The sequence below is a fragment of the Lycorma delicatula genome, chromosome 11, assembly GCF_047948215.1.
Source record: "Lycorma delicatula isolate Av1 chromosome 11, ASM4794821v1, whole genome shotgun sequence".
In the NCBI taxonomy this organism is placed as follows: domain Eukaryota; kingdom Metazoa; phylum Arthropoda; class Insecta; order Hemiptera; family Fulgoridae; genus Lycorma; species Lycorma delicatula.
In genome coordinates this window covers 17,669,624-17,813,324 of record NC_134465.1, presented here as the reverse complement: position 1 = coordinate 17,813,324, position 143,701 = coordinate 17,669,624, and the positions used below count along the sequence as shown (strand labels likewise).

Sequence of the window (143,701 nt, the reverse complement as noted above, 5' to 3'; positions counted from 1 at the left end):
TGACTTTTTTTGTACTGTTTAACAATACAATAAAATTTTCTATACTAAATTTAGTTTGCATCAAATTGTTATAAAATAACCTATCTAATAAGATTTCTTATTCAGAAAAATTAATGCAACCTTTGATCATTTTAGCTTACTAGGAAATTTACTATCACCAAAAAAACAATTCTATCAACACGTGAATGGTAGAACAAATTTAATTACATTTTATTTTGTTTGTTGTGTAGATAACAACTAACCTTATTAATTTGATATTGTTTAGAGACTGCAATTATTGTTTCCACTTCATCTACTAATGATGATGATGAAATCTAGTTTAAATCGTGCACTATATCTTAATCTATGACATAATGATTACAATAATATTTTAAATAATATAATTTTTAAATATTCCTTGATTTTTAAGTTATTTTAATGTAAAAATATAGCTGTTTGTCTATATCCGAAGAGAGTAGATTTATTATATGAGTAGATCCATCAGACACAACTGATTAGGCATTTACAATCTCCTCCTAATCAACCAAACTTATTTTAAAATAGCATTAATAAGTAAATGTACTTATTTATATATCATACAGTGGTATTAAAATTATAATTCAATATTTTTGTAAGAGTATTAAAATATAATTTATGAAAAGAAAATAAAATACATCAATAATATTTAGTGATACGTTTTTTAAGTAATTATTAACGGTATTGGTTTACGATAATAGACAGTATACCAGTCCACTCTAGTCAACATGATTAAAAAACCATCATGAAGCTGTAGTTTTATAATTTTCAGTACTCTTATTTCTCTATCAGAGGAACTCTAAAACATCAAAATATATTAGAAGGGATGTAAAATTGAATGAATAACTTACACATACGGCTATGAATATGTTTGCATACAGGTCTATCAATGTTAAAATTGTATTGTGAAATCTCTCAGAATTACATTAATGTTGATTTAGAAACCGAATTATCATACATAATAAGGGATGAAGATCGATGCCTTCTTGAAATAACCGAGAGATTATAGTGTAGTTTCATGCATTATAAAGTATTCAAGAAAATGTTTCTTGGAGTAATGATGAAAATGTGTTCGTTTGCTACTGTTATTTGATGAAAGTCGGCTATCTTATTCTGATTTGGAATTTTACAGTTTACATTTGTCATTTAATCTTTCTCTAGAAATCACCTAGTCCTTGTTTATCAGAAAAACATATATTTACAGGTTTTTAAAATAGAAAAATTTGAAAAAGTAATAGTAATTACGTCAACAGATATATCACATACATGAGGGGGGCGGAAATGAAAAAGTGGAGTTGATGCGAGTAAAACACTAAAGAATGAATTTACTATTCATGCACTCAGCTGACAGAACTTGAAAGCGCTTCTTACCAGAGATAAATTAATTCATTTGCACAGTGGTTTATGGAGAAACATAAACAGAATAAATACTAACATATTTTCTCTAATCTTCACCAGATGTTAGCAGAAGAAAGAACAACAAATTATTCTACTAAATGTTAAAATATATAATGCATTTATTGAATAGAAGTACAATTTTATTACAATAAATTTGTAACATAGTCATGTGCACTACAATATGAGGATTTTAGTACTGAAATTGTTTCTTCAGACAAAATTTAGTTTTCAATAGTAGTTGTTTTGCGTAGTGTCTGCATATGATAAAAATTTAACCATCTACTTAATTTACATAATGATGGTCTTTAACATGTTATACAGATTATACTCTACTTTTATATTATTAAATATTTAACTCTATTATTATTTATTTATAGAATTTGGCTTTTTTGTGTGGTTACAAAAGAAGAGATGTATTCTTCTAAAATGAATCACTAATTTTGTTTTTTAAAATACTATTCAGTATTCAGTTTATTATTTTTTTATACTGAAATGTGCTGACAAAATTTCACTAGTTCCACTACTTTTTTCCAATTGATTTAAAGCTCAATAATTTGCTATAAAAGATTGAAGGAGGCTGTGTTTCATTCTCTAATACTTTTTATGTTAATACATGGAATTACATTCCATTACAAAATTTGTCATGAAAAAAATTGATAAAAATAATCTTTCTTAATCTAAATTCACTGTTTTGTTTTTTTTTTTGTAAGATATTGCATTGTAAAGAAACATTTTCCTTATAGTATGAACCAACGTTAATAATTGCTACAGATTCTGTCGTAAATTATTTATGCTGAATACATTTTTATTTGTAAATTGAGTATGAATACATTTATTTAGTATTTGTATCATACCTGAAGCATATTAATCAATCTTTGCTTTTAACTAAACTCAGCTTGTTCAATGAGGCTATTTTAAATCATTTAAAATCTCTCTAATAATTAACATTAATATTATTATAATTAACTCAAATAATAATTATTGTTGTTAAAATAATAATTACTATTATATTTTCTGCTAAAATCACTATAATTTCTATGTTTAGTATTGTTTACTTTCTTAGCTTCATTTATTTATCTCGTGTTGATGCATTTCAGAACCACGCCATTGTCAAAACTTAAAATAATTATATTTGAGTTGTGAAAAGTTTTTTATATAAAAACAGTTTATAAAATTTTAATTTTATCCTGTTTTTATTGTACTTTCATAACTTTCTGTTTTCAGATTAATGTCCCTTTCAGTATATGGCTGTAATCTCCACTTTTATATTGGTGAAAATGAAAATGGAACAAAAATAATGCCTTTTTGTTAAGGGTTATGAAAGTTATATATTTAAAATATTTTGTTATGTAGTTTGGTAAATTATTAACTATTACAAAGTTAAAGCAGTTTAATTATTTTATCGATTAGCATAATTAAATGTAATGTAAGTTTGTATTTATTAAAGTTATTATGCAACCAGCACTGATAAAGGAACATAAAAACATCTGAAGTGCAACTAATATTACAGTACTTAGCCACTTTTAATTCATATGTTAAAAGAAAATGTATGTTAATATCGAAATAACTAAAATTTTAAATGACATTACCTTTTTCATCATAATCGGTTGTTTATTATGCTGTTCCAATATCAGACCAAGACCAAATCCAATAATCCACGGTCCAGCTCTTGTATAAAATGGTGTGTATGTAGTGAGTGATCTTTCTCGCATTAAACCAGATCTTTTGATAAAAATGATTGATTTATTTTTTGTCAAAAGATGAAAAAAACAGTCAAACTAAATAATCTAGAATTATTAGTACCAATTATATTTGTTTATTGTTATTGTATTATTAATTATGTCATCATATAATTATTGTATTTATTCTATATAATATTGAAGAAATTAAAAATAAACATACATATATATTATTTTATTTTAAAGAAATTAATTTACATACACAGCTTATTTTACTGATGAATATAGTTAGAACAGCTGTATTAAAGGGGAAAGTATGGTGATTATGTCAAAAATGGGATATCAGGTTGTTTGCAAATTTTTAAGCGTAAAAATTTAAGGGTCCCAACTAGTTCATTTACACCAAAAAGAACATATTTATGTATGTATATATCTATGAATACACACACACACACATATATATATATATATACACACACACACATCCATGTATGTACTTTTGGACTTATTTCACAGGATTGGCTGACCAATTTTCTTTAAATTTGGCCAAGATATTTCTATATATGGGGTGTTGATCAGATTAATTATTTTCAGATGTGTTAAGGGGGTGGGGGAAATCGCAAAAAAACAATTCAATTTACTAAAGAGTCATTTTAAAGAAAACTTTATTAAAGCAAAGTTTTTACCGACAATGCTTATATAAATAATTTTTAAAAAAATTTTCTAACAATCAACTACCACCACCTCTGAAAACTGAAATGTATATTTTTGTTCTTTTGCTCTATCTCCCCTCGATGTAAGTATGTTTAAAAAAATTTTTTTAAAGTTTATACTTCATACATAGTAAATGAGTAATTAACTCAGCGTCAAATAATGGGCAGGCAGGAGTAGGTTTCGTGATGAACAAGAAGATAGGGAGGAGAGTGGAGTATTTCAAGATGCATAGCGATAGAGTCATTGTAATAAGGATAAAATCAAAACCTAAACCGACAACGATTGTTAACGTCTATATGCCTACAAGCGCCCATGATGATTATGAGGTAGAGTGTGTATACGAAGAGATTGATGAAGCAATTAAACACGTAAAAGAAGATGAAAATTTAATAATAGTTGGAGATTGGAATGCAAGCACTGGAAAAGGCAAGGAAGGAAATATAGTGGGTGAATACGGGCTGGGCAAAAGGAAGGAAAGAGGGGACCGACTTATACAGTTTTGCACGAAGTATAATTTAGTAATTGCCAACACCCAATTTAAAAATCATAATAGAAGAATATACACTTGGAAAAAGCCAGGCGATACTGCAAGGTATCAGATAGATTATATCATGGTTAAGCAAAGATTTAGAAATCAACTCTTTGACTGCAAAACTTATTCTGGAGCAGACATTGATAGCGACCATAATTTGGTGATAATGAAATGTAGATTGGGGTTTAAAAACCTGAAGAAAAGGTGTCAGATGAATCGGTGGAATTTAGAGAAGCTTCAGGAAGAGGAGGTAAAGAAGATTTTTGAAGAGGTCTGAGTAAAAAAGATAAGGTAGAAAATGTAGAAGAAGAATGGGAGAATGTTAAAAAGGAAATTCTTAAATCAGCAGAAGCAAACTTAGGCGGAATAAAGAGAACTGGTAGAAAACCTTGGGTTTCAGACGATATATTGGAGCTGATGGATGAACGTAGAAAATATAAGAATGCTAGTGATGAAGAAAGTAAAAGGAACTATCTGCTATAAACAGGAAGTGCAAACTGGCGAAAGAAGAATGGATTAAAGAAAAGTGTTCAGAAGTGGAAAGAGAAATGAACATTGGTAAAATAGACGGAGTATACAGGAAAGTTAAGGAAAATTTTGGGGTACATAAATTAAAATCTAATAATGTGTTAAACAAAGATGGTACACCAATATATAATACGAAAGGTAAAGTCGATAGATGGGTGGAATATATTGAAGAGTTATACGGAGGAAATGAATTAGAAAATGGTGTTATAGAGGAAGAAGAGGAAGTTGAGGAGGATGAAATGGGAGAAACAATACTGAGATCTGAATTTAAGAGAGCATTAAAAGATTTAAATGGCAGAAAGGCTCCTGGAATAGACGGAATACCTGTAGAATTACTGCGCAGTACAGGTGAGGAAGCGATTGATAGATTATACAAACTGGTGTGTAATATTTATGAAAAAGAGGAACTTCCGTCAGACTTTAAAAAAAGTGTTATAGTAATGATACCAAAGAAAGCAGGGGCAGATAAATGTGAAGAATACAGAACAATTAGTTTAACTAGTCGTGCATCAAAAATCTTAACTAGAATTCTATACAGAAGAATTGAGAGGAGAGTGGAGGAAGTGTTAAGAGAAGACCAATTTGGTTTCAGGAAAAGTATAGGGACAAGGGAAGCAATTTTAGGCCTCAGATTAATAGTAGAAGGAAGATTAAAGAAAAACAAACCAACATACTTAGTGTTTATAGACCTAGAAAAGGCATTTGATAACGTAGACTGGAATAAAATGTTCAGCATTTTAAAAAAATTAGGGTTCAGATACAGAGATAGAAGAACAATCGCTAACATGTACAGGAACCAAACAGCAACAGTAACAATTGAAGAACATAAGAAAGAAGCCGTAATAAGAAAGGGAGTCCGGCAAGGATGTTCCCTATCTCCGTTACTTTTTAATCTTTACATGGAACTAGCAGTTAATGATGTTAAAGAACAATTTAGATTCGGAGTAACAGTACAAGGTGAAAAGATAAAGATGCTACGATTTGCTGATGATATAGCAATTCTAGCCGAAAGTAAAAAGGATTTAGAAGAAACAATGAACGGCAGAGATGAAGTCCTACGCAAGAACTATCGCATGAAAATAAACAAGAACAAAACAAAAGTAATGAAATGTAGTAGAAATAACAAAGATGGACCACTGAATGTGAAAATAGGAGGAGAAAAGATTATGGAGATAAAAGAATTTTGTTATTTGGGAAGTAGAATTACTAAAGATGGACGAAGCAGGAGCGATATAAAATGCCGAAAAACACAAGCTAAACGAGCCTTCAGTAAGAAATATAATTTGTTTAGATCAAAAATTAGGAAAAGATTTTTGAAAGTGTATGTTTGGAGTGTCGCTTTATATGGAAGTGAAACTTGGACAATCGGAGTATCTGAGAAGAAAAGATTAGAAGCTTTTGAAATGCGGTGCTATAGGAGAATGTTAAAAATCAGATGGGTGGATAAAGTGACAAATGAAGAGGTATTGCGGCAAATAGATGAAGAAAGAAGCATTTGGAAAAATACAGTTAAAAGAAGAGACAGACTTATAGGCTACATACTAAGGCATCCTGGAATAGTCGCTTTAATATTGGAAGGACAGGTAGAAGGGAAGAATTGTGTAGGCAGGCCACGTTTGGAATATGTAAAACAAATTGTTAGGGATGTAGGATGTAGAGGGTATACTGAAATGAAACGTTTAGCACTAGATAGGGAATCTTGGAGAGCTGCATCAAACCAGTCAAATGACTGAAGACAAAAAAAAAAGAACTTCATACATAGAGCAATTGAAAAATGTCTTTAATTTTTTTTAAATTATAGAAGCCGAAAATAAAATGCAGAAAAGATTTTTGAAATTTTTCAGGTTTTGTTGAAGGGTGGATTAGATTTAGAAAAAACTTTACTTAAGCAAATTTGTTAAGCTTAACCTGTAAATGAATATTTTTAGATAAATTTAAAAAATCTATTTCCCATCTCTAAAATAATATAGTCTGTTTATTTAGCTCTAACTTTTAATTTTTATTATTAAAACAATCTTTTTTTAATTTTTGTTGATTTAAAAGGCTATTAAAATAAAAATAGCTTTGGCCCCTATATTACATTCTGGACCCAAATTGAAAGGCAATTTTTTTCATTACTTTCATTATATCGTTAGACTTAATTTTTTCAATATTTTATTATTATAATATTTTATATATTTCAATATTTTATTATTTCAATATTTTTTATTATTTTTAAATAATTCTCTTATAAATTTATTTATAATTATTTAAAATCAATGCCAGACCTATAATGCTTGAATGCACCAACTATGTCAGAAAGATTTTGCAATGAAAAAGCTGTGCTTAGCTATTGTATGACTTAACTGGCTAACTGGGAAAGTCATGCAATACTTTGCCAGCTTTATTGTTCTATACGCTTATGAATGAAGAAACTTAAATGTGAATAATAGCAGCAATATATATTTTTATTATGCATATAATAGGTAATATTGTTTGATTTCAAAATAAATATTATTAATGCTGATATACAGCTTAACTTATTTTCTGAATGTATTACTTAACAATTATTTTGTTTTTAAAACTCTCCTGAACAATCTGTATAAGGTATTTCCTTGCTACTGTTCTAAAACTAAACTGTCAAAATAAAATTTTATTGTTGTTTTATTGTTGTTTTTGTTGTTGTTTTAAAACAACAAAGAATGTATCTGTCAAAAAATATTTTAAGTTAAGATTCAATATATGTATATATATATATATATATATTTAAAGCTAAAGTGTTTTGTAAATTATTTTGGTAATTAATTATTTCCCAAGTTCATAGAATAATATATCAAATTAAAATTTATAAAGTTTAGTCGTGTAAAAATTAAAACAAAATTAAATTTTTTTAGTTGTAAATTGATCTTATATAAACTAAGAGTGAAATTTTTGTTAATAAAATAAATAAAATCCACATTAAAGAAGTTCAATTCCTCACAACAAAATCTCCATATCTGAATCTATTAATTTTATTAGTTGCTAAAATTAAGGCGTTGATGTGTTATTGTGTGAATAAAAAAATAAATTTGGTATAGTTGTCGCTCTGAGGGAACACAGTGAAGTATTGAAGCAGAAAATTTGAAAATACTTTGTTGGAATTATAATCCAAGTTTCCTCTAAATATTTCATAGTTTTATTGATCGATTCATATAATATTCTAGATGATTTGAAATGTTGTTAATTAAAATCAAGAAACAGTATTGAGGAGGCTTTAATATTAAAATATAAATAGTTTGACTGGCTCATAACAAATAATCCTCCTGGGCAGAAAGTTTAGCATTAAACACATTAAACATCTGTGCGACTTCAATATACAGTCTATAAAGATTCTACATACCACTTTTTTATACTACTTTTATAATATTCTCTAAAACTGCTCTACAAAATTGAAATTTCTATTGAAAGGGTTTTCATGCAGGTCTTAAACATCTGTAAAGAAACTTTGTAAGATAATCCATTTGATTCAAAGATGTATCTTATTATAAGGTACAGAGTTAGTCCTTTAATGAGACTTATATAGACTTGTAGTGACTATTTTGTCCATTATATTTATTTGTCCAAGATTGTGAGTTCTTCTGATCGTGGTCACAACTGAGTGTTGCAAACACACATTTCTGTTTAACATGATCTATGAGTATGAATTTTTTTGAAGTCTGCGAAATGAATTGATTCACCATGTACTACTGGTTTTATTATTGTTTGTAATTATTTCTGCTAAAAACTTATTAAATAAGCAAGTGCATAAAATACATTAAATACATATATATATATTTTTTTTTTTAAATTTAATTTTGTTAATGCAGTAGTAGAATCATTTAAATACTTACGGTCCATCATTTGAGGCTATTATTTTATATATGTGTGATAGAATAAATGTTGTCAATGTGTTCATAATGACAAGTGAAAATAATAAATGAAATATGGCTTTGGGTCTCTTTGTTGGTATATATAAAAGTATTGGTGAAAACAGGAACATTTGCATATCCGCAGATAAGTACCATGCTTGAGGAACACACTGTAAAAACACATAAAAATAACGTTATTCATTGTGAAACTTCTTATGTTATATTGTAGATTTTTCATCTATTAATTCTACTGACACACACCATATAGGGACTATTTTCTCAAGAGGATGGAAAATTATTAAAGGAAGTAAATATGGGAGTATATAAAATAAATATGGTAAAAGAAAGATGGCTTCTGAGTATTAAAAACTTAATCTCATAAAGGAAGATAGATAGAGTAGAGTGTAGGTTGCTGAAATGAGATTAACATGAAATTAAAAGATAATGAATAGGAAAGAATATTGTGCTTGGTTTGAACTTAATTTATAGTGGTAGAAATACACATAATAGTTAAAAGGTGTTAGAACTTTTTTTAATTCAAACTAGAGTACTTTGTACTCTGACCTAAATTAGTGAACTTTTATATAGATATATATGTGCTCATACACCGCAAATGCACATAAAAATTTCATTAGGCTAAAAAAAAAATATTTTTATACAATTTTTTTTTACATATAAACTAGTTTTATTTGTTGTAAACAATGCTTATTGCTTACCGTACTGTGTGGCTCAATATAATTTTGTGCATACAATAGAGTTGTGTACCACAGTTGTTCACAGTTATTTGTTCGATTTTCCATTCTATCACGGGAATATCCACAGCACAAAATATTTGTTAATAATGTTAACATTATCAGTATAACAACAGGTGGTGTTATCCTGCAACAAAATTATGAACCTATTATTTAACAGACATGAAATATATAATTTTTTAGGGCTTATATTTCTGTGATAATGAACATTATCTGGAAAACAGTCTTTTTATTAAAGGAATGTTAATGAGAAAATATTAAAATTAAACTTTTTCTTTACTAAACCTATACACCTTAGCTATGTAATTTCCACTACATTAGTGCCTTTATAGTTGCTAACCTTGGGCATCTATTTTATTTATTTCCTCTTTATTTTTACTGGTGTATAAAATGAGATTGAGCCTTTGTAAAGATAGATATTATTTACTTTGTTGTAAAAGGTTGATGTAACAAAATAACCACAAATCATCAACAAACTGCTATTTTATGTTATAACTAGTGTACCCTGTCACGACTTCGCTCACAATATAGATGTAGCTTCACTCGCAATGCTTTTTTAATAACAAACTTATGTTTTTATAAATAAAAAATATTTAATCGACAATATTATGTTTAGATTTTCATTAAATCCTGATAAAACGGTAAATAAAACTTGTTATGAAAAATTCTGAAGGAATAAACAATGAATTGTTGCCCAAAACTTAAATAAAGGAAAACAAAAAAAGAAGATAAGAAATTGAACAATATTTGTTTGACCGATCCATTTTATGAATGAATTAAAATAGTTCAATATAAAAGTCCAATCAAGATAAACAAAAAATATATTACAATTCCAAATCTCGCATCCCCATCACGGCTTTGCCCGTGCTGTATTGTTACTTGCACTTACTGTCACAATCAGAGGGCCATGGCTCACTTCGCTCTCCCTTCCCATTTCTCTTTCCCTTACTTCCCTTTCCCCTTCCTCTTTTCTTTTTTCCATTTCCTTTTCCTTTTCTCTGTTTTTCCCTTTTTCCATTTTCCCCTTCTTCCCTTTTACCTTTTTCAATTTTTCGCTATTTCCCTTTTTCGATTTTCCCTTTCTCCTTCTTCCCCGCACGTAAATTGATCCAGTAGTTTTTTAGTCTATAGTGGACACACATATCGGAAACATTGCAATGGAATCGTAAAATATTTAGTATGGCATGTGTTGGTTTTACGGCCAACACATAGCGTTGTTAACACAAAATTTAGTTTTTTATAAATTTGAACCCCTTAAAATCAAAATTTCACAAAATCCTTTCTTAGTGAATGCCTACTTAAAGATACGAAGGTACCCTGAAAATTTCAATTCTCTACCTACAATAGTTTTGGTTGCATACTGATTATGAGTCAGTGAATCAGTCAGGGCCTTCTCTTTTACGTAAGATATATCATCTTATAATTTATATAGCATGTTTCATGTTTTACTTCAATATATACTTAAGAGTTATTTAACTGATTGTAATTTTTTCCTCTGTAAATATTTGACGTACTCTTATAGATAGTACAAGCAGTTCTCTAATAGTTATCATTTTCATATTGATAGGGGGTAATGATCATGACATTAAACAAAATGATGGAACGTGACTAAATAAAAAATTAAGCATTTCAGAAGAATAAGCGTTTGAAATTAATCAAGATATGGGAAATTTTATCATTAAACTGTATGTAAATCTTGCTAACTAGTTAAAAAGCAGCTCATAACACCAAAAATGTATAAAAAATATTCTCATGTGAACCAAAGCAAAATGCAAATTGGGAAAATTTAATCTTTTTTTTATTTTTCAGAGTCTGAATTGTTTGAAAAGCACCTAATGAAAAAAATATCTCTAGATATTTATTATTTAAAAGGTAGAAAGAGCCAAAAAATACTTTTTCAGGTTTTTTTTCATTTGAAGTTCTCAATTCATTAGTGCCAGTAGATGTATACTGACTGGCAGCTTAAATGGCAGTTCTTTTCTAATACTGTACCAGTCATGTCAAAAACACTGCCAACTGCCTAAGAAACAATTATTTCAATATTGTTTATTTCTTGTTTTAACTTAGTTGTATATAAATTTTGTTTATTTCATTTTAGTTTGCATAATTTAATTATGACAAATTTATGTTTGTTATTGATATGTTAATAATAATAATAAGTAATTTTCTATTTTGTATTTTACTATTTCAGTGTAAAATTTGTTTTAAAACGTATGTTAACAATTATGTTATAATTTAAAATTTGTTACTAAAATTTATGTTTTGTCAATCTATATGTGTGTTTTAAAAATAAATTAAAAATTAGAGAAAAATTCTTGTAACATTTATGTAGAGTTCATATACATTAATGAAGCGTGTATTATTAGCTAGAAAGGAAAATAATGAGGATTTTGAAGAAATAAGGGGTTTGTAGAAGAGTGTGGAAAATTATGTTTAATGTTAAATAAGTAATGTTCATTTAGAGAAAAATTAGCACCACTATGAGCATTTTATTATTATTATTTTTTTAATTTGTGGTTTCAATATAGATATGAATATTATGAAATTAAGTTAATGAAGTTAAAAACTTAGCATTTAAAATTTTAACAGTATTACAGTTATTTCTTTATTACACTTATAAAGTGATGTTTACATCTTTATTGTATTTTATATTATGTCATAAAGTTAACATTTTATATATATATATTATCATACCTTATATATCTGTGTAAATATAGCTTTAAACAATCATTTAGTTTCACTCCATTTCACTCCATTTGAGCATTTATATCTGTTTATTAATGTGTAAGATACAAGAAGGCCACTAATTAAAAAAAAGACATCGACAAATATATACCCATTTATTAAAATTGTATGACTCAATTTTCTTATTTCCTGAAAAAAATTTAATTTTATTATAAAAAATTTATACATTAAACATATTGTTATACTCTTGGTCTGTATTTCGTATATAAGATGTAGATGTTAGTGGAAGTAGCTCATAAAATTAAATTCAGATAATTAAATAAGTAATAAAAATATCAGATATTATTCATCATACGCCAATTATTATAACTGGATATGATATTATGGATATAATTAATTGCTAATTCAATAAAAACACAGATAATGTGAAATTGCTTTTATTTTAAATGAAGAAAAAATGTCCCAATACGAAATTTCTCTAGTTGAATAACAGCAGAAGAAGAAATATAATAACAATAAAAGTTAAGAAATAATTTTTAATCTAAAACAACAATGCAACAATAATTTACTACCAGTTCAATCTGTCAAGAGTAATACCAACCATTTTGGTATGTTATCAGTTAAAATTTCTTTAATTGATATTACTTTAAAAAGAGGATACGAAAAATATATATAAATAATTTATTAGAACTCTGTACTTATATTATGCAAGAAAAATAAATTAAAAAATAAATGTTGAAAGGAATTATTTGTTAAAAAATGTTTTTATTTGTTAGATCTTGCAACCAAACATGATGTGAGACAAGCTATTCAAGAAAATTGTACTGTTAATCATAAGAACAGCATAATTACTTTTTTGTTGTCTTTCTATTTGACTCGAGTATATTCTGTTACAGAATTTAAAACATGCTAATTGGCCTGTCCAAGATAATTAAACATGTTGCGCCATGAGTTAGTAGGTGATTTGGAGAGAGTAGGCTACTTCCTTACTCAGTTCCTGTCGGGTCATAGCTGCTTCAGGTTGTATCTGTACGCTAGGGGCACAGTGGAGATGACTTGTGCCCATATTATCATGTCTTTGATGTTGAGCATGTGATTTTCATGTGTAATAGGTGGACGAATCCAAGGGCGTGGTGTGTTGCAGTATCAGGCCTACTAGATATGGACAACATAATCATTGTCATGCTCACTAGCACTAAGAGGTGGAAGCAGTTTACAAGATGGTGAGGCACACCATTAGAAGGGAAGCTTGGAAGGGGGAAGGAGGCTTGGAAATAGGAAGAGGGCCAGCCTGCAGGAGAGTGGGGAGCATCCATCTGCACTAGTTAGATTAGATTAGACCAGGCTGAGTTAGGCCCACCCACTGGGTTGATGTAGTGGTGAACACGTCTTCCCAAATCAGCTGATTTGTAAGTCGAGTTCTAGCATTCAAGTCCTGGTACAGATGGTTACTTTTATACAGATTTGAACACTAGATCGTGGTTACCTGTGTTTTTTGATGGTTGGGTTTCAATTAACTACACATCTCAGGGATGGTTGAACTGAGACTGTACAAGACTACACTTCATTTACATTCATACATATCATTCTCTCCAGTAATACCCGAACAGTAATTTCCAGAGGCTAAACAGAAAAAGAAAGAAGCCTGAGTTAGGCCCAGACACAGATGTATTTTTTCTGTGAATATCCATGAGATTCCGCTGAGTTCCTTGCTGCTCTCTTTTTGACAAACGATCCTGCAATTCTCTATGGAGACTGTGTTGTGTTTATGGCAGGTCTGGTCTTCATGTGTCATAGAAGGGGAGTTTTAGTTGGTGAGAGCCTGACACTACCATCTTTGCGGGCAGATGGTATCTGATAGAGATTTCCCCTCCACCAACGTAAAACAAAAAAAAAAGAACAAAAACTTATATTCTGCTGCAGATTAGGATTCCAAACTTATCAAAATTGAGGTGATCTAAATTCAGCCTACCAGCTGACTAATTACTGTTACCTCTAAGGTAGGTTTTTTATCTGTATTACTTTATTTTAAGATGGGTACTTTTGTTGCCTCTTGTCTCTAGTTATTTTACATATATCACAACAATGGGGGAGACCATTACTCACATTTTTTTGGTTTTTAGTTCATTCCTATGCACATCAGATTTTAGAGGATGCCACTCTTTAGTTTTATGTGATATTTAAGTCAAGAATAATATAAAAAGGTAAAGAGCAATACATATTGGTTCATAACATTTTAATTATTTTAAGAATCAAAATCATTTGTAACAGCATAAATATTACACTTATTTAATTGTTTAATTAGTTAAACTTAAAAAAAATTTTACTCAAAAGTTTTTTCTACTATTTCAGGAAATAAATAATACAATAGGAAAATATTACTTTTATTTTTCATTTAAAAAAAAAACAAAGCTATAGTCATTGAATCAGTTCCTTAATGTCACCAAAGTTAAGAGCTCTCAGTTTAATTCACTGCATAGTGCTGGCCTCCGTGGCGCGAATGGTAGCGTCTTGGACTTCATCCGGAGGTCCCGGATTCGAATCCCGGTCAGGCATGGCATTTTCACATACGCTACAAATCATTCATCTTCATCCTCTGAAGAATGCCTAACGGTGGATCCGGAGGTTAAAAATAAAAATAAAAATTCACTGCATAGTATTACATTTTCTAGTGCCTAACTATTGTAATTGTATGATGGAAAAAATTATAATCTTTAATTAATGAATGACAATGTAATTTTTAATACAAACATAATCGTAGAATAACTGTAAACATCTTACAAGAAGTACATGAACGCAATTTCCATCATCAAAACATTTTTGTAATTGATAAATTAGTAACAGTTGGTAGAGCTGATACACAAAATGCCAGTGAGCAGATAAATGTACAAAATGTTGCTATTGTTCCTTAAAGATATAATAAATTAAGGAGCTAAACTGTAAAAGTTGATATAATATTTTAATTGAGAATAAAAAAATAAATTGACATTTGGAGAATATAATACTGTTATTGTGGCTCGTTTACCTGCATTACTGAGATTATAATTTTTTATCAATAATTGAGAAGGGCGTAACCCCCTCTTCTTTTTCCAAACTTTGACAGATTTTGTTCCAGTTTTCTAAAAAAAAACGTTTTCAGATCTGTTCAAGATAACAACGTTGAGTCATGTTTGTTACTTTAAATCGAACTATCTTGTCAACAGGACTGTAGGTTGATTTATATTTTTGTGTGATTATTAATTGTGATTGTATCATCTAATATCTATATGTAGGATGTTTATAAATGGAATTATGAGGTTTAGCTTCAGGAGAAGTACTTCATTTCAAATTGGGCATTCGGCTTTTCATACACTTGCTAGATCACAAACAAGGACCTCCAGGTAGAGTTCTTCCTGTCAGCCATACAAATATAGGATACAGTAATGCTACAATTTCTCTTATTCTTAGCTTTCATCCTTGGGAGTGGGTATACAGCTTAGATCCATAATATTTGCATTTTAATGGAGAGAAAAGAATATAAACTCAAAGGGAAAATAAATTTATTGAAACAACCCATTCAAAGGAATTATTTGACTCCCTCCAATCAGTATGTATCTATCACCAATGAAAATGTTTTAATTAGGCATTAACCTGTGCACAGTTATTTTTAGATGCAGTACATTACTAATTTTTCATCGACCAGGAAGTTCCAATTAAGGAAAGTCCTTGTATATTCATAAAAATTATGTAAGACTACGTAACTCATAACTATTTTCTAACTATTTAACTATAAGCCAGACCACCATCGACTGGAAGACTTAATATACAATTTACTCGATAAAAATTGTATATTTAAACACTTAGTAATAGAAATACTTACTTCATCAAGTACAAATGGATTTGTTAAAGGTTGTGAATCAATTTGTACCCTATGAACGGTTAGTATTTCAAATGCTGAAATGAATCGTAAACCATGTATAGATTTAATTGATTTAGGATTATTATCTTTTTCTAAAAGACTTTTCAAGTTATTTTTTGCAGAGAATGATAAGATTACTTGAAATATTGTACCTTAAAAGAAGAAAAAGGATTAAACAAAATGTAAACTTATTTAAAAACTGTTTTAAAAATTCTGTACTTTTAATTTTGTTTCCAATTTTTTTTTATAAAGTTGAAAAAAGAAAGGAAGTTCTTTGTTTATCCCTTAACTGATCACGCTCTTTTTATAACATTACTAGTTGCGTTGAGTCACTATGACCCGAACATTCATAAATTAAATTAATAATACATTATTCACAATAAAAAGAAATGAACACTTATATTTGAAAAAAAAAACTACTTTTTATTCAAATAAAAATAAATATCTCCTTGTTTAAAACAAAGTAATCAAAGAAAAACCTTGTAAGATTTCATTTTAGTTGAACTTTGCTGGTGTAAAAATATAATTATTACTGATCGATTATTGAAGACAAACTTACAACACATCTGTAAATATGTGTTACGTTAACATCTGTAACAATCTGTAAATATGTTAACTGAGCCGAACATCTACAAGTAAACAATACACAATTTGCCTGGGTGTCAGTACATTTGTATACATATTCTCTTAAATTTATTATTTCAGAGTTAGAAATTCTTTATTTCCAACACTAACATTAATCACAATCTTTACAAATAAAAGAAGTGTGATTTTTAAAAATATAGTGCCCACACTTCACACAGTGTTATATTTAACACACAGTGTCCTTGGTGCTCAGGCAGAGAAGACAGCGTTTATGTTTCCTTCTAACTTCCACATCTCATTCCTTTGGTTATTAAACATCAAATACAGTAATGTCGTGTTCTTCAAAATATATTTTTATTTTGCTCAAGTTTTTTTTGGGTTTCCCAGAGTGAGATACCTTTTAACAAGTAAATTTTGAACTAAAATGCGTCCTAAATTTTTAAGAAAATCTGTTGCAATAGTGTAACACAACTGGTCGCATCGGGCCAAATGGCTTATTTCTGTTACTTATATTACACAAACTAAGGGAAGCTGGATACTGACTGATAGAACGGATTACGATAGGAGTTTGCAGGCTTGCCAACATAATATCATTGAGGCAAATGTTAAACTTTAAGTATAAAATAGTGTCTCAGGTCATACAGACCCAAAGCGATCAGTTAAGGGTTAATATCATGTGTTTATGTACTATTTGTCTTAAAGGACTGTTTAAATTTAGTTAACTTTAATGATTAAATGTTTTAAAGGAAGTTATTATAAGCAATAAAATGATACAGTGCCTCGATTAAAAAAAATTAATAAAAAAAAAACAAGCTTTACTAGGATAATTTTAACTAGTTTCTTTATTCATTAAATATCTTCTTTTGAGATTATTTTAACATTAGTTAAACGGGTTTTTATTTTGTTAGATATAGAAAAATTCACTCGACTTGCGACGATTGGAATTGATTATATGAAGTATAGGGTTTCCTTACCTCTTCCAAACCTTCCTCTGTCGTCTTTTTATGTCGGGCAGTGTTGTCAGAGCCCTGCTCATCCTCGGTATAAATATCCTCAACATCATCTTTATAATCCATTTTATCATTACAATGGTAATCGTCATCGGTTGTTGATAATTGTAGGTCTTTTCGATAAACCTATTGGTGAAGATGACTTGTTATTGCTTGTCATCGTCTTTTACTTACGTTTTCAACACATCTTTATTGTTTTCGAGCGATTTGATTACGGGCTTGAATAGCTTTTTCCTTTCTAATTCTTCGTCGCCTAAATTATTGGCATACATTTTTGGTTTGCGTTGTTCATCACCCTCCACGTCGGCCAATTTTAACATCAAACGGTTCTGTTTTTCAGTATTCATGATAAACCCACCGGGTTGGTCTAGCAGTGTATGCGTCTTCCCCAATCGGCCGATTTGGAAGTCGAGAGTTCCAGCGTTCAAGTCCTAGTAAAGCCAGTTATTTTTACACGGATTTGAATACTAGATCGTGGATACCGGTGTTCTTTGGCGGTCGGGTTTCAATTAACCACACATCTCAGGAACGGTCGAACTGAGACTGTAGAAGACTACACTTCATTTACACTCGTACACATCATCCTCTGAAGTATTATCTGAAAGGTAATTACCGGAGACTAAACAGGAAAAAGAAAGTATTCACGATAACACGTTCTGTATTTGACAGACGGTGAAACTTTCGTGAAAAAAAAGTATTGTTCTGATGAGCCGTTCGAACAGTGAAATATTTGCGTTGACGGTCACCGACAGATGTTAGAAGTAAATATTTGATGCAAACGTGTGTCAAAACCGATTCGATAACGCCCGTTATCAAGTTCCCTATCTTTACCGATTGCTAAAAAGCCGTATGGTTTATTCCACGCCTTCGAATATAAGTTGAAATCGTCAAAAGACATAACCTTTATGATATGATCGGCTAAATGTGACCAACATTTTTACCGGACTGTTCGAATAATATTAAATGTTACATTTGTTTCTGATCAATCGGCTCGGCGTTTCAAAATGTGATTGCGTCATATAAAAACAATTATGAATTTATTTTGGCCAGTGCTGAAGTACATTTCGTTATTTTTTGAGCCTCCTTAACATCACAGAGTGCGGTCTCTCCTCGTGCGATGGGATAACTTTATCGTTATCGCTATATTTGAAATATTCAACCGCTTATTATGTTTTATATATCTGTCATCGGTATGATGAAAGATGATTAGAGGTAGTGAGGCAGCTCGGGAATATTTGATCTATTTTAAATTTAAATGTTAACTGGAAAAGCCGGGCCGAACGGTCAGTTGTGGAAAACTTCATGAAATATTTGGTTCTTCAGCGAATTGTGAAGGCGTGTAGGATGGGAGTTGGAATTACCCGGAAGGTTAGGGATAGCTTGGGCGTTCTCTTGTCAAAATAGGTGCTCCGTAGTTTTGGTTTTGATATGTTATTTCGTGATGTTGTTTGTTTTATTTCGTCGGTAGGGCTATAGCTCAAAATTTAAATATTTTATTTCTTCTCAGTGCTGTTCATTTGAATAGTTCGTTTTGCGGTTTTGCTTTATGTTTATTGATAGTACGTTCTTACACCGATGGGAATGTCATTCGTACATTTACATCGGTGGCAACCTGACGAAGGCCAAGCTGTTATTCAATCTCTGGGTTCAGAAGATAATTTCCGGTAAAGCCCAGCAGGGTTATGTACGGAGGGTGTGGCATGGCGATCAGAATCGTCACACGGTGGGATCTTCGCCTTGCGGGTCAGAAGTTCCTTCGTTGTTTATGAATCTAAAATAAATTAAAAAAAAAAAAAAAAACAAATAATATCAAATTAGATACGTATCATAAAGAAATGAAAAAAACATGTTTGTGAAAACCCGTAGAATTTCATTATTTAAAGAAAGGCATCTTATACTAGTACGTTTCCCGAAACTTCATGGAGAAATTACTATACGATTAACAAATGTGATATATAAACTTTTTTTTTGTTGAAGTTTTTCATTTAAAAGTGATTTTACACAATTCCCTTTCTTTTAATCGTAAAACATTAAGTTCAATTTTTAATCGAACGCGAATAATTTCGGTTTTCATATTTCAACGGAAGTATTCATTTTGACGATCCCTGAATCCATTTTGAAAAGTTTCGGCGTGACGTCTGTACCTACGTATCTCGGATAACTCAAAAACGATTAGCAGTAGGAAGTTGAAATTTTGGATTTAGGACTGTTGTAACAACTAGTTGTGCACCTCTCATTTTGATTGCGATCGATTGAACCAAAAGCGTCCAAAAAAGATTTTTTCTTAACTTCAGTAATAAGCCCTCGTCGAGAGCTTTTCAACGATTTATCATAAGCGGTACTTATTTTCATTCATCGGTACCAGAGTTAGAGCCAAATAAAATTTGAATTAATGAAATATTTGGAAAGGCAAGTCTGTTTGAATCAGAGTTCATCTCCTTTTTTTCAATTTAAATATATCGATTTATTAATTAACCTTGATCGTAAAAAAAAAAATTAGGATAAATAACAATTCAATAACAATTAAAAAAAAAATGTGTATATGTAATTTAACAAGTGTACAAGGAAGTCATGTGTTGTCCACATCAGATAATACCTACCTTATAATACATATTTTCACTAGTACTAAAAAAAAAATAATAGTTTTTAATTTTTTTATTTTTATTTATTATTAGTACATCATATATTATTATTACCTTCCGACCTAAAGATAAAATAAATCCAGTAAGGAACTGTTTTAACATTATTTCCACCTGCCATTGTCGTGGAATATTTTTAAATCTGAAATATTTAACTTAAATTAAGAATAATTTTTTTTTATTTTTAAATTAAGTGTAAAAACATGAAATTTACTAATGTAAGTTGTATTCTGAATACTGTACCGGTTAATATAGAAAAATACCTTTGAGCGCTGAATAAGGCTGTCATAATTAACTTCAAGGTATATAAAATAAGATCTGTAAATGTTGATGATTCATTTGAAATGTTTTAAAAACACGCTAGAATGAAATAAAATAACAGAAATTAATTTTAATTCTTTAAAATTTGTTAATATCCATTTTTCAGGTAACAATCATTTTAGAGTTGCTAGACTCTATCCGATCGTAGGCTAGTAGACTAAGCTCCAATAAAGAACCGGCTGAACTGACTTCCACGATTTCTTTATGGAAGAAGTAATAAACCGTACGGATATTTATTTTAAAAATTTTTGGTGAAGAAAGAAGGGATGATTACCCTCAAAGGAACCGATTGTTTAATGTTTTGTTCCAGGACCTAATTAAAACAGTAAAATTATTTATGCGATGTTAGTGTTGCGGTTTTACTATAATAAATATTTCCTACTTAAGATTTTTTTGTCGAGTTCATTTGTACTTATGTCATATACCGTTCCTATTATTAAAAATATCATTAATATTATAAAAAATAACCTGAAAATAATAAAGAAAAATATTTTAGTTTTACGCATATTAACTTTCAGCTTAGCCGGTAATTCTCATCTACCCATTAATATCGGTATGGAAATTAATCATACCGTCTGTTTAAATTTTCTTCAGCGATGTGTGTTACGTACTGTGACTTTCCAGTTTGCCGAGTAGCCGAACTCCTACTGAAAGTCATCAGATGTAAGACCCTGTACGCACTGTAAATAGATAAGGCTAGAGTAATCGTTATGAAATAGTCTTTCGATAGTCAGTATGACCGAGTTGTAAAATTGACGCTGATTATCCTCATACTCGCATTTTAACGTTGACTTACATAATTCTTCCATATTTAAGGAACCACTCTTCCCCTATCATATTTGAGCGGTTCATATTTTTGGAACCGCTGTTTGCCTTCCGATCGGCAAATGGTTTTAACGATTCTGTTCTTTTGAATCGAATAAAAGTACGGCAGAGGTTATTATAATTCGGGTGTTATCTATCTGGTCCCTGAATAGAGCCGGGCAACTTCTTAACTAGATCGCTAGTTTTGTTATTTATAAAAAAAACAAGTCTGCCTGCTTCCAGCTTGGATAATCTGGTACGAGTAACATGGATTGTTGTCACTTTACAGCGATTTCTTGCTGCGCCGAAAAACATTAATATTAATTACAATTAATACATTAGTATTAATTTTCTATTTCATTCAGTTAGCAAGAAATGCATAAAATAGATTAATCTTTTTGCTAAATTTCATCTACAACATTAATTTATTGAGAAAGAAATTGCCTGTTATCTGTTACTTAAAAATGTATTAATAAAAATTCACATTCGTTCAGTCTATTATACTTCTTGATATATTAATAAAAAAAAATATGTTTCATTTATTTTGTAATATTTTGCACCTAATAACTTCAAAAATTATATAATCATGATTTTAATACTAACCTAAGAATCAGTCGTACTGTGATTTGACCTTGGAAATGCAGGAAGGTCTTCTAAATAAAAATATGTGTATGTAACTAAACAAAAAACAGTATAAATAAATTTTTAATTGAGGAAAATTAAAAGTAAACTTTAATTATGAAAGTGAACTGATAATTCTTGCATAGTCTCATTTCTAATTAAATGAATGTCATATTATCTGTCAAAATTTTATTAATCCTTCACCCAACCTAAACACTGATTTGATTATTTGCTAATTAAAAAAAATAAAAAAATTTCCTTTTGTAATGCTCAATAATATCATGATTTCTTTTTTAAATAAAGAATAAACACATTGAGTATTAAGGTTCGGTTGCTGCAAATTATTCATTTAATTGTTATGATGAATTAATTATGAATGAAATAAAAAAAATATTTTTTAATTAATTAATCTTTTTTTTAATGTTTACACTGTAAGTTGACATCAATAATATAAAATGAGTTATCATTTATACAATTAATATATCTTTTTTTTTCTAAAAAAAATTATATATAATAAAAACCTTTTAATCTAATTTTATTTCTAACACATTAAATAATTCACAAAAAGTTCTCTATTTTCTCTTTGATAAATCTTTTATTATTTTTCTTTTAAAATAAAATGAAGTATTTCACATACATGCATACATACATACAATTATAACCCCTTATTGACTCATTTATCAGAATTGTAAAAATTGCAAAATTATTTGTGAGGGTTTGTCCATCAAAAGTAAAAAACATATACATATTTATTTTATAATGTAAGGGGTAAAAAATAGACATCTTATTTTCAGAAAATCTATTATTATACATAATATACAGTAATTGCACACACACACATATATATATATATATATATATATATATATCGTATATGATATTATTGTAATAATAAATTATAAATTTTATAAATAAGAGAGATGTTGTATTACAAGAGGCGGCTGAAATATAATGAGCTTTCACTCATAACTTGCAAATGAAAAGAGGTAGTATATTTTATTTATTGCAAAATCTTACATTTATTTTCTCACTCACCATTTACATTTACACATTTCTCCCAAACACTGAACTAATTTCTCATTCTGTCAATGAAGAATGCTGGTGATCTTTCCTAGATTTACATCCTCACTGCATCTTTCAGTTCATAAAATGAATACCTTCAGTATTCCCTTTTTAATTGCAGAAAAAAGTGAAAAATTCAGGCATCAAATCTCATTACAGAGAGTATGGAATAGGTTCAATTTTCAATTTTGCAAGAGCCTAATTACTAACAATGTTTTTGGCTGAGCATTATTATGTTTACAGAATTATCAGCTTAGTGAATTGTCGAACATGACACACAATGTTTCCTAAAGTTTTTTAACACCTCTGGGTATTGCACAGAATCTACAGTTATTCCAGCTTCCAGGTAGTTTGCATGTACATGTGTTTGGAATCCCAGAACACTAACAGGAGAATTTTTTTTGGGATAAATTCACAAGTAAGACTACTTGTAAATTAGTAAAATAAGCCTGCAAGACAAATTATGTTTCTCAATGTGTAAACAGTTTTAAATTTAAGAAAGAAATTCAATCAAATTATTCCTTGTACAAGGGTCATTCAAATATAAACCAGAATTTTGCCATGCAGACTGAGGAAACATGAATTTGTTGGAGCGCTGTGGGTAGTTAGATGGATATATGTGGAGAGAAACAACCAGCAGCCAGCCATGCTCATAGATCACATTACCATGACAGTAGCAGAAAGTAATGTTGTGCAATAATTTTTTATTTCATTTCTCGCCAATGAAGGTGTCAAATCCTCAACAGTGTTCCCTTGACTCAACTCCAGGTACAGTTTGGAGATGCCACTCTGTCAAAAACTGAAGTGTGTGACTGGGCCAAAAGATTTTGAAGTGGCTGATGCAGTGGAGAACAAGTCATGAATGTCATCCACAGACCAGCATCAATGATTCAGGCCATTCACAATTTTGTGAAGTGTCATCAGTAACATCTGAATCACTTTGAGGAAGAAGAAGAGGCATTTTTGGACCTTATTGTGACCTACAGTGAAACAGGAGTTCACTGCTACACCCCGGAAAGCAACAGAACAAGTATGGAGTGGCGGGAACTGATGAGAAATGCTTACCGGCTGGAAAAGTTCTGGCAACTTTGTTTTGGAACTCAAAAGGTGATTAATTTATTGCATGAACAAAGGACAGTAAATGCAGCATACTACTGCCAATGGTTGGTTGACATCAAGGCTGCTTATTGCAACAAACAATACCGGCAAACAATTTTCAGTGCCCTCCTTCTCCACAACAGTACACAGTAACAGTAACTCGCTTGCTAAAATTCATTGGACACCTCTTGAACATCCACTGAACAGTCTAGACTTGTCACCGAGTGGTTTCCATTTGTTTGATTTGCTGATAGAAGCTTTAGGAGGGAAAGATTCAAGGCAATGGTGCAGTCAATCATTACGTATACAACTGGTTGTTGGCACAGCCATCTTGTTTTTTTGATGAGGGGATCTGGAAGTTACCTGGCGTAGAAAACGTGTTTCTGTTGTAGAAAAATAAGGTAATTTTATCTATTATCAATAAAGCTATATAAACAAATTCCGGTTTATATTTGAACCATCCTTGTACACCACTTCAAAATTAATTCATATTAATTAAAGTTTTATATTGTGTAACAATATAAAACTTTAAAAACCATAAATTCATTGTTTATTTCTTCATCTGGACCACAGCAATAAATGACTTAGAAAGTTCACTGTTTGTAAGGGTATATTTGTCTATAAAGACTACACTTCATTTACATTCATACATATCATTCTCTGAAGTTGTACCTTACGGTGGTTCCAGAAGCTAAACAGAAAAAGGGTATAAAAGAAGATCGGGTATTATTTATTGAGGGTATCTCAATAAATAATACCCAATCGATGAGTAGACATTTTTTCGTCCATTTGTAACCTTACCATTTGCAAATAGATTATTAAAATTTAAGAAATTTTAATTTATTTTCTTATACAACAACAATCTTGACACAATAAACAGCTGCCAATGGATAATAATGGATTTCATGACTGTGAAAAATATTACAGCTGACCTGGATTAAGATCCAGAACCTCCAGTTGAAAGGGATCACTCCACCACAGGAATCAGCATACTGAGAAAGAAATGTCTTAAAAATTGCATAATTATAAGCAAATGCATTTTTTTTTAGATGTTTAATATTTTTTGTATATTAGAAATTTGTATATAAAAAATACTGTCAGTGTAATATTTTTTACCCGTGCTAATTTTTAATAAAAAATAATACTCTAATACTATCCTAATAATCAGCAGACTTGATTCATAATTTTAGGTGCAATATCTTTTAAATAAAAATAATGATTTATTTTTATATTTCATAAATAAACATTCAACAAAAATAAACTTATAGGTGAATTTTAAATTGTAATAGTGTGACAGATCAAATTATTTCACCCTGTTTACATACAGGTAAAAATTTCATTAACTTTTCAAACCAACCTCTTCAGATATGGTGCTGTTTTTATGCTTTGTACTCGTATGTTTCCTTATAACCATTTCTTTTTTTTTTTTACTGTATTTTTCAGACATGATTTATATTTATTAAAGGTCATATTTTTTCCATTCATTTATAAGTGTAATAAATTTCATTATTTATTGCATAGATAAATACAGAATTTTTTCTTCTTTTTTAATGCTCACTGATAATGAATTTCTGTTGAAAAATTTAACCATCGGTTTCATTACAAAGGTTTAATTGTTATAAATGAATATTTTGTTAATTATGAAACAAATAAAATAAACATTTATTTTATTCGTTTATATTAAAAACTAATTATGTAATCTGTAGAAACAGTTAGCATTTCTATATTTATATATAATTTTCATTTCTTATCTTTTAAAAATAATGAATTTGTTATCAATTTAATTTAAATTCTTTTAACTTAGTTACTATTAATTTATAATGTATTTCTATCACATCAAATTATTTATTTAAGTGTATTTGTTTCTATATTATAGTTGATAAATTTATTACTATTTCTTCTAAAATAAATTAAAAATATATTTTTAAATCTTTCCATGTATAAACAAAAAAAATCTCACTGATTCATCACAAATTCCACTGAAAATTAAAATTTGGCTACATTATTTTTATCAATCTGTCTTAGAAAATTAAGAAAAATTATACTGTTAAAAAATCCTTAAATTATTCAGTTAAACAGTGGTTGAAAAGAGATGCTGAGACCAGATGAGCTTGTTGGAAAAATAACTAAACGTGATTTTGATTAAAAATCAGTAAGTTGTTTTAAGTAAACAAAATAATCAGTACGGGTTGAGAAAGGTTCTGAATTTTGAAAAGTTGTAACTTTGAACTGGGATGTGTATTTCCATTTGGTATTAGGCTATCACTAATTTAGCTAGGTTTTTTCTTATTCACACCCTATCAGTTGTAAAGCAGTGTAAACAGTTTTTTTACAGTTTATTTTACTTCAGATGAGATAAAACAACAAATTCTATTTCAAATTTTTACTCAAATAATACTCAGAGAAATTTTTGCTGTAAGATTTGGGATTTCCCAAAATACCACTCTTATGAGCATTAGACGGTATTAAAGCTTTATTCCTTAAAACTTCCTATACTTTCTGTATCTGTTCAAATAGAACTCCAGTATTTTTTTTTGCCTTATGAATTAATTCACCGCAGAAGCTTGTATGTGGGAATGTGAAAATTGAAATTGAAATTTGTAGGGTCTGAAAAATGCTGTGTTTGACCAGGATTCGTACCCGACATCTCTGAATGAAAGACTGAGACACTACCACTCTGCCATGGAGATCGTGCTGTGGAAAACATATCATGCTGTTTCCTTTTTAAACCATATGGAAAAGATGAAATTTTATTAATGATGGATTTCATAGTTCCTGTTCTTTTTTGTGATGCAATTGTAACATTATCTGAATTTAGGGTATTTAGATCTATGTAGTAATTGCAATAATAGCTATAAAAATTTGACACCTTTTTAACTATCTCTAAAGTGTTGTTTGTTAATCCATGCCCAAGAGAGAGTGATTTTTTAATAACTGCTTAGTTTCTTAATTTTGACATTGGAAAACCATTCAAATCCTTAAACTATTGAAACCCTAAAAAGAATGAAAATATAGTAGTTACAAGAAATTGCAGATGTTTGTTTTTTGATACATTTTTTTTTTTTTGGGTCAAGAAAGTTTTATTTATTGTGTTCACATTTGGGTTAGTTTAATTTTTGGTATATTTTGATCATCTGCAGGTAGTTGTTCACATTGTCTTGTCTTGGTAAAATAAGAGGTTTTCGTTAATATATCTGTGCTAGTATATTACTTTGTATATATTTTATTTGACATTGTTCATTTGTCATCTGGAACATAGAAAGAAATGCCTTAAAGAAGTTTACAGTTTGTAAGGGTGTATCATTCTCACTAAATATCTATTCCAACATTATTTGTAAGAAAGTGGGGTTTTCACTGGATGAATGTGATTTTATTATTGGTCAAACTTCACTACATTGTCAGTGACTGTACAGCAAGAATTGTTTTGGTATAACTATTAAGATATACCATTTCCTCATAAGATGTTAGAACTGAAGTTAGTGACTAGATTCAGAGAGACAGGTTTTGTTAATGACTAGGAACACAAAAGACTGAGGATAGTGTTGGAAACACTATCCAATTAAAAAATCAATTGTTGAAAATCAATTATATGCTTGTTAGCTGAAATTATTCTGTCAAAATCAATTATTCATCAGGCAACAAAACAGTTAAACCTATAGATAGCCATACTGAATTCAAATAGTTCATTAAATTGTTAATTCCAACAAAGAAAAATGACTAAAATATCATCATCGGTTTTGTCAATTTGTGTGTGAGAGAGTTCATGTTATGAATCTGCTATTCTTTCCTGATGAGATATGATTATATTAGGACAGCTCATTTAAGAAGTATTTGGTGTTTTAAAAGTGTATCATGAAAAACCATTGCACCTACAAAAGTTGACTTCTGGTATGCAATATCAATGGGAATTTATTATTTAGGGCACGTGGCGAAGAAGTGGCAGTGACCACTGGTTGTAAGTACTCTGTATAATCAAGGATTTGGTTTAGTCAAAATGCTAGTCCTGCTTGTGCCTTTTGGGGTCAGGACTATAATCTGAGGTTTCATGACTGCTCTGGTCAAGTATTTATGTGACCAATCCAGCTGTGGCTAAGAGGTGTGAATTGTGACAGGAGTCTTCAACGTCCAGCCAAAATGGTAGTTTTCACATTTATGGGCTTGCCAATTGTATAGTAGGTAACAACAGCAACAGCAAGTGTTATATAGTAATAGTTTAGGTTGTCCTTGAACGCATCGCACTATCCCTCCTTCTGAACTAGCATTGTCCATACCACTCCCAATCAAGTTTCTGCGCATCCATGTGTTTACGCTTTCTTACTTTTTTTTTTTAGCCTCCGGTAATCACCATCAGGTATTACTTCAGAGGATGATATGTATGAGTATAAGTGAACTGTAGTCTTGTTACGGTCTCAGGTCGACCACTTCCGAGATGTGTGGTTAATTGAAACCCAACCACCAAAGAACACCAGTATCCATAATCTCGTATTACTCAAATCCGTATAAAAGTATTGCCTTTACTAGGATTTGAACGTTGGAATTCTCGACTTCGAAAGCAGCTGATTTGCGAAGACGCGTTCACCACTAGACAACCCGGTGGGTTACGCTTTCTTGACTTAGAACAGTTAAATCCACGGGATGGTCTAGTGATGAACGCGTCTTTCCAAATCAGCTGATTTGGAAGTCGAGAGTTCCAGCGTTTAAGTCCTAATAAAGTCTGTTATTTTTATACGGATTTGAATATTAGATCGTGGATACCGGTGTTCTTTGGTGGTTAGATTTCAATTAACCACATATCTCAGGAGTGGTCGAACTGAGGCTGTACAAAACTACACTTCATTTACACTCATACATATCATCCTCTGAAGTAATACCTGAACGGTAATTCCCGGAGGCTAAATAGGAAAACAAAAAAAATAAACTTAGAACAATTAACCCAACGGGTTGGTGAATGCGTCTTTGCAAATCAACTGATTTCGAAGTCGAGAGTTCTGTTCAAATCGTAGTAAAGGCAGTTACTTTTATACAAATTTGAATACTAGATCGTGGATACCGATGTTGGGTTTCAATTAACAAGACATCTCAGGAATTGTCTAACTGAGACTGTACAAGACTATACTTCATTTACTATCATGCATATCATCCTATGATGTAATATTTGACGGTGCTTCCGGAGGCTAAACAGAAAAAAAAATTAGAACAGTTGCCGGCCTTCGTGGCACAAGTGATATCGTCTCAGCATTTTATCAGGAGGTCCCTGGTTCAAATCCCGGTAAAGCATGGCATTTTCACATACTACAATACATTCATCTCATCCTCTGAAGCAGTACCTAACGGTGGTCCCAGTTAAAAAAAAATACTTATAACATTTATACTTTGCATAGTCAAGAAATGCCAATAGAGTCGTGGCTATTCGTTAGCGATCAGTGAATGAATGCTGTGTTTTAGTTTAGTTTGCACATAATTTTCATCTGATTTAAAAAAAAATAATGTTCTTTATTTATTGTTCAATTGACAATTTATTGAAACAATGCACAAGTATGAACAGAAAACGATCAATTGAAGAAAAGCATCGCACTTTTCGGCTATCCACTGCATATTCCAGACACAGCATCTAGCGATTTTCACCTCTCAAGAATTGAAGGCATGGTTGGGCAGACAACACTTCGCTACCAATGAAAAACTTCAGGCGGCAGTCAAGACATACCTTACCTCACTGGCAGCACACTTCTTTGAAGAGGGCATCGGAAAGGTGGTATCACAAATGACAAATGCCTCAATCGTTTTGGCGATTAGCTAGAAAAATAAGCTAGATACTACTCAATTTTTAGTAATAAAATCATTTTGTTATGTCGTTGTGTCTTTTTTTAAGCCAATTGGAAGTTGAAAAAAAAAACAGCCCTCGTAATTAATTGATTTGTCCATTCATTTGATGTTTTATTTTGTATTTTACATTTCAAAACCTATCCCTTTTTGTTTTAAGCACATTTATGTTACTTTCACTTATTCGGCTGTTAAGAACTGTCATATCTGTATACATATATTTTAATAAAATATATGAAGTAAAAGTTGAAAAAATTCCAATCTTAGAATATTTAACCTACAGTCAACTTGAATAATTTGAAATTTGATGAAACATACCAATCAGTTTCCTAGCCAGTTAAAGACAACTGCTATCTGCAACATCGGTTAGGTAGAACAGCATTATAAATTAAAACTATATCTCATCAATTAGCTTATCTACAGACTTACGTGGTGCATCTTTAACAACAATGTTTCTTACATTATTTTCACCGTATATACATTTCAGGGAAAGTTATGTATTAAATAAATATATCCGTGCTTTATGATACATTAATTTTATTTACTTTTATTTATCAAATAGGTAATCACCGCATGAAATTTAACAAAAAACTTCGACCATTCTACATATGTCCAGGTTGTTAACCAAACTAAATTTATACTGCGCTTGTTCATGTGTACATAAATAATAGAAAATATAATTTTTAATTTAAACTTGTTAGTTTTCTTTATTCTGTTGATATTTAATTGTTTCATTACATTTTAGATAATTTTGCTAACTTTATAATTTTTTTTTCAGTATTTATCTTATAATTTATTTTTGTATTTATATTTAAGCATAGTTGTATTATTTATTATACTGTCTTAGATTATTAAAATAAAAATAAATAAAAAAAATTAAAACAGTACTGTTTGTAATGTGCAAATCATGTTAGTATATGCAAATAAATTATTTTATTTCTTATAACCATTTATTATGAATGGCAGAGTAAATTTAACTCTATATTGATCAGGTAGTGCGCTAATATTTATTAAGATTTTAATAATCATGTCAAGCTTATGTAAGTGTATTTTTCATCACGAACAATTTTTTTTTTTACTTCATTGCAAATTTTTGCTAACAGTTGTTTCATGAAAATACAATGACATACCTTAATTGTAAATACTATTTTAATTTTAATTTACGTAGTTGCCTCTTAAGAATTTGATTATTCATAATTTTTATCATGTTTTAACAGAGTCTGTAATCCCTGAAAAATCCCTTAAAAAATGTTTGATATCGCTTGCATTTATGTATTTCACATTCAATTTATTACTGTTTATATTGCCACATAAATAAATATTTAGTTAATTATGTGTTAAAATTGTGGCATTACAACTTCCATGATTTCAAAATGTATTGCATTTAACGCCAAATGAGTTTTATTCCTCGCATATGTTAACACTTATAAACTCAAGGTTTTGACCGCATATAATACAGTTAAGGAGTAATTCCTGTACAATTTGTATTATGATATTCAGCTTACATCATTGCATTTAAATATTATCGATAATTCTAATCCACTACTATTACTTCAGTTTTACTCGAGTTGAATCTGTTTAATTCACGTTCAGGACCTGTACAATAAATAATAAATTAGTCTATATTAATATTTTGTGTATAAATGAGCTTTTACAATTAAATGAATTTAGTAAAATAATAATATTTAATTAAACTTATTTAAATTATCTGATACACAAGGATCATTCAATAAGTAATGACAAATAACTTTATTTTGGTTTATTCATTGAACTTAATAACTTACCACTTTTTTTAATTAATCCTCTGATACGATTTCAATATTTAACAATAGTTAAATAATTATACATTTATTCCATACCAAGCCAGTATACATGCAGTAAAATCTCTCCTATCTGGAAACTTTCTGTTAACTAGATGTTCTCCACATTAAGGAGATGAATTTGTAAAAATGAGATATTCCGATTAAAGAAATAGATCACTTTTAACTAAAATTAAATAGAGGCTAAATAAAAGTAACGAAAATAACTTGATCAATGTAACGCAAGATTTTAGCTGTGTTTATTCAATTAACAAAATAAACATTTAAATTTATCCAATACTGAACTCTTAATTTATTTATTTTATTCATTATTTAAAAATACAGTCATTTAAATATATGTGTCTTTAAATTGTTTGTAAAAATCAGTCTACATTTTAAAAATCCAGTACTTAAATTAATATTAACTAAATAAAAATTATGATGGCCGAATAGTATAGCGGTTAGCATATTGGTTCTATAAATGAAAGCATTTGGTCTCTGATTCAATTTCCAGTAAGGGTCTGCCATTTTAACTTCCTTATTAAAATATATACAAATGCCATGTCTGAGTTCGTATAATATATATCTAAAATAAAAATTTTGTAACGAAACTGTATTAATGACATACTTCTCAGTTACAAGGATTCATAAAAAATGAAATTGTGCTTTAAAAAATTTATGTTTTTTTTTGAGATTAAGAAAAAATAGAATATAATATTGAAATAGTTTATGCATAAAAATAGCCACTATGTTGGTTGAGCTACTGTAGCATACATCGTCGAACCTATAAAGCTACTTTTCTAGATAACTGAAAAAGATGTCAAAAGTGGTCTCTGAATTTGATTTATCAATGGTTTGGCCATAGTAAAGTTGAATATCAACAAGGAATATGATCTGGTTGTTACTGTAAGCCATTAAAACAACCACCATCTTGACACAGTGAAAAATGTCATAATGGTAATAATCCTATATTCTTCCCAGGTATAAAAACTATGTTCATGCAGAATTTCATCTCAGTCAGTTCATTAGTTTTACTTACAGAAATCAATAGATTTATACATAATCAGGTAATGTATCAAGCATTTAATATAAATCTTTATCAAATTATTATTTATAATGAAGAGATGATGAATCCTCAAAAATTTGTATAGGGTTGGATAATTTTATTTTATTTTTGTAAATTTTTTGTTACTACAAGCATAAATAAAGAATACATTTACGCTTATTGTATGATTTACGAAATGTTTTATGTTTGGGATGCAATTTTATTTCGGTATGAAACATAGACACTAAAAAAGGAGAAAAAGAAAGGTCGAGTCATTTGAAATATAGGCATGGAAAAGATTAAATGAATAGACAAGGTGAAAAATGAAAAAGTTATTAGTGATTGAATGAGAAGAACAGAAGCTTAATCAAAGCAATTTAAAATGGTAAAGCAATTGGTCAGGGGACATATTATGAGAGGAGAAGAACTTATTAAAATAAAATAGTGGTGGCAGGATTAGTAAAAAGTGAAAAGTAGAGAGGTCAATGTAAATTAAAAGTCATAAATTACCTAAAAGGAAATGGAAATTCAAGAACTTAAAAGTTTAACTGCGAATAGGAAATTGAAGCAGACATTGAGGAGCTGCCTCAGGGTAAATTATAATGAATCCTTATAATTTTATTTCACCCATATTATTGGATGGAAATTGGAAAACTGCATATCTATGCGGAGGGACTTATTTCCTATTTTATTACTTTTTAATCCCTTTCAATTAATCGATGCACAGAAACTCTAAAATTATCCATAAAGTGAAAATTGTACTATTACTTTTAAAAAAATCTCTGATTTCTTACCTTTTTTCTTATCAAATATGTTTTGTAAATTCTGTGTAGGTGCTTCAACAGCAAGGTATAGTAGGATTGAACAAATAGTACTGTAGAATATATCGCCTAATAATATTGGAATCTGAAAAATTAAGCACGAAGAGTTAGATATTTTCTTTAATTTGCAAATATTATGTGTTCAGAATTTCTCTCTATTTTAGATTTTATTTGTTTTTACTATTACACTGAAGAAACCTTGGGCAAAATTATGAAAAATAGGTCTTTCATAAGTTATTATGAATCATATTTATTTTAATTCTTATATCTGACTTTATGGTGAAGTTTATTTGCTTGTAAAACAAAATACTATTTCCAAAAGAAGAGGTAGAGCTTACCCATTTCAAAAAAATGTTACCCGTTCTTTGAAATCCTATTAGTTTTTTGCCCTTTAAAACTACAAGGTCTATTCTAAAATTGAATTTCAAGTGGTTGTTAAAAAATGAACCGGTTGCCATAACAAATACAACTAACAGCTATTTATAACCTCATTACGGTAGATAGTTTTTCTGTTGTACTTTCATCTAGAGTTAACATTTAAAACAAAAACATCTGATATGGACAATACATGACTTCCTTGTACCCCTATCAAACATTTACACATTATTTTAAAATGAAAAGTACGTAAAATTTTACTTCATTAAAAACTTCTGATATTATTTTTATTTTTTTATTTTTTACATGGAACTAGCAGTTAATGATGTTAAAGAACAATTTAGATTCAGAGTAACAGTACAAGGTGAAAAGATAAAGATGCTACGATTTGCTGATGATATAGTAATTCTAGCCGAGAGTAAAAAGGATTTAGAAGAAACAATGAACGGCATAGATGAAGTCCTACGCAAGAACTATCGCATGAAAATAAACAAGAACAAAACAAAAGTAATGAAATGTAGTAGAAATAACAAAGATGGACCACTGAATGTGAAAATAGGAGGAGAAAAAATTATGGAGGTAGAAGAATTTTGTTATTTGGGAAGTAGAATTACTAAAGATGGACGAAGCAGGAGCGATATAAAATGCCGAATAGCACAAGCTAAACGAGCCTTCAGTAAGAAATATAATTTATTTACATCAAAAATTAATTTAAATGTCAGGAAAAGATTTTTGAAAGTACTTGTTTGGAGTGTCGCTTTATATGGAAGTGAAACTTGGACGATCGGAGTATCTGAGAAGAAAAGATTAGAAGCTTTTGAAATGCGGTGCTATAGGAGAATGTTAAAAATCAGATGTGTGGATAAAATGACAAATGAAGAGGTATTGCGGCAAATAGATGAAGAAAGAAGCATTTGGAAAAATATAGTTAAAAGAAGAGACAGACTTATAGGCCACATACTAAGGCATCCTGGAATAGTCGCTTAGAAGGAAAAAATTGTGTAGGTAGGCCACGTTTGGAATATGTAAAACAAATTGTTAGGGATGTAGGATGTAGAGGGTATACTGAAATGAAACGACTAGTACTAGATAGGGAATCTTGGAGAGCTGCATCAAACTAGTCAAATGACTGAAGACAAAAAAAAAAAAAATTTTTTTATTATTGAATTATTATCGTAATTTTTTTTTTTTACAATAGGAAGTTAATAATTATTAATAAATCAATATATTTAAATTAAAAAAAAAAAAAGTTAAAAAATGGAGATTAATTCTGATTTGATCCGATGTGCATTCCCCTAAGATCCAAATATTTCATTAATTGAAATTTTATTTGGCTACAACTCTGGAACCAATGAAAATAAGTACCAATTATATCATTGAAAAGCTCTCAATAAGGGCTTATTACTGTATTTAAGAAAAAGTCCAAAATCCAAATCTTTTTGGATTTTAGGCTTTTTTGGTTCAGTCGATTGCAATCAAAAGGGGAGGTGCACATCTAGATGACAACATCCAGCACCTAATCGTTTTTGAGTTATGTGAGATACGTAATTACATACGTACATATGTACATACAGACATGTTGAAACTAGTCAAGATAGATTCAAGGATGGTCAAAATGGATATTTCCATTGAAATCTAGAAACCTTTTTCATGATCACAATACTTCCTTTACTTCATACAAGGAAGCAAAAAAACTTATCGCTTGCTACATAAACACAGGTGCTTTCGGTTTTTTCCAGACAAACCTGGATATTGTTGTCTATATTAATGGATGCAAATAAGATAATTAAGTCGACCGTACTTTTGTGCTTGATTATGGAGTATTAAGCCTGTTTTTAACAATATTGTTAAACTGTTCATTCCACCAATACCTTACACCTTGTCATGGATAGGTCTTAATATGCTTATGTTGTAATTCTATTAAGTCCTCTTAAAACAATATTAGCCATCTACTCTTTTTGTAGATTTACATGTACCCATTTCTGCCTGTATCTTAACCAACATAACATATTTATAAGTTTCTGCTAAATTTCTAGCCTAATAGGAGTCCCAGGCAATGAACAACCCAACACTTCTGCAAAAGGCTTGTGTCAGCTAAACCATATGGAATGAGCAATTAATTCCAATCAAACATGCTTTATGAAACATCAGCTGAGTATTTAATTTGTTTATGAATAATTTAAGTAAAGTTTCTAACAGTAGAGTAAAAATTATTAATGTAATTTTGCTTATGAGTTTGTTTGTACTGTTAAAGTAGTACTTTTCACATTTTATGCACCTGAATGTTTTCATTATGATTTTTACATATTAGATATGACTACACGTTTATTAAACATAGTTAAATTTAAAATGTAGGGAAGAAACATTTGTTTTCTTTCAGTCATTTAATAAAATCTATTATCTATTACAAGAATTACATTTGTGGAGATTACAATTAACAATTTGGAGGTTTATTTAAATGCAGTTTACATAAAATTAATTATTAAATTAAATTTATAATTTCCATGAACCAGTTATTGTAAAATTTTAGTTGTTTTTTGGTATATTTTCATTATTTGTTCTTCAAATTTGTTGATATTATTACATTCTCCAATTTTGTAAAAAATGAATTGGATTTTTCAATATGATCTGTATCATTAGGATTTTGGTTTGTACACTTTACTGTAAATTTAACGTTAATTATAAAAGATACCGCATATGACTAATAAAAATCGTTAAAAATTATATTCAAAATAAATCTAAAAAATAAATTCTTAAATGTTTAAAAATCAAAATAAAAGTAAAAATATAAATAAATAGATAACTACAAAAAAATTGGTATGTTATACAAAGAAAAGTATAAATTAAATTTTTATTTATGCCATGTAAGTATGAAGATTAATAAAACCGGTTTCCAAACTTTAGAATTTATGAGAAATTTAACTTTAAATAATATTAAAAGCTTCTTATTTAAAAAAGTTAATACTGTTATCGATTATAAAAAAGATGTTAGGTAGAAATTAAGAAATGTAGTTATACGTGCGGTAAACATTTTGTCAATAACACTAACATAATGCTTGATAAGGCAGTCATTGAAATTATAAAAATATGTAAATAAACAAAATAATGAACGCAAAAAAAAAATTATTAATATAATACCTATAAAGAAATTTGCATTACTAACCTATCTGCTCCACTGTTTTCAGACCTGTTAAAAATTTAAGGAAGATTTACCGGTTCAACCTTTAAATAAATTATATAAATCCATCTACATATAAAATAAAGTTCCCATCAAATTAAAATATTAATAATGTAAACTTAAAAACACATACAATATAAAACAAAAAAACAATATTTATTAGGGAAATGAAGTACAAGTAGAAAATAATGACTACATTGGAACGGAATGGACTGTAAGGATGCCAGGGAATATTTCTCGCAGATCCTGGACATTAGTCCCTTGCTGTTGGGTATTTCTGTTTATTGGACAGGTATTTCATTTTTAACGGTGGTTATACATACATATATGTATATATATATATAATATTTTTTCAGCCTCCACAAAGTACAGAATTAGAGAACACTTACCTTTACTTTTTCATGTTCAAAATGTTTTCGAGCCTAAGCCCATCTTCAGTGATGTTTTTTTAATAATTCTTGTTTTTTTACATTTACACATTAAATTACAGCTTTTTACTTTATTTTGTAAAAATTGTTTATCGATAAATTTTTTTTTTATTTTATAAAAATAAATATATATACATGTATATTTATTTATTTATGTTTAGTTCTATTTAAGATAAGCAGGTTTGGAATTGTATTCAGATCCTTTATAAAAAAAACAATGCAGAAAATATTTTTTTTGCTTTGGTTATTAGGAAATTAATGAGATATCTACATCTTTCTCCTGACACAATTCCTCTTCAGTACACTGACTGAAGGGCTTTCAGTCTAGCAGGAATCCGGCTGACGGAGTTCTTAGTTTCGTGGAGGGTCTAATCCGTTCCCTTCATGGAGGGAGTCGCCCATGGTGTCTGAAAACAGTAGCCTGATTAATTATTATTGTAAGATGAAGGAAGAATAGAGAATCTTTGTTGTGGGGATTCTTCTTTTTTTGGTAGTCTAGGCCGAGCCGAATTTGCTGTAAAGGGACGGCCTTCTTGCTTCATTTTGCCTGACTATTCTTGTTTGTAAATATTAACAACCATAACCTTTGAAAGACATGAGCCTTGTGAAGAGCATCACAATGGAGAATTCAGGCCTCATCTTTCTCTCTGTTGGTGTCAGCTGCTGGATTTCTTCTACAGTCTTCGTCTGTTTTCTTTTTTTCTCTGTTGTTAGGATACAGGAGTGTAAATGACTATTTTGTTACTGTGACGTAAAAAAAAATATTTAAAAAAAAAAGTGATCAAGGAAACATTAAACCACTACATAAAATCACTTAAAAATAACGGTATAGATAAGTTAATCGTAAATCGATTAATAATCTGTATAAATCTTTGTTTATTTTAAATTATTTTTTCAGCAGGAAGGTAGCGCTTAGTATTCTTAAATGTAAAATAATAGATACGAGATGAACTCATTAATAATGGATTCTCCTTTAAGCAGCATATTTGAGAAATATTTTTACAATGTATGTTTTTTTTTTTTTTTGTCTTCAGTCATTTGACTGGTTTGATGCAGCTCTCCAAGATTCCCTATCTAGTGCTAGTCGTTTCATTTCAGTATACCCTCTACATCCTACATCCCCAACAATTTGTTTTACATACTCCAAACGTGGCCTGCCTACACAATTTTTTCCTTCTACCTGTCCTTCTAATATTAAAGCGACTATTCCAGGATGCCTTAGTATGTGGCCTATAAGTCTGTCTCTTCTTTTAACTATATTTTTCCAAATGCTTCTTTCTTCATCTATTTGCCGCAATACCTCTTCATTTGTCACTTTATCCACCCATCTGATTTTTAACATTCTCCTATAGCACCACATTTCAAAAGCTTCTAATCTTTTCTTCTCAGATACTCCGATTGTCCAAGTTTCACTTCCATATAAAGCGACACTCCAAACATACACTTTCAAAAATCTTTTCCTGACATTTAAATTAATTTTTGATGTAAACAAATTATATTTCTTACTGAAGGCTAGTTTAGCTTGTGCTATTCGGCATTTTATATCGCTCCTGCTTCGTCCATCTTTAGTAATTTTACTTCCCAAATAACAAAATTCTTCTACCTCCATAATCTTTTCTCCTCCTATTTTCACATTCAGCGGTCCATCTTTGTTATTTCTACTACATTTCATTACTTTTGTTTTCTTCTTGTTTATTTTCATGAGATAGTTCTTGCGTAGGACTTCATCTATGCCGTTCATTGTTTCTTCTAAATCCTTTTTACTCTCGGCTAGAATTACTATATCATCAGCAAATCGTAGCATCTTTATCTTTTCACCTTGTACTGTTACTCCGAATCTAAATTGTTCTTTAACATCATTAACTGCTAGTTCCATGTAAAGATTAAAAAGTAACGGAGATAGGGAACATCCTTGTCGGACTCCCTTTCTTATTAGGGCTTCTTTCTTATGTTCTTCAATTGTTATTGTTGCTGTTTGGTTCCTGTACATGTTAGCAATTGCTCTTCTATCTCTGTATTTGAACCCTAATTTTTTTAAAATGCTGAACATTTTATTCCAGTCTACGTTATCGAAAGCCTTTTCTAGGTCTATAAACGCCAAGTATGTTGGTTTGTTTTTCTTTAATCTTCCTTCTACTATTAATCTGAGGCCTAAAATTGCTTCCCTTGTCCCTATACTTTTCCTGAAACCAAATTGGTCTTCTCCTAACACTTCTTCCACTCTCCTCTCAATTCTTCTGTATAAAATTCTAGTTAAGATTTTTGATGCATGACTAGTTAAACTAATTGTTCTGTATTCTTCACATTTATCTGCCCCTGCTTTCTTTGATATCATAACTATAACACTTTTTTTGAAGTCTGATGGAAATTCCCCATTTTCATAAATATTACACACCAGTTTGTATAATCTATCAATCGCTTCCTCACCTGCACTGCGCAGTAATTCTACAGGTATTCCGTCTATTCCAGGAGCCTTTCTGCCATTTAAATCTTTTAATGCTCTCTTAAATTCAGATCTCAGTAATGTTTCTCCCATTTCATCCTCCTCAACTTCCTCTTCTTCCTCTATAACACCATTTTCTAATTCATTTCCTCCGTATAACTCTTCAATATATTCCACCCATCTATCGACTTTACCTTTCGTATTATATATTGGTGTACCATCTTTGTTTAACACATTATTAGATTTTAATTTATGTACCCCAAAATTTTCCTTAACTTTCCTGTATGCTCTGTCTATTTTACCAATGTTCATTTCTCTTTCCACTTCTGAACACTTTTCTTTAATCCACTCTTCTTTCACCAGTTTGGACTTCCTGTTTATAGCATTTCTTAATTTCCGATAGTTCCTTTTACTTTCTTCATCACTAGCATTCTTATATTTTCTACGTTCATCCATCAGCTGTAATATATCGTCTGAAACCCAAGGTTTTCTACCGGTTCTCTTTATTCCGCCTAAGTTTGCTTCTGCTGATTTAAGAATTTCCTTTTTAACATTCTCCCATTCTTCTTCTACATTTTCTACCTTATCTTTTTTACTCAGACCTCTTGCGATGTCCTCCTCAAAAATCTTCTTTACCTCCTCTTCCTCAAGCTTCTCTAAATTCCACCGATTCATCTGACACCTTTTCTTCAGGTTTTTAAACCCCAATCTACATTTCATTATCACCAAATTATGATCGCTATCAATGTCTGCTCCAGGGTAAGTTTTGCAGTCAACGAGTTGATTTCTAAATCTTTGCTTAACCATGATATAATCTATCTGATACCTTCCAGTATCGCCTGGCTTTTTCCAAGTGTATATTCTTCTATTATGATTTTTAAATTGGGTGTTGGCAATTACTAAATTATACTTTGTGCAAAATTCTATAAGTCGGTCCCCTCTTTCATTCCTTTTGCCCAGCCCGTATTCACCCACTATATTTCCTTCCTTGCCTTTTCCAATGCTTGCATTCCAATCTCCAACTATTATTAAATTTTCATCTCCTTTTACGTGTTTAATTGCTTCATCAATCTCTTCGTATACACACTCTACCTCATCATCATCATGGGCGCTTGTAGGCATATAGACGTTAACAATCGTTGTCGGTTTAGGTTTTGATTTTATCCTTATTACAATGATTCTATCGCTATGCGTTTTGAAATACTCCACTCTCCTCCCTATCTTCTTGTTCATCACGAAACCTACTCCTGCCTGCCCATTATTTGACGCTGAGTTAATTACTCTAAAATCACCTGACCAAAAGTCGCCTTCCTCTTCCCACCGAACCTCACTAATTCCTACTATATCCACATTTGTCCTACCCATTTCCCTTTTTAAATTTTCTAGCCTACCAACCTTTTTCAAGCTTCTAACATTCCATGCTCCGACTCGTAGAATGTTATTTTTTAATTTTCTGGTGACCCCTTCCTTAGTAGTCCCCACCCGGAGATCCGAACGGGGGACTATTTTACCTCCGGAATATTTTACCAAGGAAGGCATTATTGCTATGTGAAAATGCAGAGAGCCACATTTTCTTGGGAAAAAAGCAGCTGTAGTTTTCCATTGCTTTCAGCTGCGCAGTACTCAGAGGACTGAGTGATGTTGATACGGCCGTTTAAGTCGTCCTGACTCACGCCCCTAACAACTACTGAAAGAGCTGCTGCCCTCTTTCAGGAATCATTCCTTAGTCTGGCTCTCAACAGATACCTCTCCGATATGGTTGCACCTTCGGTCCAGCTACTCTGTATCCCTGAGCACTCAAGCCCCCTCACCAACGGCAAGGTCTCATGATTCATAGAGGAGGACAATGTATGTAAGAAATAACAATATTTAACCTCATAAATACGCTTAACCTTCAACCGGTGAGGTGACGTCATAATGACGGAGCATATTTGGTTGCTATGCGATTACTCCCACCCTCCATCACATAATGAAACATGCTTTGCAGTAGCCGGTTATTTTTTAGTTTTAATTAGATCGCCGTGCACTGAGAATTTTTATAGCGTCTGATTTTTCTCAATCGAGTATCTGACGTGCGCTTACCATTTATGTAAAGTATAACCTCCTCTCGTAAAATGATCAAATAACGCAGATTTTTGTTTAAATATTAATTTCTTTGCATTTAGCCGTTTCAATTTTATTAGCAAATCGTATTAATTTTTTCCAGCGTAAAAATGAATGCGTGCGATCAGAATTTCGAAGAAGCAATTCTTCATTAACCGGATGGATGAGAAAGTGAGGATTTGGATATCGATGAACCAATTACAGGTCAAAATAGGGAACAAGGTGCAAACGGTAATCAGGAACGAGTTAGAGATGGAAATTGAGAGGCGGTTGCTGTAGGAAGTGAGGAACGATCGGTGGATCGGAATGACTGTATCGTTAGCAAACACGACATAGATCCTGAGGTCGAAGTTTCAGGAGGCGGTGAAAATATAATCAATATAATGATTATATAATCGATAAACACAGAGAAATAGATGGAAACATTTATCTGACTAAAACCAATTTTAGTCGGTCTAAAGTAGAACCGAGAAGAAATACCCAAGTTGTGGCACAATACATATTACGAATCGGTATCGGGTGTAATATTTGAAATGAAAGTGAAATTGAAGTACGGAATAAACTATTTTCCTATTTACTATTAAACTGTTTTACCGTATTAAAAAGCGGTTTAAAGTATTAAAGCTGTAAAAACTTTTATTCACTTAACAATAACTAAAATTAAAAATTACATAAAAAGTAACAAAAAATTAAGGGGTAAAATGATGTCATCTCACCGTATGTTTTGGTGAAACGTCACCTCACCTCACCAACTAAAGGTTAAAGTAAAACCTCGGGTCAGATGTATAGATTACATTTTATTAATTTATATTTGTCAAATTAATTACAAACTTAGTTTATTACTTTTTATACGATAATAAGTATCATTACCTGAGAAATATCAGTGAATTTTCTAGACGTATAAGTATAGCCGATCTGTAGTTGCTGTATAAATGGATGTATTAAATAAAAACTGTACGATAATTTACTTAAAGGATGGAATGTTTCACACGATAAAACTGTATTTACCACTCCTATAACAAATAAAAAAAATTATTATACTTCAAATAAGTAAAAAATAGATAATTTAGTTTTCGTGATTAAATGTATCAGTACATTGTCGGTTGTTAGGATATTGGCCGACTAGCTGTTTACTTGACATTTCTAAATGGTTCATCCGATTGTCACGAGTACATTTTCATTTTTTGTTTGACGGGGATTTTTCAAGAATCTTATATCTAAGATTTTAGTGTTTTTTCCTTTCTGTTTGTTTTAGATTGATTTTTTTTAAAGAAAACGGAATAATGTAAGTCTAAACAATAACTAAAATTAGAGAACAAACTATTTAAAAAATTACTTTCGTATTTTCATACGCACCTTAAGATATTGCTCCGTACTACACATACTTACCGATTTAATTTCTCACTGAACTGTACCATCACTATGCCAGCCCCAATATATCATATTTAAAGACGGGACAAAGCGATGAATTAATGTAAAACTTTTACAGAAAAGAATTAAATAAAGCAATTTAAAAATCACAATTTTGCTTTGTCATGCAGTCATTTATATACTTTCTTATAACTGACAATTCTATTAAAATATTTGTATTTCATAATTTTTTTCAAGATTTCTTTTTTCTTTTAGTTTCAGTGCTATGGCAAATTTATTGCTACCTTTTAATATATTTACTAAATATTAAATAATGAATAAATAAATATTTATAACAGTATTTTAAACACTGTCCGTAAGATGCTGAACTAAGTTTGACGTGAAAGATTGTAGAACAACAGTTTTGGTTTTCTCTTAAAGTTTTGCCTTACTGTTTTAGGTATTTTAAAATATCATTGAACTGCTACAGTACAATGTTATAATCTTATGATTTTTCACCTTACCGTTACAGTTGCAACTGCGAGTTGAAAAACATAACTATTTCATCGTGTAAGTTTCAATTGATCATTATGTTTGTTTTGCCCCATTTCAAGGCGACTTCATAGGTAAACTCAGGGCAATAAAATTTATTGCCAAGCACAATTTTATAACCGCTATAGTATGCCGCAGTATAATACGTCCTGTAAGTCCAAAACATCGCGTTGCGGACGATCTTTGGAGCTCCGTGGTTCGTCAGGAACGCCACTCTCCGATCTGATGCGAGATTGCAATCCGTGTCCGAGGTGGGGGTGGCGCAGGCGCGCAGACTGTTCGGGAGAGCGGCTGTGTCCGAACACAGTCATCTTCGGGACATCTGCCGAGAGGACCCAACTCCGACAGTTGTAAGGAAGCGGCCTCACGCCGTACTGGACGAGCCACCGTGATGGTGCGGTGCGGTAGCCGAAAATCGACAAACCAGGCTTAGGGGCCTCCATATCGCATGAGCCATAAACGGAATAGTGCGTCAGACGCGTTTCCGGGGTCGCGAATGAATAGTTTTTCGCGAGTTATATAGTTTGAAGACTTCAAATACGGTAAGTCGCGCATAAAACAAAAACGCGGTTTTTTTTTTCTTTTTTTTTTTTTCTCGTGTGTGTCTTCTGCTTCTTTTGTTGCAGATACCAACAGCCACTACAAAAACAAATGGTTTCTTCACTGCGGCCACGCGGTCCCCCCAGCCCCTTCTCAGACACACGTGTGTCTGAAGGTTAATAATTACGTGGAGTGAATAATTACTGTTTACTTCTTTCCAGAAAATCGCCGCCCCAAAACCGCGATCGCGAATAGGTATCACCATTTGTAAGTTCCCTATTACCTTCCTTTCCTTTCAAGAAAGAAGAAAGAGGGAACGAGCCCAGCAGCCATCAGCCCAGCAGTCACAAGCCCAGCAGCCACCTGCCCAGCAGTCACCTGCTCAGCAGCCACTGACAGCACAGAAGAACGAAGAAACCTGCACTTTCCCCCGTTCAGCCCTTCGGGGCCTCGGGAATTTCAAGGTTAATTGTATGTAACTTCGGTTACTACCAATTCTTGGAAAGTGCAGGCCAAAGAAGAACGAAGAGGTCTTCGGAAGAAGAAGAGGGAGAAGAAGAAGGAAGACCAACCACTCGCCTCAACATCACGGACTGGAGTCCGGAACAGAGCCCAGCAGAGATGCGTCCTGAAGGGCAGCCATACCAGAAGCGGATGAAGAGCTTCTACACAACCTCTCCTATTTCAAAACTTACAGTAAGATAAAATAACCTAGCAATTGCGACTCCTCCGGAAAAGGAGACGCATTGCTCCCTCCTTACAGGTAGTGCCCCGTTGTGGCGTATTCCTGCTAACCTATTAAAGAGTTAGCACCGAAAGGACTTCAGTGGACGGTCTGAAGGGGAATTACGTCGGGAGGACAGGCTTTATAAGCCTAGCCTTCCGCGGTCGGCCCATGAAATGGGTTCGATAACGCTGGTTTAACAACGGATTGGAATGCAATTAAATCCGTCTTAAATTCACTAAAATAATAATAGACAAAACTTGAAAAATTAGATCCGAGATTAAAAAAATAACCCTTTTAAAAAACAAGCCCGATTAGAATGATCCAGCAGCAAGGGACTCTGTCCAGGTTCTGCGATAAAGTAGGGAGTAATAGACTCCTGCCAACTTTGCATTCCATTCCTACGTCCTGTAAATTATAATAGAGTTTATCTTTCTTCTTTCTTATTCGTGTCCTTTTTACTGCCGTGTTTCAAGATTATAAGAGATCTCCATTCTTTCGGTCTCCAGCCAACTGCCTCACTCAAATCCAGTCTCCTCCCTATTTCACAAAACCATTCCGCCCTAACCTCATCCTTCCACCATATACCGGGTCTACCTCAACCTCTTCATCCATATTTCTTGTAGCTTATTAGTATGGTTTATACAATATAAAAACAAATTACGTACAGTAATAATAAAAACTATTAATAATGCTTTCATATTATTATCCAAAATCACATTGCAATGCCTCATCTTTCAGGAAAGTAAGCTACAAAATAACATTTAATTAAAACTTAAAGCAAACATAATGTTCTTCTTAGTACAAACAAACTCTTCCTTTATAAATCTCTTGGAGTTTATAAATCAATTGTAATAACTATTTCAGCTTTTACTTGATTTATTTCAGTTTATTGCAAGACCGCTAAACTTGTACATTTTAGTAAAACGGTGCGGGATCCAATTTAAATAGAGTTATCTAATCTTACAATAATATTTACTAATCTTGTACATATTTACTAGTTTTTTAATTTTTTTTTAGTTTGTAATGTTATAGACTTGGTAGTTTTCATCAGTTTAATGAGGCTTTCTTTCTTATGAATATTATGGCATAACTCTCAAAGTATTAAAAATACAGCTTTTAAGAAGTAACACTCAAATTTATCAGGAATATTCTAGTATTACTTAAGAAAAAATTTAGGGATTTTTATGTGAACTATTTTCTATATGCATTCTAATCCGCTGAATGTAGATTAAATATCTGCATGAATATTAAGAATGGATTCCACAATTCTCACAAATATTTTAATTAATATATTTTTTTTAAATTTAAGTTTTGATTTGTTGTTTTTAAGTTATTTTGTACGAATATTTATATGTTTGATGTTTGTATTTGAGAAAGTTTCTTTGAATATTGTTTGGAAGTGCATTTAAAAATTTTATTAAGAATTTTATACTTACTTTAAAAGAAGTATAATTTATATATATATATATATATATGATTACCTCCATGACCGATGTGACAAGCAAATATAATCCAAGCGATTCCAATTGCCCATAAAATTCTATGCAGCGATTCATAAAGGGGCTCCAAAACTGGATTATAGTTATGATCGTGCTGTATAAATGGATACATTCCAAATAATGATACTAAGCAACATATTGTTGCAATTGTCCATCCTCTTATTACTGCTTCCTAAAGAAAAAAAAAAATCCATATTTTTTATAGACATTTTTTATAGTCGCTTCAAAGAGATCTATCTATATTGTTTCTGTACTGCCATTCTTACTTTCCTAATTTTCCATCCTTTAAAAATTTTTCTAAATGTATGAATCCATTTTTTTTTTGTTCTTCCAGTATTTTATTTTATATCATTATAATGTACGGTCTTTATTACACGCTTATAAAGATAGTCTACTACAGATATTTAACAACTATTACCTGTAGAAATTTGTAGCTAACATTTTCTGTTGTGCATTATTGTTTATTCTTATGTCTAGTTAGGTTTTTGTTTATTGTATTTATTTTGTAATTCAGTATAAGCTTTTTTTGTTTATTTAAAATATCACTCGTTTTATTTAGACATTAAGTGGAAATCTATTGTCACTTGTAAAGGGCAAATCGATACTCTTATCCTAATGATTAATCATTCAGTTGCATCAAACTGTGCAATGTGTGAAATTTTATGTTAAACTACTTTCAAATTTAAATAGAATGAGATAAGATTGACATTGTTGTAGGATGTGTAATTTGATGTTAGTAAACTAAGAAATGTCTGATTTTTTTTTTATCATTATTACTTAATGCATGTAGTCATCTATGCTAAATGGTTATTGAAATAAACTGGCAACTATAAAAATGTCCAAAAACTGTTAACAAAAAATTTACTTAAAATCTAAAATTAGGTGGTCATTTCAATTGTTAAACAATCAACAGCGGTAGACGTTCTGAAAATTATATTTATAAGAATTAAATATAAATAGTTGAAAAAATGATTGCTATGAAATAGTGTTAAATATTAATTAAAAATAAATACAGAACATATAAAAAAATAACTCGATTTCAAATAGATGTAGTAATAACAAAAATGTATTAGAATTACAAGACAAATTATATACCATTCAAACGTGTTTAAAATCTCACTTACTAAGTTATAAATTTTCTATATGCCTTAAATCTGCCGGGTGGGAAACATCAAGACTATAATTGAATTCATCTGTAATGTGTTTTAGACAGTTCGTCTGTTATAGAAGTTACTATAGTAGCGATCTTAGTTTTCAGCTCACTCAAATCATCAAATTATGAAAGACAAACTTGTTTCACATATCCCCACAAGCGTAATGTCTGGGGATCTTGAAGGGCAACAGTGTAGTGCCAAGTCTTGAATTCTTGAATGCATATCCAGGATTGAGGCGATGTTTGTTTAGAAATTGGCAAACTCAGTCTTTTGATTATAAATAATCTTGTGAAAAATGAATTCTTCAGAATCTTCATTTAGTTGTGGAAAAAGCCATCTTAACACAACCATATGAGGAATCCTAAGTTCTCAACAAGTGTGATGAATGGATTTAGCTTCACTGAAAAACCTCTTAAATTTGTTGTACATTTTCTTCTGAATTGCACGGGTGCCCCGACTTACATAAACACCTCAATTCTTTAGATTTTTTATACCAGCAATGTTCTTAGCCGAAGGTGGATCCATTCTGAAGCCCTATTGAAACCCATGCTGAAATGTAATTATGGACTCTTGTCTTGCTAAATTGTAGAATATAAAACGTCTTCTACTGTAAAAATTTCATTTTGTTTACAACTGATATTTGCATGCTTTTGAGCGTTAGTATTGCGATCTGGCAAAATTTGAAAATTTCATATATGCACTTTGAAATGGTGCAAATTTCATTCACTGACCGTGCTTGGTTGTGCCAGAGTATCCTTTGAAATCAGGTCATTCTTTTTTATACACACTGTACCTTGGAAATGCTGTAAAAGTGTATTTCCTAATATAAATATAAATAATACAAACAGCTGTTATAATTTTAGGCAATTCTGTTCAGAAGTGAAAAGGTAGTTTAAAACCATCTAACCAGTAAACCTTCAACTCTGATTGCCCATCATAATCTAATGCACACCCATTATGTAGATGTAGATAAGAAAAACTTTATTTCAGTATACATAGATAGTATGAACTTAATAATCAGATGGGTACCCGCTCTCATAAGCAAAATTTAAGAGAAGAGGTAACTGTTTACTGAACTTACTTCACTTTTACAAATAAATTTTAAATAAAAATAAAATTCTAAAAGGCAAAAAAAAAATTCTGATATCTAACAAGATATCAGTCCCCTATTATACAAATGCTGTTTCTCCAAGATTATTGATGAAATAACTTTCCCAACTATCTAATTCCTGTTTACTATGAATAATTTTTAAAACTTGTTTCACATAAACCGCGTAATGAATTTCTAGGCATAAAAAAAAACTGTGAGTTCCTTCCTTACAATTATAACTTTAAAGTTGCTGTAGCTACTCTACAAAATTGGCTTCTACTCTCGGAAATACTAGAAGAAAGCTGTACTACTAAAAAAGTTGGCATTTATAAGTAGATTTGTAAGACAATGATTAAAATGTAGGACATTGTAAAACGAACTAAAAGAAAGATTAAAGTAGAAAAATTAATTTTTAGCTCTTTATTACTCTAGAAATTGTCTATAGCCCAACATTGCAAAAATTTTACTTAACAAAATTTTTGTTAAGTAGGTGTGAGCATGTTGATATTTTTACTAAATCAAGATTTTTGTACTTTTAATAATAAAGGTTAATTTTTACTTTAGTGACTATATTTGTAAAAGTGTGTGCACAAAAAATTTATTTTTTATGTGTAGATTTCAACAGTTATCAGTTTTATACTACTTCCTAGCAAAATCAGATTTTCATAATTAAAGGTATTTGGAGGGACAAAGGATGGCCCAAACATGATTTAACAAAACCTCTTAAAAGTCCAAAATTACATGCACCTTGTGACTTTTTTGTTCCTTCTTCTGAAATTGGAGGGCCAGCGTTTTGAACTCTTTCATGACCATTTTGAAGTAGAGGCAGTTTAGAAGATGGGTTTCAATATCATCTTTCAGGATAGCAGATATGTTAGGCCAAGTGCATACAGATTGGTGGGGATTACTTCAAAAAAAAAAAAAAAATCAAGTTGGATTTTGTACAATGCATGTGGTAATACATTCATAATAGATCTGTAGTAGTATTTAGTAATAGATTTATTCTCATTCTTTTTTTTTTTTAATAGCTCTCAAATATTTAACATTAAAATTCTTAGTGGAGTGTAAATTCAGCTTACATAGTGGATATCTTTTAATTTACCCAAAATGCCTTTCAAAATTAAATCTACCAAATTTTATTATATAGTTAATTATTTCAGACAGGATATAAAACTTTAACCTACTCCCAAATTTAATTGTTATTTCATATTTCTCTATTTTAATATTAATATCCCTTTTGATATTTATTACTTCAACCTGAAGCATTACATTACTAATAATTATTGCAAGAAAATTTATTAAACAGCCTAGTAATTACCACCTTTTCTTGTAGGCTGTACTATCATAAAGTATAACATGAAATTTTGTTTGTTCTGTAGTTTGGTTACCTGAGAACAAAAAATTGTTTTTAGTAGAAACTTATAAGTTTTTAGTAGTTTTTTTATAATTGAAGTTATTATCAACAAAAACAGCTATTATTCAAACACCACTGTTAAAGAAGTCATGCTATATTTTATTTAAATATTCTTTTTAATTAAATTAGAATAAATAAAATTTTAATTGACTTTACCTTTTTCATTATAATTGGCTGCTTACTGTGCTGTTGCAATATTAGACCAAGAAGGAATCCAATAAGCCATGGTCCAGCTCTTGTATAAAATGGTGTGTATGTTTTATTTGTTTTTTCTCTTAATAATTCAAATCTTTTGATAAAAACCAATTAAAAATTAGTACAGTATAATTATAAATAACCAATTAATTTTCATTAATGTATTATATTATAGAAATTATTGTATACATTCATTTTTCAGAACATCTGATCTACATACAAGAGGTGTTTGATAAGTTTGCCAAAATATAAGAGATGAAGATCGTAGTATATCATTGATATCATTCTTAGTTTTCCACATCTTTGTAGATGCATACATACAGTTTCAATCAGATTTATTAATAATTCTGTTGTTGCCAGTCATTTGAGTCAATCAAGAATTGTGATTTGTGAAAAATAAATGAAAACAATTTTGTTTAGCGATCAAATATTACTTTTTGATAGGCAAAACCCTACATCAAACTAAAGAAAAGCTGGATAAATATTTTAGTGAGTAGGCTCCATCAATTAAAGCAGTGATTTGGTTATTTTCAGATTGATCATATAAACACAAACGATTGAACAATCTAGATGGCCTGTTATGGTCATAACTGCAAAGAATATTTTAAAAAATTCATGATATGGTGATGGAAAGATTAAAAATAAAAAAAATGAAAGATCAAAAGTGTTTGAGATTGCTAAGATAATAATCACCTCAAATAAATGAGAGTTTATTTTTTACATGAATATCGCAATATATAAAGGGACATATTTTTTGTTTGTTCTCTGTAATTGTGAAAACTGTTGAACCAATCATTATGAAATTTTAACTGTAGCTTTTTTATGACCCCCCTCAAAATGTTTACCACATTTCAAACCTCACTGATCTCACTACTACATAAATCATAAATAAATAAAAAATGTAGAAATAAATAACTAGAACTTTTTTTGCAAAATCTAATGTTGTCTGTATTGATTGTCATCATCTTTATCGATTGTTGTCCAATATGTCAATATCAGTTATTATGAGATTTACTAAATTTAATGTCATTGTCAAATTTGGTTGCAACCCACAAGAATCATGCTCATGCAAGCAAAGTAGTACTCTATAGAGTTTTATGCTGAACTAAGAAGTTACTCGTACATCAGGGTAAACCATACACATAATTGGCATAAGCTCAACTTTCAATTTAGTATTTTCATAACGCCTAGGTCAGCGAGGTTATAGTTAGGAAGATCTTCTAGGGATACTAGAATTTATGATCTTACACAATGTGAATCTACATCAGAGCATTCTCAAAAACTTGAAGAGCAATGTATACGCTCGGCTCAGAATCAACTCCAGTCTTCAAAAAATATGTTTGGTTTCAAATCAGCTTTTGATTATCACTCTGAAATTGACTATATGAATTTGAAAGATATTAAAATAAGTAACATGATTAAAAAATGTAGCCACTGCAATGCCAAAAAATTGATTGATGAAACTCTTGGACTTTACTCTGCTGGGAGCAAAGTAGTTCTTGAACAACTTCAATATCATCCTGATTTTATTAAAAATTTGATTTTGGAAACACATTTAAATATTTTATTTTATCTTGTAAATTGTGAATAGCGATAACTCTTGAGAGCAACAGCCCACTCATAATTACTAAAAATCATTTCCAGTTTTTGAAGTTCTATACGCATATAGCACAGGCGAAGCTGCAACAGTGGATGCTAGTTTACATATGTGAAAATTATTTTCAGATAAATGTTGCATTTACTCACAATCAAAAGCATGACCATTTAAATTTATTTAACCACAGTTTCAAGGCTGTTTAAACATAAATAAGGGTGATTTTTTCACTGTTTCATTTCAGTTAATGCAATTCGGATACATTGTTATCTACTTAAAATCAAGAAACAGTCAAAATAGTAGGTTGCACTCTGGGAAGTTGTTCTAAACAAGGTGAAAATTGTTACATCAGCAGGAAAGGTGTTGGACACATCTTTTAGGGACCTTGTGGCATAATCTTCATTTACTTTCTGGAAAAGGGTAAAACGATAACTAGGCAATATTATGATGTAGCTTTGTTAAATTTTTAAACCCTTTATTTTTCACCTACTTACTCTTCTGCAATTGCAACAACAAAAGAATGGTGGAACAGGGCTACAAGATAACAATAATTTCATTCTCCCCAACCATCCATCATTGGTAAACTATATCTACAATTGGTAAGTCATGTGATTCACTACACAGCTGTTATAGTGAATCAGTAAATGAGCAGTTCATAAACACATAGCCAGTGTTATGTAATCCCACAAACATCACATGATCTACGTAAAAATAAAACTCTAAAATACCATCAGGTCAACCTCAGTGTAATAATTTATGAATCAAGTATTTGAAGATTCATTATTATGCATCAAAAGCAAGGGATATAACCAAACATAAAGTTGTAGCAATCCAGGGAAAAGTGTCAGTTATGGGTTTAAAGAAAAATAAAAATGTACTAAAAAATTGACAGCATAACATTTATAATATGTTAATGTAGTTTTGTGTAATATATGAATACTTACGGTCCTATGTTTGAGGCTATTATTTTATTGTTAAATGATATCGTAAATGTTGTCATAATGTTTACAATCATGAGTGAAAATAATATACCGTACAAAACATGTTTTGGTTTTGTTGTTGCAATATATAACAACAATGGTGAAAACAGAAACATTTGCATATCTGCAGATAAATACCAACCATGAGGAATACACTGCAAAAATATAGAAGTACATTATTTAATACAAATTTATAATTTTATATAAATAATGATTTTTAATAAACTACAAACAAACATGTACAATTTTATCAGCTATATTAAATCACTTATTTAAACACATTTAGATAAAATCAATTTTTTAATTCGCTTTAAAGATGTCTAATAAATTATTTTTTTAATGTCTGGTTTTATAAATTTTTTTAATTCTTTTGTTTTGTAATATTAAAAATTTTGTTTCATTTAATACCTAGTTAAAATCTATCACATTTTGATTTTTTTTTTAATAAACTTTGAAATTCTTACATTTGAATTTAGTTGATGTAGATTTTATCAAATTCTCTACAAGTTTTGTTTAAAACTTTTATCTATTTATTACCAATTTAACAAAATTATTATACACCAAACATGGTGTAGTGTGTTTTTCGACCCCGGTCTTTTGTCTGTTACCCCAGATTTCTCAAAAATTATTAAAAATATAGTTCTGGGACTTAATTTTTTTTTCAATTTTTTCAGACCACATTTCATATAAAATCACTTAATTTACCTCCTTAATTTGGGTCCTAATAATTACAGTCAGGCTTAATTTTACTGAAGCCACAGAAATTAGAGCATAATCTTTTGCCAGCTGACACTCACCAATGAAGCATTTCTGAACCTATATTTATATCAACTTTCTTCTTTATTTTCACCAGTACAACATGTCCTGAAAGTTTTTTTATATTCTTTGTGAATCATTCTGTATAGTTAGATTAAAAATGTAACTTGAAAAGTTAAAGTATAGGAAGGTTTATAATCTCAGTTACTGTTATAAAATAAGCTATTTTGCTACATTTACAATCTGTGGTAGAATAGAATTACTGTTATAATATATTATTAATATTTAAAGCTTAAATTTGAAAATTTAAATTAAATATACTATTTCTTTAAGCCAGTTATGATATTCAAACTAATTGTTCATTAATCATATTTTTGTTAATGTTTTTTATTATATTTGTTATATTTTCTTGAGCATAAAAGGCATTTAGATTTATTGTTACTTATTTTTAATATTTTCATATTATCTAGACTTGAAAATGTAAGCTTATTTTTATTGTGATCAGTTTAATTAGATTTTTGTTTATTATATTTGTATGCTTGTAAATGTTCCTGAAAGAATTTTTTTATTTTTTTTTTAATTTCTCTTAGTCATTCCTATATAGCTTTTCTCTCAGAATTTTATTTAAAAACTCCTGCTTATTAAAAATATTATAATTATAATTATATATTTTTTAATTATTATTCATTTTAAATTAATTATCATTCGCTGTATTATTGAAAATTTGGGCACCTTATCTCTTTTAATCTTCTATGAAATATTAAGTTGGTAAGGATTTTTCATTTGTAAGAACTGATTTACATTTCCTTTTTATATTTATTAGTTTTTTTGGGGGGGATAGGAAAAAATAAGAAATGGTTTAACAGAATAGCATTTTCAAATAAGCACTTTTAGACTCCTTGATTTATTATTAACCAAGGAAGCCTAGATTAGGTATGTAATTCTTTATTATTAGGTTTAAAAAATAATAATGTTAGTTTTTACAGAAAATCGGTCTGCTATTTGAGATTTATGGTGAATTATAAAAAATATGATTATCACTGTTTAAGTTAGTTCTGCTTAAAATTTAATAATTTATTGTCAGTATAAAGATGCTGTGAGCATAGCAAATTAAAGACTAATTAACTGAGATTTAAAGATGTAATTCAGATTGTGGTAGTGATAATCACACCAGTGTAAAATTCTACAGGAAGATACTGAAGTAAATAAAATTAAATCAGAATTGTTTGTTTTGAAAAACTAATAAATATTTATAGCAGTATGGTATCATTCTCTGGAATCCATAAGAGTTCTTGCCTACAGATTTCTTGGTTTTCCCATTGCTTTACACTTTAGGAGGGCACACTAAAATAACAAGAATCCAGACACTTCATCAGTTTTCTTGTAGAATAAATTATATGTAATTACAAATAGCACAGAATTAAACTGTTACAAGTTGTAACAATTTTACTTCAAAATGTTATCACCTATACAGACTCAAATTTACCTTTTTCTCCAACCAAAATGATGGTCTCATAGAAGTTAAAATGAAAAATTTAAATCAGGCCCAGAAAGCTCTTTAGAGGATGTAATGAATGTAATGAAAACATTATTTGTATAATGTTTATTCTATTTAACTGTAATAAATTTGTTACCTTCTTTAATTAAACTTTATCTTTAAATGAACTTTATTTATAAACACTCCTTTTAAAAAGTTCCAATATAGTGAATTTGTTAAAAAGGTGTCATAAGCTTAGACAAAAATACTTTCTTTTTTTCCATATTTTTGATATGTATGACTATTTTATTTATCGTTAATGTGTATTACTTACCTGGTCAAATGGATCATAGAAATTACTTATATATATTACATTTATGTACCAGAACTCTTCACAATTAGCTTTTTCACCTTCCATTCTATCACAGTTATATCCACGACACAAAATATTTGATGATAAAGTTAACATCATAATTATTACAACAGGGGGTGTTAGTCTGTAACAAAAGTATTAACTTCTTGAATAATTAGACATGATCTAAATCAATTTTGAGGCTCATGTATATGCAAAAGTAGGTTTGCATATCAAGATTTTTGTTTATTATTTACTTATTTTTATTATTACTTATTAGTAGCTTACTTCTTTATTTAATCACAACCAATATTGAGGTTTCATAATAAGCTTCAAAGTACCCTCATCATAGTTCTATGTTCCCAGACTGTTTAACTGCTTCTTAACTTTTTTTTTCAGTTTCCATGGACAACTTTCCACCAAATATTCCTTCACCTTTTAAAGTAATGTAAATCTTTAAAATTTGATTCTGGAATATATCGGTAGTGGTAGAGTCTCATCTGGATTTTCCATGGATATGAAACGTCACAACTGCAGAAATCTTTGTGCAACAACACAGTGCTCTTTATTAGATATTTCATTGTCTACATCATCCCATTGTCGTCTTCATATTGTCATTGACATTCTTAAATCTTAGTGAACAGTTTTATGAACGTCTTTAGAAGTATCCGTAAAAATAAATTCCAAATTTGAGATGATCTCTTGGCGATATTTTTTTATTATTTTATCATCAGTGTAATTTTTCAGTTACAAAATCACTGCTATTTTTTTTAATAATATGCAACTTCCAGAACATTTCACAGTGAGTTTGAACAGTATAAGTTGTTCCTTGTATGAAATCAATTAACAGGATACCAAACTGTTTTCAAAAGATTATGTACATCAACTTGCATTTAGCCAAATTTTGCTTATTTTTTTTGTGCTTTTATCAGTGACTGAAAGTGATGCAACCCAATTAACTGGTAATTCGTTTCTGGAGTGCTAATCTGATATATGTGTTTTATCATTGGTTATAAACAAATTAAGTAATCTTTTACCTACTTCTTTATAGCATGCAAAAAATTACTACACAGACCTCTATTCACAGTTGATTCTGGTCTTCCATTAAATGTACAATATCAGACACACAAATCTCATTGTAGCAAAAATTTTGTGAACTTTTTTAGAAACATCCATAAAAATAAATTCCAAATTTGAGATGGTCTCTTGACAATTTTGTTTTAATTTTATCATCAGTGTAATTCTTTAAGTCGTTGGTGTTACATGCCTAGAATATTCTTCAGTATGCAGGTTTGTTGTATTATTTTAAATCATTTCATCCCGTTTCCATAACTTTCATTCACTCTATTAACATCATGCACAGCAGTCAATTGACCATATGAAACTTAGCAAGTAGCTAATGACAACAAACAATCCAGTCAATGTTGAGACCTACAAATGTGCTAATCTTTACTAAAAAACTGTACAACCTTTACTTTTAACATAACATTCTGTATATGTGAAATTCAAGGACACACATAATAACAAAAAATAGTTTAAAAAATAAATTCCCAATCTGAGGGATGATATGATGGTTTTTTATTTCATCATCAGTACATTTCGTTTAAAACATTAGTAATAGTTAAGGACCATCCAAAACATTCTTCATTACGGACATTAATTGTTTTGTTCTGAAACATTTCATAATGTTTTCATACAGTTCCTACAATGTAATTTTAACCTAGTTTGTAAAACAAAACTTCTCAATTGTGTTTCCTTTTGAATGTATATGTCATCATAAAAAACTAACTTGTCTGTGAACTTATACGGCTTTCTTTCTGATGTATTCAGAAAACTTACATAAAATTTTTGCTGTTTAAATTATCTAAAAATTTAAATAATTCATTAACATATTAACCATGTGTTAATAGAATTTAATATTATATGAAAAAATATAAGCTAGTAAAACAGAGTAATTAAATGAATTAAACTTATCATATTAATCTCATATATATATTTTGTTATTGTTAATAATAACTGAACCATGAAAATTAGTTAAAATTAAAATTTAATTAACACAGTGGTCAATATTTTGATGAATTATTTGAATTTTCAAAAAAAAAAATATATATATATATTTAAATATACTAAAATATATATATTTATAGTTACGGAAGTTAGTTTACTTATTGCTTAGAGTCATGAGCTAGTTTATATATATGTAAATAGTTAAGGAAGGTAGTTTTTCCCTGAACTCTGATGTTCCAGAGTTCAGGTAAGGCAGCATTCGGATATGGTGGGCTCCAAATGTACATTATCTTCTAATGTACGATTGGAAGCATTGGAATTATCCAACACTACGCACACGAAGAAAAATACAAAGTCCAAAATCAAACTAAAGCAAATTACCTACATTTCCACTGACAATGTAAACTCGCTGATGCAGAATGGTAAACTAAAAATAATAACTGACCTAATGAACCAACATAAAATTCTCATCATGGGACTGCAGGAAATAAGAAACTCCAACCAGGATGCCATGGTATCTCAAGGATATAGGCTGTACAAAGGTTTACCTGGGAAGAGAGAGAGGAAAAATGTCCCACAGTTTGGAGCAGTATCTTTCAGTCAAGCTCAAAATAATAAACTCCATACAAGAATTCAAGTCACAATCTCCAAGAATCTCAACACTCACCCTAAAAGTATCTAATAAAATTTACACTATAATAAATGCCCATGCACCCATTAATAATAAAAATAACTCTCCAAAAGACCATAAAGAAACAAAATTAGTTCTGGGATCTAGTCGATCTGACTATAAATAATATTCCCTAAAGCCATTTTAAATAATTAATCAGAAACTTCAATGCTCAACTAGGCAGATAAAGAAGATACTACAACAAAATCGGAAAATGGCCTGCTCAAAAGAAAACAAACAAAAACAGACAGCCTCATCAATCTCTGCAGAAACTAGAACCTAATCTTGAAATCCACACATTTCAAGAAGAAACCTCAATAACTCAATACCTGGAAACACTCTAAGGAAAATGGCAACTAGACCATATCTTCATGAACAAACACCAACACAAGGAGATCTACAACATAAAAGCCTTCCAAGGAGTAGACACAGATAGAGAAGTAAACATAATAAATGGTAATAAATCAAAATAGTAACTCAATTTAAATACCTTGGAAAAATAGTATCAAACAACCTATATGAAAAAAATCTTGATCCAAATAAGAAGAAGCAAACTAGCTAAAGCTTGAAAATTAACCTGGCACACTTACAATAAAATATTCCAATCAATAAATGCAAAAAGACACTACAACAGTCATAAAATCAGAAGCCACTTAAGCAGCAGAAACTCTATTCCACCAGAACAATCAAATACAGACAGACTCCAGAAAATTGGAAGAACCTACATCAATAAAAATTACCAAAAAGACGGGCAGTGCTGGATTGTGCCCAACAAGGTTGTATACAAAGAGTTAGAACCCATCACTGATACCATGCATAAGAAGAGATTAGATTTCTTTGGACATATCATGAAGATGCAAGATTCAAGACTTCTGAAACAGCTAGAACAGTACAATCTCAACTTGAAAAACACCAAGACAGGTTACAGATGGATCAGAGAAATAAGAGAGGATCTGAAGGAAATTGGTCTTACACCAGAAGACACCACAGATAAAATAGACTCAGATAAAATCTAAACAAGAAATCAAGAACAAAAGTGCTTGCTTCACACTTGCAAGTAAAAACTCACAACATTTTCAACACTAGAAAGGGCACAAAGATTGAAACACATGAAAAAATACTGGACTGCAAGGTCCAAACAGTCCCATCAAAGAGACTTGGATTATGGACTGACTAAAGTGATCCTATGTGGTCATAAAAAATAATAATACATATATTTAATTCTTATTATTGTATATATATATTGTATTATATTATATTAATCCGATCAACCCAAGTACAGAATTAATAAAATAAAACAAAGTAGGATGACACCTATCTTATTCATTAATCCAAGCAAGAGTGCTTTCGTGGGTACCCACGCATCATCAGTTGCACTATAATTTTTCAAATCTTTCATTGCAAATTACCCATTAAAATTAAAATTTTTCATTGTAAATTGCACATTAAAATGAAAACTGAGATTTAAAATTGTTAAAAGATCCTTTTCCAATTAAATCAAAATAAAATAAAACTAAATTTTTATTTTTCAATTCAAAAATGTTAAATTGTAAATTAAAATTAAAAACTGCATACATATGAAATAAGAAGTCATTAATAAAATTAAATTAAAAGTCAAAATTAATCAAAATAAAATAAAATGTATATTGCACAGGAATATGATTCCTGAAATGATCAATTTTAGAAAAAAAAAAAATACATATTGTTAATATATTATTAGGTTAAGTTGTTATTGAAAATATATATATATAGAGGAGAGAGAGAGAGTGTTCTTATTTTGTCAAGTTGCTCGACAAACTTAATTGATCAAACCGATTGATGCATATACATTGAAGTTGATTGTGAAGTACTCATAGATGGATGAGAGTATCTGTTCTGAATGTATAAGGTGCTGTTCTCTTACAGATTGATAAGATGTTAAACATGAATAAGAAAAAAATAACAAATTAATAATATAGGAAAGTGTGTTTTAACCAAAAAGTTGAAAATTTTATTTATAATTAGAAGTAAAGTTAGGTAGGATGGACAGACTGCATTTGTATGCTAATTAATCTGAATAGAAATTTTTTTTGTACATTGTGGCTACTGTGCATGTGATTAGTACTTATTTTTTATATTCTTTGATTAATGTGAGGTTATGTTTTTTATTTATCTGTTTTTGTGTATTGAATATAGTTTTATTGAAATTTATTCAATATTGTCATGTAAGAAAATATGGTTTCACTTTTTATACTTAGTGTTTTGAATTAAAAAAATTGATTATAACTAAGAACATGCTTTAGGTTGTTTCTACTTTGTAAGCATATCGATGTGACAAAATGACAAGTAGCCTTTCAATGTGGTTGCAATTTAGATACTGTGAATTTTTTAAAAAACTATTTAAAGATACTGGTTTCCAGTACTGTACCTGATATATCGATGTAATAATAATTTTAAATAGTCAAACAGTTTTATTCCAATCGATTTATATCTGTTAATAAATGAGTAAGATACAAGAAGGCCACTCATCAAAAAAAAGGCATCAACAAATATATACCCATTTGTTACAATCAGATGATACCACTTTCTTACTTCCTGAAAAAAAGAAAATATCAATTAAATTTAAAGGTAAATGAATTTCCTACTTAAGTCATATTGATTGACTGCTCATCGCAATTCACTTCTGATGATGTTATTGCAAATAGTTTACCAAATGGTGGAATTCAAATCAAGAAAAATAGATTTTTAAAACTATTTAATATAAGGATTATTTTAAATTTCAAATGGGCTGTTAAAAGTTAAATTATTGTCAGAGAAATGTGGTAGATGTGCAGAAATCATCAGCAATGTATATCATTACACCTTATTCGATATACACTCTATTCAGTACTTACATAACAACAGTTTATGAAACTTATCCTTGTTGCTTCTGGTGAGGTGATAAGTTTTTCACTTTTGCTATAAGTGTTTTTTATAAATAAATTCCATTAATTCAGAAATTTTACAAAATACTCTGAGATTATTAAACAATTATGCTAACAAATTTACAAAAATCAGGACCTCAATATCAAAAGTCTGTTGTGAAATTTTGAAGAAGCTCAGTCCAAAATAAATGGTCTAAGACATTCACCACTTCAATCTATTATCTATTCAATGACTGGAACCTTGGTAAATCATGGTATAAAAGATTAACTGAGGTTGGATGGTTAATTCGTTGAATAATTAATATAAATATGTAGTTGTGGCAGCAGAATACTTAGATAATAATGATAAGAAATTTGTAGAAGCAGATCAATCAGTCTCATTAGACAAGCGGTTTCACTGTATTTTGAATAAATTAATATTGAAATAAATGTGCTACCTTTACTTTATAAAAAAGTATTCATTCCAAGAACAATAATATCCATCTCTTTAAAACTAGTTGAACAAAACTATTTTAAAATAAAACAGCAAACACTTCAACCTAAGTTTCTATTGTTACTTTCTTGGCATCATAGCTATAGAGCTGTGCTGCAAGAAGGAAAGTATAGTAATCAGTCAAAAAATGGGATATGGAATTTTTTAATTTATCCCCATTTCATGATCCCAAAAAACAAAAAAGTGGGTTTAATGTTCATATGTACTTACGTAGATGTGGATGGTGTGTTTGAAGTGTAATAACTTTTGACTGGATGAACCGATTTTGAAGAAATTTGGCACAGACTCGTATATATTGGTCAACTTTTTTGGTAGAAGTTTGGGATCAATATCTATAGGGGATGGGGTAGAGTTTTTAGGAGTCAATTTTCTTAACATTTTGCAAATGTAACCCCACTTTATGTAAAGCTCAGTACTTATGACCAATTAAAAAAAGGTTTGACCCCAAATTCTCCTCTTCACAAACATCAAAAAAGGTTACTTTTTTATTAATTGCATATTTTTTAATCAAATTTTGTTTGTCTTCCTAAGTGTAGTAGCAGTGCAAGTGGCCTAAAAAAATACTAGGGACAATATTGGATATGGAGAACTGATCAAAGGCTCCCTAAAAAAAAATTGATTATTTGAATTTTTAATCATTATATTACAATTAAATTTCATCATAAAACATCCCCCACCCCAACCACCAAAAAAGAAATCTTATGTTACTTATTATTGGTTGTACATTTTTCAGTGGAATTTTTTTTAATTTTCTTCCATTTAAAATAATAAAGATAGACGAATCAAAATATTTTCTTGGCAGGTAATCTTAGGATTGAGGGTGCAGAAAAAATATAAAAATATTGAGTTTTTGAATTTTTTCAAATAAATTACTATTAAATGATTCATTTAAGATTAAATTGAAAGATTTTCTTGAAACTAATGTTATTTCTGTTGAACATTTTGGTAGTAATATTAATTACAAAAAAAAAGAATGAATTTGTCTTCAACCTTGTGTAAAATCTACAAATAATAATAATAATACATATTCAGTACCTTCCAAATTTGTTTTATTGATTTTATTTATCTATTTTTAATTTAGTAAATTGTGACATTTCTTCTGATCAAAGTTTCTCTTTAATTTCTCATATAAAATCTGGAATATGATCTACAATTATTTATCAATCAGAATAAAATATTTATTTATTCATACTGCTTCCTTAAATTTTTGCTACATAGTATTTTCTGGAATTGAAATTGTATTTCTTGATTTTATTTTTTTTTAAGAATACATTTTTCAAGAAAAGTGAAAAATTATTAAACTACAAAGTAGTTCACTTGAAACTACAGTATAGTCATTTTTTCATCTATTTTGTTGGTAAATAAACAGAGATTTTATTTATTTATTTTTTTATGCATGTGGGAATTAATTTAATTTAAACTAATTTTTAATTAGAGAATTCAAAATCTAATTTTTGTACTTGATTAAGGGAAGCTAGCACCTTGTATCTTAATGTTCAATTTATCAATTTCAAGTTCATTTTTCTCACCTTGTATAAATACTACAGCTTTGAAATTTTGCACACATTTAAATCCAAATTTATTACACTGCTGACAGTTTTTCACACTAACTAAAATTTAAATTTTCTAAAAAAATGTTATATAATACTTCTTTAATCAATTTTTTTGAATTGTTAGTTCCATTATCTTAAGACTGAAAAGGATTACATGTCCAAAAAATTGTCAATAGTTGTATTAATACACCACATACATTTTTATAAAATTTCATCCCTCCAAGTTGAATGGTTATCATGAAAACAGAACATAAAGTTTAAAAAATCTATTTTATGGGAAACTTAATTTAAAGCGGCCTATCTTGTTTTAGTGTAACCCTATACCATATGACAAATCTGAATTTTCCTCTACATTTTTCAACATCCCTTCTCTTCTTTAATTTCCTATTGGCTTTTTCATCCATGAATGTAGCTTCTTTTTTCAGCTTTTTTTACTCTAATTTCATCAATGTCAACTAAACTAATAAAAATATTCACCCTCAATTCAATACCAAGAAATTTAAAATCGTTAACTCTTCCAACAGCAACCTCATTAAAAGTAACAACACTGTCATATGCACCTAACCTAACAGTTTCTAAACTACTAAAAATACTTTTTGAGACCCTACTCCAAATAATATTGTTAAAAGATTCATTGGGGTTTTGTATCATACTGTGCAAACACATGGTAACAACAAAGGATCTGCCAAATCTTTAAACACATGCTTAACAACTTCATAAAAAACCAGTGCCACCTGGCACTAGTTTTTTATGAGAATAATTTGCATCCTTTATTTTAGTTTTATTATATATGCACCAAGTTTTTCTATCACTAGAACATAGTTGACATAAGGGAAAATTAGTAAAGTCTCAGTATTATGTTTTAAGCTGCAGCTGTGACTCGTAAAAAAATTAGTTTTTTATATTTACTCTTTTTTTGAAGATAATATGAATTAATTCATATAAATATAAATGTTAACCAAAAAAAAAACCCTTCTGTAATGCATAAGTAATAACATTTATAAGAAAGAATTAAATTAAAAATTTCACTTTTGAATTTCAAAAAGTGAGAAGAAATAATTTGAGTAAATTTAAATTAAATGATTGGAAATTCATGAAAGAAATTATTAAATATAAATTTTATTTTTAAATTGGTATCAAATAAAAAAAAATGCACATTATATGTTTTTGTATGGTTAATTCTGTGGAAATATGATACCAAAATTTTATTGCACGCGACAAATACTATACCTCAGTGAACCTGGAACTTTTGAGGTGATAAGTAGAGATTACCTCTCTGTAAAGAAGGTAGGTTGTAAATGACTAAATATGGTTTGAATATCAGTTTTATATGTAGCTTTTATCACATTTTAAATTTTAACAAATAATGTTTATTCATTCATCTTATGAGTAATTCTTAGTATATGATAGTTTAATAGAAAACTTGAAAAATATTATTTTATGTTTATCAACACTTTTAGCTACTTTCATATTAGAGAACACCTACATAAAAAAATCATGGTTTTCTTTATCTTCTTTAATGACAAAAATAATTTATTTTCTGTTTACATAGTTTTGGTGACTCAGTTTGTTTCAGTCTTACAGTCAGTCTTATCATGTGTATGCCAAGATTTTGGAATAGTGCTGCCAATGATCGTATCTATGAGACTTAAGTCAGAAATACTGGAAATGCATCCTTTGCAGACTGCAGCTTTGCTCTTGTGTAACTGTCTGATCTTGTTTTTTATTCAAGGGCTATATAAAATGTTCTTGTATAGAGATATATTTTTTTAAATGCGAATTTTGTATGATGTCTTTATGTAATCATTTTATCTTATAAAAAAAAATAATCTATAATTGGATTTAGGATTTAGATCATGCTTCATCAAAGAATAATTGATCTGTCATAATTCATATGTTATTATTACTTACTGTCTGTTAAATAACTTTGAATAAATATTTTATTACCAAATTTTTTTATATTTTACCTTATTTTAATGAATATTGCTTACATTTTTTTAATAATGTATGCAGTTTATTATGATTAAAATTGAGATTTTTCTACTGAAAAAAATTAAAACATCATGAAATTGGGAATACATGCATAAACATTGAATTCTTGTGCCAGTTGTTACCATATGTGGGTACACTGTAGACCCTTCCATCTTTGCCTATCTTCTTACCATTTCTCATGCTCCCAATTTTTATGTCCTGCTTCTGCCAGTATATTTAACACCTACTTTCCACCTTGCTTTCAAGCATCCTGCAGGCCTTTCATTCATTCTTAGTTTTCCATCACTCAGTAATAAGTCTTTCTTTCTTTTTCTGTTTAACCTCTGGAACCACCATAAGGTATTACTTCAGAAGATGAATGAGGATGAAGTATAGTCATGTACAGTCTCAGGTCGACCATTCCTGAGATGTTTGGTTAATTGAAACCCAACCACCAAAGAACACCGGCATCCACAATCTAGTTTTCAAATTTATATAAAAGTAACTGCCTTTACTAGGATTTGATCCTTGAAACTCTCGACTTCGAAATCAACTGATTTGCGATGATGAGTTCACCACTAGACCAACCCGGTGGATAAGGTCAGGAAAGTTAAAACATCCTTATCTAACCAGTCCATAATGTTGGAAAATCAGGATATATTTGTACAGGTCAGAAGCATTATGATTTTGCATTCATATTTCTTTTCTTCCAACTACTAAAGAACTACCTGAAAGTAGATTCAGGGATTTTAAGGAACACAATCTTTTTTATTCATAGAAATCTATAAAACTACCCAGCTGATCTATTAGACTGTTCTTCCAGACTATCACTGGAGATTATATTGTAGAATATTCTTGATATAAATGTTTATCTGTTTGCATACTAATAGTATACTTACATCATCCATTGTAAATAGATTTGTAAAAGATTGTGAATCTCGTAATATTCTATGAATTGTTAATACTACACATGCTGAAATGAATCGTAAACCATGTACAGATTTTATTGATTTAACATTTTTATCTTTTTTAAAAAGATTTTTTAAGTTATTTCTTGCAGAAAATGATAAGAGTATTTTAAAAATTGTACCTGAAAAAATAGAAATATATTAAATAACACATGAACGTATTAAGCAAATATATAAAAAAATTCTGTATATGCAGTTTTCAAATTTTGGCTAATTTTATGTTATAATATTTTAGATATCAAACTAAAAAGAAAGTAATTTTTCAGTTTAATCTGTATTTATGAAACTATAATTTAAGAACCACTGGATTCTAATCAGTAAAGTGAATTATTTGCTAATAGATTCACTTGACTGACAAAACTAGTAAAGGATTTCTAAAAGGAAAAGTATTTATAATTAATTTTTATGTAAATATTTTTCTTTATGATAATTATAAATAAAAAACTGGTTTCTCGTTTTTTGTTCAATCTTTTGAATTACATACATACTTTTGTCATAGTTAGGTGTTACTTATTATTTACAAGGGTAAGTCAATTATTATTTGCAATATAGTTATACATTTTATTGCAATAAAATAATGCCTCTTTGAGTGGACCAAACAAGTGGTAGTCAAAAGAGGCAAGATCAGGACCATACAGAGGATGAGCCAATACTTCAAAATTGAGTTTCTGGAGCGTTTCAGCAGTGTGGGCAGCAGTATGTGGACGGGCATCGTCGTGCAACAACACAACACCTTTCGACAGCAGTCCTCAGTGATTGCAGGCTTCAGCTTGGCAGTAAGCATCTCACTGTAACACATACTGTTTATTGTCGTGCCCCTTTCGTCATAATGTTCCAGTACTGGGCCTCGTGAGTCCCAAAAACTGTAAGCATCAGTTTTCCTGCAGATGGTTGGGTCTTGAACTTTTTTTGCAGGGTGAATTTGGATGTTTCCATTCCATATTCTGCCGTTTACTCTCCAGCTCGTAATGATGGATCCATGTTTCATCACCAGTGATGATTCTGTCTAAGAAGATGATCCGTTCGTTACCATAGTGATCCAAATGTTTTTGGCAGATGTCCAAGCACGTTTGTTTATGCAACTGTGTGAGTTGCTTTGGAACTCATCTTGCACAGAATTTATGAAACCCAAGTCTGTTGTGGATGATTTTGTAGGCAGAACCGTGATTAATTTGCAGATGATGTGCCACTTCATCGATTGTTACTTGTCTGTCTAAGAAAACCATGTCACGTGCACGTCCAATGTTTTCCTCATTTGTGGCGGTAAACAGTCGTCCGGCTCCTTTGTCATGCGTAACACTTGTGCAACCATTTTTGAATTTTTCAATCCATTTGTAGACACTCCATTACGGCAACACACTGTTCCCATGTAGTACCGAAAGTCTTTGATGAATTTTGACCCCTCATACACCTTCCGACCACAAAAAACGAATTGCTGAACATTGCTCTTCTTTGGTGTAAACAAGAGCAGCCATGGTTAATGGCAGGGCAGCGATAATGGAACTAACCTAGCAGCATCAAACCTGCACAGACATAACAACAATTAAACCACGCATGCGTCATCTGCACAACACGACAGTACTTCCAACATAAACAAAAGCATAACTAAATTGCGGATAATAATTGACTTGCCTTCGTATTTTCCCGAATTAATTTTTTATATTATATTATCTAAAAGAACTCTAATGGTTGATTGTTCTTAGGATCATGAATAGAGGTAGAAAAGTAAGCTTTTAATGTATCTGAAATGGAATGTACTGTTATTTCTTACTCAGCTAATTTCCTCTGTCTCTCTTTAATAATATGATTTATTTAATTTGATATGTAAATTTTTTCATGTCCATTACTCAGTACTGTTTCAGAAATCTCTTCAAAGCAAAGAGAAAATTTTTAGGACACAGAAGAAAGCCTTTAGGTATTTGGAAAGAATATAAAAACTGTAGGGAGTCTTTTAATAACCTATAAATAATTCATCTATGGTTTGTTCATTATTTATTTATGAAGTTATAACAATTTCATACAGATTGATTTTTAAAAGAACATAAAAACATTAATAATTATGACACAAGAAATAGAAAGAGCTAAGTAATTTACGCTCATTCAATTACATGTACAATGCATCTGAACTAATTACGTAAGCCAAATTTCATAAAGGAATTATTACATCGTTAGCATATTGATAATAGATAACAAAAACATTTTAAAGGTTAAAGTTATGTTTAGAAGAAGTTAAAGGTATTAAAAGTTTAGAAATATATTAAGCTCAGCTTTTATTACCGAGTCAGTAATTAAAAAAAAAAATTATGTGTATAACGTAATTTATAACACTAACACATAAAAAATGTGATGTAGAACAGCTATGCAACTAAGAGTGTCCATAAAGTTTTTCCATGATTACAAAAAAACTATTACAGTTACAGCTGTGCGGTTTGTGGCAAAAGAAAGAAAAAATTATCAATTTCTTTTTATATTTGTTTGTTGCAGGTAGAGAGCACTATGATCATTTTTTTATAAAATGTCATCAATCCAGGGGAAAGCACAATGTGTGTTGTGGTATCACGAGTCAAAATCACCGATTACTATGCAGTGAAATTTTCGAAGGGAATGCAGACGACCAGCACCTGATAGCAAGAGTATCATTGCATGGTATGCAAGGTTTAAGGAGAGTGGAAGTGTAGTCGACCTACTGTGAACAGGGCAGCCATCTGTTACTAAATTGAAGGTTGAGGTTGTGCAGCAAGCATTTCTACATAGCCCTTCCAAATCTACTCGTTGTGCATCTCGTGAACTAGGGATTCCCTGGTCAACAGTGCACAAAATTTGCACAAGAAACTAAGGTTGCCTGCATTTAAAGTTCAGATATTGCAACATCTACAGCCAGATGACGACCCTTGTTGTGCTGCCTTTGCGAATGAGATTTTGCAACCGATTGATAATGACAATGAGTACCTGCAGTGAGTGTGTTTTTCAGACGAGGCTACTTTCCACACCTCTGGGAAAATAAAAGGCATAATGTGAGAATATGGGGCTGAGAAAATCCTACTTTACCAGGAATAAAATTAGAGATTTCCCTAAAGTGAATACGCGATGCGGTTTGATGCACAACAAAATCATCGGCCCCTTCTTTTTCATTGAAGAATCAATAACAGCTAATATTTACCTGATGTGCTGCAACACTTCGCTGTACCTCAACTAAATAACTTGCAACCTGGGGTGGTTTTCCAGCAGGATGGTGCACCACCACATTGGGGATTACTAGTCTGAGATTTTCTGAATTAATCATTTCATGGCAGATGGATTAGGCGCGATGGTCCTATTCCCTGGTCACCAAGATCATCAGATATAACACCGTTACACTTTTTGCTCTGGGGTTATGTTAAGGACACAGTCTACACAACACCCGCACCTGGTCTGGACACGTTGAGATGGAGAATAACTGAAGCTATTGTTAGTGTTACCGAAGAAATGTTGACCAACACATGGCGTGAAATTATCACTTGGTCATTCTACAAATGACAAAAGCCGCACTCATTGAAGTTTATTGACATGGTAAAAAAAACTTGATAATTTTTTCTCTTTTTTGCTACAAACCTCACAGCGGTAACTGTAATAGTTTTTTTGTAATAAATTTTTATAATCATAAAAAGACTTTATAAACACCTTGGTATTTTCAGTCATCATTGAATGGAACACTTGAAATCTGGATGTTTAACATTTAATGTAAAACAGAGATAAAACTCAATACGAGAAAATAGTGCTATGAATGCTGAATCAGTTAAGAAAAATTATAAAATGTCTTAAGGGTACTGAATCACAATTATCAAAGAATACTAATCAAAGAGGATTAGCATTTAAGACATATAATAATAGACGACCTTTGATTATGAAATAAAGTTGAGATGAAGTCTTAAAATTCACCCAGTACCCAAAGTCCCCGCAAATTAATGATTTACTTTTTTTATCTAAAATGTACTAATCCAAATTTTGTCTACCATTATTTTAGAGCAATTTTAAATTAATTAGTTTTTATAAAGAAAAGGAGACGTGGCTTTACTCAATATTTCCTCTGTTAGTTTGGCTTTTTGTATAACACTTGCTTAATAAACAAGTTCTTGGACTCTTTTGTGGACATATAGATGCTGTCCTGCCATTGAACTCAATGCAGATGGTTCTGTCCAGCCAGTTAGAAGGTGCCATCATAGTGTCAGAGATGGAATCTAATCCATCTGTGACACTATGATGTAAATAGTAATCGTTTACTATTTTGAATAAGATTCATTTAAGATGGTTTTTGAGTATGTTTTATTTTTAACATTTAGAAGTATTTAAAATAATTGTTTATAATAATGTGATTTATAGTAGTCAGAAATTTTATAACATTGCAACAGTTTTATAACAAACCAACATACTTGGCGTTTATAGACCTAGAAAAGGCATTCGATAACGTAGACTGGAATAAAATGTTCAGCATTTTAAAAAAATTAGGGTTCAAATACAGAGATAGAAGAACAATTGCTAACATGTACAGGAACCAAACAGCAACAGTAGCAATTGAAGAACATAAGAAAGAAGCCATAATAAGAAAGGGAGTCCGACAAGGATGTTCTCTATCTCCGTTACTTTTTAATCTTTACATGGAACTAGCAGTTAATGATGTTAAAGAACAATTTAGATTCGGAGTAACAGTACAAGGTGAAAAGATAAAGATGCTACGATTTGCTGATGATATAGTAATTCTAGCCGAGAATAAAAAGGATTTAGAAGAAACAATGAACGGCATAGATGAAGTCCTACGCAAGAACTATGGCATGAAAATAAACAAGAACAAAACAAAAGTAATGAAATGTAGTAGAAATAACAAAGATGGACCACTGAATGTGAAAATAGGAGGAGAAAAGATTATGGAGGTAGAAGAATTTTGTTATTTGGGAAGTAGAATTACTAAAGATGGACGAAGCAGGAGCGATATAAAATGCCGAATAGCACAAGCTAAACGAGCCTTCAGTAAGAAATATAAGTTGTTTACATCAAAAATTAATTTAAATGTCAGGAAAAGATTTTTGAAAGTGTATGTTTGGAGTGTCGCTTTATATGGAAGTGAAACTTGGACAATCGGAGTATCTGAGAAGAAAAGGTTAGAAGCTTTTGAAATGTGGTGCTATAGGAGAATGTTAAAAATCAGATGGGTGGATAAAGTGACAAATGAGGAGGTATTGCGGCAAATAGATGAAGAAAGAAGCATTTGGAAAAATATAGTTAAAAGAAGAGACAGACTTATAGGCCACATACTAAGGCATCCTGGAATAGTCGCTTTAATTTTGGAAGGACAGGTAGAAGGGAAAAATTGTGTAGGCAGGCCACGTTTGGAATATGTAAAACAAATTGTTGGGGATGTAGGATGTAGAGGGTATACTGAAATGAAACGACTAGCACTAGATAGGGAATCTTGGAGAGCTGCATCAAACCAGTCAAGTGACTGAAGACAAAAAAAAAAAAAAAAAAAAAAAAAAAGCAACAGTTGTAGCGTTGTAATAACTCCACCAACCATCATGATGAACCTTTCATTAGGAAGATTTTGCATTGAACCACTAAACAGGCTTGGCATTTTTCAAAAACTGATTATTTCTCTCATCGTAAAAGAAAATAGGATGATAGAAATAGGCTATCAGCCTGTTGTTGGAAATTTGAATAAATAAATAACAAATTTTTTCTACTTACCTTTTTTTTTGTTAAACTCATTTGTAATTATATCATATACTGTTCCTGTTATTAAAAATAATGTTAGTATAATAAAAATTAATCTGAAAATAATACAGAAAAATATTTTGGTTATAATTTATAACTTTGGAGTAATTATATGTAGTAAATTTATGCACTTGATCTAATGTATTTGGGCATGTAAAATACTTTTGCGCATTAATAATGGAAATTATAATTAAGAATAAAATAGGAAACTTTTGTGCTCTTAAATTAAAAAAGAAGTCAGCAAAAAAGCGGTAGCATAACTCTCCTGCCTTTGCTCTTGATATATTTATTTCAAATATGCTACCATATGGTCTTTAAATATCAGTAACTCTAATTATGCAATACTAGAATACAAGTGTGAAAATATCCAAATGTTTAGTAAAAGGATTTGAGTTTGATTTGATCTACTTGATCAAATTACTTTTACCTTAAGAATGATGCAGTAATAAAAGTACAATTGAGGAAAAATCAAAATTCTTAATAAAAGATTTTGGATCCTATTTGACTTCCTTAAACAAATAATGTTTTTATCATCAAAATTATACTGTATATACCAATACAAATATAGATTTTTATTAAAAAAAACTTTGGGTCCCATTTAAACCCCTTGCTCGAAAGCTACCTCATATAAGATATTTAATAACAGCCACACTTGAAAAACATACAGAACATCACAAATTATAAAAAAAGATCTGGGTCCCATAAGATCCTCTTTTTTAAATTCTGTCACCTATATTAATATTAGATAAGTTGGATTTTCGATCTTGAAAATTAAAGTTTAAAAAGCTGATATTTTAATACGGTTCCCTTTTAACTTGCTTTTTTGAGGCCTAAAAGTTTATTTATTAATGTAAATTATTGCACCAAATCAGGTGCAATGTTAGTCAACAAGGCTAAAAAAAAATTAGTTTACTAAAAGAAAAAGAAATATGATGGGTATCATAATGTCCTCTTGTCTGATTAGATTGAAAATCAGACCAAGTTGGGATGTATATTGCCAAATGTCAGCTTTTTTAGTCAATGGGTTTTCAAGACATTAGGTAAAAATTGTTTAGAACTAGCTATAAACTTCTTTATCATAATGCTGCCGGAGAGCAATAGAGTATTCAAAAGTATAAATAATTATTGTGAAGTATTCTCAATGAAATAATAAAATAAATGATTAACGAAAGTAATATATCTGTTAACGCTTCAGTGTCCAAAGTATTGGACTATGCTGATTTATTTAATTAAAAGGTGGCATATTGTCATATTTTATTTTTCTACAGAGAAGTAATTTTTTCTAGCCTTTTCAGTAAAGTTGTCATTGCTTAGAACTCTGCATGTAACCGATTTAAATGTTTTTTATAATTTAATTTCATGCATAATGATCGAATTTAATTAATTAATAATGCTATTATATCTAATTTTACTAATTTATCTAATTTTAATGAAGTTTTCTTGATTCTCAAAAGTGAACTAACATTCTGTTAAAATGCTTGAGTGCTTAAATGAAGAATATATTATTATAAGCGATGTATAAATAAAATAATGGTTTAGCTATTTCAAAAATTGATTGAAGTTTGATAGAAAGTGACAAAAGTTCAGATTAACTAAAAAAACAAAAACGTTGATTTTTTTTCAAACTTTTAATGTAATCATGAAAAATTGCTTGTTGGTTGGTCAAGATTTTGCTCATATTTGTGTTAGCAAATGTTCAGTGCATGTAAATTTAACAAATGACTTAGGGATGTATATGGTTGGTGTAAGATTTGTACAAGAATTCTAAGACAGAACATTATAAGAGTAATTCTGCTCTTTTCTAGATGTGATTCCTGTGATTTTAGTTTTCCATAAATCAAAAATTATACTTAAAAAGTCATAATTTCTAATTCAACAAAACATTATAAAAGAGATAATACTACAGCTGAATTATATCCAGAAACAAGACTTCCTGAAATGTGTTTAAACAATAGGAAAACTACTACTAGGCTTTTGTCGGAACATAATAATCCAGAAAAAAATATGCTGCACAATAGTTACTGAGTATTTGGCAATCTAAAAAAAAATCAAAAACAAAATAAATGGTATACAAATATGGTATGAGATTTTTTCCATACTGTAAACCCAAAATTGTTTGAAAGTTGGTTATCAAGAAAGTATTCGAATACGAGATTAAAAAACTATAGAGATTTCAGACTTGAAATATCAAAAAAAATGTTGTAAAACCTTAATAATAACACTACATTGAAAAGCAATTAAAGCAGATTTTAAATGTAGAATAGATGCTTGCTTAACTAAACACTGATGATACATCATGTTACTCAGTTAAGTTTTGAACAGTTTAGAAGAAGGAAATGCATTCTTGGATAGATTTGGTGACTGTTGTTGGACATGAATATAATTTTGTTTTTCAAAAAGATCATCTCATAAAAATAACATTTGCTAGCTTAAAGGAAATTGGCTGCTAATTAAACAAATTTTTCTGGTGGACCATTTGTTAGTAATGCTCAAGGAATTGAAAGAAATTGGCACCCAAGAATTAAATCGTAAAAAACACTGTATACAAAATTCTGAAAAAGTCTCCATTTTATAGTTGGAAACTTCAGTTTATACATTTTATCAGAGTTAAAACCTCAAACGGTATGATTTTTCTGTGGACATGCCCAAAGATAGACGACAGTGATGAACAATTTCAAAAAGGTAATTTTTCAAGATGAAGTTACATTCATCAACATAATGTCAAGATATAAGTTATTCATATGATAGCTGAATTGTCATTTTTCTTTTAAAATTTACTCGTATATCAAATAACTATCCACATACATTTGGATTATTTATCACAAGTTTATTTTTCTATCAGGATGGTGCTCTTTCAGACTATACCAATATTGTTTGCAAGTTTTTCAATATGACATTTTTATAATGCTAGGTAATATGGGTTGTATGAAAGGAGTGCTGCTTTGATTGCTGGTCCTCACTTTTTTTACTTTTATCTTTGGATTACATCAGACAGTGTACAGTGTTCAACGACCATACCAAGAACTGGACTATCAGTTAGATGTCTAAAGGAGAAGAAAGGAAGTTAATCAGACTGCATAAATCATCTAAAAAGAACTAGGGGAGTTGTTCTTTCATTTAGCATATATTTGAAATTTATAGTTATAAAAATAAACACTTTGATGAGTTCAGAATGATCAGAGACAGTAGTATGCATGAGAAGTACAATAGATCTCAACTATAAAATTACTTAATAACATGGTGACCATAGCACTGACAGCATTTTAGCCTTTTATCCAGAAAGTCCTGGATTTGAATACCAGTCAGGCATGATATCTTTCATATCCTTCAAAAATTCTGTTCGTATTAAAGCTTATATGGTGAATTAACCATTAGCCTTGAATACTGGTTCTGGATTGAATCCTTATGGTTGCACAGCCATATCGTTACAAATGTGATTGTAGAAAAGTTCTCCTTTAGTCCAATTTCATTCCTTAAAAAAAGATAGTTTATAAATGTAAGAAATAGAAAATGATGCAGTTTAAAGCATGGAGTACACAGTGTAGTGTAGTAACATTTTTAAATCTTTGAACATTTTTGAGTATAGAAAAATTGATCTCTTAGCTACTATTTTTCAAGATGGAAGCAGACATAATCACCGTTAGCTAACTTTATATTAGGATTTTTGCATCATGTAAAAGTGATGCAGAAACCTTTATGCCAAAACTTCTTTGAGAATTGTATTTCCCAATTATCATATTTAACTGTATCAGGGATTAGCTGTTTTATTAATATTACAACTTTTATATATAAAATAATTTTTATAGTATGTTACAGGTAATAGAACTTCTTTTAAGTAAATTTCACAGTTATTTCAAATAAAATTAATTTAATAATTACTAACTTATAATCAATTAAATTAAATTATTTCTTAATTTTGAGAAAATGTATATTTCATGAGATTTAAATTGATATAAAAAAAAAAATGCCATACACTTGTATTCCATTTTATAAAATAAAAAAGGAAAATGGGATAAAGTTGAAAAAATGATGATGATGCCTTTACCTATGAAGAAATGATAGATTGACAAAGTTTATTGTAAGTCTAGACAAAGCCTGATTTACAATATTAAAACCGAAATAGTGATAAGGCGCTTTAAAATATATCTGGGCTTTTAAAGTATATCTGGTTATTTTACCTATTTATTTCTTTAGAACGCACATGATAGTGTTAGTAACAGATTAATTTTATAGCATATGTAAAGTACCAAGGTCAACTAAGATTTAAACCCAGAACCTTCTAGATGAAACCTTCTCACTTCATCACAGAGAACAGTTAAATTATGTTCAAATGTATAGATTAAGTACAAAAAACATTTTGCATCAACCAGCGCTGATATATTAAGTAATAAAATTGCTTTTCTTTCAGAAATTATTGAACCTTACCGTCAGAACATGGTTATTCAGATAGATATCCTCAGGAAAGAAATTATATAGATAACTGATTTACATATCATATACTGTGCATGCTGTTGCAATAATTATGAAATAGTCACTTTGATTCTTAACTGAATTGTAAAAATTTAAGAGTTAGGCGACAGTAGTTAAGAACTGAAAATGTTTAAAAAATGCACAAAATTTAAGTATTAAAAAATAGTAGCAGTATACTTACATTATGAAGCTTTGTATTGCATTTAATTTTGTTTTTGATTGATCTAAATCAGTGCAATATATAAGTTTATAAGATGATTCAAAATTTAATTCCTTGGCTAACATTTTGTGCACATCGTTTCTAGTACAACTAGTAGGTAAACATATTCCCATTACTATACTGGTTCTATGATAATATTTATATGTTTCTTCAGGATCATATGGTGGTTCAAATGTCACTCTACATAAACTACCCTTTATATTTCTGCTGCTATTATTATTACTTTCATAATTTATATTTAAACATTCTTCATAATTACCAAAATTTATTATATTTCCTTCAAGAAATCCAGATTGTAAATGTGTTGATGAATCTAGCACTGAAATTTATTAAAATTTATTCTAAAAATAATTACACTACAAAATAATAATCTGATATATTGTTATATCTATTGTCTATTTCATATATGTATATAATTGTATAATATAAAACTTATTCAGCCACTTCACAAAGTACAGAATTAAAGAACATTCTTACTTTTTTTTTTCATTAAATCGCTGTTGGGCATAAGCCCTTCTTCAGTAATTTTTTTCTAAATTTTTCTTTTCTAGATTTAACAGTAGATAACATGATATTAGAATTTAGAGAACAAATATTTGTTCAATCAATAAAAAAAAAAAATTATTAATTTAAAACATAATATTAAAATTTCCTTTAAAAGAGGGGAACGACTTATAGAGTTTTGCGCGGAGTATAATTTAGTAATTGCCAACACCCAGTTTAACAATTATAATAGAAGAATATACACATGGAAAAAGTGAGGCGATACTGCAAGGTATCAGATAGATTATATCATGGTTAAGCAAAGATTTAGAAATCAACTCATCGACTGCAAAACTTACCCTGGAGCAGATACTGATAGCGACCCATAATTTAGTGATAATGAAATGTAGATTTGGGTTTAAAAACCTGAAGAAAAGGTGTCAGATAAATCAGTGGAATTTAAAGAAGCTTGATGAAGAGGAGGTAAAGAAGATTTTTGAGGAGGATATCGCAAGAGGTCTGAGTAAAAAAGATAAAGTAGAAAATGTAGAAGAAGAATGGGAGAATGTTAAAAAGGATATCTTAAATCAGCAGAAGCGAAGTTAGGCAGAACAAAGAGAACTGGTAGAAAACCTTGGATTTCAGACGATATATTGCAGATGATGGATGAACGTAGAAAATATAAGAACGCTAGCGATGAAGAAGGAACTAAAGACAATTAAGAAATACTATAAACAGAAAGTGCAAACTAGTGAAAGAAGAGTGCATTAAAGAAAAGTGTTCAGAAGTGGCAAGAGAAATGAACATTGGTAAAATAGACGGAGCATACAGGAAAGTTAAGGAAAGTTTGGAGTACATAAATTAAAATCTAATAATGTGTTAAACAAAGATGGTACACCGATTTATAATATGAAAGGCAAAGTCGATAGGTGAGTGGAATATATTGAAGAGTTATACGGAGGAAATGAATTAGAAAATGGTGTTATAGAGGAAGAAGAGGAAGTTGAAGAGGATGAAAGGGAAGAAACAATACTGAGGTGTGAATTTAAGAGAGCATAAATGATCTGAATAGCAGGAAGCTTCCTGGAATAGACGGAATACCTGTAGAATTATTGCGCAGTGCAGGTGAGGAAGCGATTGATAGTTTATACAAACTGGTATATAATATTTATTTAAAAGGGGAAGTTCCGTCAGACTTCAAAAAGAGTCATGATACCAAAGAAAGCAGGAGCAGATAAATGTAAAAAATACAGAACTATTAGCTTAACTAGTCATGCATCAAAACTAGAATTCTGTACAGAAGAATTGAGAGGAGAGTGGAAGAAGTGTTAGGAGAAGACCAATTTGGTTTCAGAATAAGTATAGGGACAAGTGAAGCAATTTTAGGCCTCAGATTAATATTAGAAGGAAGATTAAAGAAAAACATACCAACATATTTGGCATGTATAGACCTAGAAAAGGCATTCGATAACGTAGACTGGAATAAAATGTTCAGCATTTAAAAAAAATTAGGGTTTAAATACAGAGACAGAAGAACGATTGCTAACATTTACAGGAACCAAACAGCAACAGTAATAATAGAAGGACATAAGAAAGAAGCCGTAATAAGAAAGGAAGTCTGACAAGGATGTTCCCTATCCTCGTTACTTTTTAATCTTTACATAGAACTAGCATGCTGATGATGTAGTAATTCTAGCTGAAAGTAAAAAGGATTTAGAAGAAACAATGAATGGCATGGATGAAGTCCTACGCAAGAAGTACCGCATGAAAATAAACAAGAACAAAATGAAAGTAATGAAGTGTAGTAGAAATAATGAAGATGGACCACTGAATGTGAAGATAGGAAGAGAAAAGATTATGGAGGTAGAAGAATTTTGTTATTTGGGAAGTAGAATTACTAAAGGTAGATGAAGCAGGAGCGATATAAAATGCCGAATAGCACAGGCGAAACGAGCTTTCAGTCAGAAATATAATTTGTTTACATCAAAAATTAATTTAAATGTCAGGAAAAGATTTTTGAAAGTATATGTTTGGAGCGTCGCTTTATATGGAAGTGAAACTTGGACAATCGAAGTACCTGAGAAAAAAAGATTAGAAGCTTTTGAAATGTGCTGCTATAGGAGAATGATAAAAATCAGATGGGTAGATGAAGTGACAAATAAAGAGGTGTTGCGGCAAATCAATCAAGAAAGAAGCATTTGGAAAAATGCAGTTAAAAGAAGAGACAGACTTACAAGGCCACATATTAAAGCATCCTGGAATAGTCGCTTTAATTATAGAGGGTCAAGTAGAAGGAAAGAAATTGTGCAGGCAGGCAACATTTGAAATATGTAAAACAAATTGTTAGGGATGTAGGATGTAGAATGTATATACCGAAATGAAATGACTAGCACTAGATAGGGAATCTTGGAGAGCTGCATCAAACCAGTCAAATGACTCAAGGCAAAAAAAAAATATATGTTAATACGGTACTGTACTGATTATCTAATTTATTTAAAATTCCTTATAAATTTATTGCCAACTTAAATAATATTTATAAGAATATCCCCATCAAATACTGTCTGCAGATTCATTTGGCTGAATTTACATTTAATATATAAATCTAGTGGTTTCTGTGTGTTGGGATCTGTTACCCTTTCTTGTAAAAACTATTCAACTATGTTCATGAAATTTTTCATGAACATAGTTTTAATATGTGGAAAGAACAAAGGACTATTGCCATAAAATGTTTCACAATTTCAATATAGTGGCCGTTTTAATGCTTCCAGTAACAACGGTATTATGTTCCTTGCCGTTATTCAATTTTACTATGATCAAATTGTTGGTTAAATTGAATTCGGAGACAACTTGCAAAATTTTAAATCCAATTTTATACAAAAAAGGGCATTTGTCTTTTTCAATTTCTCTTTCATTTATTGAGAAAAGTAACTTTAAAAGTGCAACAGTTTATACCATACATTCCTTCAGATTTGCCTTTTACTTTCAGTTTCGACGTACTTGTTACTTTCAAAATGAAAATGTTACTTTCAGCGCCTCCAGTTTCGACTTAAACTTGTTTTTTTGTATGATAATAAATAAGCAGTTTCAAGGGCAGATGCTTCAAGTGGCTGGTTATATTTCCTGCATGGGCAACTGTATGTGGTTTGCTCCAGAGTCTACTATGATATAAATACACTCCAGTAAAAAAAGTCAAAAATATTGCATACAATCCTATTCTTTAGATTATGTTCCACAAAACTATTTCACAAAAAAACAAGCTAAAATTAAAAAAAAGAAGAGAAATGAAATATAATCACCACCTAATGGTTTTCTAAGGTAAGAACCATGCAAAATACCCATATGAAAGACAAGTAACCAGCTACAGCTACTACTTTTAAGATGGAGGCCGAATATTCTGAAACCCAATACTTCAGATCATCCAAAAGGATTGAGTCTTTTTTTTCTGTTTAGCCTCCGGAACCACCATAAGGTATTACTTCAGAGGATGATATGTATGAATGTAAATGAAGTGTAGTCTTGTACAGTCAGGTCAACCATTCCTGAGATGTGTGGTTAATTTAAATCCAACCACCAAAGGACACCAGCATCCACGATCTAGTATTCAAATCCATATAAAAGTAACTGCCTTTACTAGGATTTAAACCTTAGAACTCGCAACTTCAAAATCAGCTGAGCTGCAATACGAGTTCACCACTAGACCAAACCGGTGGTTAAAAGTTTTGAGTCCTGTGCTGACCTAACTGTTCCTCTGAAGAAACTACAATACACTAATAGTTTTTATAAACTGAACAGGTTTTAATAATTATTTATCATTATTATTCTTACAAGCAAAAATATAATGAATACATGGGTTTCCATAGGGCAGATCCCCCTGACTGGCTAGTTAAAAATAAATTATTTAAAATAGAATGAAAAATATGTTGTTAACTTGTTATATATTTATTTTTTAAGGATTTTGAGGGTAATCTTATTTTTAATGTGACTTGAACTCTATTAAATGTGCAGATAAATTAAAATGTAGAATCCATCACTTTTTTCATAGGATGAAAAAAAGAGTAATAAGACAAAATCAGTACATATGAAACAATTTTTTTTTTTTAATAATGAAATTTTGTATGATTATTGATGTACTTTTTTGTTTGTTTTCCTAGTTATAATACATCTTCTCTTGTTTACTTTTAATCCATCACTTTATTACCCTTTTTTCTTTTTATAATGATACGATATACCTCTTTTGTAGAAATATATAACCTTAAAATTAATATATTTAATTTATTAAGCATTTGGCATCGATATTAATACAATTGTATAAATTAAATTTCCACTTACCAACAATTTAAAAAGTGTAAATCCTAGTATTTTTGAAGCTGTTACTCATCTTCAGGGTTTTTCAGGGATGTTAATTTAAATTCAAATCAATAACCATCCTTAAAATTAAACTGTTATGTTTATAGTAGTCGGTCGTCAAGAATAAAATTAATTTGTACATCAATAAGACAGTAACGTAATGTTTGTAAGATGTTTGCGACTATTAATAGTTGCAAACACGTACAAATTAATTTTATTCTCGACAACAGACTATTATAAACATAACATCTTAATTTTAAAAAACGATTATTGATTTGAATTTAAATTATCATCCCTGAAGATGGAGTAATAGCTCTAAAAGTACTAGGATTTACACTTTTTAAATTGTTGGTAAGTGGAAACTTAATTTATACAAAATTAATATAGGACAAACATTAATAATTAAGCAAATTGGGTTCTAAGTCATTTCAAATTTTTGTCTTGTTCAGATTTTTTAATGTAAACAATTAAAACAACAATAGTAGAATTTTATTCTTAAAAAAAAAAATATGTGAACTCTATATGTAAAACATTTTTCCCATTTCGGTCTCATTGGACCATGTGTAGTACTTTTCTTAGTGTCCCTCTCCCTCCTTTCCTGCTACTACTTTTGGGTAATTCTCTCATTGGTTTTCACCCAATTTCTTAAAGTTGTTTTTTGTTTGACATTCCATTCTATAATTTCTTCAAGGTATTTAAATCGTTTTATTTATTCTTACCTGATTTTTAAAAAAGTTGAGGCATCTTGACATTTGTCATGTATTGTGCATTTTCAAAAGATAATTGTAGGCTGTTCTTTCTACTGTTTTTGTAATATGTTTATTTTTTATTTTTATATTTTGGGATTGTCCAACAAGATAACATGTTCATCTGCGAAAGCGACAATCAAAAAACCAGTGTTGAAGAAAGTACTGTTTTGCTCTTCACATTTGTTTCTCTGTTTGTAGATAAATGTTGTTAATACACAACTGAAAAGCATTGGTGAGACCTTATTGCTGGTTTACTCCTGTTTTTATGGGAAAAGAACTAAAAATTTAACTTTAGAAGGTGTGCTTGTTAGTCTTTTCTAATTACGTTTCTAGTTTTATCACCCATGGTAAATTCTTTTAGTATATCTAAAAGAGGCTGTTAATCTACGAATTCATATACTTTTTAGTCTGGATTTTAATGTTTGAGAGAAGTCTCATTTGTTGTTCTTTTTTAAATCTTCTTCAATTTTTTTTTTTTTTTCAAAGTAGAAACTTCTTGTTTTCCTTATGACATTGACTGTTTCTTTCTTGTTGTTTGAAGTTTTTTGCTAATTTTGTAAAGTTTAGTTTTCCAAAGTTCAGATCTTTTGAGAAGAGTTTCTTTGTAACTTTCATTTCACTATCTATGTTTTTTTTTTGTGGCTTGAAGGGTGATTCATCTGCTGATTCTTTGAGAGAGATATTTATGACTGAACAGGGAAAATCCACTGGTTTAATTTCTTTTGGTACTTTTCTTTAATTTTTTTATTTAATTTTAATTCCTCTATTTTATACTTTTGTATTCTTTTAGGAGTAACTCCTTTTTTATTTGAGATAAACTTTACTTTTATTCTTATTAAATATTGATCTAAATCTTTGATCGCTTCTTTTTGAACTTAACACTCATTATTTCTTTGCAATTTTTAGGAGAGTTAGTGACATGTTCTATTTGAAATTCTCCAAGTTTTAAATTTAGGGATTTATATGTCTTTCTGTCTTTAGGGTCTTTCTTAAACTATTTGGTCATTAATTTCAGGTTATAACATTCATAAAGTACAATTAATCTTTCTCCATTTTGAATGATTCTTTGTAGGCTGGATATTCTCTGACAATTTTAGGAAAATTTGACTATTTACCTACTTGACCATTTAAAGCTCCTAGAGGAATTTTTATACTATTCTGGGAAATTTTAGATATTTCTAAAATCTTTTGTTATATGAGGAGATTCCTAAAATCTGTGACTTTTCTGGATTCTTTCTCTCATTTTCATTTGTTGAAGCATGAGCTTTGATTAGAGCAGAGAAATATTAGAAATTATTACAGAATTTAGAAATTTTTTGTTTATGATAAGTGCTGATGTAAGAGAGAATTCATTCCCAAAAAATAAGAATCTTATCCTGGACTTATTAGAGAAAATGAGAATTGAAATTGTTTCCTGTTGCATCCTTGTTTGACCCAGATCTACTACTGCAAACTGGCATGCCAGGCCTACCAAAATGTAAAAGATATTCAATTTCCAAGCTATACGTTCACTCTGTTCATTACAGGGAATGACTGTATAGTGAATATTATTAATTTCCAAGAAAGCTGTTCTGATTAGTGCATCTTGTATGTCAGTTGTTGGATAGATTATATAAAGCAGTATTTATGTTGCTATATACAAACAAGGCTGCAACAACCAGCCTTAATCATTTTCTTACCATTCTGTTAAATCGTCCTCATTATAATCTGCAAATCCCAAAAAATGAATTATTTCATTACTTTATCTTTACTTTGAATTTGATCACTTGTTTTTGTCTGTAGAAAGCCACAATTTTTTCCCTGCCCTTTGTAAATTAATAATAGCAAAACAATAAAGAAGTTGGTTCACTAAACATAATTGATTTTTTTTTTTGTGCTTCTCGTAAAGGATATGTATAAATAGAACATACATACAATGAGGAAAAGAATATAAAAAATTTACAGATACCTGTACAGAATGAATGAGAGCAGATTAATTAAACAAATGTTTATTTATTTTTTTTAAATAAGCTGGTTTAGAAAAGAAAAAAAGGATTTTAAAATACTGAATACATTAAAAAGCAAAATTCTTTGTAGGCTTTTTTCAGAAAAAGGATGGATGAATCTAATTTTTCAGAGGTGGAGAAGAAAAAGCACAATCGTAAATGGAGTGATGAAATGAAAAGAAGGATGAAGAGGTTTTGGAAAAGAAAAAAGTCTGAACTATGTAAATGTGATCCTCAAAGGTCAGATCAAATGAAAAAAAGGAAACATATAAGGGGTTGGATTTTTTTTAATGAATCTAAACTTAACTTATTGTAACTGTATGAAACTAAACTTAAGAGGCATATAATTTCCTGAGTTTTGTAAATGTATATTAAATAAGATGAACTGACTGAATTTTTTATGGTTTGAATTGTTTATGCTCTGCTGTGTATTTTTAAATTTAAAACTATCATATCTATGAAACCATACATGATAGTATTGGTATGGAAGAATCCTGAAACTGAACGCCATCTATTGTTTTCTGTTAATATGAGGGATGAATTCTCTGATTAAGGGAAAAATAGTTTCATTACAACTATGTATAAATTACTTTCATCTTGAAGATCCAAGTTGTACTTGGTACAACTTTGTACATTTGGTACTTCTATTATAAAAATGCCAATCATTTTTAACACTTTATATAATAACATTTTAATATTTATAATTATAAATTAAATGGTTTGAATAATTAACATACTTACTTTTTAAAGCCCACAACTCTTGATTATGTACTCCATCTATATATCGTTCAATATCATTTTTACATTCTTTATTATTTAAAGTATTGTATCTCTTCCATATTGTGTTTGCTAACGCACTTGATGTTGGACCCGTATTATTTAGTAATACACTATAAATTATAGTAAAATTATAATATGATTCAGCAGATTTATTACATATCAACTGGATTATAATTATTTTTATTACTGTGTTACATGTATAACATTTTAATAATCCCATATTTTATTATTTATGACACTCCTGAAAAATATATATTTTTTTAATTTTAATTTTATTTTGTAATACAGGATTTTGATGTCGTATACAGTTTATATATTTTTTTTATCACTATGTTCAAGTATGTATGTTTTAAATTTAGTAAATTAAATGTGAGTAAGTATTCAGTGTCAAGTGTGAAAGTTGGTGCGACTACAAATGTTATTTTGACAATATTTTAGTGACATTGGGCTAATCAGTTCTAAATTAAAAACTATTCTGTTGCGGGTAAGAAAGTAGAATGATGTAAGTTTAGTATGTGAAATAAATTTGATTAGACCATTGAAACTAATAATAATCTATATCAAATTGTAAAAAGCTGTTACACTGCAAACTCTTAATTTATTCACCAAAATGTTCATGAACTATAAATTTATAAATTACACTCTTTGCTGTATCCTTTGTTTAATTCTTTTTTTTCTTTCCTAAAAAACTCAAATTTTGTAACAGTGTCATGGTAAATTAGATTATTTCATTTGTGCAAAAAAATGCAGGAGTTAATTCAAACAAATCCATTTCTACAAAACATATATTGATTTAACTGATATGGTTAACAATTCTCAGTGTCTGTTAGCAAGTAAAGCTTTTTTTGCTCTAATACAAACAAAAGAACTTTCCATGAACTATAAATGAATTCAGAGAAAATATTTTTTTGTATGCTACTAGAACATGCAACATTAAACTTAATACATATTCTTCATATCTGTAAGAAAGAACAACACAGTTTAAATAAGAATTAGCTTTAAACCTGACCACAGAAAAATGTAAATGTCTTTTATTCTGAAGATTCTAGCATGAATGTCATTTAACATGCATTATAAAAAATAATACACATCTTACAAAAAAATTAGAGATTATATAATAATAATTAATCTTAAAAGTTTTGCACAGTTCTATGCAACAAATCCAGATTTTTGTTAATTTAATTTGGTTTAATATTGCTAACAATACATACCACAAATAAAGAAACATCAGTGTCCCATCTTGTAGCATGATAACAAACTACGCTTCTAACTTGTCCCACTCAAATTCTTTTGGCTATAAATTGAGTGTAACTCAAAAACAACTCAACCAATCTTCATCTTATTTTCACATGCACGACTTCAGATATACTACTACAGCATATCTAAATTTCAATGAAACTGATCTACTAGTTCTGAAAATTTTTAAGCCTTAAAATTCTACACATAGCCTATATAAGGAAACCCCAGTTTAAGTGAATGGTATTTTTGTATTCCTCATATCTTAAAAAGTAAAGAAAATTCATTTTCACCCCCCTCGACCACTGTACAACTGAAAGAATATACTTTTCTTCAAAAAGTTGGTAAAAAAAAGACCACTAAACAATCTAATTAAAACTGTATAAATATGAAGTTCCATTTTAACATTCATGAGAAGTAGCTTTAGAGTATATTTTTCCAAAAGGTTCTTGTACAAAATTAAATAAATGTAATTTAACAAGTATTTTGGTGGAGTATAATTTTTTTTTAGGTAGTATTTATCTGGTCTGTGAGAAAGTAATTTGGAAATCACATTTACTATGAGCAGTAGACAGTGCAGTGCATAATGCTGTGTAATGTGCAATACTGGATTCAAAACTAATGATTAATATAACTCATAATTTTTTAATTTAAAGAAAAGATCTGTAAAATCAAAATTGAGACCCAAAGATATGTTGTTATTGAAGAGTACTCAAAATATACAGATAAAATTAAAAAAATAAGGAGGTTCTATGATGAATAGAGAAATTTTTGGCTGACTATTATAAAAAGATGAACAGGGCTAGGTGATCCATTTATTAACACATTTTGTTTTAAGAATTTTGTTGTAGAAAAAATAAGGGTAGGTTGTAAATAAAAATTAGAGTGTACAAAAGAGATTATTTAGGTTATAAGATGTGAGAGATATGTTGAGAATAATAGTTTAAACACAGAAGAGAATTAAAAAGTATGAGAAAAATATAAAATCAGCATGGAAGACAATAAGAAACTTGTTAAGATAGTTTTAGTTTGATGCAAATTGAATTTGTGTATTCTTATTCTTCAGATTTTTTGAATATCAATGTAAATATCGCATGTGTACAAATAGATTTGTAAGGAAGTTATCAATTTGAAATAAAAATTTACTTACTGCTATAAAATTTCATCTAAAGGTACTATCAATACTTAAAACTTTTTTTCTTTGTAAATAACAATTAAATTATTATGTAGTAAAACAAAGGTAGTTCATCTATCTACTAAAAGAATTGTTGTGTAATTATAAATTTATGTAACCACAAGTTCCCATATTTTTTTATACCCTTCTACAAACATGTGGTTTAGATAAGGAGTTTCAATAGAAGATAATTGTTGTTGTTTAGTTATACTTATCTATGGGTGGTTTTTTAACCTTATTATCCTTATTTCCCCCCAATTATAATATTAAATTTTAGTATTTATTGATGCAGTCATTAGTTATTAATAGATAACAGCAGGATATAGTGAAACTACAACCAACTTTTTTAAGTTTAGTGATCTATAGATTTATTAAATAAGGCTTTGGTCTTGAAATTTTATCTTTATATCACACCTCTCAATTTACAGGATACAGATTTTGAACTGAACTTAACTTATAGAGCACTTTGTGAATTGTTAAGTATTTAAAACATGCTAATGACATTATCATTATTTTCAGAAAAATTTTTACAGCACATTTGATAGTGAAGTTGCTACTGCTATGCGGAAATAGTGAATTATTTCCACACAACAGTTTTATAGGTTCATTTCTTAGAGAATACTATTTTCTATCTGAATGTTGCACAATGGAAAACTAGGTGATCATCTCAAAATTTGTGAAATATCATTTGGGAAGATGTAGTGATATACAGTTCCCATATAAATTTTCCTGCTGATATTTCATATTCCCATAAAAGGACGAGTCAAGTCCTCACCTTGAAAACATGAAAGAACATAATTAGGTTCACTGAATAGAAGGTACTGTGAATTCACAGCACCTGCCATATAGCTATGTAGTTCATGTTAGATCAACAGACTTAAATAATACTTAAAGAGATTTTTCTAAATCTTGTGGCTTCCGTGAATGTTCCAGTCAAGCTGTCTGTTTATGTTATACTGATCTGCATTTGGGGAATCAGAGACTCCTGAAACCCTGAAATTTTAAGGGCAAGGAGTAAACTGGCCTCTCATTTCTCATAATTAACATGGCTTTGTGTGCTATACTATCAAACTCTGTGGAAATCTTTTAGCAAGGTTGTATTGTCCAACCATTACCATTAAAGTTGGGGAAGTCTTTGCTCATACAAAAAAAACTTGCAACAGATTATGTATGACAGCCATTCCACTTACTTGAGAACTTTTACAACAGAGAACACCACAGTGGTGTATTTGGAAGTTACTTTGTGAGGGGGAATGCACCACTGTGGTATTAATTTTCTTTCCTAACATATGGCCTTGTGAAATTTCACCATCTACAACAGCCATTATATCTATGGATGTCCATGCTAGGAAGAAGTTCAGTTAGTGTGTTATGTTTGTTGTTCTAGGGTTGAAAATTTTTTTTAGCTTTTACAGCATCTGGTTTCATTCTTTTTTCATCTATCATGTCCTAAGACTAACTGTTTTCTAAGACTACTGTTTTCTAATTATTCTCTAAGCACTCTCTTCTTTAATTTGAATCTTTCAAATAATGATTCATTACCTCATCTGTTACACCAACATGTCATCTATCAAATACTTAAGAACTTTTACAAAAGAGTACATATCACCAATAGTGATACTTTAGTGACATAAATATCTGTTGGACAAGGATTCATGTGTAACCAGAACGCGTAAAGAAAATCCCCTATATATCATAATTAAAAGGACGCAAAGTAGTGAAGTTTACCAATGGAGATACCTCTGTCTTAAAATGAAAGGACAAAAACTTAATAATAACATTCTGATGTTTCTCTTTATATTTGAAGGTACCTTACAAGAAGTAAATATTAAAGAAAAAATAGTAAAAAACCAGCAACTGTAATGCACTACAACAATAGCATATTCAGAAGTTTCCTGTTTCTACCTTATTATCCCTGTGAAAGAAAAACACCTTCATTGTTATGTAAAATTAGATGTTCACTTTTTCCATTTTATTATTGTTATTATTATTATTACCAAGATTAGTTACTTGTTCATCAAACAGCACAATAACACATAAATGAAAGTTTTTTTTAGTTTGTGACAAGGGCTAATGACCATTATAGTTGATGCCCATTTTTCTCATACAAATAAAATCCGGTTAAATTACCCGATTTTATAAATGCCATTATAAAGACTTTTCTTAGTCCTGATGAAATTTCCCAGGAACTATGACATACAAGAATGTCATTATCTACTAAAAAAGTGGGTAGGGGGAAAAAAGGAGAAACTGCGAGTGTAGAAAAAAACAAATTACGTTATTAGTATGCCAAAATCTCGGTATATATGTGGATGCTTATCTTTTTTTTATCTTTTTTTTTATTTTCTCCCAAAATTCTCCCTTCCCCGAAAATAGTAAAAGCTATCTTTTTATTAATTGCATATTTTTTATTCACTTGACTGTTAAAAAATATGCAATATTATTGCATATTTTTTAACAGTCAAGTTTACGAAAACTTTGTCTAGAGATGAGGTACCACAAGTATTAATAGAAAAATATAACAGTAAACGATTGCTTTCATTAATAATTAGGGTTTTTTTCATTAGTTATTATTAACAATGGTAATAAAAAATTTTTTTTTTTTAATAAGTTTGGATGTTTACTAGAAACATTTAGATTGTTGAAAAGAATGCATTTTAAGGAATAAAGTAATTATTCTTCATTTTAAAATTTTTAGTAAGTACTGTAATTGTTTTTTTTTTGTGGAATTATTTGTTTACTTTTTAGGTATTCAATAAAACAAAATTTTAATTCATTAAAATAAATCTTATTTTAAAACTATATTCATAAAATAAGTAAACCAATAATGTTTTTATTTTTGCGCTAAATTTGTTTTTCTCTTTCATTAGTAATTTTTTTTTTATTAATTATTACATGAAATTTATGTGTTGTTGAGTTTATATTTTTTTATTACAATTTTAAAGTAAAGATATTTTCAAAAATGGTTTTTTTCTTTTATTTTATAAAATTTATTTTTGTTGCCTTTTACATAAAACAAATGTAAAATTATTTTTGTTTTTAAATTACTGTAAGATTAATAACATAAGAACTGTTTTGTTTATAAAACTATTAAAAATATGGAGTATGTAAAAAAATGTAATATATAATATTCAGTTTTCATTATCTCCTTTGTAAAAAGAAAGTTCTTGTATTTATACACTACACTGTTCTTATAAAATTTGCTAACATCATTTATAAAAGTTGATTATAGTGACAGAATTTACAACTTTTAAATAAAAGTCGATGAAAAAAGTTTTATTTTGTATTTAAAAGTATTTTTGGTTACAATTATATTACAGGCAAATACTTGTTGGATATGATTGATGGGTAATTTACTAGGACCTGAATGGATATACCCACCACCTTCTTAATAATTTCGTTTTTTTTTTTAATAAACAGCTGTTTTAAATGTTAGCAAGGGTTCCTGGGAATAGACTGAGTCTGTGCAATTAGATATTCTAGTCATGGCTGTTATTATTATGTAAATTTTGTGCTGCAAATCATTTGTCATTAAATTATCCAGCATTTTTTTTAGGAACCCGCTCTATATACTGTTAAAATTTTTAAAAAAGTTTCAAAATTTATGACCTTTGAATCATGTAATAACTGAATATATATATATATTCAATTACGCTAGGTATTTATTTACTTAAAGTCGTATCATATTAGCTAACATGCAGAAACATTTAGATAGCACAACTTAATTGAAAATTTAAATTACTCTAATGTTACATCAAACCAAATTGTATAATGAAATAAATGGCATTGAAAAATTTCTTTCAAAACATCTTTATGATCATTCTTAGTGACTGGTGCTACTTTCACATTGGTATTGATTGGAAGTTTTTTTTTAATTAGACAAACAAGAATAAGCATGTGGTTTGACTGTGCAAGTAATAAGTGCAGTTTGTATCTGTTCATTTAATATAGCATTATGTATTTGTGTATATTTATATATTTCCTAATTTAGTAGTAAATGAAGATTGTTCTTAGAATTGCTGAATTTCTGATTTGTGTCTCAGAAGTGGTTAGTAAATGTTGATTTTATATTACTGTGGATGGCTTTTAAATGTTAATTAAATTTATGATTTTTAGCATATATAAGGTGCTAAACTTTTAAATGGATTGTATTGATGTATTGGTACTGAGAATAGTATTGAATTTTGTAATAATTCTTTAGTAATAGAGCAGGTTGAAAAATCAAAATATTTAGGGGTAATTATTAACTGTATAGATCATATTAATTTAATAAATTAATCTGAGTCGCATAAAGCTTAAGAAAATTTTATTTTCTACATTCTTATTTTCCTACGTCTGTTCTGAAATTGATTTATTGTTTCTCAAATTCACAGTATGGAATTTCTTGTTGTGGTGAACTTATGAAAGTAACATTAAACCACTAAATACTGTAGAAAAAACATTATTCGTTTAATAACTAATAAATAGTACTTAGACCATACTTTCCATTTATTTTGTGAACTTATTATATTACCTCTCAGCAGTTATTTATTGTGTTAAAAAATTCTTTTGTTGAAAGCACAAATGACAATAATGGTGAATCGATATAAGAAGATCAAATTCAGGTCAGTAAATAATTATCCTTTATTCAAATCCAGAACTGAAATGTTATTATTATTCAGTCTCAACCGTAATAAATTCTTTATTCTTTTTTTTTTATTCAAAATAATCTAATTATATTTTTTCCCAAAAAAAGTAAATAAATAAATAAATCTAAATATAACCCTTTTAAGTTGTGATTAGTAATTAGAAACCAATAACTATAGGCTACATTTTCAAGCTGTAGAGCATTATCCAATTTTTTTTGTATTTTTATAAAATGATGGTAATTTCACTTCTGGGGTTTTCCCTTTGAATTGTCTAATTCTATATATGTTAAGTAGTAATTTAATTTCTGGGTTTTTCCTTTGAGATATCTAATTCCTTTTACGTTAAATAGTAAATGTTCGTGCTGATTATTTACATTTTTGTGTAATGTATTACTTTTTTGTTATGCACAAGTATGTAATCTTAATCTTTCATTAATTTTGTATGTTTTTTCTTTTTATATAATACTTATCGTAAGGTAAAATCTGGTGTACCTGTAATTTTATGGAATAAATAAAATATTACTGAGTTGGAACAGTTTAATTTATACATTTCTGATTCATTGTGTTTTTTTGTGATTCTTTTGTTTGTTCTGAAGGACAAATTGTATAAAGGTTTTTTTTTTAATTTATGAGCTAATTTCTATGAACATTTTAACAAGTTGTATTTTTATTTTTTGTAGGAGCATGTCAATGAATATTGCTGTTATAACATTTGCATGTGGTAGGTATTTTATTGTGTTGAGATCATCTCTTTGGATTTTAGGTGATGTGGGAGTTGAGTAGTCTTTGGATCATAATTCTAAAAACAGATAGTTTATGCGACTATCTATTACTTAACTGCTACCATAACATCAGCTGATATTAGTGTGAGAATAGCACTGCAATGAATAATATCAGCTGACAATGTGAGAAAAACACAGTGCCAGTTACGATGATGGTTAAAAACAGTCAAATTAATTTTATTATATAATTTGGTTTTGTTTGTCATTACAAAAATTTAAATTTCAGATTACTATCCGCTAACTCCACAGCCTGGAGTGGTAGCATCTTGGTCTTTCATTCAGACGATTGTCTGTTAGCAGGGTTCGAATCCCGGTAAGGAATGATATTTTCTCATACACTACAAAATTCCATTTCCATATCCCATGCACAAGCTTATGTGGTGATATCAAGTCAAAAAAAAAAAAAATTATTATTTTTATGTTTATTTATTAATTATTTTGGATCTTTTTCATTAAGTGTCAAGAAATTATTTTTCATTATATTCTTCATTTGCCTTGTTATTATTTTTTTTTCTTTTAAATGTTAAATATACTAATTAATGTTTTCAGTTCAGTATTTACAAAAAAAATAAAACATGATGAGTCACTTTTCATTTGTATGTTATAAATGTTCTTTATTTTGATGATGTATGATGTACATCCTCAAACATGTGAATCATATGTTGGCTATTAACAATTTTATAAGTATGTATTGAATTTTATTTGTCTTGTGGAACAAGTTGCAAATGAAAATGATGCTGTTACATTCTTACAGGAGCACAGTATTGTACACAAACCTCACATATGTCAGTGTGGTCATGAAATGATTTTGCATATGGATGTGTATATTCAGTAACATACTCCTGGGGTGGGTGCATGGAATACAAACAATAACATCAGAAAACGTTCTTTGCTGGGTCTAGATTACTGTTCAACAAAATCATCTTTTATCAGTTAACCGCTGAGCAAAGAAACTAACAACCATCAAGTTTTGCCAGGAGGAGCTGGAGATTAACCATAACACAAAAGTTGATTGGTGTAATTCTGTGTTCTCACGTCAAAAATATAATGTGGGCTGGGTCCTTTCTCAGCATGGGGCTTTCAAAGTTTTCTACCATGAAACCAAAGAATGTTTTCTTGTTGTTGGCAGGACAGAAGTGCAGAGCCTTTCTTAGAAGGCTTACTTACTTACTTAAGACTTACTTAGAAGTGCAGAGACGTTACTGCCTGTCAAAGTGAATAATATTCAGCAAGGATCAGTAATTATTTCAGATGAGTGGTGAGCATACTGCAGCATTCAAAACCTATCATATAAATAAAACACCAAATGGTCAATCATTCGGAAAATTTCATTGACCCGCAAACAGAAATGCACATTCAAACAATAGAAAGAACATGGAGGTCGGCCAAACATCAGAATAAAATTGACTGCAGCACCAATAAAACAATGGGTCATATCTTGTTTAATTTTGTGGTGCCAGCGCTACCAAGACTTATTTGTTTAACAAATCCTGAGAGATATTGGTGTTTATTGGTCTCCACAATGACAAGTGAAAGCATTTTTTTTATGCATACTAGTTGAAGATCACATAATATGTAATTTGTAAAAAAAATTTCTTGACTCTTAATGGAAAGGATGGATTGTTTTTTTTTTATTCTAGTAATTGAATGCCTAAAATCATTTTTTTCCAGAAGGCATCGTATGCACAGATAAAAGATATTTATCCTAAAACTTATAATTACTTAGCAGCTTATAATTAAAAGAATATTAAGTATTGTATCATAAATGCATTAAGCTATGGTTCATTCCTGATTTAAAGCCCCCAAAAAATAGTTGCGATTTCATTGATTCATACTGAACTAGTAAACGAGCCCTAATAAATATAGCTACATTATCGTGGCTTATAAGTATCAAGATGAAAATATATTATAAAAATTGAAGAGTAGGCATTATTAATTATCGAAGTATTTGTCACAACAATTATAATAATTGCTGCTCCAGTTTATTTTTTAAAGAATGGTAAAACACAATTTTGTTATTCTGTTTTATTTAGTAAAAATATATCTATGAAATAACGTTTATTACTTTAATTCTCTAATTTTTTTTTCAAATACTTAGTAATGTTGAGCAGTAAAGACAGTAAGTCAGCAAGACTTACTAAAACTAAGAAAACGAACAATTGTGGGAAAACTTTCTTAATTACCATCTCTTAATAAGAGTTAACATGCGACAAATTTTATTTAGTCAGTACTGTAATCTTCCTGCAAACTTCTATGTTTATACTATTAAATACCAAGACAGCCAACTTATCATTGTACGCACGGCTTGAAAAAACCTATGTAGCAAACATTTTGAGTATTTTTATGATTGATTTATATGTATAGCTAGTTCATTTTTGTTTAAATTATTTTTAATTTTTCAAGAAATTCTAAATAAGTTTCTATTCTGTTTTTTTAAATTTATAAATATTTTGCACTTGTTAATAAACAGAGATGTATTTTTTACGCATTATAACGAGAAGTTTAAACGCATTATAAACTTTAATTTAATGTCAGTAGCAATTTATTAATGCAGATTAATGTCGTAATATGAATAATTTATGAATTATCAGTTCTGTTTATGTAGTTAGAATCTGTGTGGATTCCGTCGCCATGTGTTCTTAGTCGGTGTTGGTAACTTGTAATATCTTGAACATTTTCAGATTGTGTCTTTCGTGTTGTATAATTTTAAGTTATTTGAGCTGATTTTGTTGTTATTGTGGTGACTGTTTGTTAAAATGGGTAAAACGTTTCGAGAATTAAATCTAAATCCTTGGATTATCAGGCAATGTGACAGTATAGGTTAGTTTTCCATTTTCTTGAATTGTGGTGAGATCTTACTGTATATTACAGAGATTTTTTGTGAAGTTTTAAAAAAATCTTGTAAATACGAAGTAATTTAAAGCTATTGTTAATGATGTAGTTAAATTTTTTTTGTTTCAGTCATTTGACTGGTTTGATGCAGCTCTCCAAGATTCCCTATCTAGTGCTAGTCGTTTCATTTCGGAATACCCCTACATCCCACATCCCTAACAATTTGTTTTACATATTCCAAACGTTGCCTGCCTACACAATTGTTTCCTTCTACCTGACCGTGTAACATTAAAACGTCTGTTCCAGGATGACTTAATATGTGACCTTTAAGTCTGTCTCTTCTTTTAACTATATTTTTCCAAATGCTTCTTTCTTGATCGATTTGCCACAACACCTCTTCATTTGTCACTTCATCTACCCATCTGATTTTTAACATTCTCCTATAGCACCGCATTTCAAAAGCTTCTAATCTTTTCTTCTCAGGTACTCTGATCGTCCGAGTTTCACTTTCATATAAAGCGACGCTCCAAACATATACTTTCAAAAATCTTTTTCTGACACTTAAATTAATTTTTGATGTAAACAAATTATATTTCTGACTGAAAGCTCGTTTCGGCTGTGTCATTTGGCATTTTATGTCACTCCTGCTTTTCATCCATCTTTAGTAATTCTACTTCCCAAACAACAAAATTCTTCTACCTCCATAATCTTTTCTCTTCCTATTTTCACATTCAGTGGTCCATCTTCATTACTTGAGTTTTGTTCTTGTTTACTTTCATGCGGTATTTCTTGTGTAGGACTTCATCCATGCCATTCATTGTTTCTTCTAAATCCTTTTTACTCTCAGCTAGAATTAGTATATCATCAGCAAATCGTAACAACTTTTTCTTTTCACCTTGTATTGTTACTCTGGATCTAAATTGTTTTTTAACATCATTAATTGCTAGTTCTATGTAAAGATTAAAAAGTAATGGGGATAGGGAACATCAGACTTCCTTTCTTATTACGGCTTCTTTCTTATGTTCTTCCATTATTTATTACTGTTGCTGTTTGGTTCCTTTAATTGTTAGCGATCGCTCTTCTGTGTCTGTATTTGAACCCTAATTTTTTTTAAATGCTGAACATTTTATTCCAGTCTACATTATCGAATGCCTTTTCTAGATCTATAAATGCCAAATATGTTGGCTTGTTTTTCTTTAATCTTCCTTCTAATATTAATCTGAGGCCTAAAATTGCTTCCCTTGTCCCTATACTTATTCTGAAACCAAATTTGTCTTCTAACACTTCTTCCACTCTCCTCTCAATTCTTCTGTATAGAATTCTAGTTAAGATTTTTGATGCATGACTAGCTAAGCTAATTGTTCTGTATTCTTTACATTTATCTGCTCCTGCTTTCTTTGGTATCATGACTCTTTTTGAAGTCTGACGGAACTTCCCCTTTTTCATAAATATTACACACCAGTTTGTATAATCTATCAATCGCTTCCTCACCTGCACTGCGTAATAATTCTACAGGTATTCCGTCTATTCCAGGAGGCTTCCTGCTATTCAAATCTTTTAATGCTCTCTTAAATTCACATCTCAGTATTGTTTCTTCCCTTTCATCCTCTTTAACTTCCTCTTCTTTCTTTATAATACCATTTTCTAATTCATTTCCTCCGTATAACTCTTCAATATGTTCCACCCACCTATCGACTTTGCCTTTCATATTATAAATCGGTATACCATCTTTGTTTAACACATTATTAGATTTTTATTTATGTACCCCAAAATTTTCCTTAACTTTCCTGTATGCTCTGTCTATTTTACCAATGCTCATTTCTCTTGCCACTTCTGAACACTTTTCTTTAATCCACTCTTCTTTCGCTAGTTTGCACTTTCTGTTTATACTATTTCTTAATTGTCTATAGTTCCTTTTACCTTCTTCATCGCTAGCATTCTTATATTTTCTACGTTCATCCATCATCTGCAATATATCGTCTGAAATCCAAGGTTTTCTACCAGTTCTCTTTGTTCTGCCTAACTTCGCTTCTGCTGATTTAAGATATCCTTTTTAACATTCTCCCATTCTTCTTCTACATTTTCTACTTTATCTTTTTTACTCAGACCTCTTGCGATATCCTCCTCAAAAATCTTCTTTACCTCCTCTTCATCAACCTTCTTTAAATTCCACTGATTTATCTGACACCTTTTCTTCAGGTTTTTAAACTCAAATCTACATTTCATTATCACTAAATTATGGTTGCTATCAATATCTGCTCTAGGGTAAGTTTTGCAGTCGATGAGTTGATTTCTAAATCTTTGCTTAACCATGATATAATCTATCTGATACCTTGCAGTATCGCCTGGCTTTTTCCATGTGTATATTCTTCTATTATGATTGTTAAACTGGGTGTTGGCAATTACTAAACTCTACTTCGCACTGAATCTTGCTAATTCTTACTACATCTACATTTATCCTATCCATTTCCTTCTTTAAATTTTCTAACCTACCAACCTTTTTTAGACTTCTAACATTCCACGCTCCGACTCGTAGAATGTTATTTTTTAATTTTCTGGTGACCCCTTCCTTAGTAGTCCCCACCCGGAGATCCGAACAGGGGACTAGTTTACCTCCGGAATATTTTACCAAGGAAGCCGTCTCCATCATTGCTATATGAAAATGCAGAGAGCTACATTCTCTTGGAAAAAAAGCAGCTGTAGTTTTCCATTGCTTTCAGTTGCGCAGTACTCGGAGGACTGACTGATGTTGATATGGCCGTTTAAGTCGTCCTGACCTACGCCCTTAACAACTACTGAAAGAGCTGCTGCCCTCATTCAGGAATCATTCCTTAGTCTGGCTCTCAACAGATTACTCTCCGATATGGTTGCACCTTCGGTCCACCTACTCTGTATCACTGAGCACTCAAGCTCCCTCGCCAACGACGGTAAGGTCTCATGATTCATAGAGGGGGGATGTTAAAAACAAATTTTTTAAAATGAAAATTGTGTTCAATAAAAAAGCTAAATTATTCCTTTTAACAGCTGCTGTTAGAAATTAAGCCATGACAAAGAGTAGAAATAATTTTCCTGCACAGGACTAATTAAAATTCTGGTTATTTTGATTTTTACCATAAAATGTTATTTTACATTTTGTAAATTTTGTTTTTAAAATTAGTTCATGCAGTTATAGCCCTAAATATAGCATCATTACACTGTTTCGGAATAACATCAAAAGCTTTAACACTTTTCATTTGTATCAACGTTTTGCTGGTGTAAAATAGAAAACATTTATAGAATGAAAATGTTTTATACAATTGAGTTTCATGTTGATTATATGTAATGTGTTTTATGTTAGAGGTGGTATCCAAATTTGAAACTAAAATAATTCAGATAATGTTGAGATAGTTTACATTTCCTTTCCTTTCATATGGAAAAAAAAAGGACACATGAAAGAAGTATTTAATAAATTTGAGGTGTAAATATTTAATTGCCATTATACTGATTTTTCTGTTACAAGTATAATAAATTCTGAAATATTTTATTTTTGAATTTATATTCAAAATAGAAATACCAAACAGGAAGCGGTTATGGAATTGGATGTTCAAAACATTCAAGATAATCCAGGTACGTTCAAGTACATTTAAAGCTATGTATAGTCAAGTGATCTTTGTCGCACAGTCTGAACACAACATTTTGAACAGTTTCAACTAACACATTTATTGAAGTACAGAAAATTCCTTAAATAAATTTACTGTATTTAACATTAATTTTTAATTCAATGTATTTTGTTGTGCGAGGGTAAAATGTCAATTTGTCATTAAGAAAATGATTTTTTACATCGATCTGAAAGATAACAGTGTAATTAGAAAAGATCTGAATTTATCTTATTCATAAATAACATAAATGAAATTTATGAGTGGATGAATTATGAATTAATTGTAATTTATAAATTTATGTATGAATTTTATTATTATGCATTTTTTGGTATTAACAGGTATCAAACAGCCAACACCAATCCAGGAAAATTGTATTCCAGAAATAATAAAAGGTAGAGATTGTATCGGTGCTGCCAAAACTGGTAGCGGTAAAACATTAGCATTTGCACTTCCAATAATACAAAAATTATGTGAAGATCCTTATGGGATATTTGCTCTTATATTAACACCAACTCGTGAACTTGCATTTCAGGTTAGTATCTATAAATTAGATGTTTATTTTTCTCTTATTAATTGGACCATAAGTTTGAAGTATTGCAAGGGTTACCTTGGTAGTTATAAACATTTAGCTTTTTTTTAATGGATTTTGGCATACTCTGCTGGACATAAAGATTGACTAATTTGTTGGTATGTTAGTTATAAAATGAAATTAACGAGTCGAAATTGAAATATGGGCTGTGAAAGGTTTTGTGGATTTTTCTTAATATGATGCCGGCTAAAATTAATTACAACTACATTACTATTGTGAAATGTGTAGGCAGCTGTAGCATGATGTCCAAAAATTTGCGATGGAACTAGTTGACCAAAGACATTGAATTATTAGTTGATAATATATATCTACATTCTGCACCTGTGACATATTGAATGGGGTATTTCAATCCTTCTCTGAAAATTATGAACTTAGCTTTGCAAAACTTCCAGCCATTCAAAAATTAGAAGTTATTTAACGGGTTATAAACCATTCTCTAATGATGAAATTGAAAAAAGCGTCTAGTATTGTTTTAATATATAGGACATAAAAGTCCCTATATATTGGCAAACATGCCAAGGATGTTTTAAAGTAAAGGTCTTGTTTATCACCATTATATTGGGAGCACATGTATGGAAGTGGGTTAAGATAATTTTCATTAAAAAGATTTAACATTTGTTAAATAATTAAACATTTATATATTTAAAATTTTTATGATCAATTAACTTTCAAGAGAACTTTTCTACGTACAATATGAAATGAAATCTTTAAATTCCTGGTATTTCTTTTGTTTCTGCTACAGTAAAATTCATTTATAATTTGTTTTTATGCTAATACATAAACAACAAACATGTCATGTTCGTTGTATTTTTGAATGATTTGATTTGAAATTGAAGGTTTTATAGAATTTAAAAAAATAAAATATTTAATTAATATAATGTATTGTACTTTAATTATAATTATTAGTATTCTTAAAAATACTGGTTTTTCTATCTATAAAGATTTTCTATAAATTTTAAGATTTTCTAAATCTTCTTGCATGTTTATCCTTACCCATTCGTTTATATATTGTCTCTTATTCGTATTTTTTTTTCCTTTTTTTGATATTACTATATTTTATTTTTGTCAATATTCAATTTTACTTGCTTTCATCTATTTATCGACATCCATTTTATAAAATTTTGCTCTAACTTGTTTTCTTTTAGAATGATAATTTTATTAAGATGCAAAATGAACAACTTATGTATTCTTGTTTTTCATGTTATCGTACATTATTCTCCATAGATTGATTTTACATTTATTAGAAAGTAAGCTAAAAACAAAGTAAGACAATTTGTTTTGTGGGAAGCACATATTTTATCTCTTACATTTTTAATTTCAGATTGGTGATTCATTTGCAGTTATTGGAAAAGCAATTAATTTACGTCATTGTATTATTGTTGGTGGTATGGATATGGTTGCTCAAGGACAAGAATTATCAAGGAAACCTCACATAGTTATTGCCACTCCTGGCAGGTATTCATTTTTTTTCTTTTATTTTTGTATGTTTATAAATTGTTAAAATAATAAAAAATATATAGTATCTGTTATATTTCATTGATTATCAAGAAATTCATAAATTCATAGGCTATCTGATGGTAACTCAAGTTTTTAATATAAGTAAGGGATGGAGATAATGACACTTTGAGTGTGACACTCGAGATAAATGACACTCAAATAAATAAAAATATGTGATAAAGTGACGGTTTACGGGCTGCAGCCATACTTGCTGATTAATAAAACTAAAAGTGTGTCAACAAAATTTTCCATCCGGGAAAACTTTGTGGCAGAAGAAATGAAGAATCTTATTGGTTATTTTGTGAAATGGGCTACAAATATATTATATGTTTAAACAATTTAAAAAGATTATTCAGAATAAACTTTGTAGCTTAAGCTCTGGTATCATTTTCTCAAGTGGAGAAATATCTCCACTTGCGAACTGCTAAGCAAACTTAAACTTTGCTTTAACTGAGTGGAGGAAATGTAAGATCATCCTCTTTCAGGTCAAGTTTTGAGGTGGTAAGTGATTACCATTTTATTAACATGAAGCGTTCTGATAATTTGATGATAATAAAAATCAGTTGTGATCTAGTTTGTAAAACTAGAATAGTTACTTCTAGAATAGTTACTGGAAGAATTTTATGAGAATGGAATTTAGAAGCATATGAAACATTGTGGTAAGTCCTTTGGTTTGGCTGGATATTATGTAGAAAAATAAGTGAAAGTTGTTTTATGTTTTATAATAAAGATGTTATAACTGATAATAGTTAAATAGAAATGAATTTAAAATTTTACTTAATATGCTGACGTATTTATTTTAAAACACTACCACACATCTACTTCTATATCAGCTACAATGGGTTTAACCTTTTCCCATCACAATGATCTGCGGTTGATAGTGCTCTGCGAAAATATGTTGGTATCTGATTGCCTTCCTTCATAGTCTTATGCTACAGTCTTGTGAAAAAAATTTCAAAAAATTACAGTATATTAAAGAAATTTAACAGATTCTGACAAAAAAACCGTTACGATTGGATATTTTTTATGCCTGTAACAAAAAAAAATTGAAACTATAAAATAATTACGATAATTTAATTGCAGAATTTTTTGCACATTTCTACCGCGTTTTTTTATTAGCAAAAATTTTTTTTTTGCTTTGTGTTTATGTAACATAGATTGCTGATTTTAAAAATAATACTTTCAAGCAAATCGGTTGAAAATTGGGCAAAATATGATGAAAAACCCGTGTCATAAATCACAGTTAGTATAAGTGAAAGTAGATTCAGAAAACTACGTTTTATAAAAATTCCCACCACTCAAAAGGCTATTCAGATTGACAAAAAACCATTTTTACTCTATAGTGTTATTCACTACGAATCAATGTGTTACATGTTTACCGATATCATTTGTCAGAAAAGATATATTTATAGACCTCAAGTAAAAGTGACATATTTATGACCACAAATTCCTTTTTTTTGTGTGCCGTATATCATAATTTATTATGTTTCAATACATCGATATGTTGCTAGTAAGATAAGCTACTTTCGTAAATAATAAATAAATCCGTAATCTTCATAGCAGTTATAATACAGAAGTCACACACAAGCACATTTCTGAGAAAAAAATGGTCATATTCTTTCTAGTCTAAATAAAACATTTTACATCATACAAACATTGTTCAAATTGTCTAATAAAACTGATTCCTTTGTGAATATAAAAACAAATAACCGACTTAGATCCCATATAAAATGATTTTGTAATAGCGTTTTAAAACTGATGCTGCACATAACCAGTTCCAAGGCTACATGATCTGAAAAGGTTAAAAAAAATTTAAGTTATTCAAATGAAGATATAGTAAGAGGCAGACAATGTGCAGTTTTAGTCAAGTTTGTTTAACTGATAAATTAAAAACTTTATTTATTTGTGCATCACCAATAATACTTTTTTTAAAACCACATATTACTGCTGTTGAAATAATGTTCATTACAAAAGCATTTTGACAGAACTTTATAAAATGTAAAAAAAAAAATTTATTAACATATTTTTGTGTAGGTTTTTTAAATATTGCTCTTTTTAATGGTATGTTGTAAAATATAATTTTGATAAAAAATTTTTCTTTGACATAAAGCTGAAATCTTTCATTATATCATACACACACACACACACACACACACACACACACACACACACACACACACACTCCTGAGAATCGATCAATAATTTATAGACACAAATAGCTGTGGAGACAAAACAGTTGGCAGGAAGGTTATGATACTTTCATAACAATAAGTTGGTAACCCTATGATGACTTTTGATCGGCTGTTTAAGTAAAGTTGTTTTGTTTATAATCTCAGGATCTCTTTTATAATGGAGAATCCTCTTGGAGTTTGCAAATTAGTTTAATAGCGTGCAGTGTTCAGTTTTTGCATTACTTTTTAGAAATTTAGACAATTGACTTGTGACTGACAAACACCATTCTCGACGTCTAATTGAAGTTTCAACTCCAGCGCTTGAAACTTGCATACCGTTTCCAACAAGATGACCAGCTGATTACAGTTGAGATTATAGCTGAAAAATTACAAGTAACTGTCAATACAGTTCATAATATTATAACCAACCAGCTCTAGTACTGCAAAGAAGCACCTGATGGGTTCCAAGAAAGTTGATAGATTATCATAGGGAGATGAGACTCTGCATGTGCACACAGCTGAAACAATGGTATCAGCCAGAAGGTGATGCTTTTTTGCACAGTATTCTAACCTCTGATAAGACGTGGATTTACGATTATGAATCGGAATCAAAAAGACAGTGCGTGGAATGAAAGCCTATCAATTCACCTGCCAAGAAAAAATTCTGAACCTGACCATTAGCAGGAAAAATCATGATGACAATCATTTGGGGCCGGTTTTTGTTAATTTTTTAGATCAGCAAACAATATACAGCACATACAAGTTTTTAATATACAGCACATAAGTGTTGTTACACTTAACAACAAAGTGAAGTCAGCAATGTTGAAAAGAACCTTGGAACTCGGTGAAAATGCATCATTTTGCTTCATGAAAATGCCCAACTTCACACAGCTCAGGTAACTTGAGAAACCATTGACAAATTGGGTCTGTAAGTATTACCTCATCTCCTACATAATCCTGACTTGGCCTTTGTTGAATCAAAAACCTAAAAATATGCATTATAATCGGATCTTGAAATAGGTCCCGACAAAATCCAGCCAAGTTCGGTATTTACCAGAGTAGGGTGACCAGGTTTAGTAATTTTGTCTGCTGGTAACAATAAACTAAAATACAGTTCAGCACCAATTAATAGATTAATTCTACCAGGTATATTAAGAAGAAGAAGGGTCAATTTTAGCATTCGGGCTATTGCTACTGATTTTTGGTACAACTAAGCAGCTTATTGTTCTATCGTAAGAGCTATGGTTACTCATAATATTAACAGCAACGCAATGAGAGGTTTGAGATTTAGTGTCATTTATACCATGTATGGGTACATTATTCTTATGCCTTTTCAAATTTAGTTTAAGAACTAACGTCTCTGAGATGAAATAGCATTGTGATGCACTGTCAATTAATGCTCTGCGCTTGACCTTTTAAAAGAACAATAGTTTGCATTTGATTTTTCTTCAACAGTATTGGATGAAATATTAAAGGTCTGAGTTTTATTTAAATTAACTTAAGTAGAGTATTATGACGCAAACCACATTTGTGGCATCCTTGGGCATAATTGCATTGACTAGAAAAGTGATTGGAGCGTAAACAGTTAAAGCATAAATTATTTTTACGAATTATATTCTCCCTTTGAGACACATTAAAATTTAAAAACTTTGAACACTTTGACAAAAAATGAGATTGAGAACATAGAATGTAGGTAACTTGAGTAGTTACATAGGAGTTTCTAGGTTGCTTATTATTTTGAGTAAATTGTTTGACTTCACTGCATTGTAATGTATCTAAAGACTTGACATCTATCTTCCAAAAATGATAACAGGTCTGACAAAGGCGGAATATTTGTTCCAGAACATTTATGCTCCCATGCCCTTTTTGAAGACATATCTATCTTATGCAATAACATTTGACTTAATAATAGTTCGTTAAGTGGCACCTTAACTTCCCTTGTAGCTTCAATAGCATGAATATTACTCTTAACATGTTTAATTAACATACGTAAATTGGCGGCTGATTCCTTCGAGGCAGAAGGAAGATTTAAAAGATTGTTTACATGGTTTTGAATTATTAATTTGGGATTATTGTAACGATCAGTAACTAAATTCCAAGCAACCAAAAAATGATCAGAATTGATAGGGATGTTTGATATGAGTTCCTTAGCTTCATCAGTTAAGGACGAATTTAAATAATGTAAACATTGAACATTAGATAAAGCTTGATTTTTTAAGATTAAACTATCAAAAACATCTCTAAAATGCAATCCATTTCGTAAAATCACCATTAAAATTAGGTACTGAAATGACTGGCAAGTTTATAAACTGCCCTGAATTAATTTGAGACTGACTAACCATGTTAGGTTCTTGCTTAACATTTTTGGCATCATAAGAATTAATTATTTTATCCATGGCGGCCTTAACAGAAATATACTGTTCCTCAACTTTAACCATTTGTAAGGCATGATCGACTTCAGTGTCTTTCATTTCTAAAATTAACTGACACTCAGTGAATTTATTGAACGCATCAATTAGCAGGTGTAATCTTGCGCTAACATCGTGTATGGTATGACGCTGGGGGGTCATAAGTGTTTGTGATGAACGTTTGGGCTTGTGTTATGATAGCCTTGTTTTTTAACAAGATCGGCTTTCTTAGTCTTATCCATCGCTAACAATGTAATAATAACAGCACTTAAGAAATAAACAAATATAAAATAAAAAAATAACAAAGTAATAACAGTAATATATAGGCAATATAACATATAATACGTTGACAATGAGCTAATTATCGTAATCAATTACGGCTAATGATGAATATGTAGTCTCAATATGAATAAAGAAGGAATTATAGGTTGATAAGCTAATGATTAAAAAGTAAATATAAAGGATAATTAAGAAGGCTGATAGTGATTCTCAAAATAAATTGATTAAACTGATATTACGCACTTCATAATAATCCAGACTGCTGCATGACATCATTAATGACTCAGTGATGTGGAATGCGACTGCTGGCCGGCAATGTTGATAACGTAGGCGAGAAGCTGATGTAATGCGAAGAATCGGATTCATGCACGTTAAAATAAATGTTTAATCTCACCAATAATACACAGAATACACAGAGTTTCAATCACCAACTAACAAAAACTTTTAACATGGCCCTTTTTAATGCACCCGTAGCATATTCTTAGCACTGAATTTTTATAGAAACCTTTAACATAACGAGTTACCTGAAGTCACTGTTTATTTATTCATATTTTTACACTCTAACACTGTCAATGAGGCCTTATAACACACAAAAATATTAATTATCTGGCCCAGAGGACCATATGTTGAATCAAAAATCTAAAAATATCTATTAAGCGGACTGTACATCCAACAGGTAGTTCATCCGCCGGGAGAATAAATAAAATAAATGCATAATTGCTCGAAATCTTATTATAATAATACAAACACTTATTACTGTTAACACACAAGTACATATAAATAACATAATATCTGAACGCCTATCGTTCGAGTAACGACTTGCCGCTAGCACATCCCGCAGCCGAGTGTTGAGTAGTACTATCCAACCAAGCGGTCAAACCTGGAAGCAGCAGGACGCGAACCACTCCAGTAGAAACACGCTGAACAGCCTTATCGGATTTCCACTTGTTTAGTCCATTTAAGGAGGTGTAAGAAGTTACGTAAGGAGGTGTAAGGAGGTTACGATACATCAAAGATAATGTGCAAAATTTGCTTGGACTTCTAGACAAAGATTTTCTTTCAGCCTAAGTAAGTCGATTCGAATGTTGGCAAGTATATTAATGAACCTGGAGATTATGTTGAAAAGTGAAAAAATGAGATAAAAATTAAATATAATGTGATAAATTAACAAATATATATTTAATACCGATAAATAACATTCAGAAAATTGACAGTGCATATTTAACGTTTTTGTATATTGATAATATTGTTGAAAACATAACAAGGGTTTATGATAAAAATTTATTTAAACCTGCATACCAGACAAATAACGATTTAATAAAACATTTAAAAAATAATATACATACTGCTTCATATGATTTACACAATTTGTGTGGTATCTATAAAATAAAGTGCAATGATTGTGACCATATTTATATAAGTAAAACCACTAGATCCTTTAAAACTAGATTTGATGAACACTTTAGCTGTTATAAAAGTAGAAAGTTGGGTTTCTCTAATGTTTCTGATCACCGTGTTAATAATACGCATTTAATATCTGATATTCATACAAATTTAGAAGTATTGAAAATTATGAAATACTGTATTATTACAAATAATAGGTTTTTTGACATTTTAGAAAAATTTTACATATATAAATATAAAAGTAAATTTAATTTGATCAACCTACATGCAGAATATGAGGATGACACAATCATAAAAGCTGCTGTAGATAGCAACTCTTCTTTAGACATTGATAATTCATATTTCAACTCTAGTCAAATAACATTGGCTAGCTAGTCTACATACAGTCGCTTATACTAGATCGTGAATACCGGTGTTCTTTGGTGGTTGGGTTTCAATTAACCACACATCTCAGGAATGGTCGAACTGAGAATGTACAAGACTACACATACACTTCATTTACACTCATACATATCATCCTCATTCATCCTCTGAAGTATTATCTAAATGGTAGTTACCGGAGGCTAAACAGGAAAAAGAAAGCTAGTCTACATGGGTTTCTATTTTTTTTTTCTTTTCGAATAGCCCATTTAGAGGGCACACTTAATAAACTTTTTAGCCCGTGTTTCTTTCATTTTTCTAGAGTGGTGTTCTTTGTCTTCTTGAGTCCATTTTCTCCCTCTTCTACAAGTGAGTTTTTCCTCTCCTGAAATTCTCATTCCTGTATTGTTTTTCTGAACGTTGCTCTGTCTTTTAAGATGTCTGAGTCTATTGAATTGTTTATTTCTTTAAGCCAGGTTATCTTGTTCTTGTGAATGTTTAGTAGAGTGAAGATCTGTTTTGTTAGTCTGGTGTTCTCCATTCTGCATATGTGTCCATAGAATTGCAGTCTTCTTTTCCTGATACATCTGTTATTTTTTCTATTTTGGAATATAGCTCTTGGTTTGATCTTTGTTTATAATATAGTCCTGTGTTGTTCTTTGGGCCTAATATTTTTCGTAAGATTCTTCTCTCTATTCTCTCTACATCTTGTAATTTATGTAGTTTTTCTATTTTATTTTTATTATTCATTTTAATTTTGAATTTTAATTTAATTTTATTAACGATTTTATATATATGCAATTTTTAATTGTAATATACAATTTAAAATTTTTGGATTTAAAAAAAAAAATTAGTTTTATTTTTGTTTTGATTTAATTGGAAAAGGAACTTTTAACAATTTTAAATCTCAATTTTAATTTTAATGTGTAATTTGCAGCGAAAGATTTGAAAAATTATAGAGCAACTGATGGTGCAAGGTACTCGTGAAAGCACTCTTGCTTGGATTATGGAATAAGGTAGGTGTCATCCTATCTTATTTTATTAATTCTGTAACTGGATTGATCGGATTAGTATAATTTGTGTAGCGTATAGGAATATGATTCCCAAAAGGATCGATTATAGAAAAGTAATATATATATTCTTTTTCTATACTTTTCACAATCTTTGTAATTGAGAATGGATTTAAGATGTCACTAGCGTTCTGTGATCCACTAGAATTATGTGTAAGTGCTTTATATCACCGAATAACATTTACATTAGCAAAATTTAGTTTTCCTCATCACTTCTTTTTGATATAGTTATACATGTCGTATGAAAAACTGCAATGTATTTTCCCTTCCTGAAATGATTCATTTAACACTTTTGTTATCAGGAGGAAAGGAGTTCTAGTTTTTTCTGTTTAATAAAACATGGTAGGTATCACATGGACTGTAGACACTGTTGTCAAAGTTGTTAATTTTTTGTTTATTACTGCATGATCAAATTTGTTTTAATATATATATATATATATATATAGTTACAAAACAAAAACAAAAAAACAAAAGTATTTAAATAAATTCGTGTTCTTATATCTTTAAACCTTAAAAGCTTCTTTTTTTTATAGGTTAGCTGATCATCTGGAGAGTTGCGACACATTTTCATTAAAAAAAATTAAATTTTTGGTACTAGATGAAGCCGATCGATTATTAGGAGGTGCATTTGATGAACAAATTAAAACTATATTTTCTGCATTACCAGCACAAAGGCAGAATTTAATGTTTAGCGCAACCATTACAGATACGCTGGAAAAAGTCAAAGAAGTTGCTACAAGCGATGTATGTGTTCGTAAGTTTATGTATATTTATTTTAATGAAAGATGCCAACCGTTGTATCAGTTAATTAGATATAAATTTTTTTAATTTTAAAACACATCGATAGGGAAGAAATTTTAAGGTTTACAAGCATAGAAGTATTTAAATAGCATTACATGGTATCTAGTGAAGCGCTGAGTGTTGTGTAATTTATACAGTAATATCAAGATTATGTTAAATGTTAATATTAAATACCATATTCTATATCCATTTATTCCTCTTAATATATAACCAGCACGTGCAATGTCATCCACAGACTAGTTGACTATTTTCACATTATTATCTGCGTTTCCATTCCCATAATCAGACATCATTTATCAGAAAATTATTAAAAAATTGGTAAACCTTTTTGAAAAGCATTCACATTTTCAAAGCTGTATTTTAATTTTTGTACCTGCCAACAATATTTAAACAATTAAGTTTATAAAAAGTCGATTTCAATTAATATCTTTATCTTAAAATATTGGATGTTAATATTGGGTTGGGGAAATGTTTCTTTGTACTTTTCAGTACGTGGTTTTAGGATCACATAATAGTGGTAAAATTAATCAAATGCGGTAACACTTGCTTGCTTTTGCAAGGTGACTGTCGCTTAGCATCTTTAGATGTTTATAATTATATTAGTTTATTTATTTAAGTGTTATTGCATCTTGAAAGTAAATGTAAATGAAGACATTTGATATATTATGAAATTTAATATAAAAAAGGGAAGGACGCGACTCAGGGTGCTAAAAAAAGTTCTCATGTTTGTGGACATGTTACGGTATCAGTATGAGGTGCAAAGGTTCAAGTGTTTTCAATCTGGATATTTTGATGTCACTGATGTTCCTCACAGTGTTCAGCTAATAACTGAAAAAATTAAGCATAACTGGCACATTAGCAGTCATTATATTAGTAATGAACAAAAATTAGCCACAAAACAGTTTCAAACCATTTGAAGTCATTATTGCTAAAATGGAAGGAAATCGAACCATTTTTGAAACAGGATTATGATTTTACTTCAGTCGTTCAAAATAGAAAATATTTGGTTTAATAAACTTCATTGTAAATATAAAAAAGCCTTGTTTTACTTTTCAAGTACAAAAGTAAAAAGTATTCTTTTATTAGAATACCATGAAACGTTTTCCCCAACCTATTATTTCAAATAATTGCATTTCAGACAAAAGAAAAAGATAGATGCAGTGTCATTTTTAATTAAATTAGTTAAGAAAATTTGTAACAAATTAAATTTTTTCTAATTACTGTTTGTTTTGCATGGAAGTTAAAATGTTCAGGGTTATGTTTCAATTACAATTTTTGTAACTTTTATCCAAATATTGGGAAAAATTTAAGGGAGAAGGGTACTTCCTGTTATTTAAGTGCAAATTCATGTTCCTCTTTCTTAAAAACTATTTGAGATTTTAACCTGAACTTTTTTTGTGTTGTATACCATTACTTTATCTCTATTTTAATGGCAGGGTTTTTGAAAATTTTTCTTTTCGTAAAAGTTATACATTTTTTTGGCAGTGACTATTTTTTCCTGCATTTTTAGCCGCATAATTATTTTTGATTTTTGTAATTATGTGAAAATCTTTAAATCCCTGAGTTAAATTGTAAAAAAATATATGCAGGAAACTCTCAAAAAATTTCAAACGTGTAGCTTTTATAGTTTTTGAAAAAAGGAACGTAAGTAGTAAAATACTAAATTTTCAGTAAATGCATTCTAAAGTACAGACATACCTTTTTAATAGCCACCCGGTACATTCCCTTCCTCTTTTGAACGTGTTCCACCCATTCAAGTTTACATATGAGGCAATCATCTCCAAAACATTTTAATCTCATGCAGTACTGAAGGCTTTTGAGTCGCCATCCCCTAAATACTGAAAATAACAAATATTACATTTATTAAGAGCGATTAAAAATATTCTTTACTCCTTGAACTTCCATACCTCCAGAAATACACTGTAATTGGCCACACAATTTTCTGTGTGAATATTTTGATACTTAATCTACAGAATTTAGTCAAAACTTTATAATCAATTACCTTACACGTGTCAATGCTAATGACAGTAAATAACACTGCTCAGAGAGGTGTTGCCTCTCTTTTCCCACAAATCATCTGTTGCCACACAATTATTATGACTACCACCATTAGCAATAATTACTTCAACTACAGATTTTATTGTATTCAAACAAATCTTTTGTGTAGTATTAGTAATCGCATCAACATATCTTTTTCATACGTGGCTTACAGTTTTATAACTGTATCATTGTGTCTTTTGTGTATACGGGTAGACATTTTTTATTGTAAGTGTACCAGGTTAATTTTTGTGCTTTAGCTATTTTGTTTGTTCTTGTTTGGATTGAGGTTTTTCCATGTAGGTTGTTTGTTATTAATTTCGCCGAGGTATTTTAATTGGGTTACTACTTATACTTTATTACCATTTACGTTTACTTCTTTTAATTGTGTTGGTTTATGGGGCATAATATCTCTTTTTACATATATATATGGGGTGCAAGCAGCCTCCTTCTATCAAAACATAGATATTAGTCAACGTTTTTAATCTGGTTTCCTTCTCCCATCTTACAGGAATACGTTCTTCTTATTTAGCCACTTAAATTTTAATTAACAGTCCATTTCACGAAGAAAAAATTCAAGTAAATAAAATATGTATTAATTTTAATTTGAAAATTTAAAAAAATTTGATTAAAGACCTTTAAGTTATAGATAACTGAACTGCTACCAGGAAGGTTATCATATCAATTAATTCAGGTTTTTCATAATAGACAAGTAACTCTTATACACTCACAGAATATTTGAATTATTGTATACATAGCATTATTTTGAATTTATTTATTATAAAATTAGATATGCTATAATTAAATAAATTAATAAAATTTTTATTTATTGTGTGTTAATAAAATGTATGTTACTTTAATATTATACTAATATAATTCTTTAACTTACAGTTAACTAACTATAATATGAAATTTAAAATAATTTCTCATCCTTGTTCTGTCTTCTAACTTAATTTAATTGCCTTTTTTACCCTTTAATGGGATCGTGTTTAATTTTACTAGATTTTGCTGAGTGGTCAGTCAGAGGAATAGATAAGCTTAACCATCAAACTGTAAAATTGGGCATATAACTGACTGTGAGATAATTAAAAAGTAAAAGGAAGTAAGCGATAAAAAAAAACAAGGAATGTTAATTTATAATTATATTTTTGGCATGTACTTTTTCAAAAGTACATGCATACTTTTAAAGTTAAAGTAGAATAATGTTTTACTAAAGATAATCAATTTTTCAAACGGTTATTATTTTATGTTTTGTCTTATTTTTGTAGGTATTTATGTGGGAAGATAAAGATACTGTAATTACAGTTAGCGAATTAGATCAGTTCTATGTTCTTTGTGGTGTGACAGTTAAGGATGGATATTTAGTTGAAACCATTCGAACATATAGAAAAACTTGTGAAAAAGGTTCGATTATTATATTTACAGATACTTGCAAGTAAGTTGGTTTTAGAATAAATAAATGAAGTAAAAATAGTTGGTTTGTTATAATATTAAATTTATATGATGCATAGTTCAAAAGTAGGGGCCGATGAATTATAAATAACAATTGGCTGGCGATATTGATTGGTTTGTGCATGCGTTGAGATTTAAGTGATCTGTTGGACATGCAAACACCACGTTGCCATCAATTCATTGTTGTTTCCCTTTGCAAGACATTGTGTTAAAATGAGTGGGGTAATAACAAATCCTGCCAGTTCAATTTTAAATTTATAAATTGATTAAATTTATAAATGCAAGAGGAGGATATAATGCTGCTGAAACTCCTGTTAATTATATGAAACATATGTGCCTACCTCAATGAGTGAAGGAAAAGTGAGGCAGTGGTGTTGGGAGTTTAAGGAAGGCCATTCAAATGTTCATGATGAACCAAGAAATAGCAGGCCTAGTGTCCGGACTGACGATCTTGTTGAATGTGTGAATGCTAAATTTAGAGAAATCATATCTCTCTTATTAACAGTCTTTCTCTAGAATTTCAGAAGTTTTAAAGACAACTTTGTTGAGATTCATAACTGATACTTTATGCTATTGTAAACGGTGTACATGATGAGTGTCAAAATTGTTGACAAGTGCTCACAAAGATCATAGACAATGACATCTGCGTGTGGTTTCTCAACTGCTTAAACCACAAGGGCGACAAATTTTTTTCCATATTGTCACTGGGGACAAAACATGGATTTCATGTCATTACTGAGACAAATAACAAGTCATGCAATAGCATTCTTGTTCATCCAAACTGAAAAAATTCAAACAAACCCAGTCTTGAAGGAAAGCCATGGCAGCTGTGTATTCTGGGACCTAAAGTGTGTGCTTTTGATTGATTTCATGGGACCTGGAACATACATCACTTCAGAAGTCTACTGTGAAACTCTCAAAATTGTGTTGTGGCATTCAAAACCAATGACAGGGAATGATGAGATCAGGAATTTGCCTCCTTCTTCATGATAACACACATCCACACATGGCTGCATTCACGAGAACAATTCAAAAATTCGAACGGGAGATTCTTTATCATCCCCCTTACAGTTCTGATCTTGCACCCAGTGACTACCATCTCTTCCTACACCTCAAAAACTGGCTTGAATCTCAACGATTCGAGGAAAATGTAGAGTTGAAAATATCTATACAAAAGTGGCTACAATCCCAGGTGGCTGAATTATATGCAATGTATTTGAAGAAGTGTGTTTCACAATATCAAAGTATTTGGAATTAAATGATGATTATATAGAAAAATAAATAAATATTTGAATTCATTAATAAATTTTTCAACTGTTCTAATTTTGTTATGGATTAGCTCTTACTTTTGAACTGCGCCACGAATTAAAACATAAATCTTTACGTTTTAGGGTTCAACTATTTCATCAGGACCAAAAAAAGTTATGATTGTATGAGTGTTGCACTACTTTTGGCCTTATATCTCAGGATTGACCAAACTGATCAAATTTGGCTCAATTATTTCAATATCTGGGGCATTGATCAAATTAGCTTTTTTCTTTTTATATAATTTGTTAACGAGAAAGATATGAAAAAACCATCATGATAACATCAGATATCTTGAAAAAACCAATTTTAATTTTATTCAGAGGCATTTTAGAGAAAACTATATTAAAGCAAATTTGTTACCTCAAATGCACAAATAAATAATCCAAAAAAATCTTTTCAAAAAATCAGCTCCCACCTCATAAAATTGAAATATTATATGTTTTTGTTCTTTATTCTATCTCCCTTTGGTTTAAATATTTTTTCAAAGTTATTTGAAAGATACTTCATATGTGATGCTATCAAGAAATGTGTACATTTTTTTTTAATTATAGACCCAAAATGCAGAAAGGGTTTTTTGATACCATTTTCTTATTTTAGTCTCTTTTGAAAGAGATGTATGTTAGATTTAGAGAAAACTTTACTTAACCAAATTTTTTAAGCTTAACCTTATGTATGAATATTTTTAGGAAAAGAACATTTACTTAAAATTTACTTTTATTACAGTATCTTTTTTTAGATGTGGGACACCCACATCTAAAAAATATGTAGCCTGTTCGGTTTTTTGCCTCTAATTTTTATTATATAAAAAAAAGAAGAAAAGTATTTCTCTTCATCACTAAAAGGACTGTTAAACATTAAAATAGTTTTGGCACCTATTCCAGGATCAAAACAAGAAGCAATTTTTTTCCATTATTTTCGTATAAGTTAATTCTATTAATAATTCTCTTTTAAATTTATATTTTTTTTTGTTGGGATCACTTTACACAAAAAATATTGTTAAATTTCCACACAGAATAAAGGAAGCCCTTAAAATAAAAAAAAAAATTATTCAAAATTTGGCAATTTTGATGTTCAAATTTTATTTTGGTAATCATCATACTCAATAAAAATCCCCCTTAATATTTGAGCTTCCAAATTTTAAAACGTTCAGAAAACTTTTTGTAGTTTATTTTGTGGATCGTGGCATCTATAAAACTACTATTGGTGAATAGTAAATTTATTAAATGTAAAAATAAAATTAATTTTATTTTTACAAGTAATATTAATGTTATTTATTACAAAAGTAATATTAATAAGAAAAAAGATTGTGCAATGACTTTTTTAAGGTTTTTTATTTTACTTTTTGTATAAATTTATTAATTGTAATAAGGATAAATTCAAAACCTAAACCGACAACGATTGTTAACGTCTATATGTCTATAAGCGCCCATGATGATGATGAGGTAGAGTGTGTATACGAAGAGATTGATGAAGCAATTAATCACGTAAAAGGAGATGAAAATTTAATAATAGTTGGAGATTGGAATGCAAGCATTGGAAAAGGCAAGGAAGGAAATATACTGGGTGAATACAGGCTGGGCAAAAGGAATGAAAGAGGGGACCGACTTATAGAGTTTTGCACAAAGTATAATTTAGTAATTGCCAACACCCAATTTAAAAATCATAATAGAAGAATATACACTTGGAAAAAGCCAGGCGATACTGCAAGGTATCAGATAGATTATATCATGGTTAAGCAGAGATTTAGAAATCAACTCGTTGACTGCAAAACTTACCCTGGAGCAGACATTTGATAGCGAACATAATTTGGTGATAATGAAATGTAGATTTGGTTTAAAAACCTGAAGAAAAGGTGTCAGATGAATCGGTCGAATTTAGAGAAGCTTGAGGAAGAGGAGGTAAAGAAGATCTTTGAGGAGGACATTGCAAGAGGTCTGAGTAAAAAAGATAAGGTAGAAAATGTAGAAGAAGAATGGGGGAATGTTAAAAAGGAAATTCTTAAATCAGCAGAAGCAAACTTAGGCGGAATAAAGAGAACTAGTAGAAAACCTTGGGTTTCAGACGATATATTGCAGCTGATGGATGAGAAAGTAAAAGGAACTATCGGCAATTAAGAAATGCTATAAACAGGAAGTGCAAACTGGCAAAAAGGAGTGGATTAAAGAAAAGTGTTCAGAAGTGGAAAGAGAAATGAACATTAGTAAAATAGACGGAGCATACAGGAAAGTTAAGGAAAATTTTGGGGTACATAAATTAAAATCTAATAATGTGTTAAACAAAGATGGTACACCAATATATAATACGAAGAGTATAATATTGAAGAGTTATACGGAGGAAATGAATTAGAAAATAGTGTTATAGAGGAAGAAGAGGAAGTTGAGGAGGATGAAATGGGAGAAACAATATTGAGATCTGAATTTAAGAGAGCATTAAAAGATTTAAATGGCAGAAAGGCTCCTGGAATAGACGGAATACCTGTAGAATTACTGCGCAGTGCAGGTAAGGAAGCGATTGATAGATTATACAAACTGGTGTGTAATATTTATGAAAAAGGGGAATTTCCGTCAGACTTCAAAAAAAGTGTTATAGTAATGATACCAAAGAAAGCAGGGGCATATAAATGTGAAGAATACAGAACAATTAGTTTAACTAGTCATGCATCAAAAATCTTAACTAGAATTCTATACAGAAGAATTGAGAGGAGAGTGGAGGAAGTGTTAGGAGAAGACCAATTTGGTTTCAGGAAAAGTATAGGGACAAGGGAAGCAATTTTAGGCCTCAGATTAATAGTAGAAGGAAGATTAAAGAAAAACAAACCAACATACTTGGCGTTTATAGACCTAGAAAAGGCATTCGATAACGTAGACTGGAATAAAATGTTCAGCATTTTAAAAAAATTAGGGTTCAAATACAGAGATAGAAGAACAATTGCTAACATGTACAGGAACCAAACAGCAACAGTAACAATTGAAGAACATAAGAAAGAAGCCGTAATAAGAAAGGGAGTCTGACAAGGATGTTCCCTATCTCCGTTACTTTTTAATCTTTACATGGAACTAGCAGTTAATGATGTTACAGAACAATTTAGATTCGGAGTAACAGTACAAGGTGAAAAGATAAAGATGCAACGATTTGCTGATGATATAGTAATTTTAGCCGAGAGTAAAAATGATTTAGAAGAAACAATGAACGGCATAGATGAAGTCCTACGCAAGAACTATCGCATGAAAATAAACAAGAACAAAACAAAAGTAATGAAATGTAGTAGAAATAACAAAGATGGACCGCTGAATGTGAAAATGGAGGAGAAAAGATTATGGAGGTAGAAGAATTTTGTTATTTGGGAAGTAGAATTACTAAAGATGGACGAAGCAGGAGCGATATAAAATGCCGAATAGCACAAGCTAAACGAGCCTTCAGTAAGAAATATAATTTGTTTACATCAAAAATTAATTTAAATGTCAGGAAAGGATTTTTGAAAGTGTATGTTTGGAGTGTCGCTTTATATGGAAGTGAAACTTGGACAATCTGAGTATCTGAGAGGAAAAGATTAGAAGCTTTTGAAATGCGGTGCTATAGGAGAATGTTAAAAATCAGACGGGTGGATAAAGTGACAAATGAAGAGGTATTGCGGCAAATAGATGAAGAAAGAAGCATTTGGATAAATATAGTTAAAAGAAGAGACAGACTTATAGGTCACATACTAAGGCATCCTGGAAGAGTCGCTTTAATATTGGAAGGACAGGTAGAAGGGAAAAATTGTGTAGGCAGGTCACGTTTGGAATATGTAAAACAAATTGTTAGGGATGTAGGATGTAGAGGGTATACTGAAATGAAACAACTAGCACTAGATAGGTAATCTTGGAGAGCTGCATCAAACCAGTCAAATGACTGAAGACAAAAAAAATAATAAAATAAATTTATAGAATTTATTTTACAGATTTGTAGAATTATTTTTGATTTACAATATTACTTTTGACCAATGTAGCTGGGAAAGACATGCAATACTTTTCCTTTTTTTACACGTGAGAGTTAGTGTTAATCAACATATGAAAATAATGTAAATGTTTTACAGGAAGTTTGATGATTTTCAAATTACCTCACATGAAAGCAGACTGGATCACTGAAATAAAATCAGTTTTTTTTTTGTTTTTTTTTTTTTAGTTTTAATATTTTTCATTGAAGCGTTTGGAAATTGGTATTTTTTGCTTGGTAGCTGTATCACTACAGAAATGTTTGAAGTGGTTTGGATTTTTTGTGGAATATATCATTAAAGTAACAATGTAATTAATTTTGTAAAGTAGTCACAAGACTTTTTTTCGTATGGTTGTTGTATGAACAACCATACGTTTGTTGTATGATTTTGTTTTGAGTTCTGTGCTAGACTAAAATGTATTCCTTACAATTTGATATTATTATACGTGTGGAAAATATCTCTACAATATCTTGAAAACTGAAAGATATACAGTAAGGGAAAATTTTTAACTACTGATGGCACATTTAATAAAGGAGTTCATCATGAATTAAATAACTTTTGATTCAGTTTTATTGAAAAATGTTGACATTTAATAAAAAAATATGGTCTATTAGTTTATACTTTCAGTATGTAAAGAGAACTTTGTTAAATTATTATTGAAATAGACAAAGTTCAAAAACTGTTCACAAACGCATAAAAATCCACAACTATGTATGTATATTTTGATTATTAACACTGTTATAATCAGTAGATGTGGGAAAATTGATGATTTATTTTCATCGATTTTATTTAAAAAAAACCTAGAATAAGACATAAAAAAGATAAGTTGAAAAACAGAAAAAAAATTTTAATGAATGTGTCGGTGTGTGGACACATTACGAAAGCAGCTTCTTACACAATATTATATCAATTATTAATGATGTAAAATAATGTATATGCAATATACACAAATGATTACAGTTTTTATTAATAAGAAATATGAACTAACAATGAAATCCAATCTGTTAAATCTGTCAACTATTAAATTCAATATGCGATTGAAATATTTAATATGAGCACAATCAAAAACCATTTACAAAAGAGTAATAGTATCATTATTTGAACATGATTCTTAAATAAGCTATGTTATCAGCTAGCGCATGATGCTTTTTTGTGACGCTCATTTTTTTATTAATTGACTCCTCACCCTGAAGTCTGTGTTAAGAAGCTTCACTTGAAAAACTATTAATAAATAGTAATATTAATAATTAAAAAACAACTATAAAATAAAAAAAAGAAAGTATATCAACATGTGTTTATGAAATAAATTCAACTGTTGTTTTTTCTATATCCATTGTAAGACGCTAAGTCAAAAGCAGAAAATTTGCTTAAAAACAATCTAAATCACCACCTTTTAAGCAGATAATCTTTCTACTTGAATTACCACTCTCTTGATACTTGCCCTTGTGTAGGTTTGGTAAGATAAAAATTTATTTCAAAAAAGATAGGTTGTATGAATTAATCATAGAAACATTAAATAAAATTTTGGCAAGATGAACAACTTTTAATATTCCTACATCGAAAAATGCCAGATAAAAAATTGTTACATTAAAATTCTAAAAGGCTGTTAAATATTGGTCCTGTATTATTAATAAACAATAAATTTTCTCAGTCTTTGCAAATATATTAAGTTTTCCAACCTATTTATAATTGCTTTTTTATTACAAATGTTTAAAAAAATGTTGGTTTCTAATAAACTAATTTATAAACGGTTATCCGGCAGTGTTGGAAAAGGGCAGATTTTTCTGGTTTTGTCTGCCATGAACCAAATTCTAGTTTCAGTATAACTTTTAATTTGCCTTACTTATGCTAAATTGTGATTATTGTCTGTACAAACCAGTTTAAAGATAACCATACTTTTTCTTGGATTATCTTAAGTGTCTCTCAGTTCAGAGTTTATTTTCTTAGATGTAGATGGATCTCTGATCACATTAAAATTATGATATTTTAAGATATTTTTTTAAACTGTTAATTAAATTTTGTTTAACAAGAATAGTCCCTTATTATATTTTGTTACATTTTTTAATAAAATTATGTGTTATAGAAAAGTTCTCCCACAAAAAGAAATAATTTCTTTTAGAAAAGAAGCATAAAAAATAATTAATCAGTAAATAAATGTATAAAAGATTATAATTAAATTAATTTTATTTTCTGTATTTTTTTGTAGGATTAGGCGCTTTTAAAATCATTTCATTTAACTATTAATTTTTGTTTTTGTTATGGACATTAAGTATTTCTCTTTTTTATTAATTAATTTAATATTTTATAATAAGTTTTGCCATGTTTTCCTTGGTACTTACTGGTAAGTGCCATTTCAGCCTTGTTACTCAGATTAGGTGATTGTACTCATTCTTGAGGTGATATATTTATCTGTAATTAAGCATTAAGTTAAATAATACTTTATAGTTTTCTCCATTTTTTCTACGTTGTTATAATTACTTTTAATTCCTTGAATTTCTTAGGTAAATCGTGAAGTTAGATTTCAATTATGAATATGTTTTGTTATCAGGAATTGCCAATTGTTATCAATAACATTGAATGAAGTTGGTTTTGAAAATGTAGCATTACATGCTATGATTCCACAAAGAGAACGACTTTCTGCATTAGCTAAATTTAAAACTAACGTTATTAGAATATTAATTGCGACAGATGTTGCTAGTAGAGGTTAGTATAAAAGAATTTCTGTTTTTAAATGTATTTAGTTGCATTAAAATATATTTTTTTCTTATAATGCTACTTACATGTCGTTGGATTTAGTCTTTGTTAAATTTATATTAATACGTACCAACGTGTCATTTTTATAATTTCAATCGTGTCTTCATTTCAATAACCTTTTATAATATAATGAAAAAGTTAAAATTTTACGTAACAAAAAAATTTATAAGGCATTATCGGAAGTAAATCCGGTTTATAAATGTGTCTGCTAATGTACATTGAGGTAGTTTTAGATTAGCTTTCTGTGAATCCTAGTTGTGGAAGAAACAGTTCATGTTTTAGATGTTTGAACGTTACAGACTGTGAAATAAAGTCTGTTACTTAATCATCCAAGAGATTAAAAAGATGTTTGTTTGCATTTTATTCAACATGTGGAATATGAGCGGGGATTCATCAGCAGATTAATGCAGTTTACAGTGTAATGTTATGATGGATTGAAAGTAAGAAAAAGCAAAACACAGTTTCATAAAGGATGACAGATAATATAGATGATATAAATATAATATTAAAAACAGTTTACCAGTATATTATTTGATTTCCTCAAATGTTTTCGACTATTCTGCCGTCTTCAGGAGTTAACAAACTAAAATTATATTATTATTAATTAAACTAAATTACTATAATTCTAATAATTTAGAATTAAAGTATAAAATTCACAAGATAAAATTAGGGACATAACAATTGATCGTCGCAAGATAAAAATTTTGAAAATGTTAAAGTCATACGTTAAATTAAAATAATCACGTCTATTTTGTAAGAGTGTCACAATTGTTATCAAGAGATAACATATCTTATGACAATCAATTGTTATGTCTCTAATTTTATCTATTTTAATTCTAAATTATTATAAATTCCTCCTAAAGATGGCAGAATAGCCGAAAACGTTTTAGGAAATCAAATAATATATCGGTAAGCTGTTTTTAATATTATATTTTGCCAAAAGTGCCATGTTTTTCCTTAATGTAGATGTTGTACAGAGTGAGCAATTACCTTTGTTATGATGATTGGATGGAGCTCGTGAGTTAATCATTTTCAAGAACTGTGGTAGAATGTTATATTTGTTTACAATAATGCTTGGGCACACTCTGCTGTCTGAATTCAACTGATGAGCTGACTTATCTATTCATTTCTAATCATATGATGTCATCAGATCATATGATTAGAAATAAAAAAATATTCTCTCATACCCAGACTTAGTGCCGAGTTATTTTTCATCTGTTCTTACATATAATATAAGGCAGTGCTTTGATGCCAATGATATGATCTGAGAACTGCTGCTCATCATTGGTTGTGTTCATAGGTGGGATCATTTTACGAGGAGGTATTCAGAAATCGGTTCAATACTATGACATTTTAATACTGGTCGCAACTGTGTTATAATGTTTTAAGATATGGCATTATTGTAATTATAAAATTATTTAAAATGTTATTTTTTTTTATATTAGCTGCAATGTAATATTCTTTCTGAACATGCCTTGTCTTTACACTGGTAATACAAGCATAATTCAAATAAAGAACAGTGTCAGGAATGGAAGATGTTACAATTTATTGCAAATAACAAACATTAAGTAAATTTTAACAACAAAAATATAACTAGGCTCTACTATATAGATGATGATTAAATAAGTTTGTAAAATTGTACTTACTACCCAACGTTACTTTAGAGTAATAGTAACCTAAACTTGGAGGCCTAGTTCAAAGTTTAAAAAATATATTATATATATATTTTTATACCTAAAGAGTTAAGTAAATGGAAGTTTAATTTTTTTTAAGGTTTACGATAAAAAATAGTTAGAAAGTAGAAGTAAAACTTTTTTCATCAAGATAAGGGCTGAGCCACAGCCTTAGATTTTAATATTTTAAAGATAAATTGTTAACTGTGTGCTTTAATAAGCAGAAAAGCAGCAGAGTGCTGTTTTTAATAAAGAGAGGAGCACTGCTACCATGTATGTTCTTTTGATATGGGATGTCTCTTTAGAAAATAACCGAACATTTTTAATTGCACGCCAACAGAGGTATTTAGTGATGTGCGGTTGGCAATATTGTGTTCCACATAACCTCTATAACCACATGTTCTTGGATTGTTGATGTCTCGTTTAGTTTTCGTGATATTATTATTTGAGTACAATGTGTTTAAAGTGTTTGCAATGATTTTTGTAATGCACATTTTTCAGGAGCAATGATACAACAAAAAATTTTGTGTGAAACTAGGGAAAACTTTCACAGAAATGTTTCAACTTTTTAAAAAAGTTGATGGAGATGATGCTCTGATTCATATGCATTTTTACACATTGGTTTTCAATGATCTAGTGTATGCAAATCACTAATTGACTGTCAGAGAACTTGCAGAAGAGGTTAGCATCTCAACTAGATCATGCCATGACTTTTTGGCTGAAAAATTGAATATGCATCAAGTTGCAGCAAAGTTTGTTCCACATTTGATGACCAAGTAGCAGAAAGAACATCGAGTGGACATTTGTTGGCTACTTCTTGAACAAATTGATGATGATGAAACATTCATGCCAAGGATCATAACGGGAGACGAAAGCTGGGTTTACAGCTACAACATCGAGACATAAGTTCAGTCATCATAATGGATTGGCAAAGGATCTCCAGGCCCCAAGAAAGCACATCACAGTCTTGATTCAGTGTCAAAGTGATGCTCTCTGTTTTTTTTTATTTTAATGGAATTGTGCATTTTTGAATTCTTGCCTCAAGGTAAAACGGTGAACTGTGTCTACTATCAAGGCATTTTACAATGGTTATGTGAAAAAATCCAGAAAAAGAGACCAGAGTTATGGCGAAACAAGGTCTCATGGTTTCTTCACCACAACAATGCGCCTGCACACTCAGCTTTGTCGATTTGTCAGTTCTGTACCAAAAATCAAAAGTCAGTTCTGTATCAGATTCAAATAAAACTGTACAGGACTACTTCGCAAAGTGAAAATACCGCTGGGAAAAGTTTGTGAATAGGGGAGAGACTACTTTGAGGGGAACAAGGAACAAGAACTAATAATCTGTAAAATTAATAATAAAGATTAAAAAAATAAAGTTTGGTTATTTTCTGACAGACCTAATTTCATTATACTGTAATATCATTGTTACAAGTTATAACTTATATAACTTGTATTGTTATAAAATGTAAGTTATAAATATACATTTGTTAAAAACTATAACATTATTTTGTTTTAGGATTAGATATCCCAGCAGTTGAACTAGTTATAAATCACAATATTCCTAGCATTGTAAAAGATTATGTTCATCGTGTTGGTAGAACGGCTAGGGCTGGACGTGGTGGTTCTGCAATATCATTGATCACACCACATGACATACATTTGTTACATGCTATTGAAAATCATATTAATACTAAGTTGAAAGAATATAAAATTGACGGTAAGTTCAACATTATTTTCTTGCATTATAGAGGATTATAGTGGTTTTTTATTACAGTGATTTCTCATAAAAATCATTTTTATTTTTTCTACATACCATTTCTTAATTTTTTCAGTGCCTAATTAACAATACTCTGTGCTATAGGTTCCGTTGTTTTTTTTTTTTTTTTATGGAAATTTATATGAAATCAAATTATGTAAGTTATTAGGAAACGATAATTAAAAGTATAGATTTACTAATTTACTCTTTAAAAACCCATTTCTTTACCCTCTTTAAGATAGAAATTTATAGAAGTTTGAAAGTGTTTTGAAATACATTTATTTTTGATGTATAGTTATTTAATTACAAAACAATAAATATATCTGTTAAATAATAGTAACCCACTTTACTGAAATGTTTAATAGGGAATTAAAAAAAATTGTGTTTTCCTTAAAACAACAGTATAAATAGAAAATACTGCACTGTTTTCTTTACATTTTCATTATAATTTTATGTTTATAGTTAATAACTCTTATAAGGTTTAATTTATAATACTTTTCTCATTAAGTGTTATAAATGTTAATGTATCATTAGCAAATTCTTTTTATTCTAATTTGTTTTGGTGGAAATCAATACTTACTTCTCTCTTGTTAAAACAGTCTAATAATACAGTTTTCTTTTAATAACCATCTGACTGTTCTAATAATACTCTGATCTAGATGATTTCCCTCATTATTTTTACCTTCTATTATTTTTTTTTCCTTCTTTATTTTAATTTTAATTTTTGTTCAGGTAAGGATGTGGTAAAGATATTTACACAAGTTTCTGTGACGAAACGTGAAGCAGAAATAAAACTTGACAATTCAGATTTCAATGAGAAAAAGCAAATATATAAAAGAAAAAAGCTAATATTGGAAGGCAAAGATCCAGATGAAGAAATAGAAAGATTAAATGAATTGAGGAAGTTAAAGAGAAAACAGTTTAAAGCATTACAAAAGAAAAAATTGCATGTGAAGAAAAATATAAAACAGAAAAAAAATAAACTTTATCAAAAAAGTGATGATAAAAATGATGATTGTGAAAATAGTAATTTAGGTAATGAAATGAAGTGTGATGAAGAAAATATAATTAATTCTTAATTAACTTTCTTTTTTTTTTTTACTTATCTATATATTACTTTACAGGTGAATATAGCTGAAGAGCTGTATTAAAGGGAAAAGTATTGTGAGTATGTTAAAAATAAGGTATCGGGTTTTTTTGCAAATCTTTGTTTTAGGAACCATCTAGTTCATTTAGACAAAAAACATACATATGTATGTATGAATATATGTATGTGTTGCACTGCTTTTGGCCTTGCATCTCAGGATTGACCAATCAATTTTTTTCAAATTCAGCTCAAATGTTTCTATTGATGGGGGGGGGGGGGGGTATTGATCACATTAACTTTTTCAAAATTTGCTAAGAAGATGGAAGATAACACAAAAAAAAACAATATCAATTTTCTTCAGAGGCATTTTAGAGAAAAGTTTATTAAAGCAGATTTGTTACCTGCATTGCATAAACCCCCCCCCCCCCCTTCTCACCCTTTTTTCTGTTTAGCCTCTGGTAACTACCGTTTAGATAATACTTCAGAGGATATGAATGAGGATGATATGTATGAGTGTAAATGAAGTTTAGCTTGTACATTCTCAGTTCGACCGTTCCTGAGATGTGTGGTTAATTGAAACCCAACCACCAAAGAACACCGGTATCCACGATCTAGTATTCAAATCCGTGTAAAAATAACTGGCTTTACAAGGACTTGAACGCTGGAACTCTCAGCTTCCAAATCAGCTGATTTGGGAAGACGCGTTCACCACTAGACCAACCCGGTGGGTTGCATTGCATAAACCAGGTGAGCCAAAAGTCACTACCCATCGTAAAGGTCTTTCTTTATTTGAATAAAAAAAAAAATTAAATAAAAACAAATTGAATTCATAACTAACACTTTATTGAAGCTACATGATTATTTCTTGCATTGTTTTTCAAAATTCTTTCCATCTTTGTCGATATATTTCTGCACACAATCTGGGATACTTAATCATACTTGTTTGCACAGTCATGTATTGGAATCTATTTCTTCAAAAGCATTTTGAATGGCATCTTTCAAGTCCTCAGTAGTTTGTGATTTTGTAGCATAGACTTTATCTTTAACAGTTACCCAAAAGAAAAAATCCATGGGTCTAAGCTCTGGAAATTCTGGGTGCCATTTCTGTTGCTCCTCGCCATCCAATAACTTTCTCACCGAATATTTCATCAATGTGCTTTCGCACAGCTATTGCACAACGGGGTGCAGATTCATCATGTTGAAAATAAAGTCAGTTGAAGTTGTCATAGTTCATTTGTAGCCCTGGAATGGCATAGGTTGCCAGCATTTCCAGGTACTTCTCTCCAGTTACCATTACATGAGAAAACTAAGGCCCAGTTACTCCATGACATGAAGATACCACCCCAAACAGTAACACCAGGTCGATTTGCTACCCCCTCAAAAACAATTTGATGGTTCTCTGAATACCAATAGGTACAGTTGTGTCTGTCGACGTGAAAGTTCTTCCACCAATCCAAATTATCTTAGAAAACAACTCGTTACCATTTTCTTTGACTTCATTTAACATTGTCTTGGAAAGTTGAAGCCTACGAGCAGGATCGTCATCCAGTAGGCCATATTTGTGGTATTTAATGTTTTTAATTTGAAGTGTTCTACTAATATTTGGTTCGAGAGATAGTGTACGAGTAGACTTTAGAGCTCTTTAAGCTTACTTTCATCACTTAATGATAGCCTACCTTACTTGGGGCAGTCCGTAGTAGATGCATTTCTCTCAAAATGTTTTCTTAAATTGTAGACAGCCTTCCGTGTCGGTGGAACAGTGTGGAAATGATTATTCCATTCATTTATTATTAAATTATAACGACCTTTGAACCAGGTCTTTAAAGCAAAAACTCTTTCTTCATCGGTAAACATCTTCACAGCAAGTTAGAATCAACAATGTCCAATGAACATAACAGCTATATACAACAGATGTTTGATTGAATAGCAGTGTACTCTGCTGTTTATATTTGATGAAAACAGAAGGTGGTAATTTAAAGTCAATTGGAAGATCGTAAACAAGATTAACTTAATGTTTACAATGGGTAGCCAGTTCTGGCCCACCCTATATAAATAATCCAAATAAATCTTTTTCAAAAAATCAATCGCCTTTTAAAATTTTTAAATATTTTACAAAAATCTTTTGAAATTTTATACTTCATATATAGATGTATCAAGAAATGTCTACAGTTTAAAAAAATTATAGACCCAGAACCAAAAATGCCAGAAAGTTTTCTGCATGTTATTTTTTTATAAAAAGATGAACTTAATTATGTTATAAAAATAAAAGTCAAAGCCTTAATGTTTGAATTAAAAAAATAATTTGCTGGAATCCTTATGGCTTTCCTGGTAAGATTTTGCTGTGAAAAAGCTATACAAGATATTCTATGATTTGACTGGCGTAGCCAGGAAAGTCGTGCACTACTTTGCCAGTACATTATATACATTTTTACATTCTTGTGTTTTTATTTAATTTATTTTTTTAAGTAGTTCCAATTGCTATGACAATTAGCCATTAATAAATTCCTACAACATAATAATGAAACTACATGCAGTATTTTTTAACTTTATCTATAGAAAGTGGTTTATATACCAACATGAATTAAGTCATTAGTATTTTGCCTTTGCTTTACAGTTTTCAGGATGTTATGCCGTGAGACATTCTAGGAACCATAGGGTAAGCAGGAGATGATGCAACTCTATGTATATTAAGGATCCAAAAAACTAATTTGCTTTCATACTGTGAACATTTTATTTGCTAAATTTAACAATAGCAGTAATTATTGATTTGTAATTTTTTTAACATATGCAGCTGTGAAAGTGTACGACACAGTATATTTGATATTTTTTATCACTGGAACTTCATTTTACTATTTAGTAATCGTGTCAGGCAGATTGAATCATAGGATGAACAAATTGAGGTTGAAGCTTATCTCTTTCGCTATTGTGAAAGATAAGCTATTGGTAACACAATAGTGGATGAACAAGGCTTATTTTCAGGCTGCCGCCAGATGATGTATAAGGAATTGTTTGAAAATATGGTGTGTCCTATATTGCACTATAATTTGGGCTTTAAAATTTAGAGTAGGACAGCAGCTATTCTAGAGTTATAGAATTGCTATCGCAGGCAATGAGCATAAAATGCTTAATTTATTATTGAGATTTTAAAGTGAACAGAAATAAAAAGCCTTGTTGCTTTTAATGTAAATAATTTTTTTTAATTAAAGATCTGTATTTTTGCTGTCAAACTACTTTAAACTGTAAAAGCATATTTGACAAGAAATATAAATAATAAGCCAATGTTATAAACATTTTATCAATTTATTCTGCTACTAAGGATGCATTTTAATAAAATATTTACTTCATTTAAATAAATTATATTGAATTTGTATATTAATTATGGATGTCAAAATCTATCCCTATGTAGAATAGAGGAAGTTGTTCCATTGCTGTTAGTATTTTTTTCCCCAGCCATATATATAAGATTTTAGGATATAGTGTGTTCTGATTTGAATGATATTTCTTCCAACTCCCTTTCTGTCTGAAAAACTGCACTAAGTTGTAAATGTTAAAAAAACAACAAAAATATACATTGAATAAATGCTACACTACCGTGCATTTTATAAAAAATAATAGTTTGTTAAACACTTAACCCTTTGCAGTCCTTTGTCATAATATACTCTATATTTTTAAATTCATGTCGGGTCCAGTGGCATAAACCACTTGACGTTATGTAATTCATGTAGCAGTTCAATGTCGTGCACACTTGACATGATGTTTAGATATCAGTAATTCTCGAACCAAGCATTGTTTGACATTTAGACAGTTCTCACTTGACAGTTAATGAAAATACTCTTGATTCACCTTCAGGATCAGAAAGTGATAGCGAATTTGAGGTTAGTGATATGCGGGTTTGTGACAATATTGAAGATATTTTCGTGAGTAATACCAATAATTGTGATATCATATACTTAACTTCAGGAAATGGGCCATTTCGGTGATAGTTGTTATAATGCGTTACGGAAAAAATGTGATTTAGTTGATGGTGATTTGCCAAAATTTTCGTTTACAGTTCCACGATGTGCCCAGTGTATGACAATAATGTGAAAACTGAATTGCAGTACTTTCAGTTATTTTTTACCGATTCGTTATTGTCTGAAATTGTTGCCAAATTTAATCATATGCAGAAAAAAAAAAACATGCCGCTTAGGCAGTATTCTAATGGTGGGGCTGGAAGGATGTCACCCTTGTTGAAATTAAAGCTTTTCTGGGGGTAATAATTAATAAGAGCTTAAACCCTAAAACCAATATTAAAGAATATTGGTCAGAAGAATTCCAGGATAAAATGTCATTCTTAAAAGATGTATTTGTGCATTGTTTCCTTCAAATTTTTTGGGCATTTCATTTATGTTCTTCAATTCAGCCAATTGCAGGAGTTTGTTTGAGAGACGGAAAGGTAAGAAATGTTTCGCAGTATATTAATAATGCAAGGAAAACTTTATTCCAGCACAAGATATTGTTACCGATGAAAGTGCTGTTGGTTTTAAAGGTTATTTAAATGCTACAACCCTATGGGGGTTGTATGCATTTAAAATAGGGTCTATGCATTTTTGTGTTAGCAGATTGCATGAGTGATTATATATGTACATTTATTCCCTATTTTAGGAAGGCAACAGACACTAGATTGACCAGAACTTCCTTTTACAAGTCGAATAGTTCTCAATCTTCTCAACAAAGTTGTGTCTTACAGTCAGGATTTAGGTTACCATTTATATACTGATCAGTTTTACACCAGTCCTAATTTAGCACTTAATCTTCTTTATAAGCACAGAGTGCGTACCACTGGCACTATTGTGTTAAATTGTAAGGGAGTCCCTGAAGTTCTTAAAAATTAAAGTGCATGTGCAGGTTGCATATTATTATGGCACCAAAATGATGTTACTTGCATGGAAAGAAATGGATAGTTTCTTTATTATCAAGATATCATAACAACCACACAGACTGTTCAAAGAGTAAATAAAAATAATACAACTGAGTTCAACAAACTAATTTGTGACTACATAATTTGTGACTACACAGCTAAGATGGGTACAATTGATCGAGGTGACCATTATACGGTGTGCTACGCAAAAGTTCGGGGAATATTACCGTAAAAATAAAATAGCTTACCATAACTTATAATTTCCAAAGTCTCCTTCAAAGTAATCCCCTTGGGCATTGATACAGTGATCTCAGTGTTTTTCCCATGATTCCATGTATTCCTGGAAATCTGCAGGTGTAAGTGTTTGAAGCACGTTTTGCGTTTCTTCCTGAATCTCCTCAATTGTGTTAAAACGACGGCCTTTCAATTGAAATTTTATTTTCAGAAAGAGAAAAAAGTCGCACGGGGCAAGGTCAGGTGAATAGGGTGGGTGGGTACTTATTCCCCATAAGTACTGTCCGTATTTTTGGAAGCCAAGAAATTCCGAATGGCTAGCGATGAGTGCGCAGGCACATTGTCATGGCGCAGAACCAGCTGTTGTTACCCCACAGATCTGAACGTTTGCGCCTAATGCTTTCACGTAACCGCTTCAAAACTTCACAATAGAACATCCCATTGACAGTTTGACCAAGAGGAACAAATTCCGTATGGATAATGCCTTTGATGTCGAAAAAACAATCATCATGGACTTCACATTGCTGCGAACTTGGCGTGCTGTTTTTGGCTGCGGTGAACTTGGCGACTTCCACTGCGACGACTGCTGCTTAGTTTCAGGGTCATACCCGTACACCCATGTCTCATCACCGATTGTGATGTTGGAGATGAAGTTAGGGTCATCTCTTGCTGAATTTTTCAATTCACTACAGACAGCTACACGATTTTGTTTCTGGTCGCTGTTCAACAGTCTCCGTACGAATTTTGCAGCAATGCGTCTCATGTTCAAATAGTCCGACAAGATGTGTTGCACGGATCCATATGACATTTGTTCGATTGCACAAACATCATGGATTGTTTGTCTACGATCTGCAACAATACCCTCTCGCACTTTCACGATGTTTTCCGGTGTTGCGCTTGTTGATGGTCTTCCTGAACGTTCATCGTCATCGACTGTCGTTCGTCCATCTTTGAATCGTTTGTATCAAAAAAAAGGTTTACTTTTACTCATAGCATTGTCACCAAATGCTTCCACAATCATGCGATGGGTTTCTGCACCGGTTTTTTTAAAGTGTAAAACACAATGTTACACAACTGCACGAAAGTCAACAATGCAGCCTCTCACCGTCACAGCTGTTGGAACACTGATTCACAAAGAGTACTGTTAGCCACATCTAGCGGCAGCAGGTCGTACCAGCAATGGTTCGCGCGTGAAATTCAAATTCCCCTAACTGTTGGGTAGCACCTCGTATAGCTAGTTACACATTTGTAAGAAAATCTATAAAGTAGTGGTGAAAGAGTTCTTTTGGCTGCTCGAGGTTAGGATTGTAAATGCCTGTTTGTTATATCGCTTGGATAAACGGGTAGAAAATTAAAATACTCTTACTCATAAGAGGTTTCTCAAATGTTTGCTGATGTCCATAATAAGAAGAGAAGAAAAAGAGGGTGACCCTCAAGTTCTGATACTGAAGAGCATTTGATTTTATTTATAAAGGAGCATAAAGACTCTGCAGAGTGTAGTGATAGGAAGGTGAAGGTTGGTAGAAAACAAACTGTTTTACTGCAATACTTGCAGTCAAAAGCCAGCCCTTAAATCCTGGTAAATGTTTTGAGACGTATCAGTGTGTTAAAAAATATCGCTAAACATGTTTTTCTGTATTTTGCATACTTTTTTTATAAATAATAATTCATTCATATAAAAATAATAATTATCAACATATAGTTGTAACTCTAATTTTCGTTATTCTAGGTTTTTTTTCAGTTTTATTTTATTAATTTTACCTACTAACAATTAAAATAAAATAATTTTTTTAGTATAAAAATTAATTTATTTACTTAAAAAGAAACTTCCAAGTGTCGCAATGTAATAAAATAAATGCTGGGAATTGCAAAGAAATTAAATTTCAGGCAAGACAGAAATATCAGATTTCCCTTCTTATAAAAATTGGACCTGGTCAGGATACCAGTAAAAAAAAAATTGATTCTAGGCTAGTCGGTCATTTACTACAAAAGGACTGCAAATGTTAATGTACTCATATTTTCTCTTTTCCAGGTCTGTTATTCGAGAGGTGTTTAAATTATAAATCTTTTATTTTTACTTGTTCTTCTGTTGGGATTCAAAATTATAAGACATCAGTTTTAGAAACTTTTCCTTGATGGCAACAAATAGACTAAAAAAAATAATAGTATTTGGACTTGCCAATGGATTTTAAATAAGATTCTTTGCTATTAGAAAGAACAATAAATGGCATTTTTACACATTACAAATCGTCCATCTCATCCTCTGAAGCTCGGTATCCTAAGAGGTGGTAAAAAAAGCAGAACAACTCGCAGAAGATAGCTGCAACAACAAATAAAGGACAATTAATTTTTCTTTATTATAACTACTAATTTTTCATAATAGGATTTGTTAATCATTAGGTTTTGTTACCTGCACATTGTCACTCGATTAAATTATCGGATGATATACAATACTACTATCATGGATAAACAGGATAGGCCCCACTACACTGGGAGGTTACTTGAAGCACTCCTTTAGATCGGGGTTAGGGGATAAATTATGCTTGGTCCGTTCTTCAAAGTGAGATCTAGGTAGATCAATAGTCCACGCTAAGGATGTAAGAATATATAGTGTTACTGCTTGGTTGATATACATCTTATTTGATGGAGACTGATGCCGACTTATTCAGAGGCTGAATAAAACTTTAAAAAAAGTATAGCCAACATAAAATTTTTTTCAAGAAATGTCAAAAAACCGCTTTGTTCACATCATCCTTACCTCTAGCTGTACAGAAAAAAACCTGTATGGGACTATTCTAGCAATATTTTTCAGAGTATGCAAATTATTATTAATGTGGGGTTGATGTACATGTAACAATTTTCGTATCTGAATAATACCAGGGTCTCTCCTAACCGAGGTAATTGGTGGTGTTGCCGACTCAGATAACAGAATCTGCGATTAACAGAGAGACCTTCAGTTACTTTCTTGAATTCGGGCAACAAACCTTATTAATATTGAATTGGTAGCAGAATAAACCACGAATTAAAAGTGATTACAATATTATTATTTTATTTTAAGTATTTATTATAATAAAATCGGTAGTCGCTATCCACTTGTGTAAACTTAGTTCGGTTTTTTAACGAAAAAGTCTGTCACCTTCTTTAGTCTTACTGAGTAACACAATCCATAGCAGAGTGATCGCACCAGTTTCGTACTAACATTAAGTGAAGGAAAGGAACTATGTTTAATTGTTTTAATTATTGGAGTGCTTTTGTGAGAAATACAGTCCCTTTGTTGTGGCTAATTTTTTCATTTTCATCACTGGAGATTCATCATTTCTGTCGACTTTCACAATCTCGTTATCATAAATTTTAAAAGTTGGTTCCCTTGAATCCAATTCTAGCCGGTCTTGCACTTCATTTCCTTTAGATTTTCACATCCTGATACATTTTCTAATAAAGCATAAAACTCCTCATTCGATGGCATAGCACACAAAATTTTCTAATTGTTAACATGCCAAATTTTTGGCCATGTTAAAGGATTACCCATCATCCTTTCCAAACTTACATGTTTACTTAAGTCAGCACATGCGACTCCCGCCGGTGAAGGGAACGCGTTGATACCTCCAAACACTAGAGCCCCGGAAGTCGTATTCCTGTTAGTCCAAAAGGACTGGGGGAATTACGCCGGGATATCAAGGCTTGTATGCGCCTAACCTTCTACGATCAGCCCCGGTTATTTTATTTCGTATCGGTCTAAAGGACTGGAATGCAAAAACCAACACCGTCCATAAATAAAACATAAAAACCTATGACCGCCACTAAATAAATAATGACCCGACCGATAATAGAAGGGAACATTTGTCTATCTTCTGCGATTAGTAGGGAGGTAATAAACTCCCGCGTTCCGTTCCGTTGATATGCAGGGTAGGGATAAATTGCGATGGATTTTTGCTGCCTATGACGTCCTTTTATTTTGTTCTAATTTTTGTTATTCTATTAGATTTTGTATTTAAATATCATATTTTGTTTCCCGAGAGATGATGACATACATATGTATTTGGCCCAAAAAACGTCCTGAAACAATATACTAACCCTCCCACTGTAATGTTAACAGTACCAAAACTACTTTAAACACCCCAGGTAGAATTATACTTCCCAAATCAGCCGATTTGGAAGCCGAGAGCTCCAGCGTTCACGTCCTAGTAAAGCCAGTTAATTTTACACGGATTTGAATACTAGATCATGGATACCGGTGTTCTTTGGCGGTTGGGTTTCAATTAACCACACATCTCAGGAACGGTCGAACTGAGACTGTACAAGACTGCACTTCATTTACACTCATACATATCATCCTCTGAAGTATTATCTAAACGGTAGTTACCGGAGGCTAAACAGAAAAAAAGAGAGAGAGGTATACTACGCATATTTTCTAACGGATTTCTGCGCATCTGTTTTAACGGATCATGAACTTCGAATAATAAAGTCGACAATTAATTTTTAACTTTAATTTATTAAGTTCAGTACAAAGAGAACGAGATCTATTATTATTTATAGAACTATTAATACGTATCACCAACAGTTGGCCCAGAAGGTGGAAAAAATGCGGTTTCGTAGACAAAAAAAATCATACCTCTCATAATAGACACAGTATCGAATCTGTTTAAAGCGGTCGTTAGTCCTCTAAACATTACCTAAAACCTTTGTCTGAAACAATTTTTGATATGACGAACCCTTACGACAAGGGATCACCAAAATGTTGCTGGAATTGTAAAAAGATTGGGCTTGTATGCTAAATATGTGAAACTTTTTTTCACATGCAACCATTGTTGTATTGGTATTGAGTAAACCATTGTCTTAACTTTAAGGTGGAAATCTTTTTTATCCCCTACTTAGCACCGGCGAAATCCACTTCCGGCGTGCCGAAATGGATTTTTTTTTCTTTAATTACTTTCGCTAGAACGACGTAAGTGTAATGATTTTACATAAAATGTTCTATTTTGATGAAGATGAAGGCTGCTATTTTTTCTTTGATGGTAATTTGAAAAGTTTTCTTTTTCTAACTACCGCTACAGAAGACCGAATTGATATGGTCTTCCTTTCATTGCTAACGTCATAACCTTTTAGCGGCACAGATAAAAAATCAACTTTTCCTTGTTTGTCTCCGAAATAGTTCTGTTTTAGCAATGCCTTTTAAATACTTAATCGTAGGTTAGTTTTGGATAAAATCATTTTTTATCGTTTTCCCCAAAGTAGTTTTCCATGTCAGGTACCACTCGATAATTTTCGATGTTTCTGAAAACAATCTTTACGATGTCGGTAATATCGTACAGTAAGGTTATTTTTGGCACCGTTTAAATCTTGCAGAAACAATTCCGTTTTGTACGTTTGATTGAATTTTCACTTTATTTATGTAATTAAAACTCGTTTCAGTACACCGTTCGTAAAACTACTGGTAGATAATTCGCGATAAAATTTGATCCTGAAATAAGCTGTATGATTTTTATTTTTGCGGGAAGGAGAAAATATTGAAGAAAACCCAAAGTTTGTATTAATTGTTTGGTTCGCTTTTAAGTTTGGTACCCTCGTGAATTTAATTATTCGGTTTGCTATATAGAAGGAAACCGTATTGCGCTCTCCCTATGTGGGCCCCTAATAAATAATTTCTTTTTAACGACGATGAAATTAATGAGTAAGGTTTTTCACGTTAAAAGATCTTTGAATCCATCGAATCGTATTTTAAAATAAAAATTATTGTTTTACTGTTATTTTTGAAAGACGTTTCTAGTCTTTCGATTATTGTCTTTCATCCGACTAAGTTGGTCTTTGCTGAGAATGTCAGTGTGCAGTTCGGGCGGAAGTGTGGTGATTAGGACGTCCGGTGTACATATATGTATATACAACTGGACGATCAAAACCACTGCTGTTACATTATTTTTATTACTATTACATAAACTCCTGTGCTTGTGCGTCCATCAAACAACTTAGTAGACCGGCTTTTATATCTTCCTCTTCGCTATCATCTTCTTTGTCCGTCCTTTATTTAAACGCTCTTATATTATCTTATTTACTCTCTCTCTACACCCTTCTATATCTTCTTTTTCTTTTTATAATAATAATGGTTCTGTGTAGCTTTGAGGTCGCACCACAACTCCCTCTCGCAAATTCTACTATATCCGGTCGGTCAAATTCTCTCCCGCTTGCCGTCTCACCCTTTTCTATTATTATCCTTCTTTCTCTTCACAGTATAATTTTCCTAACGATAATCTTTCAGTTCATCAGCCCCGTTTTCATTCTATTTATCTGTCGCTATCCTTTTATTTATTATCTTAAATCGTACACTGGATGTATTAGAAGAGTCGTACATTATTTCGTATTTGTATCTGGCATCAATATATCTTAAAAAATAGAATATGAAATAGATTTAAAAAACTGCTTAATACTCCTTTTTTACTCCTGAATCACACTACGATTTTTGAACGGGAAAAATAACGAATAGTCTAATTCAAGAAGATTATTTGGCAGATTAGTAAACAGTTGGTCGTATGAATATCACTCCGGTTCACGATCGTATTGTTGAATTGTGCTTCTCAGGCGGACGTAATATTGCTGATCGTTTAAATCGAATTCTCGTTAATTAAAACGTTAGTATTTCTGTTGGCCGTAAAGCGAAATTTCCGGGTTTTTTATTAAATAAAAAGTTCTTTTGGAACGATCAAATTGATTTCATTTCCGACAAAATCAAACCGTTAGTTTTGCTTCGAAGTGCCTTAATAAAATGCTAAGTTTGTCACATCATTGTTAAATATTTATACGGTTATGTATACTGCCGTCTAAAATTTTCATCTCTTGGGACTCCCGTAAAAAGTCAGAACGAGTTTTCAAGATGTAAAAATAACAGTCGGATATTCCTTTAGCTTCCTTAAGTATGAATCGTGTAGATTGACCTTTAGAAAATTAGATATTTTAACATCCCTGTATTTATATTTAAATAATTCTTAAAAAATAACAGGAGAAAAATTTTAAAAAAACATTGCTCTTTAATATAGGATAATTAAAGAGGGTGCGAGTGACAATTTTGTATATAGTATTTTAGTTTACGATGGAACAAACATAAAATATGTACATAAATAATAGTACTTAAATACATTAGACTCCTTTTTGGGAAAAGAATATTTCAAGAACACAATTTTATTGATTACATTAACGTAAATGAAAATGTATACATCACATTAACAAATGAAAATCGGTTCAAAGATATAATATTTCCGAATAACCATCATCTATTAGATCGACAGTGTACTTGATGCATACAAAAGTTAGCCTTCAACCTGCTAATAAATACCCCGTTTGAATTTTAAAAATGGACAGTTGTTTACAGAGATATAAGAGCACTCCATTGCACTAAACAGCTCCCTAGCGGCACCCCGTTTGTTACCGGTTGACAGTGGTGATTTGTCTCGCCTCGCACGAGGTGCTCGCATCACTTCTCTACTCTAGTCTCACACGCAGTCCCCGTTATTATTAAACAGAAATTTTGTTAATTTATTTTATTTAAAAGAAATTTAATTGTGTTATTTTTGTAATGTTATGCATTCGATCGATTCGAATCGTGCAGTTCAAACCCGGTTCACACAGCGATACAGGCTCACAGTTCATTAACTCGATTCATTAAAGCTGCTACGGTGGAACAAACATACATACATTTAGCCTAAATATATTACACTCCTTTTTGGGCAGTCGTGCAGTAAACTAGACAATATAATTGTTTTCATATAACTCGACATAATATTTCGACTTACGAGAAACGACTATATTATAATAATCCTTACGTTGTCGTTTTAACAAAATTGAGAACAAAAACCTTCAATTCAAAAGTCTCAATTCATTTAAAATACATTAAATTTTTTTTACGGAAACAATAGTATTTTGTCTATGAATTTTGCGGCTTCGCTTCCGAAATACATAATAATCAGAATTACAAACATAAATTTCCATCACAATGTACCGTTAAAATTGGTTCAATAGCGGTAGCATAAAACGGCAAAAATGTAAAAAAAAAACAATTTATGTTTTTTACCTCCAGATCAAATAATAAAATTAAAAAATGGTTTTTAGATATTTATCTGAAAAATATTTGCAGTATTTGAAAGCGCAAATCGAGTGAATATCTCGTTTAGTATACTCGGAAATGGTGAAAAATTTGCAATCGTAATTCGAAATTTTTTTTCCTTTATTCACCTCTTTCAAGGTCGAATTTTAAAAAATCTAGAAATTGGTTTTTAGGTATTCATATGAAGATTACACTAAAAAAAAATCAAGTCGAAGAAATCTTCGTTTTTTATCGAGAAATTAAACAAATAGCCGGTCTCAACAAAATTCTACAATCCATTTTACCTCCTTTAAACACGGAATTTCAAAAATCTATAAATGGTTTTTAGACGTTCACACGAAGATTACACGCACCAAAAATCAATTTCATGTCTTCATTTGTTATTGAGAAATTCAAAAAATAATAAATTCATTGTTACTCCATTGTAACCCGTTAAATTCGGAATTTCAAAAAATCCTTTCTTAGCGTGCACATACATTGTTAGAAGAACATGTATACAAATTTTAATGAATTTATCTTCAGTAGTTTTTGCTGGACGTTGATGGACAAGTTGCACAGGTAGATATATATGTGTGTGTGTATATATATATGAGCCAAATTCGATAAAGTCGGTTTGGTGAATACCCTTTTCTTTCTTTTTCCGAAAAATACTGTTCAGGTATTACTTCAGATAATGATATGTATGAGTGTAAATAAAGTGTACTCTTGTACAGTCTCAGTTCGGCCATTTCTGAGATGTGTGGTTAATTGAAACCCAACTACCAAAACACCGGTATCCACGATCCGTATAAAAGTAGTTACTTTTATAAATCCTAATAAAGGCAGTTGTCTTTACTAGAATTTGAACTTGGAACTCTCGACTTCCAAATCAGCTGATTTGCGAAGACGCGTTCACCGCTAGACCAACGCGGAACTTAAGGATGTCGGAGGGTGCAATGCCCTCCTACTTTTCGCAGTATACGGACTTGCGTCCTTTGCTGCTGAGTGATTCTATTATACTGGCGAGTTATTAATAGGAGATGGCGTGATTCGTTTGGTGAAGTTTGGATTGCGTTCCGATCCGATGGACGGTTTTAGCGGTAGGGACCCGGCGGAACGATGTGCTAATAAGCCTATCTTGCGTTACGCGCTCCCTTTCAGCCTAGCGGGCAGAAATCCTTTGTCTAAGGGGTCGTCCTATCTTAAGGAAAAGGCGCCGGTGGCGATTTGGGGCCTGCATTTGTTATATTTAATTTAATTTGGTTTAGAAAATTAGAGAAAATTAATTTGGCTGGATTGTTCTGAGACGTTGTGTCCCACAGCTATCTCGGTCGGTAGGAAAGTGTGGTTCGGATGGTTGGTATGGAATGTGATGTTTTTGTTGTGTCGGTCTCTCAAAATTTCACGATAACCTTGTAAGAAGCCAGTTAGTTCTGGAAAGAACTAGACTGGCGAGAGACAGACTGTTGCCTTCTGTTCTTCTTCTTCTGACGCTTCTTTCTACAGAGAATAGAAGGGAGGCTAGGAGGTTCTTAGGATCATGGTACCAGCGGTTTTTGACGCGGGTGTTAGTATTGTTTGGTTTGATTAATCTAGACGCGATACATCTCTATTAAGGGTTAGGTGTCTGTTCGCCATAAGGGCTGGCAGGAGAGATGTATTTAATGCAGGTTGATTTTGAACGCCCGTGTGCCGGGGTGGTGACAATTTTGAATAAGACTGCCCCCTTTAGACCAACCCGGTGGGGTTGAGATATTTACCCAAAAGCAGTGTAACGCACATACATACATAAATAAGGTTTTTTAGTCTAGATGAACCGGTTGGAATATGAAATGTAAAGATTTGCAAAAATCCGATACCCCATTTTGACACGATCGCCATACTTTCTCCTTTAATATTGCTATTCTAGCTGTATTCGTCTGGAAAGAAAAATTATTCACAAGAAACCGAAAGTAGGTAGACTTGCATTTTGTTTAAAACGAAATCTAGAGAAATGATATAAAGAGATTTCTACTATATGAGCTGAGTATATTTGAAATCCAGGAATATATACTTCTTTTTCGTTAATTTTTCAAACAATTTCATTATATTTTCGTTCAAAAGGTTCTTTTAGTATTAATTTATTATTATTACGCTAAAGTAATACAGTATTAAATAACTGTAAGGGAAAAAATACCCGTACAGTATAAAAATGAATCTCCAGAAAATATTTGTTAACCGGTAGGTCTTAAACATACAAAAATTACATTTAGTTCGAACTGAGATTTTTCTTCTTTTTTTAGATTTAAATTTATAAAATATTAACAATTGCCTTTTGAAAAAAGCTCTTTAATAATTTTTAATGTAAACATGTTTTGGAATTCATAAATAATCGCGTGTCTACTACGATTTTGACTCCAAATCTTGTTTGTTTTCATTAAGTGATTAGTGATAAATGCCTGTTTAGATAATAAAAATATTTAAATTCAGTACATGGAAATCGTTGTTTTAGTCGCTTCAAAGAAAACGGATAATTAGATTATGGAAGAATTTTTCTTACGAAAAATTCTACCAATAATAATCGGATAATCAAATCGCGTATAATCAATGCTGTTATATTTTTCATGCTCGTAATTCTGTTTAGAAATCGAATGCTGAGATTACCGGATGATTTTTATTTTACTATATTCACAGATAACGATATCAAAGAGATCCTCAAGCGTAAAAACAGTATTATATATATTATATCATAATAGTGAGTAGTCGTTAAAAGATGAAGGAGCCTTCAAGAGAGTGAGAGAGTAAAGGGGGAAATATCTTTTAGAAAGATGCGCGTGTTTTGTAGTAGCCAAGAGGAAGTAAAAATGTGTGTATATATATATATATATATATATATATATATATATATATATACATACACGTGCAGCACAGAGCTATATTTCTGTCTCTCTTACACTTTATTATTAATATTATATCTTTTACATTTTCTATCTTTTTTTATTTTTATAAAGAAGCAAGCAAGGTCATCCACTTACTTTACTCGATCTTTCTTGTTCAACGTATCTCCGTTCTTTTCTTTATTCCTCAGTCTATCTCTCTCATTTTTTCCTTTTGATCTCCCTCCTCTGCCTTCCCCTCTTCTAACCACTATTCACCCGTGGGCCAACCACTTGTACCATGTTGCCACTAGCACACATTCCAAACGGAGTCTGACTGAGTGAATCCCCCCCATCTCCTTTTCCAAGTAAAAACCTATTCGTAAAAATATAATATGAAGTTATAGAACAATAATTATGATCTGTCTTTGTGTTTATATTTAGGAATCTAATATAAAAAAATTACCTTAAAAAAGTAACAATATCCGTTTCTCTGTACAATAATAATGTACAGAAATACATTTCTCTTCGCAATAACAATACTTTCGCGTAATTCAGTATGAAACTTTGGCTTATAAAAAATGCTTTATTACTCTTTAAAATAATAAATTACCTAACTATTAAAAGATATTCTAAACAATGGCGGCTCTTAGAAAAACTTAGTGGGGGGTGCTGCCCCAGAAATTTTTTTTTGAACCTTTTCAAGGCCACGGTTAAAATTTTCTGTAAAATAAAAGAACCGAAAAATGAATCGAATAGAATAGCTGGAAGCAGGATAATAATCTAATTCTACACTTTATCGCGTTCAAGAATACGGTACACGGTTTTCAAGCAGAGATTGTGCTTCAAACCCGTATTCGGTTTAACCGAATAAATAATAAAATTTGAATACAGATAATATTTTTTAGTATTATTAGATAATAACTTAATAAAATGTCCGCTTAAAAATACTATAGTCCAACGGTGCTTAATTTAAATTTCCATGTACACAGAAACAAATACATAATTAGTTTTTACTGATTATCTTCTCTTTCGCCCTTCCAGCGTGTTTTTAGACAGATTTGGCAATCAAAGAGCCCTTGCTTTCCGCCATTTTCTGATCGCTACTGAAAAAACAATTAAACGGCTTTTATATTCCTTCCACCGATTAAACTAGAAAAGGGAACGAACAAGGAACGTTCCGTACACACGCGAAGTAAAAAAAAAAACTACGTTCCACCAGCACGCTAGGGTCGACACTGCGGGAGCGACAGTGCTCTCTCCTTCGTAGCCTCGCGTGCATTTTCCTATGTACGCATCACGACAGTCAAACACCACGCCGCTGGAACTGTGAAGCGCAGAGTTCCATACAAAGGATTTTTGTATTATTTTCATAAACCGGGGATGGCTACCGACATTAAGCTTAATGATTACATATTCTACAAGTATAAAGAAATTATTAAAGAAAAAAGGACTCGTATTAAATGTTATCGATAATATTAAG

At 30.3% G+C, this 143,701-nt stretch overlaps 2 protein-coding genes across 4 annotated transcripts; one reads left to right on the top strand and one right to left on the bottom strand.

Moving 5' to 3' along the window:
- Positions 1 to 30,569: 30,569 nt before the first annotated feature.
- Positions 30,570 to 87,719, bottom strand: LOC142332473 (nose resistant to fluoxetine protein 6-like). The gene is made up of 13 exons (XM_075378919.1): positions 87,630 to 87,719; positions 85,205 to 85,484; positions 76,861 to 77,218; positions 72,183 to 72,265; positions 66,396 to 66,586; positions 60,984 to 61,150; positions 55,882 to 56,044; positions 53,279 to 53,469; positions 50,702 to 50,834; positions 46,870 to 47,059; positions 43,090 to 43,232; positions 33,666 to 33,777; positions 30,570 to 31,623 (listed from the first exon to the last, which is right to left on the bottom strand). The coding sequence occupies exons 2-13, from the start codon at positions 85,461 to 85,463 to the stop codon at positions 31,562 to 31,564; spliced, it is 2,052 nt and encodes a 683-aa protein (XP_075235034.1). The 5' UTR covers positions 85,464 to 85,484; positions 87,630 to 87,719; the 3' UTR covers positions 30,570 to 31,561.
- A 7,939-nt stretch (positions 87,720 to 95,658) lies between these two features.
- On the top strand, positions 95,659 to 126,154 carry Dbp45A (putative ATP-dependent RNA helicase Dbp45A). 3 transcript variants are annotated; one of them, XM_075378667.1, is made up of 9 exons: positions 95,664 to 95,883; positions 98,616 to 98,822; positions 99,872 to 100,065; positions 101,444 to 101,577; positions 109,845 to 110,055; positions 113,418 to 113,584; positions 121,434 to 121,588; positions 124,832 to 125,032; positions 125,804 to 126,154. In XM_075378667.1, exons 2-9 carry the CDS (start codon positions 98,759 to 98,761, stop codon positions 126,148 to 126,150), a joined length of 1,473 nt encoding a protein of 490 aa, XP_075234782.1. In that variant the 5' UTR covers positions 95,664 to 95,883; positions 98,616 to 98,758; the 3' UTR covers positions 126,151 to 126,154. The 3 variants fall into 3 exon arrangements, with proteins under 3 accessions (XP_075234781.1, XP_075234782.1, XP_075234783.1); XM_075378666.1 differs by lacking the exon at positions 98,616 to 98,822 and having other exon boundaries at positions 95,659 to 95,883; XM_075378668.1 differs by lacking the exons at positions 95,664 to 95,883; positions 98,616 to 98,822 and adding an exon at positions 99,360 to 99,501.
- Positions 126,155 to 143,701: the final 17,547 nt, after the last annotated feature.

Coding starts and splice junctions, on each gene's coding strand:
- LOC142332473 (XM_075378919.1), bottom strand. CDS start 85,463: ATGGGATTATTAAAATGTTATACATGTAACACAGTAATAAAAATAATT. Junction 72,266..76,860: donor GCAATACAAAGCTTCATAAT/GTAAGTATACTG, acceptor TATTATTTTCAG/ATTAATTTTTATTATACTAA. Junction 61,151..66,395: donor ATCTATTTACAATGGATGAT/GTAAGTATACTA, acceptor TCTTTTTTTCAG/GAAGTAAGAAAGTGGTATCA.
- Dbp45A (XM_075378666.1), top strand. CDS start 95,820: ATGGGTAAAACGTTTCGAGAATTAAATCTAAATCCTTGGATTATCAGG. Junction 95,884..99,871: donor CAGGCAATGTGACAGTATAG/GTTAGTTTTCCA, acceptor TGGTATTAACAG/GTATCAAACAGCCAACACCA. Junction 101,578..109,844: donor GTTATTGCCACTCCTGGCAG/GTATTCATTTTT, acceptor TTTTTTTTATAG/GTTAGCTGATCATCTGGAGA.